The sequence below is a fragment of the Telmatherina bonti genome, assembly GCF_933228915.1.
Source record: "Telmatherina bonti genome assembly, chromosome: 7".
NCBI lineage: Eukaryota > Metazoa > Chordata > Actinopteri > Atheriniformes > Telmatherinidae > Telmatherina > Telmatherina bonti.
In genome coordinates, this window is record NC_136625.1 from 25696996 (window position 1) to 25841174 (window position 144179).

The 144179-nt window shown below is 39.0% G+C and overlaps 6 protein-coding genes across 6 annotated transcripts; 2 read left to right on the forward strand and 4 right to left on the reverse strand.

Annotated features, from left to right (window-relative positions):
- Window positions 1-16249: 16249 nt before the first annotated feature.
- fem1a (fem-1 homolog a) lies at window positions 16250-19623 on the reverse strand. The gene has a single exon (XM_079244098.1). It carries the CDS (start codon window positions 19456-19458, stop codon window positions 17605-17607), a length of 1854 nt encoding a protein of 617 aa, XP_079100224.1. The 5' UTR covers window positions 19459-19623; the 3' UTR covers window positions 16250-17604.
- A 4763-nt stretch (window positions 19624-24386) lies between these two features.
- LOC306757941 (C2 calcium-dependent domain-containing protein 4C-like) lies at window positions 24387-25796 on the reverse strand (the record flags this gene model as incomplete). The annotated part of the gene is made up of 2 exons (XM_079243133.1): window positions 24387-24938; window positions 25065-25796. 2 exons carry the CDS (start codon window positions 25794-25796, stop codon window positions 24387-24389), a joined length of 1284 nt encoding a protein of 427 aa, XP_079099259.1.
- Window positions 25797-61385: 35589 nt separating this feature from the next.
- LOC306757914 (phospholipid hydroperoxide glutathione peroxidase-like) lies at window positions 61386-65340 on the forward strand. The gene is made up of 7 exons (XM_079243101.1): window positions 61386-61481; window positions 62158-62252; window positions 62949-63093; window positions 63258-63409; window positions 64437-64461; window positions 64565-64624; window positions 64861-65340. The coding sequence occupies exons 1-7, from the start codon at window positions 61416-61418 to the stop codon at window positions 64891-64893; spliced, it is 576 nt and encodes a 191-aa protein (XP_079099227.1). The 5' UTR covers window positions 61386-61415; the 3' UTR covers window positions 64894-65340.
- Window positions 65341-66122: 782 nt separating this feature from the next.
- On the forward strand, window positions 66123-77367 carry LOC306758502 (phosphatidylinositol 4-phosphate 5-kinase type-1 gamma-like; the record flags this gene model as incomplete). The annotated part of the gene is made up of 18 exons (XM_079243829.1): window positions 66123-66216; window positions 69548-69576; window positions 69773-69862; window positions 69978-70108; window positions 70202-70319; window positions 71584-71736; window positions 72240-72539; window positions 72647-72855; window positions 72932-73015; window positions 73663-73711; window positions 73880-73964; window positions 74068-74238; window positions 74879-75035; window positions 75151-75219; window positions 75306-75837; window positions 76395-76469; window positions 77087-77174; window positions 77294-77367. 18 exons carry the CDS (start codon window positions 66123-66125, stop codon window positions 77365-77367), a joined length of 2508 nt encoding a protein of 835 aa, XP_079099955.1.
- Window positions 77368-88493: 11126 nt separating this feature from the next.
- LOC306758255 (ephrin type-A receptor 4-A-like) lies at window positions 88494-111386 on the reverse strand (the record flags this gene model as incomplete). The annotated part of the gene is made up of 19 exons (XM_079243510.1): window positions 111290-111386; window positions 110703-110770; window positions 108175-108372; window positions 107743-107853; window positions 106968-107322; window positions 96953-97108; window positions 95823-96350; window positions 94310-94434; window positions 94006-94165; window positions 93787-93898; window positions 92913-92971; window positions 92608-92721; window positions 92333-92518; window positions 92194-92255; window positions 91820-92029; window positions 91349-91525; window positions 89468-89655; window positions 89111-89296; window positions 88494-88611 (listed from the first exon to the last, which is right to left on the reverse strand). Exons 1-19 carry the CDS (start codon window positions 111381-111383, stop codon window positions 88494-88496), a joined length of 3207 nt encoding a protein of 1068 aa, XP_079099636.1. The 5' UTR covers window positions 111384-111386.
- A 10237-nt stretch (window positions 111387-121623) lies between these two features.
- On the reverse strand, window positions 121624-122659 carry LOC306758799 (uncharacterized protein). The gene is made up of 4 exons (XM_079244187.1): window positions 122547-122659; window positions 122339-122447; window positions 122129-122203; window positions 121624-122026 (listed from the first exon to the last, which is right to left on the reverse strand). Exons 1-4 carry the CDS (start codon window positions 122620-122622, stop codon window positions 121972-121974), a joined length of 315 nt encoding a protein of 104 aa, XP_079100313.1. The 5' UTR covers window positions 122623-122659; the 3' UTR covers window positions 121624-121971.
- Window positions 122660-144179: the final 21520 nt, after the last annotated feature.

The window sequence follows — 144179 nt, forward strand, 5'->3', positions numbered from 1 at the left end:
ATAAAGATTTGTGTGCCAGCTTGGAGAGAAGACATTTGGAGGCTCCATGTAAGACACAAGGAGGGGCTCAGAGTGATATTACTTCATGTTTCTATGACCCTGGACACTGTAGGCAAATGGCACTCACAAATGGATGCACACACACAAGGCTATACACTCACAAGCACAGTCCCACACACACAAATATACACACATGGCAGATGGCAAAGCATCATGGGGGAGATTGGCACAAGCTCTCTCTCACTCACACACACCTACACACACACACTTCTTTCCACTCTCTCTTAAACACAGACACACACACACACACAAGTTGAGGATCAGAGGAACAGGATGAAGCACGGCTTACTGCAGACATGAGCTACACCGCCCTGGTTGCATTTTTTAGCAGAGGAAATAAAATATCTGAAGCTCCCCTCCGACAAGAAAACACACCTGTCACTCAAATACCGCCCAAATCTCTGCCCTGAATGTAAATGAATCTGGAGACCTGGGTACCTCCACTAAATCTCCGTTAGGCTTGCTCAATGCTGCATGCAGGATACTGAAATTAGGACGGGGATGCTCCGCTCAACATGCATCCAAACAGTGCCATCAGGAAAAATGTTGTCATATTGTCATGCTCGATGGCGGAAAGGTGACAAAGTCCAGATGCAGGACGATGGGGCAGGAAAAGGAAGGAACTGGGATCTATTTAATGATTAACAACAACTGAAACAAAAACCATATCACAAAACTAACGAGAACTGATGAAAAAAAGAAGAGAAACAGAATATTTATGGGAACTAACAACTAAAGAAGGAGCAGGTGCAGAAATCAGCCACAGAGGACCAGGTGTAGGATGGGAGCAGGAAGTAACCAAATATTCAGCCTGAAATAGAAGACAATGTGAAATGAAAACCTGAGAGCAGACCTGGGAAACATTTTAAAAAAGTGAACACGAATTCAACAAGAAAACGGAATCAAAACCTAAAGATTAAAATAGCAGTAATGATCTCAGCCTGCAACAACCTTTTTTTTTTTTTTTTTTTTTTTTTTTTTACTGAGAGTCATAAGAAAAAACATAGATCAGAAGGAGAGTTTCAAATAATCACTGTGACATAAAACATGATTTATATAATAAGCACCTTTATTTCTTCGAGCATTCAGTGAAAATGGCTGATTGTGGTCTGGAACTGAAAAGCTCAAGTGGTAAACCTGAAAAAATAACACTAGAAACAGAAATTTAACATGAACTAAATGCAAAGAACATATTCCAACCCCCCTGACATTGAGGTAGGGAAGCCATATATGTAATTACTTATGAATAAAAGTTTTTTTTTTTTTTTCTTTTTTAATGTGTGTATGTGTGTGTGTGTGTGTGTGTGTGTGTGTGTGTGTGTGTGTGTGTTTCAGGAATGTGAAAAAAAGACATGTAATTACTTATGAATAAATGTTTTTTTTTCTTTTTTAATGTGTGTGTGTGTTTGTTTGTGTGTGTGTGTGTGTGTGTGTGTGTGTGTGTGTGTGTGTGTGTGTGTGTATGTGTGTGTGTGTATGTGTGTGTGTGTGTGTGTGTGCTTTTCAGGAATGTAGAAAAAAGACTAACAAATTTCCCCTCAGTATTTAAGCACCGTTCAAACCACTGTATATTTCCTAAATACAACCATTTTTCAATTCGCATCACATTGGATTGGGTGATTTGGGGGGATTTGACTCTGAGTCAGGGGAAAAAGGCAACTGGAAGACAAGTCTTTTGACTCCATTTTAGGTCATGCCTTTTTTTGGCTGACTCTTACCCTCATTTCAATTTCAATATTTGAAATGTCTATTTTTTTCCTCCAGCCTTTTGTGCTGCTTTCTGACTCACAAGACAGGGTTCCAACCTGACGGAGGCTTTCCATTTAATATATGTCTATAAATCAGGAATTTTCTATTTATTTCTAAATATTTGTTTTTGTTTTCAGGGTCTGGGTAGGAGACTAAATACTATATTCAAATGATTCGAAATAAGTATATTATATATATATATATATATATATATATATATATATATATATATATATATATATATATATATATATATATATATATGTATATATATATATATATATATATATATATGTGTGTGTGTGTATATACATATACATATATATATATATATATATATATATATATATATATATATATATATATATATATATATATATATATATATATATATGTGTGTGTGTGTGTGTGTGTGTGTGTGTGTGTGTGTATATACATATATATGTATATATAAACACACACACACATATACATACATATATATATATATATATATATATATATAAAAATCCTTATACTTTCTGAGTATTTCAGGTTATTTCTTGTTGTTATTCTTCATATTGTTGACAGCGCTAATAATAAACAGAAGATTTTGATTTCCATTTTTATAAAGATTCGTCTTTGCACATTTTCTGCCTCTGCAGGTATTCATGCATGCATTGTGGGTTCACTCTGACTGCTTTCAAATCCCTGGGTCTCCGGTGGGATGTTTCCTTTTTATACTCGATTATGTGATCTCCAGAAAAGCAGCATGTTTTTTCATTATAATGAAAGCATTATACGCAAATCTTAAGGTTCCTCGGGATGACAAAGAAACTAAAAACTGCATCTGCCCACAGACATCTCTCTGGCTTTCTCTGGTAGGGAGTTTGGGTTTTACTTGAGGCCACCATTTAATTAACAGATCACCTTCAGCTAGCAGGGTGAATTTCCTTAAATCTACACTTTGATTTTTTTCCCTACATTTGCAGAGACATCCTTGCTGTCTAAACCCTCAGTCTAATCTCAGCATTAAGTGAAGATGCTTATGCAGCCTTTCCTACCCCACATCAGCACATTAGTGAAATTGCACACCAGCTTTACCATTATTTTACACCATGTCATTGTTTCAATCACTGCTCCATCTTTTTTTTTTTTTTTTAAATTGCATGTGCCCCACTTTTTTATCATTACATTTACATGCCAGAGCCAAAGCAACACATGCATACATGATGGAGAGTAAAAGGGTGGGGCGAATGACTAACCAAACTAACTTTCCCACTGACCTCAATCTCTGCATGTCTAGGACAGAGCAAGGCTGTTGTAGCCCAATAATGGGGCAGCAAATGTACACCCACGCATCTCAAAGTGGCTCCAAGGTCAGAGAGACTAACACAACTACAGTAAAAAAGAGGCATCTCATAATGGATAGAACGGCCTCGGATGAGTCCAACAACAGATGGACTGTATCCTGCTTAGCAGAAAGTGAATTACTAAATGGTATGAATACAGTATAGAGCAGATTATCAGAGGGGTCACACGGAGTCCCAGGAAAGAAGAATTTGTTCTGCTATAATGAAGAACTATCTAACATTATCTTTAAATTAGAAAATGACTTTAAAATCACATTTCTGTGAAATGCTGGCCTGCTATCCAGCATGAGATCCTGTTACACTAAAAAAAAAGAAACATTAATCTCTGATCTTTTTGGTAAAAGAAAAAAAAAAAAACCTAAATGTATTACTACTGTGAGGCATCCTGTTTCTACAACCTGCTTCAGGTTACTGGCTTCAAGTGTGAAGAAAGGAAGCAACAACATAACATTTAACTCACTCAAGCTAATTATTGGTTGCTAAAAATCACATAATCTTTATAATTCTGACTATAGGTCAGCAAGCAGAGATGATTAAGAGCAAGTATAAATGTCGGAAGTAAGCAACATGACACATCCAAAATTTTATTTAAAAAGGGGATCCATGTGTCAGATAATCAGATGAACACTTTGCAGCTTCGATTGAACGATTTTCATGCTTTTTAAAAAGCTGGGAGATTACTTGCTTCTTCGTGTGAATCGATTTTTCCACCCTTTTAAATTCAACAGAGTAATGCCAAAGGAAAAAAAAAAAAAAAAAAAGCATCATCATCCAGCTAAAGCGTGGTTGTTTCTGTTGCTAAAAAATTGATTTGCAGGGGGCAGCTTCACCTGACAGGTGAAAGCTTGTAATTTGACAACAGGGGAAGAACAAGGTGCGGGCATGTACGTGCTCCGACACCTCTGTAATGTCGAGTCAAGTGAAACAAACAACACACAGCTGAAAAAGAACTAAATATTTCTTGTAATTTCTCTCGGTTACCTCTTCCTCTCTGTGTTGCCTCTTTCCCCTCAGATGCAGCCGATCCTTTGTGCAGCGGCTCATTACACAGGCTGATGGTTGAATCCTTGTCAACTCACTGTCTAATTAGCATACCCAAGACTGGCACAGACACTTATCCTCGCAGCAGAGAACTGTATATACATACTGATGTCCACATAATTATGCACTAGCATGTACGTTCCTAATTGTTTAACAGCTCTGACATAGGAAAAGCCACATTGTGTACCATCATCCAATTATAGGGCCAATTGCTAATTAAAGTGTGTGCCATGTCATTGCTTCTGTATATAAACCCAAAGTGCTGTTAATAAATGTGTTCTGAATACTTCAAATCCATCAAGCAACACACACTTGCAGCAAATGCGCACACTGCTAGTCATGACACACTATAGCCAATTACAGAGCTTGTTCTGAAGCAGGACTCAGACTCCCTGACAACGGAGAGCACCTTCATCCTTCTGGACGTCTTTGTCATCATCCTGACCATCTTTATATTTCAGATGGGTTTCATTAAAGAGACATGCCAGCTATTTTTACCCCCCTCTGTTTAAGCTATTTAGCATCAGTGAGAAGACAAAGTCAGGTTGTGTAAAGCAGATTTCAAGGCCGTCTGATAAGCTTGTCTTGAGAGTGATAACAGCAGCCTTGAGAACACTGTGCTGCGTTTTAATAACATCATCCAGAGTGATCATACACACACAATTATCCAACGAGGATGTCACTAATGAAAGCTTTAGCTGGTCGTCAAATGCATTCATCTGATTGATTTGCAGACTGAAAATTACTGCAAAAGGCGGCTATCCGCAAACTTGGCCCAACACGATTCCAACATATTTAGTGTTAATCACCATTTGTGTGCTGCAATCCTAAACCATCCCTTTATTCAATTTCTGCTTATGTAAAAATCTGTTTGAGCAATCCTTATTAGTTTCCTGGAGACATGTTGTTGTGTTTGCCCAGAAACCCACTCTCTCCTGTGTATTTGTGCTGCCATGGCATCACCTGTCTGCTACGATCACATGATAAGTTGTCCACTGAGAGCTCATTAACTCGCAACTGCAAGACCATTCTGCAACAACATGAGAGCCACTATAGAATATTAAAATGCATTTCACACTCCATACTGCTTGGCATTTAGTTCAAGGTAGATGGACATACTAAAACACAGTGCTGGACAGTCTTTCCACATTTTATTATGTTTTAGATTTATAGTTTAAAAAAAGGGAAGCTTGGTTTTTATTCATTTGCAATCAATGTGTCTTAGAGTGAGCGAGTATAGACAATGGATGAGTGGACACACATCTTGTCATATCCAGTGTGTACAACTGGGGACAGGTGAACTGCCATAAAGCTGTAAAATAATCTCAAGGAGCACTCATAGAAGTAAAATGTACCTGAAACAAAGAAACAAAGGAAATGAATACTCTAAACATCGTTTTTGATTTGCTTATTTGGCAAATGAAAACATATGTTAATGTAATGACGGAACATTTAAAAACAGCTGTTTTTGACACTGGTAAACGAATGCATTAGCGGTGCTACACAGGTGACCACCCTTAGCAGTTCTGCCACTAAGCAGCCATTGGATGACTTCCTGATGGAGATGAGATTTGTGACGCCAAATGAATTTCTCTTTGAGGGACGATAAAGTTGTGAATAGAATTGAAAACGGGAGTAATGGGCTAGAAAAAGTGCATTTGTCCCACCGTCTCAATGCTGAAATCAGATGGGGAGTGTGTCTGGGTAAGTGAGGATGAAATGCCTGTCAAGGGTAACAGACTTGCTTTCAACGAATGACTAGCCATTATTCTTACTTTGTCAAACGTTTCATCCAAACTGGCATCCCCAACCCCCCCACTCCTTAGTGCAAGGAAGACAGAGTGCTCATGAAATGCCACAAACAAATGTGGGGCTCTATTTGAGATGCCATGTCAACCAGCCTCACCACCTGCACACACATACACACAAACCTATCGCAGGCTGAAGAATGCTCCTGCTGACCCCGGAAGGAGTTTAATCTTCTAGTTTTTAAGCTTTCTGTCTGCGAGTTGTGATGATGAAATGGAGCCATAAGTTTCCTGGACATCATCCCTTTTCCATCCTGTAAGGTAACGGTCTTTAAAGACGCAAAGCTTTCCACTGATGCAATAAAGTTTTCCTTCGCTGTCAGCTGCCATATGAGCATGTGCCAAATCAAGCTTACTTGATTTGAACAACTGGCACAAGGGCTGGAGGTATTTCTTGGAAAATTGCTATTGTAATGTGAAGTCATCACATGCAGATAAATTTGAAATTAAAGCCACGCTAGCTGGCGGTGAGGTTACCCTAAGTGGCACTGGCACAAACCCATTACTCTCAGAATACTGATGTGATTACAGTAGCACACTGCGATAAGTGCTGATGCATTTGTTAAAGTTAAGTGTTCCAGTCTTTAGTATGCAAAGACTGAGTCCGTTCAAAATCAGATTTTAACCTTGTTAACAAGTCAGTTTGTTATTCTTTTTCTTTTAATGAATGGGCACAAGCAAAAAGTGGAATGAGCAGGCAATACCATGATTGAGCACCTCTGTCTGCACTGAATCAGTGATGATTTAAAAATGTAAATTCAAACAGGAAGAGCTTTATGCATAAGACCCCTACAATCATAAAGCCATCTTGTTAACTTGAGAGGTGGGACTTGTCAGACCAAGGTTTATCTGGCATTATTAGCCGTTCAATAACAAGCCAAAGAGTCAAGAGTGAGCAGAGTCGAGAGCAAGTAACTACAGTCAGGTGAGCAATGGTGATGGGTGCAAGGCTCATTAGCATATTTATAGGTCTGTGCATATTAAATGAGGTGTGAAAATACATCTCATCCATTTTAAGGCCTGGTTTTCATGGAGAATCTTTTTTTTTTTTTTTTTTTTTTGCATTTGTAAGATTAATGAGAAGATCTGGATTTTTAAGGTTTTAATCAGTAAAGGTTCGAGAGGGATGTTGTCCGTTTTGCAGGTATTCTGTTCAAAAACTACAGTTTTAGACTTTTGCCTGAGAATAATGAAGGGATTTGCAATTTCTGGAATCAAGAACTATGTACCTGGGGAGACTCCAATTTGTCTACAATTGGGAAGTCTGAAATATCTCTAATCAAACCTTTCTAATTTGGTTCTGCATGATTTTGGTTAAAGTTGGCCTTTGCAGAAATAGAAATAAAATATTGAACCCTGATCTCATAGAGGTTTAGAGCTACAACAGTTTTATTTCCAAGGCATAGTGATAATCTCAAAAATGGTTTTTTTTTTGTGTTTTTTTTAGGCAAGCTGCATTTGTGCTGTGTGATGTCTTCATTTATTCTTCACCAGTAACGCATATACTAATAATTACAGGTTAACAAATCTCTCTGTATAACTCCAAAAATACTCAAATATACATCTGTGTCTCATAAAAATCCGACATCGCTGTTTTATTATGGTCTGCAATTTTTGAGCGGAGGTGTAAAAAAATGGGCCGCAGAGGTCTCTGGGGATGAATTTCCTAAACCTAACCAAGCTGCTCTGGCACACAGCTGTAATCACTGACTAGTAAAACCAAATTAGAAAAAAGGGACAATCACAGGATTGACCAAAGAATGATACAGCTAAAAATAAAAAAGGGAAGTTTCAAACTATATTTAAACACTGATTGAAAGGGTGCTATCCATACTTCCCCTTCGGGCGGCAAAAAATGGTTTAAACTGAAAGAAAGACTTTTATAACAGGAGATATCCGAATTTAAAACTCTAAGAGTGCAGTATGAGGAGCAAAATAGTGGAATAGTTTAGCAGCTGAGTTAAAATACTGTCAGAATTTTAACCAGTTCAAGAAAAGGTACAAAGACCTCATTTTCATGAGGCCCAGGAATTAGTCAGGTATCCGGTGGGGGCATGTATGCACGTTGGTATGCATGAATGGAAACTTGTAATATAGACACATGTTTATTGTGTATGGGTGTACAACTATGGAGAATGTATCCGTATATTTTTCTTTTGTTAACTGGGAGTAGCTACACCAAATTCAAATTAATTACTGGTAGCAGAAAACTAGTACTTTGGAAAACCTGAGATACTTATTTTGATACTAGGAGTGGAAGTTAATTAGTTTGTAGACTACATCTTCTCACACCTCCATACATGTTTTGTAAAACATTTATTTGATTTGCATGTTTTATTTATTTGCTTTATTTATTTATTATGTTTAATTTCAAGATATACATACTGTGTACGGTTTCATTTTTGTAGTTGGAGTGTACCTGTGTACACATTATCTCAGGTAGTTGGATTTCTTTCTTTTTACTTGCATCTACAAAATAAAAAAAAAACTGTTCTTACTCAATACCAAGTCACACAAACTTGGTTGTGCATATCTCGTCGGAATGAAAATCATAAAGAAAAAAAAACTGTCATCAGGGAGTTAATATGAAGATTTTCCTCTTCAGTTTTTTTTTTTTGTTGTTTTTTTTGTCAGTCCCACTTTGGTTAGGTTTAGGCAACAAAATATTCAGATATGTTTAATTCAAACCTTTCTAACAGTTTACCTTTCACTTATTTTACTTGCACCTAACATCATGCCAGGCGGTGCCTTAGTGGATGTAGAATGGGTTCCTTTACATGCATCAGCAGTCAGACTGGATGACATTCAAAATTTCCCTCCTACCAGTGGGTGTAGTTTTTTTTGTCAGTCTAAATCATACGTATGGGTGTGATAACTACAGATACTGACAATTTAATGGGCTAATGAAATTCAAAGTGTCTTTCACACAAGACAAAAGGTCACTAAAGTCAGTAGATTTGATCATCTTGACATGCTAAATGTCTGGACCAGAATTTCTTGGTTTCCATTGAACATAACTACTAATATTGACACCCTAAAAGTAAACATGCAAGATCAGTTATAAAATACAACATATTCACCAAAGAGACAAATCTAGTGTTTGGTCTCACATACAAAGCATCCTTACACAATTTTGTTGCAGACATGAACACTGATATGGCTTCTTTCCAGTCAACCCAGAAAAACCTTTTCATTTTATGCCCTGCAAGATCTCTACCATATTGGCCTCCTTCCAACTTGAAATAATTCGTCCAAACCCCATACTTTGCATGTACTGAATAGGAGTTTTTCCACCGCGAGAGCTGAAGTAAAACCTGAGGACTTTTCAAATGCTTCCAGCAAAGTGTATAAAATATTCTACCATTTATCGGCGACTAACTGCGCACTTTGAAGCAAATGTTGCTCCCTCCTTCTCCTTGCTCTGATTAGTTATTTTGTCTCCTGCTTCTTCAGCCATCTTGTCAGTCAGTCCTGTCCAATTAATGAGTCCTGTCAGTCAGGAATGTAACTGCCAAACCATGTCAGTAGTAGCAATGCCTCCACCCTTGATTGGATATAGAACTGCATACATCAACATTTTGCCATTTTCAGCGCAGACAGGAAAAGCTCATCACACTGTGGGCAGAAATTTCTCCCAAAAAAAATGACTTCTTTGAAACTTAATGGGCATGGGATAGATGTTGGAGCAGAGAAGAGAAGAGGGTTGACTAGAGGGCAGCGAGAGAAGCGAGAGACGTCCTCTTTTGCATAAGGGAGGAGAAGCGGGGGGGGGGGGTTAAAGATGTTTTCAGATGTGGCAGTTATGATGAGAAGAAAGGCGAATGGCTGAAGACAAGAGGTAGAGAGGAGAGGAAGAGGAGGAGAGGTAGTGGAGGAGTGTGCATTATTCATTCCTGCTGACACATCAGAATCTCTGATTCATCAGGAGAAGGGCATCAGTCAAGTCACAACCTATCTCTAAGCCTTCACTCATAAAAGCACACAAAGACACATAATGAACACGCACACTGATGAACACACAGCTGCAAATAGCCTCACAATTGGAGGATGATGGGGTTGGGAGGTGTGGGGAAGGGGGTAATTACGGTTCTGGTTCAGCAGAGAGAACCTGAAAACACACACACACACACACACACACACACACACACACACACACACACACACACACACACACACACACACACACACACACACACACACACACACACACACACACACAGATCCACGTTAGCATAAGTATACAATCTGATAGATTTATCTAACATGTTTTGATGTAAATATAAATACTTCTCTGCATATAATCTGTCCACTTAACCCACATATAAGGAAGGTCAGGCTACATTACTCTTTAATACCAGACTAAATTATTTGAGAAGAAATGCCCTTCAAGACTTAATCAGGGATTTTTTTTCTTTATATAACCGTGACAGATTTATGAAAGCTCTTTAATTACCTTAGTAAACATATGTTTTTGTAATTTAGCTTCTTTTTTAAAAATAAATTTTTTTATCTTTGTTTGGCTGCTTACCCTGATTATGTGGTAATTATATATGTGATCGCTTCCTCTTTGGTTTTGTTAAAAATCTGTCGTACCCGAAATTTATCATTGTTGAACTCGCTCAATGCGTCCATTTGAGTTAGTTCAAGAATGCTTTGCAGTGTCTCTGAGTCAATGTATTTCTGTTTCAGTCCTCTTTGTGCTACAAAAAGCTTTAATAGGAGCTCTGACATTTTTTCAGAAATAAATTTGGCTCTAATTGAATGATTATACAAAGACAAGCTGCTTATTTGAGCTATTTAAATTGTACACTTAACGCTGCAATATTGGCAATACTACCCTTCAATTGGCATATTCTTCCCTATTTTTGTAGTTAATCTGCCTTTACTGAATAGAAAGCCAAAAGAAAATCATTAATTACATTTCAATGGAATGAATTGTACTTCATTTTTATACATATGGGTACATTTTACTTTTAAATACTCATTTGGTCAATAGAAATGTCACATGTAATGACATCCATTATACTAAAACTTAAAGATCAACCATAGTAGAGGTAATATGAAGCCTAAACTGAGGAATAAAAAATTGTTTAATCATACTCTGGAAGAGGAATTCTTCCCTTTCTTGTCTATCAATAATCAAATAACTTTTTTCTTCCAATGGAGGCTTTGAAGAGACAGAATGATTAATACTGCAGCACATAAAAATACTGCATACATTTAAATGACGTGAAATGAGCTAAAACATCAAAACTATGATTACATTTGTCATATAGAAATCTTAATAAAAGCAGTGATTTAATTAAACTAATTTCCCCACATTGGCCTGCCAGCTTCGTTCTGCGTGCTGGATATGGATCATATTCAACAACCACCGAACAAACAAGACAAGAGGCAGAGAAGCCAAAAGTTCCCTGTTTGGAAGGCTTTGAAAAGGTGAATTAATATCAGAGCTTAAACAACAACAAGTGTCTGTCTGCTTGTAGTACAGGTGGCCACGCTCAGAGCATCAAAGTGGCATGCCTCAATGTTCTCCTTCCTGCCAGCTGACTGGTGCAAAGTAAAGCTAATGGAGAGTGTCCAAGAGATTTTGACCAAATCCAAGGATGGGAGGAACATGTAGCAGCAGGGAGGAGGGTAGAAGGTAAAGCAGTTAGGGAAATGCTGCTGTGAGAATGCGGGAATTTGACTTCAATGAAGCCTTTGACGTGAAACCAGAGCTGCTCCACTGGGTGCACACGTTCAAGTCTGAATGGATCACACAGCGTTATCTGTTTGGACGAAGCAGAAAACCACTGAGGCCTATAGTTGAACCCAGTGAAAGCTATTTAAAGAGTGTATGCCATCACAGATTTCATAAGCTCCTGCTCCGAGAGCCTGAATGAAGAAGTGTTGGGCAGAGAATCTCTTGACACTTAGAAGCAAATATTTAATATTTTTTCAAATGAAAAAAAATAAGATATTTGCCATTTTTCTACATCCATGGGACCTGTCCCAATCAAAAAATCATTCTAGATCGCTGCCTCCCCTGCAAAGATATAACACCTTGTGCATTCTTTTGTTAGACAGAGCGGAGATAAAAAACAGGGGAAAAAATCACGGAGTCCTGCTAAAGAGGGGAATTCATGCGTACAAATGACTGATTAAAATAATTAGGGATGTGGAAATGGTCTGGAACAATAACCAGCAAACACACAGTGCCTCAGGGAAAATGGTCCATCTGCGTGTGAGGAGAAGGACCTCCCTTGGATTCACCAAGACAGTGCGATTTTCCACTTTACAGTGTGGAAATACAGAAAACGCAAACATGCGTTAGGAATTTACAGAATTAAAACCCCCAAAACAAGAAACAGCTCTCGGAAAATGCGTCAAGTTAAATAGATTCACCATTAAAATATACGCTTGTATATGCATTAGAGACTCAGTTAAAAATAAACTGTTCTGAGTGTAATTATAAACGCATAAAAGGTCTTGGGAGTAATAACACAGGCTACTTGTGCAGATGGACTTATTTTAAGTAATGCTCGAGAGAAGCAGATGCAGCAGCTTCTCTATTGTCTAGAAAACAGTCTTGCTAAATAAGTCAGTCAGCTTCACCACCTGGTGCCTCGTACCAAAAAATGATTGAAATATAACTATAATAGCCCTTATGAATTCCTAATGTGTATGTGATGGCCTTCTCAGAACCACTCAGAATGACATTATCATAATGAGATTTTTACTTTGCTGTGGCATCACTGAAATCTAAATAAAACAGTTTTTACGTTTTTTTATTTTTTATTTTAAATTGAACAGGTAAATCTAGATAAAGAAATAAATAAAAGCTCATGTCTTTTCTAAATTTATGACTGTCATTTTGCTCAGTGGTGTTACTTTCTGATATATATATATATATATATATATATATATATATATATATATATATATATATATATATATATATATATATATTAGATTAAAATTTTGACTCAAGTCAGAGTTATTGCATTGGAAGAGGATGCATTAAAGAGCAATCAACAATTAACATAAATAAAAAAAAAATAAATTCGTGATGGTGGATGAGGAACAAAGGCTGTGCCAGTCTGCATGGGTCCCTCACACTGGCCAGCCAACAGTAAGGAGGGGGGGGGGACCGGGGACTGTTGCCAACCAGCCTGTTCTGCACAACCAGGGGCTCCTGTATTTGTCCACCACCCCCCCCCCCCCCCCCCCCCTAAACCTTTGAAACAAACTCACGAGTGATGCTGTAACCAGAAGGAAAAGGCACAAAGAAGACTTCTGGCCACTGAGAAAAATTTTTTTTAAAAAAAGCATAAAAGATGCTGAATTTGAACCGTGCGCGTGAGACGTTTCATCCAGCGTTTCCATCGCTGGTTCTTCGACAAGTGAGAGAAAGCAGCCTGGGTGGGGTGCACCGCTGCACACTTGAACTACACAACAACAGTGGCTGCTGCTTACCTTGGTAGGAAGTGCTTCTTCTTCTTTCAGCTCTGCTAGATGCATGTGGGTGGATTTGCAGCTGGAAGCCTGCGTAGAAACAGCGAGGATGAATGTAATCCAGCGGCAGCTCCACTCACAGGAAGGTCTGTCTTTGTGGAGGCTGCATGCTCACACATCGCCGGCGGTTTCCCCCCCACCCCACTGTCCTGTCCGGACCGGACCGGACCGTCGACTGTCTGGGCTTTTAGGAGCACAGAGGGTCACGGCTGCTCCTCAGCCCCTTTCTGACGGGAGAGCATTGCTGATCAGACGGCCTCAGAGATACTGCTGGTTGATGTCATTGATACTCCCTGCCTCCTTCCTCAATGCCCTCCTCCTTCTCTTCCTCTCCTTTCCTCTTTCTCCTCTCCTCCCCCTCCCTGCTCTCTCTCTCTTTCTCTCTCACCGGTGCTCTCCCCCTCCCCCCATTACACATGACGTGATGCAGTCAAGATCTCCAATAGCAACCGCATCCCCCATCACCCCTATTACCCCCATTACCACCTCGCATCCATCCCACCACCTTCAGCTCTCCCTGGATGGCTGGCTGGTGGCTACTGAGGGAGCTCGGGCTTGTGTATTGGTGACAGAATTTTCCACGGTGTTCCCCAGAGGCTAAAATGAAGATAAGCACCTTGCAAACCGGAGATTCTCCTAATATAGTGTCTAATTATAGCTGTTGGCGGGAATACAGAGTCAGAGTCCAAAATGAGCTCTCACAGAGTGAATCTCCCACATTACATTCTAGCTGGATATTTTGGTAATATTAAAGAAAATACTGCAGAAATACACGGCAGCTTATATAAAATAAGTTAGGATTATGCAAAAAACTTCATAACGTCCTTATTAGGTTGAACATTACTCAATAACACAGATGTGGGAGCTGAAACACTCAGCTATGCAGTAAATGATTTTCATTAGGATTCAGTCTTGGATCAGTTTTATTTGACTACAGTTGTTAAAATCCACCTCATTTGTTTTTTTAAAAGGAGAAAAACTATTTTTGGACTTAATTCCTTGGATACAAAGACATGATGCATCAACCATTTGTATAGAATTTGCTGCTCTAAACGCATTTATGGCTGATATTTTCTCAACTCCACATGACCTGGGCCAGAAATATTTTGGGGGGTTTTGTCATTTGTTTTTTGTCAGGCTTGATAAGAGATCAAGGTGGTTTTGCAAATATATATGGATGAGATTAATTATTTTCCCTATCAGTAATCCCTTAATAAACTCTTGAAATATTTTAAGGGGGAAAAGTATCAAGAAAGCATTGTGCCAAATGTGTGCAGTCAAACTGAGATGAAGCTTGTAACCATTGGTGCATTGCATGGTTTTAAAATATGTTGCTTGGCAAACCAGCACAAGCCTAGAAAATAATAAAGGGAGAAAAATATAAATGTCAACAGAGCTCTTTTAAAAAAAAAACAAAAAAAACACAAATAAGCTAGTAAACCTTTTAAAATGGGTTCTTTTGCCATGGACATGTAGCATGACAGTATTAGCCGTTGCAAGGACACACACCTCTGAAGTGTTGGAGGTTATCCTGATGCAGGACTTCATGAAAGAGGCTTTTTTTTTCCCCCTGCTGACCCCCACATAACCCTCTGCAAAAAACTCAGCTATTCCCAACCAAATTTTATCTTTATCTGGATGCACCACAAACACACACTCGCCTCAGCTTAATAAAAACCAATCCAAGCACACACATTCCCTCATTATTTTAACATAAAGACTGCTTGACAGAATGTGTGAGAAAAATAACAAAGAAAATCCACTGACAGCTAAAAGCTACTTTTTTTCCCCAGCACCTCACTTAATTTCAGAGACAAAGACTTCCAGTTTGATTAATTTTCTTTGTTGCTAGTGACATCTAGTGGGAAGTCACTATTATAGAATTTGGCATAAACTTGAGGAGGAGAAGGGGCCAAAAAAAGCTTGTGAATCTTTTGTGGCAACTGATGAAAAACACACCCAAATAGTAAGTTTTGACTTAAAAATATTACAGAAAATCACTAGCTTTTATTTCCACATCTCTCCACATGGTTGATCTCACGCTGTGCTCCAGCTCCATCCTGTATAAAACAGAGTTTAGCTCAGCCATTACAGTATGAATTAATCTACCGTTCATATTTTTCACTCGCAAAGGTAGTCCCTCTAACCCAGTCAATGTAAACCAGTCAAACATTTGCCAGATTAGTCAATATCTTAGTTTAAGCTTCATAGAATATCAACTTAATACTTTGTTTTTTATTAGAATGAAGCAGAATTTGCTGTCTGTGTGCCGTCTCTGCCACTCACCCTGTGGCCTGCCTGACTGTATTGCATTACAGTATTCCCTTTTTCAGAGTTGAAGCTAGAGCGAAAGATCCCTAAAATTAGCAGGGTGGGTGCCCTGTCTCCACCACTGCCCTGCGGCAGTGACGTTAATTACACTCTATTTTTACTTTAAGGGTGCAGGAGCCAGAAAGATCAAGTTTCTATGATGCTTTATTTCAGCATCCTTGCATCTGAGAACAACCTTGATATAAACTAACGAAACAAGCGCTCACCGATTATTATCAAGCAGCGAGCACAACATATTTAGATTAATAAAATCTGTTATGGATATGGTGGCTTCAGTTCATGGAAATATTTGTATCACAGTGATAAAGTCAGTGAACAGATACAGAACTAACTGGGAATAATCCCAAACAAACATAAAACACTGTTGGGCAGGCACAAAGGATCATTCACACACAAGCAGTTTCTGTTGCGATACTGAATTTTATTCAGGTATCTCCAACACACTTTTGCTCTTGAGTTATCATCAGTTAAATGAATCAGTTGAGTAAGAAAGGCAGCGGCTGTTCAGAGCCTGAATGTAAGGATCCCAAGATTTATAGAGCCTCAGAGTGCATTCAACTCGATGGTGCTTAGCACAGACAGACAAATAAAACATTCATGATAACACAAGATAAACAAAAGAGAGTCAATTAAACATAAGACTAAGATGCAGGAATGGCCGGGGAGACATCCGTTCCATTTCTGTGAACTGCATCGGAGGTTAAAGTGAAGCTCGCTCCAAAAGAGAAGCCCTGTCACATCTTGGACAATTATTAACAGATTTAAAAAGGGCACAAACAACAGAGCCAGAGCTTTGTTTTTACCCCCACTCAATGTCTGAAGCTCCTTCTTTGACATTAAATTGAAAATATCTGTTGCTGATGTTACTACCCAAAGAAAATTATCACAATTTACAGTCAATGAATGAGTTCCAGTGATTAAGATCAGTGTGTGCAACTGTTGTCTAATCTGCTTATTTGGTGAATTTTGGCTTGAAAAGTAATGCCTCAGACTGGAAAAATGTAAATTACATGTTAGAAAAGACCTCGTTGGGAGTTAGCCAAAGAATGGTACCTGTTGATGCTATGCCGTCAGATCGCTCAGTCTCAAAACCTTTCAAGTAATGTCTCAACAGACTGACGAGCATATCACAGTCTGAAATACTAAAGAAAAAGAGTTACCAGTCCTCTGGTACTGGGAGCTTCATGTCCTCCTTTTGCCTTGTTTTGTTGTTTAGATGTGAAATAACTTAATTTTGCCATCGGTTTACAGTTGTTAGTAACACAATGTTTGGCACAGTAACTCAAACAGCTCACTGGCATCAAAGACACACAGCAGGCATTTCTTTGCCAGTACGTGTTGAACTAGTTAAAAAACCCTTTCTGAATGAATATGCAAAACAAAACACAAGCAACCACATCAACACTTTGTCTTCATGCAGGTTTTCCACTTTGATCAGATGCTTCGTACCAATAATACTTCGACCCATCTCCTAGACCAATCATCAGCCAGCAAACCTACGCGAGCACCGTCATACTGTAACACTTTCGCTGGAGGAAGTCTCGGCCAGCAATAAATAGCAGTGGAAAACAAAAATCACCTTAAAAGGTCTCTGTGACTTAAATGCTAGAATAAAGTGATAACTGAGCCGATCTCAGTCAGTGTAGGTTTATTGCTACGGTTTGGTCTGACACAAGGTTGGTGCAGCCAAGGGGGGGGGGGGACAGAAGAGGAAAATGGTGTGGAGAAGATATTTAGGAAAGAGCTGATGTGTCTCTTCAGGGAAGTCAGTGTAGCTCGATGAAAGCTTCCATCTCCTCAGAGATCAGTCCTCTGTAAGGCAGTCTGTGCTTTTCTATAGCGCGTGCTGCCAGGCACTGAAGGGTGATGTAGTTTAGTGGGTAGAGGGCCGTGTGCCCGCTGCTGTGCTCATCCAACAACTCGTAAGCCGTCTTCCTCTGTGCGTTTGTGGCATCGAAGTGCGCCCCAGCCTTCATAAGTAGTGTCATAATCTCCGGACAGCCGTTGTTAGCAGCGATGTGCAGCGGTGTGTTGTTTTCACAGTCGCGTGAATCAATGTCTGCACCACATTCTAACAACAGCGCTGCCACTGCATGAGAGGGGAAGCGGCCAACGGGGTAGCGGCCTACAGATGTGGTTTCTTTGTCTACAGCCATGTGAAGGGGAGTGAAGCCGTTTCGACCTCGAGCGTTCAGCTTTAGCAGCCGGTACACAGTGTGCTTCTTCTGGTGCTCCTGCTCGGGGCTGCAATCAAGCTTCTCCAGTAGGAAGATGAGATGGAGGATGATGGAGAGAGCTTTCGTGAACTGAGGGGCTTCTGGAGGGTTATCCCTCTGCGCCACAGCTCTCTCCACCTCCCTCACGCTTTTCCCCAGCACAGTCATCAGATCTTGGAAGGTAATGCGTGTTGACAGGGTGCCTTTGGCACGGTCCTGGAGCACAAAAGAGAAAAGCTCGGCAAAAGACAGGAAACTGGATGCTGTCATGGGACTGAGAGGATCCAAGTTGCTTTGTTGCATATCTAAAGCATATTTCCACAGACTGATACAGCGCTCAAAGTTGCCCGAGTCGGCGTACACAGCTCCTCTGTAGCGGATGTAATAAGAGGTGTCTGGGTGGGACGGTCCCAGGATGCGCTCACGAACCAACAATGCCTGCATCCTCATTTCATCAGGGTCTGTGATCAAAGCTTCGAGCTCCTCTGCAGTGCTCACCTCCTGTGCACAGCCATAAGCAGGGATGGGGGGTCCAGGTGGAGGCTTGGCCAGTGATTCAGCTTTGTCATCCGGCTGCCTCAGCTCCATGGCTCTTCTCCAGTACCTCATGGCACCCAGCAGATCCCGCTTTTTGTCAACAAAAGTCGCCCCTAATAGTTCCAGCGCATCGATCTGCTCTTCTCTGGACGTCCAGGGTTGATGGGCGAGATACTCCACGATGTTGGTGTGACCTGTTACACTTGCAGCCAGAAGCGGAGTCATTCCATATCCATCCCTCTCCATGCGGGCATTGCACTTCAGCAGCATCTTCATGATGTCCAGACTGCCTGATTCAGCGCAGTCGTGAAGAGCAGTGTTTCCTTTTACACTCTTCCTGTTCACATCAGCCCCGCGATCCAGAAGGAACTTGGCTATTTCCTTGTGGCCTTTGTAGCAGGAGATCATGAGACAGGTGTGACCGTGGCGGTTCGCGACCTCCATGTCAGCTCTGTGCTCCACCAGGTAGCGGACTATCTCCAGATGGCCGTCAAAGCAGGCGGCTCGGAGCGGCGTGGAGTTGGTTAGAGTGGCGTTGTTCACTGAGGCACCGTGTTTCAGGAGCGTCTTCACCACGGGGAGGTGACCGGCTGCCGAAGCCGCCCACAGCGGCGGAGCCCCCTCGATGGTCTCCCCGTCAAAGTTGACTGAACCCCCGAGTTCCACATTTGCTTTACAATGTTCCAGCAGGTAATCTACAACCTCTAAATGTCCGTATCTGGAGGCGACCAGCAGAGCTGTGCCTCCCTGTGTTTTCTCCTCCGCTAAAGCCTCCAGCTCCTCAGGAGTTTTGTTGCTCAGCAACTTCTGAAGAAGTTTCAGCTTACCATCTCTGGCCGCGTTGAAAACCACCGTGCTTATATCCATTTTACACGCCCTATTCCACAGCGCTGGACACCAGCCCCATAACCAGCTGTTTATGGAAAAAATGGCACATCTGGTTTTAAATAACAGAGTATAGGAGTCTTAGTTTGGAGTCCGTTTCGAGCTCCCATCTTTCTGCCATTTTGAGGTTGCTGTCAAGATGGCGTTGCTGTTGTTTGACAGGTCTATGTTTACGAGTTAAGCAGAGCATTGTGGGTAATGGAGTTTCAACGGTACGCTATTGGTTCGTTGGACGGTGTACGTGTTGTTGTTCAGTAACTACAATACCCATCAAGCCTGGGAGTTAAAGTGCCTGCCAGCTGATGGGTTCGTTTATTACGATTGTTCTGATTAAGGGGGGGATTGTGGTGGTCACTCAACTGCTGATTTATGATCCACATTCATTATTTAGATAAAGCAACATAAATCCATTATATGATATTACTGGTTTGCACACATATACAAATATCTTTTGTATACTGCTTTTTGGATGTTTTTATATGTATCATGTATGCATGTATTTATGTATGTATGTATTATTATTAGCTCAAGTTCAAGTTCAAGTTGAACAAGCTGTACAAGACCTGGCCTGCTAAAAGCCCATCTTCTGTATTTATAATAGCATAAAGTAGGCAGTGTGTGCAGCTCGGACTGGATAAGAATATTCTTGGTAGTAGTTAATTTCTGATGTTTAACGCTTTGTAAAGACATGACACCTGAGGATAAATCACAAAGATTAAGGGGGATGTTATTTTTAGTTCCTCCTTATCTTATGACAAAACTCAAATATGAGCACGTTTTCATTCCTGTACTGTTCTCTTATTTAAACCCAATGAAACACTCTCATGCTTATATCAGGGCCGTATTTACAGGGGAGCAAAGGGAAACTGCCCTCCTAATGCAGAACCTTCACATGCAAGTGGATAACTTAACTTACATGTCATTTATTGAAGCATATTTTCCAACTTGGGTAGTTTTGATCCAAGTAATCTGGAAAGCAGTTTATAAAGAATATCGATGTGAAAAATAGTTTAGAGACTGTTAAATTTCAGTGGCAGTTCTTTCTGTGTGATCAGTGAGGCTGATCAGTTAGACCAGACTACATCCTTTCTGTGAGATGGGGGAGTAAAAACAGGCTGAACTAATAAGTAGTCTAAATGGATCCATCTTTTATTCCAAGTGGACTACATGGTAGGTTTTTATTCCCTGCATAAATTACAGGGTAGAGACATTAAATGTTCCACAATGATATAACATTTTTTTCCATGAAAACTTACATGAATGTTATAAGATCTCTCTTTAGAATTATAGCTCTTTGTTGTGAAAACTGTGAACAAAACAATCCTTTTATTATTTATAATCAATCAGTTTATTTATTTATTTATTTTAGCCTATCTCAATCAGTCCTTGCCTGCCAGGAAGTGTCAAAACATTTAGTCAGCACTCATTAAAGTGACCAAGTCTGGTTGTTGAGATCCACCATTCTGTAACATTTAGACGAATCATGTGAACAACCTGTTACCAGGCTTCTGCAGAGCTGAATGATGATGGAATCCAGCTGTTTGATTCGGACTGCTTTGCTTCTTTTCTTGTCTTTTCTTTTCTTGATCTTTTCTTTAACATCTGAATCATTGAAAAACAAATTTCTTTCCACAAAAATTTGAGCAGGAAACACTTTATCTGCATTAGATTTAATCAATAAAAACTAAATCCGGATATTCTCTCAAATGAGGTTTTTTCACTGCAGAGGTTACAAGACCTTTCTTCAAACTTCCAATTTTGGGTAATTCGCCTCATGAAGCTGAAACACATCAGCAGCGACACAGTTGCTCATTTTCTCCTCACCAGTTTTATCTCTTTATTTTAATTCTGAGGGAAATTATTCTTCTTTAGGATTACAGATAAATGTTTCCCAAATGGCTGCATGTTGAGACTTCAGCATTTCAGTGCTTGTTCAGTACTTCAAAGTTAATAGAATTGGCCGCACATTGCCCCTGGGCATAAGCCTGAGAGCCTGAAAGTGTTCTCAATGCACAAACACACACACACTCACACACACTCACAGTGGTGTAGTGGTCCCTTGAGGAGTGGGTATACGCTCAATGTTTCGCTCTCTTTTTAAAAACAGAAAAACAGTAGCCCAAATAAACACTGTTTCAGAAAAAGTGACATGTAAGACTACTCTGCTAAATTTATCCCCAAAATCCATTAGTGTGTTTGCTCACTGTCACATAATTTCTGCTCTTTACTTTCAGGGATGAAGAGTTATGAAATGGCTAAACCAACACTGGCACACAGACTAGTGAGAGAGAGGCTCATTGACACATATAAATATCCAAATGTTTATTCTTCTATATTATTGTTCTTCTCAGCACAACTTGGCCATTTTTGACCCCCTTAGACCCCGTGAAAAGTTGCAAAACTTGGCACAAACCTCAAGCCCGGCAAAAATAGCGATATTCTAGGGTCCACATGCACGCCAATGCAAAAATGCCTCAACAGCGCCCCCTAGAAACGCCAAAGATGGCCCGTAGAATGGGGTCTCAAAAGTTTACTTTGATGTAGGACCTTGGGGGGGGGGGGGTCAATTAAACACATGTTGCCATTGTAACGGGCTGTCCTCAATCTTGGGGTTTACACACATTCTTTTCTCAATATGTGAATTGTATTTCTCTATTAAAATGAACTGGCTCTGCGGGTCCTTTACATGTAGCATTAGGAGGACTCAGGTGGAGGGTTCGGCATGAGGCGAGGACCCGATGGATGCCGCTTGCGGCTTTAATTATGTTTATGTTCAGAGTAAAGTTAACTCAGCTGATGGCTAACTGCACCAGTGTAGCATGGGTAACCTTAGCTGAGCTGCTGGGCGACGTGGGAACAGGTGTTGGGATGTTTGTTGTAAAAGCAGCATCAGAAAGGGTTTAGAAGCGGTTATACTCAATGCTGACAGAAAAAGAAGTAGGTATACTCCGTATACCAGCGTATACTCTGGTCTACACCACTGCACACACCCATGTAAATACACCATTCATGGTTTATATAGATAGATATGTTAACATCTTTTGATTCATTTTGTTTCCTGTACACTAAAAATGAAAAGGAGTAGGAAGAAGATAAACTTATCATACCTGCCTGATTCTACACAAATCTTTCCATTCAAGAATGGAAAAGAGCACAAAAGAAAGAGAGAAAATGACTAAATTTGTCTATTCCATTTGTCTTCCAGTAAATAAGTTTTTTAAAAAAAAACAACCATTTTTTTAAATAATAATGGTAAAACTCATCAAGTTATCATTTAGAGAATTCCACTATTTAACAAGTACAACAGAAACAAAAGGCCTTAAAGTCTAACCAGCGTCTGCAGTCCTCATTTTCTAATTCAAGCAAGTTCTGTAAATGTTCAGGTAAATATTTGGTTTTTTTGCTTCATACATTATTATTAAAGTAAGAAGCTCAACTAAGTCTATTATTTTCAATAAATCAGACAAAATAAAAGGTCTGTTAGTATGCTGTGACCAGCTTTATACATTATTCTTAGGGTTCTTTTCTGCAACAGAAACAAGGGGGTGATACAGCTCTTATACATGTTATCCCACACTGCCAAAAAATTGATAGAATATGATAAAACCAGTGAACTCTAGAACGTTTTTAGATTTTTATTTATGCTATGGGCTAAAAAGATGGTTTCATCTGCAAATAAAACAAAGTGGATTAATTTAGAAACATCACAAATATCAATGTTGTATGAAATAATAATCTTGAACCCACATAAAATAATCATATGGACAGAAGTATAACCTCCTAACTGTTCGTATTGCTCTCTGTTGGGTATAAGTGTATGTCATTTCACTGGATCACCAGCAGAGGAGGCATATGTTCCACATTTGGATAATACCTTTAATATGCTCTCTGCCACTGTCTACATTTACTGTATATTATGCATTCAAATACATCATCCTTTGCCAGCCCAGCAGTAGTTATTGCTTTCTTTTACAAGTGGGACTCCGTAACTGATTGTAGCATGATTCTCGCTCTCTTACCATCAGTAACTATTACAAACATACTGAGGATGACTGGTTAGATGCGTAGTTTTAAAATTGAAGAGGGAGCTTGAATGCACAGAGAGACGATAATGAGAGCAGAGAACCATTAATGCCCCACAAATGACATCCATCACTTGCATAATCCCAGAGGACTCAGCTTTCAAGTTATTTGCAAAAATGGAAAGTTTGAGGAGTAAATCAGGCTTTTAATCACTTCTATTGCTTTCTTGTGATTGAGAGGAAAGCAAACCAAATAAAGCTGAAAAAAGACATCCGTCTTTTTTATGCTGTTTATTCACAAGTTCAGAAGTTCACATTACATCCAACTAAAATAATACAAGCAATAAAAAATTAAATTCCCAAACATAAATTCTTTCATGTTCACAAAGGCATAATAATCTTCACAGTTCCATGCAGCTCACAGAATATTAAGATTTATTAGAAAAATACAACTTCAAGTTAGACAAGACTGTTAAAGCCAAACGGTTTACATGAAGCTGAGCCATGTCACGATGATCATCAGAAAGGGGTTACAACTTCTGGAACTCAATGCTTGGACAGAAATACATAAACAAGGACTGCGGCACCACTGTTCACTTTGCTTATATATCAGTAAGCATGTGTGGTGACTGGCTTTTCACTGAGATGGACAAACAGGAATGACAATTTGAGGAAAGTTGGAATTCATTAACATGCAAAACAGAACATTCATGATGCGACCTCCATGTCATCAGTATGCGTCCTCTTATCCGGGGTTTGTCAGGTTTCAGAAAGGTGGATAAAAAGGTCGCTGTGAGGAGGGTGTGGGTGGTGGGTGGGATTGGGGGGGGGGGGGGACCTTAAGCTGTGGGAGCTGCTGGCTTTCACCTGAGTCTTGACAGGGCCTCCCTAGAGGCCTGCAAGCAGCTCACTGAGCAGAACCTCCCTTTCTCCGAGAAGCACATCTCTCTTCAGACTGGTTCCTTTGTTCACAACCTTTATCTTCATGGCCAGACTTTTCACTTGCGCCTGGGGCAGTGCATCAAAGAAAAAGTCCTCATTGAAAACCGGGTTCCTGCTGTTCTTGATGATGGTGCTCCTTTGTTTCTGCTGCTTACCAGGATTCAGGTAGAGTGCAACACAGCAGTTGATGCTTTTGAGGTCCGTCTGCCTGTCATAAAGGGCCTCAGCGACGAGCACGCGCACCCTCAGCCGCGCCGCCTCTGGGTCGTAGTGAGTGCTCAGCCTCAGTGTCCCCCCCTTGTGGAGGTTGACAGTGTGCTCCCGCTGCAGGAGATCCGATGCTGCGCCTCTTGCGCCGCTGGTTTTATTTCCACGGAAGGCGGGAGACGGAGGGCAGCGCGTGCGACGCCGCTGCGTGTTGGGGCTGTTGTCTGCTGAGCTGCATTCATCGGTGGAGAGAGAACTGTGGCGTGCTAGGGAGCGTTTGGCACGAGACACCTTCAGGCAGAAAAGGAAAGCAGCAGTTAAATACACATTGAGAATCCTCATGTTGAAGAAAAAAAAAAAAAGAAAAAAAAAGAAATCCAGTCTAAATGAAAAACCTGTGGAAACAGATGTTCTCACCTTGGCTTGTGTCTCCTGGGTAATAGAGCGAAGAAGGGAGGCAGATCTGGACAGGAGAGGGGAGTTAAAGGGGGATGATTCAGCTGAGGAGCAGGTGTCACTCTCCCCACCGCTGAAATAGCGGTAGGGGTTGGGGTCAGCTGGGGCCAGCAGAGTCCCCCTTTGGGAGCGCCTTTGGGAGTTTGGAGATGTGAGAGGGCTGTTGGGGTCGCTGTGGAACAGACTTTCCTTACGTCTCGTGTGAGGAGACTCCACCAGGGTGGAAAAGCCATAGGAGGTCTGAGCCTTGGGGACATACGGCAGGGACATTGCAGTCTGAGACCCGGGGTCAGCATTGGTGTTGACATCAACGCCCGCCTTGTCCGCTGACCCAGCCCCTGGCTCATCAGCACTCTCTATCTGGATGATGTGACGGTTGGCTGACTTCTGGAGGTTGCGAGGAAAGAGGCGAGGGCTGGATGGGCTTTTGCTGTTCCGAGCTTTGGGACTCTGACTGCAGATTGCGTGGTCGGAGGAAGAGGGTCTCAGAGTGGAGGAGTGCTGACGTTCTGGGCTGGGAGAGTCCTCTGGTGGGCAGCAAACAAGTTTGGGTGGGATGAAAAAATCAGGGATCCTTTCTGGAGTGAGTACATTGGCGTAAACAGCGACTGGAATGGCTTCTACTGTCTGTGGGGGCTGGGAATGTGCCCCACTGCTCTCCACAGAGCTGCGGAGCTTCTCCAGTAACCACATGCCCACTGAAGACGCCTCAGCTCACAGTTCCTCTGTCAACAGAAAAGTGATATACAAAGAGGAAGCAACATATCCAAGACACAAGGCAGATGAAAACTATACAATTAACTCGTAAAACTTAAATAAAACCTAATTAAGTTAGATTTAATTAAATCATACTGTTGCAATGAAACTTTTTAGTTTTACATATAGCCTATACATGTATACACACACACACACACACACACACACACACACACACACACACACACACACACACACACACACACACTCATATATACACATATATATCACACACACACACACACACATATATATATATATATATATATATATATATATATATATATATATATATATATATATATATATATATATATATATATATATATATATGTATTTGTGCGTGCGTGTGTGTGTGTGTACCCTTTAACACAGATACTTTGCCTGCCTGTTGCATCTCAGTGCAAAAATATTCTCTTGAAGCATAGAGTTAATAAAATCAGTGGAGTAAACAGTGAAACAAGTAGCCTATACCCACGTTTCTCTGACTAATCTTCCAAAGTAAAACACCTGAGAAGAACACTGTAATTAAACGTGAAGATATTGCAAACGCAATCAAATTAAATTAAACGAGCCAAGAGCTCTCATGAAGCTGATTCACACAAGTGCCACAAAGATTTAAATCAATCTGATACAAATTCAGTGTTATTTACCAGCTTAACCAACGACTCTTTGCATGAATAACGCAATTTAAGTAATTGCAATTAGTTACTCCACTAAATATTTAACATAACTGAACAAAGACTGAATAATATGGGTGTGAAATAACATTTTTCTCCTAAATTTCCAAATGAAGCCACAGGTGTCCTATAGCTGTACTTTTGCAATCAAACAGACCCACCTGTTGGCTGTTAAACTCTTCCTTCCAGACAAAAAAAAATAAAATAAAAAAATAAAAAAAAAAAAGAAGAGGAGGCGATGCGCTTGCAGCAGTCTCTCCAAACACTCTGTGCGTAAAAGGTGTTTTCCCGACAGTTAAAGTGTGATCTCAACGCTCGCCAGCGGGGAAAAGGGGGGGTTGCTAGATCAGGCACTCTCTTTATATACCAAGGGGTCCCTGACTTCTGAGCCAATGAGAAGGTTGTGCAACCTTCCCTAGATATTTACCATAAAACTGTTCCATGCGCAAGAACGCGGCGGGGATTTATTAGCTGCTATCTCATCTCATTTTTAGAGAGAGAGAGAGAGAGAGAGAGAGAGAGAGAGAGAGAGAGGGGAGACATTACTTTGATTGCATTTAGCGTTCAGGTGACAGCCATTCTCTTATGCACTCTCAATGAGTGCGCAACAGACTATTACAGATCTGAGAGATGCAAACAAGCAGGAACCTTAATTGGACTTCCTGGTGATAAACTAGTTGTAATGTAGAGAGACAATATGCTACGCTTTTACCCACCATCTGCACTCATTATCAGTAACATTTCACCACAAGCTTCTGTCTTGATGCACAAAGGATTTTTCACATTAAAAGTAGCAACACAATGAATTGAAAGAAGGAGCAATTTTTTTGTCATGAGAACAAATTAGGTGGTGATGGGCTGCCTTTGGGTGTCTGCTTTAAACGTATCTCACATTTTCTGCGACATTGCTCTCAGCTTCAGCTCCTTTCTTGCAACGGGGAAAAAGAAATCGAAACCACTTTTGAAATCCCCACAACTGATTCCTGATAATGTTTTTGAAATCCCACTTTGTCAGTAAATCTTCCCATCATGCTGCCAAGTGGAATATGCTAGAGTGTGTCCCACATAGACTCTTTAGATCCACACACCCTGCTGTTTCCACCAAAAAACTGACAAAGACCTAAAAGCAAATATGCCTTCTGTAGTTTAGCTGCCAAGGCTGAAACAGTCTCCCTTCTGATCTAAAAACATGCCATCAAATGAGGTCTTTAAGCCACAACACACTAGAGAGGATTTGTTTTGATCTAATATAGCAGTTAGAGCTGAAACAACCTGTTGCTGAAATGTTTGTCTTACCAAAATAAACATAAGGATGCTTTCTTTTGTTTAAAATATGGATTTTTTTCACCATTTCTTAAATATTAATCAAAATCATTAGGATAGCTTTTAACTGAGAGAATTTTCTCTTACATAACAGAAGACTAAAAGCCAGAAGTAGAGAGTAGGCTTGACAGGGTTATTTTAAGCATTTTCGGACAATTCTTCAGATTCAATGATCAATCAGAGAACTGAGGAAAAGGCATGCAGAATCATTTGTACTGTATCTGCTCTATTTGTCCTAACTAATAGTATTTCTGAACATATATAAAATAAACTGCCGTATGAGGATGCGACAATCTATTTGTAGTTTGATAAAAATGTCTTTGTAAGATGATTCAAATCTTGTGAATGTTTATCATGAATGCTTGTGCTTTGTTTCTCTGAGTCTCCATCAAAGCAGCTCAGATATGCTGTGAGTAAATGGCAGTTCTGATCAGAAAGCTGCAAATTTACATAAAGTGGAATCTAATAAGCAAAAAAAATATTTAGAAGTTTGCAAATAGTCTGAAGGAGAGAGGCAGACATCCTGCAAAATGAAAGCGGGCTACCGTGAAGTAATGAATCGTCTTTGTTTGCTTTCTGGACCGGTTTCTGTTTGGAGAAATTGAAAAAAAAAAAAAGTATTCAACCCACATTGTTTGTTGCCAGGTGTTAAACATGGAGGTGGATCTGTCATGGTATGAGCAGCCATCTCGTAGGAGTCAGTTGGACCAGTCCATGTTCTACATAGTTTTAAAAATGGCCAACAAATGCGATGACATTTTCAATGACCAGCTGACTTTTTTCATGATAGTAATGTTTCTGGTCTCAATTACTCTGAGATATGCATAAAATTTGTTCTATTTTAGAAGATTAGATTAACCTGAGGCTTTCAGGTTAACATATTAAAAACTACTATTTACTATACTATCTCTTTTTGACCACACATGCTTACTTCTCCTTGCCTGTCTGTTCTGATCCGCTTGGTTCACAGTTTTAATATAATTTACATTCATAAGTATGTCAACAAGTTGCAAACTATAAATGGACTATTTTCATATCAAACAATAATAACACTTAAGTCATGAAGCAGAAAGACAAGATAATAACTAAATTGAACTTTTTCTCCATTATTTATTGGTGCAGGTGTTAAAAGGGGTTAAAAAAAAAGAAAGAAATAAAGTTAGTTTTTTCTAAAATGTAAACATTCAAATATCACAACATATTTCTCTGGAAATGCTTTACAGCAACCTGGGCATTAATTTAAAAAGGTGTGAGATGTTTACAAAGTGAAAATTAAATGAGATGATATTATGAGAAACTACTAATACACACATGAACACATGATCCAGGTGTTTGTGCCTTGATAACAATTTTTCTAGACCTAATGATTCTTATGTGACAGTAACCTCAAGATGAATTCAATACATTATTGCAAATGCGGTTCCTTCAGCTCCCCACCCCCACCCACTCACCCAGTCGCTCTAGGAATAAAACAACCTTGTTTATATGAAAGCCCACTTATTGCAAAGTTCCATAAAAAGAAGAGAAAAAAACAGAGCAAAAAAATGAATAAATAAATAAATAAATAAAAAGAAAGAAAAATAAAGTCAATAATGAGAGATTTTAGCAACAGCTATTTAGATGATTTAAAACTGTTATTGCTTTTACCTTGTGTAGCACTTTGAGTCTGTTTTACAAATTTAAAGCACTTTATAAATAAGATGCATTATTATTACCAGCTAAATTCATATAAGTAATCATATACACGGGCTCCACTGGGAAACAGGAAGATCTTGTTTTCCATGTTCAATAGCTGTTTGTTGAAAACATATTTCCGTTTATAAAAAGATCATGATATTCTTACATTCCAATCAAATGTATTAATGCATGAACTGCATTCATGCAACCACGTTCAACTCAAAATCTATTTTATTTTTTCATAACTGGCTCACCATGAAACCAGTGCGTAGAAAATAATAAGGGACATTCAGCAACTAATTAGGCTCAAGAAAACATGTTCAATCCCATAACAGTGTTATGATGAAAAAGTCAACAGCAATCATAAAACAGCAGCAAAACTGACAACAAAAAATGAAAAAAAAAAAGTTAATAATAAAACTTTTCAGGTAAGGTACATTGCAACAACAATAATAATAAAAATAATTAAAAAAAATTAAAAAAAAGAACAAGAATGTAATACACTCGCACAAAGAAGTCAACATCTTTAAAAGAAAAAGCAACAGAACTAGATGAGATTCACATTTCATATAAAAAAAATGTATAATTATTTGTTTTTCTGTCTTATTGTGTATTTTTCTGTTTTGTTATTTCTCCTCAAGGTTTCCAGGCCAACGTACAACAAAGGTCAAACAGTTAAACTTTCCTAGTAAATAGTAAAATTAATATGATTACTGATATACGCCACAAGTTGCAGATACAACAGCAGTATTTTAAGCTGTAAACATGTGAACATCCATTTATGTGATGTCTCATCTAAAGCAGTGCACAAATGTCAACATGAGAAGTGAAGAAGTTTGGGGATGAAACCAGCAAACTTCCAACTCAAAACCAACCACTCAATGCAGCCACCGTCAACCATGCACAGAATTTAATGACACTTCTTTTCTTTTCTTTTTTTCCCCTCTTTTTTTTCATTGTTTTACATTTGAATAAGCAAAACTGATGGAAATTAAGGTTATAAGCAAATCTGTTGAGTCTAATTAGTCTAGATACAATTACATATTTAGACTGAATTTCATGATGATGAATGAATTAAACTTTATTGTCCCACAAGGGGAAATTTGTCATGGTGCAAGTTTATCTGCACAAAAACATACATTAACACAAAAGTGCAAAAAGAGACATAACAATGATGCAGTAAAATTAATAAAAACAGAAAATAAATGGCATACTTGTACAATGAAACGAACATGATATCAATATAAAGCCAGAAATTCCACAGTAAAACTGTTAATGGATTTGTTCTTGTTCGTTTTGATCATTTCTTTTCAACATATGACAAAACACAGTTAACCTCAAATGTACAAATATGTGTGTGTGTAAAACACATAAACTGGGTTTTCTGATTCTGTCAGCTTTAATTGGACCAGCATGGCTGTGCCTGTGGATAATCAGGTCTTGCACACTTATCTGATTCTTCAGGATCTGTCCAACGTGTCCTGCAGGATTGAACACATCATTTCTGATCCCAATTAAGCCTGTGATATTACCGATGTTCAGGCACAGTCACCATTCACATCAACACTTTCACATCATTTTAGCTGACCATTATCTGATCCACATAATCACTACTTATGTATTATTTTACAGCTCAAAATGTAATAATTTCCTCTGGTAAATATATCATTTACCTCAGTTCTTGCTTATCTGAGCTTTTGTTGAATTTAATCTTTACACTTTAATACTGTTTCTCTTGTTATCCCCTCTTCTTTTTCTAAAAGGTGTCACTGGCTTAGAGATTTAGTTTGCATTTTGTGGTTTGTCGTTAATCCATCGCTTGCGTCATTAATGAACTTTCTTAACAACTGTGGGATTCATTACCAGGAAATTTTGCAGCAATACTTAAAGATCTCCAGCTGATACCAGTATCTCTTCCTGCAGGTCCAGCCTGTCCAAGTCATCTAGATAAAAGGATTATCAATGCCATACCTGAAAGCTGCAAACATTTATGGAAATACAAGAAAAAAAAGTCACAAACACACATTTTTTCATATTTTCAATTACTGGTTGAGTTGTTAGTGGAAAATATGACAGCGTTAATTCAAGTGAAAATGTTTTTCCAAAGATACATTGACAAAATACAATCTGGAGAAAATCCATTTTTATGTGGTTAATTTATTGCTTTTAGTAAGCATGGAAACGTCATGCACAGAGTTGGGAATGTGAAGGTAGATCCTCACATGAAGCACTTTCCCTTTTTGTCTGTGTAGAGAATAACTAGAGAAGGTGGGAATACAGAGGAAGAGAGAGTGAGATGTTGCTCCTGATTCCACGACTTCTCAATAAATTCCTGCACATTGTGAAATACAGTTCAGGACAAACTGAAATCAGGTTTAAAAGTGTCAAATATAAGTATGTTTACAAAGTTTTTAGTGATGACAAATAAGATCTTCTTATTAATAAGCTGTTGGTTTTTTTTCTGTGTGAAATCTGTCCCCATTTTTTCTACAGATGTTTTTAAAAATTTAGCTGTGCGTTCATTTTTTCAAGCAGATTTTCACACTTTGGTGCTTTCGACATGGTCGATTTTGTAGTCGTATCGTCGGACCTGCGGCCACATGTCTTGGACACTCGGGTGAAGAGGTGGGCGGAGCTGTCAACTGATCACCACCTGGTGGTGAGTTGGCTCAGATGGTGGGGGAGGAAGCCGGTCAGATCTGGCAGGCCCAAACGTGTTGTGAGGGTCTGCTGGGAACGTCTGGCTGAGTCCCCTGTCAGAGCGAGCGGTGCTCCATCAATACTGTGTACAGTGGAGGTGGGGAGCTGCTCAACTCGGGACGTAGTGGGTCGGTGGAAGGAATACTTTGAAGACCTCCTCAATCCAGGAGGGGCTCAGAGTAGAGCCGCTGCTCCTCCGCATTGAGGTGGCTCGGGCATGGATGTTGTCAGGATGCCTCCCGGACGCCTCCCTGGTGAGGTGTTCCAGGCACGTCCCTCTGGGAGGAGACCCCAGGGAAGACCCAGGACACGCTGGAGGGATTATATCTCTCGGCTGGCCTGGGAACGCCTCGGGATCCCCCCCACAGAGTTGGCAAATGTGGCTGGGAAGAGGGAAGTCTGGGCTTCCCTGCTTAGGCTGCTGCCCCCGCGACCCGACCCCGGATAAGCGGCAGAAGATGAAGATGAAGATGAAGACATGGTTGAATGATTCTGCTTATTTTCAGCTCTGAAAAATGTTTGATTTGACATCTCCTAATTTATTCACAGCTATTAGCTGCAGATGTGAACAATGTACTGCCTTCTGAATATTTCCCACGTGGCAGAGGCACAAGCCAAGGATGCAGTATATTTCCCTTGTTATCTGCCATAGCGGTGGAACCCCTGAGCCTATAGCACTGATGCAGTCTATGTATTATGTAGGCATTGAATGTGGGGGGCTTCAACCACAAATTATTATATGGGGATAACATTATTCCATTTATATCAGCCCGTACAAAGAACATCCCTTCCATTTTCACCATCTTAAATAATTTGTGAAAAAAAATTGTCGATATGAAACAAATCTCATGAAAACTGAAATGTTTTACACCAACCTTTTCTGTTGTTTTTGAATGAAGAATTATGGATTTCTCTTTGAGAAATGTAAAATATATATATTGCATGCTAATGTAAACACCATTATACACTGCAGCCTGAATTAATCAGATAAAAATGATCCTATGTCTATCTATGCCTTTCAAAATATACCTATTTTAATTAAAAGCTCCCTTTGTTGCCTGCTAGACAGTGTCATACCTTCTGCTATTTGGAAGGAGAAATCTCACAGAATTATAAACCAAGTCTTCCAAAGACCTAAAAACCTTGCTTGGCATGAGCTGCCCAATTTGACGTGTTATTATGGGCCCTGTGATATTAAGTCCCTGTTACACTGGATGGACAATGATAGACTAACTAACCATCTAATCATGACTAATCATGAAGCCTGGGTACACACTGTAAAGTCAAGCATTCACCAAGGTCTAAAATCAATACTGTGCTCTCCTACACCTCCCCCTTCTTGTCAATATCAGACCCTGTGTCAAAGATTCAGTGGAAATTTGGCTCAAATTTCTAAGACATTTTAAAATGAAAAACAATTACTTTTTCCCATCCTCCCTCACTTCATCTTTGTAAAATGGCTTAACGGGGCATCAAATCTCTGCCTCACTTATCATTATCTCCACACAATAAAGGGATAATGTCCACCATTTATAAAGGCATTTCTGATTTTATCACACACTCTTTTCAGGCATTAGGAAAAATACTTGAGATTAACTTTTACAGATGTTCATTTGGACGTGGTATTGCACTTAATTCACTTGTCATTTTGCCGTGTTGCTTGATGCAACTGAAAGTGGGCCAAAACTCTCAAGGATTTTTCCAAACTCAGACTCTCCCGTTCTCCTGCTGCAAAAGCAAACTGGCTGAGTACAAACAAAAACTCCCTCACAAAAAGTTAGGGATATTTGGCTTTCAGGTGAAATTTATGGAAAATGCAATATGTTCATGCTACAGTGATATAATATCATAAAAGTAAGACGTTTAAGTAGAAGGATGCACTACTGATTTCCTCATCTCAAAAAATTCATTCAACACAAAAGGTAACAACAATGGTAGTTACACCACAACAAAAAATTTGAACGTCTCAATATCTCGTCATGTGCCCTTGAGCATCAATTACAGCTTGACAACGACGTCTCCTGCTGTTCACAGGGCAACTTATTGCCTGCTGAGGCATGGCATCCCACTCTTCTTGAAGGGCAGCCCTCAGGTCATTGAGGTTCTGGGGTGCAGGGTCTCAAGCCTCTACACGACGGCTCAGCTGATCCCACAGGTTTTCAATGGGATTCAGGTCTGGAGAGAGTGCAGGCCATTCCATCTGAGGTACACCAGTCTCCAACAGCCGTTCCCTGATGATGCGGCCTCGATGAGCAGGAGCATTGTCGTCCATGAAGATGAAATTAGGCCTGTGCTGTTCATGTAGGGGCACAATCACTGGATTAATGATGTTATTCAGGTAGTATGGGCTTGTCACTGTACCATTCACAAAGTGTAGGGCAGTTCTGTACCAAGTGGACACCCCTGCCCACACTGTAACACCGCCACCACCAAAAGCTCGCCTGGTGACAACAGTGGCTGATGCATAGCGCTCTCTCTGACGTCTCCAACATCGTTGCCGGCCATCATTTCCACTCAGTGTGAATCGACTTTCATCAGAGAACAGCACTGAGGCCCACTGGTTCCTCGTCCAGCGTAAATGCTCCCTGGCCCATGCAAGACGATGATGCCTGTGCCTGGTGGTGTGGTCAGGTACCCGTGCAGGTCTAGCACGCAGACCACGCTGATGGAAACAATTTCGAATGGTCTGACGTGACACTTGGGTGCCTCTCACCTCTCTTAAACGTGCCTGGAGTTGAGTGGCATTCATCATCCGGTTTCTCAGGGCAGTGTTCACAATGTAGCGGTCATCAGCACGGGATGTGGCCAAAGGACGTCCACTTCTAGGCCTTTCTGTGACTCTTCCAGTCTCTCCATATCTCTGTTGCAACCTGCTGATGACACTCTGTGACACTCCAAGCTCAGTGGCCACTTCTGTCTGAGAACGTCCTGTTTGAAGCATCGCAATGGCAAGGGACTGTTGTTCCATTGTTAGGTGTCGTCTTGGTCTCATGATGTCAAAATGTGAACAGCATGATGAGGACAACTGTTTAAACACCAGCTCTAATTGAACCAGGACATTTATTGGTCAATTCAAGGATCACACACCTGCCGTGATTTTTGCCGTTAAGCTCCTTGTTAGAGAACAGCAACTTGTGCAAAATTTATTGAAACATTTAACAGTTGGACATGTGCATTTAAAAGCTTAGAGAAGATCACATTAAGTTCACCTGTACAGGTTTGAATGCATTTTAGGCTTGTTGTGAAATTTCACCCAAAAGCTGAATATTCCTAACTTTTTGTGAGTAGTGTATGTTCTGGTCTTGCCTCAGATTTAATACACTTTGGACCAATATATGTCACACATACTATGAGATGTGTCAGATAAACATTCCCTCTGATCCAAGGTGTGCCCTATTCATACTTATCCGTGACTTCCCTCCCACACCAAACATTGCAGCAGATATAGATTTTACCTCACTGATTACAAGGCACCGGTTTTCCCTTTCCATGAAAGGATCAGATGCCGGCTTTTTTTCAGCAATGAAGTAGAGATGTTCTGCCCTTGAGAAAATCAGATGTTCCCTGTGAGGTTCATCCCACAAATTCAAGAATATCTGGGCTCCTTCCTTAACTATTATGACAGCACATAACTGTACCTACACAAAATTTAAGAGAATAGGCAGCGAAGCCCCCAAACCTTTAAAGCAAACCAAAAAAAGCAAAAAAAGAGTTTTAAGGACCGAAATGTATATAGTAGTGCTTTAATACTTGCTGGCCAAGTTATCCTATTGGGTACACACCTTTATTAAAGTTGTCTGTAGGTAGAAAGAAATCTAAATCTTCCTCATATATTAAACCATGAAGCTTAATCTTATACTCAAATTTCAGCATTTTTTTTTTACATTTGTCCCTAACTTTCTTCTCAAGAACAAGGACCACAATCCATCCATCCATTTTCTTAACTGTCCAAGGGTCTCAGGGAAACTGAAGCCTATTCTAGCAATCATTGGGTGAGAGGCAGGGTATGCCATGGAGAGGGTGCCAGCCCTGAGAATCTACATGAAGGGAACATGCAAACTCCACACAGAATGGGTGCTTTCTGAGCCTCCCTGAGCAGAGGCTCAAACCAGTGACCTCCTTGCTGTGAAGCCACTGTGTTAACCACTACACCACCATGTGGCCCAAGACCACAATGTACCCAACAAAATGTTTTCAAATAAATAAACATTCGCTAAGCACAAAGCAACTCTTTAACATTCACACTAACAAGAAAGCCAGCGAAAAATGTTTCTCTGTGTTTTTTATTTGTTTTGGACAAGAATAAACAGAATAAATGTTTTTTTTTAAACAAATAGTTGAAATTGTAAAAATAATAATTTAATAATAATATAAAAACAGTGAAATGATTGAAATTTGAAACAGTATAGTGTCATGACAAACACTTAGTTTTGGTTTTACATCCCCAAACCGACTGCTAGAGATGGCTCAGGCAGGTTTATTTCCAGAACCTTTTAAAGAAATTCATCAAAGTCACTGCAAATTTATTTCTACCAAATGGTAGAACAGGACCCTAAAGGGTTAAGTTTGATCTAATCACATAAATCCACTGAGAGATTGTGATTATTTCTTAGTGAGGAGCAAAAGTCATGATACGTCCCAAGACATGTATTAACAAAGGATTACTGCGTGTAGACATTGCATTGTGTCTAACCAAGGAAGGAGAGCATCAGGTAATGACCACCACCATCACTGGTTAAATGTAGTGTTATCTTGTACATGTTAAAATGAAATGTTCAAACACTGCAGTGAACGTCAACACGGCAACATTTGGCTTTATCAACCACTATTATTGCTCTAAAACAGAAGTTATTGTTATGCTCATTAAAAGTCTTTTACGATTAGTCTATGTTTAAAAATTAGTCAGAGACAGTGTGATAAGCTAAACAACTGGGACTGAGAAGGGTTTTATGATTTTCAGCTGATAAACCTTTATAATATTACTTGTACTCACTCATCAACATGTGTAAAATTAATTTTATACCTATCATCCACTGATGTCATTGGCTGATACCTGAAAACTGTGGAAACATAAAGATTCATTTAGTAGGTTCCATCATAGTGGTACAAATGTTGTCTTAAAGCAGAACATAAGGCAGAATGGATGCAAAGTAAAAGTCCACCCACACATTTCAGCAGCGTTGCCTTCATTATGATGTGTTCACCATTCGATGTTATTTGGCTGTCATTATTATTGGCCTGATTGGCAACAATTGGTCTCACATCACAGAGAAAATAGTGGCTCTATCTGTTCCTTTTAGGCTTTTTATTAGTTTTTATCTCACAGTGGGCCAGAGGTACAAGAAGAGCAAAAGAATCTATTGATTCCAGTACTCATTACTTGCATCGTCCGTGATGGAGGTTGAATTTTCCTTTGGGAAACAGTGCTGAAAACTTCAAGTAAATGTCAAATGAAATGTCAAAAGGATTATTGCCTCCATTTCAATGCTCCTGATTTAGCGCTTCAGTTCCATATTTTTGAGTTACATAGTCACTGTTTCCATCTTTCCCATATACCCATGTGTTGTTTCTTTTCTAAAAAAAATTAAGATCTACATTGTGTATTTAAAAAAAAAGGGGGGGAAACAACTGATTTCACTCAGTTTAAATGTTATGTTATTATGTTTACCTTGTTGAAATGCCAGACAGAGACGGATATGCATGCTCAAGTCTACATGACAAATTCAGATTTTATATGCATGTTGTTGGATTGTGAGAGGAAACACAATCAAATATGCAGAAAAGCATGCAGGTAGGCAGAAACGTTAAAACCTCATACCATTTTACAGCCCTGACCACTACAGCACCTTAACACTTAAAATCATAAATACATTTATGATATTTCGCTAAGCGTTAAAAATTTATTTCTTAAAAAAAAACCTAGAAGGCATTTTCAACTGTTCTGTTAAAAAGTTGCAATGTGGATAACGTAGAAATCAGGTTTTACTGTGAGCAGGGAAAAAGGTGTATTGAACAAAGGACTGTCATATTTTGATCCCATTGGTTTTTAAAGAATTTTATTCTCTCCTTTTTAGCAGCAGCAGCTGAAAGTGCTGTCAGTTTTTTTTTGTATATGTTGGGAAGAAACCTTTTATAAATAGGTTGTATTGCTCTTTCTTCACATACATTATTTGGATCATGATCGGATCAAATATCTTTCCTGTCTTACTGAAATAAACTGATGTCACAAAGTTATCACGACCATAACATGCTGAAATAATTTGTTTACAAGCACTAAAATACCAAAAGAATGGAAATAAGTAATGCAAATTGATGACAGATCATACAATATGTAACTCGATCCACTGAAAATCCATCCATCCGTCCATCTTTTGCCGCTTATCCGGGGTCGGGTCGCGGGGCAGCAGCCTAAGCAGGGAAGCCCAGACTTCCCTCTCCCCAGCCACATTTGCCAACTCTGCGGGGGGGATCCCAAGGCTTTCCCAGGCCAGCTGAGAGATATAATCCCTCCAGTGTGTCCTGGGTCTTTCCCGGGGTCTCCTCCCAGAGGGACGTGCCCGGAACACCTCACCAGGGAGACGTCCAGGAGGCATCCTGACCAGATGCCACCAAAAAAAATATGCTGCACATTAAAAAATGTGTGTAAAAATCCTCAAAAGTTGTAAAATGCCATAATTTTCCTGTATTTTTCTTTATTTTTCAGTTCTGTGGTGCAAGTCAGCCCTAACTTTAGTGCATTTCCACTCCTTTTGCAATGTGACTTGACAATTCTGATATAACAATATTGACATTTGCATATTAGAGGATTTCCATGAACAGAAGAGTTGGTGAGTGGCATCACACTGTGACCATCAGCTTAGATTTTGTTGTTTTAATCCATTGCCACACAAGTAGCCTTTTCTTCTTTGCTGCCATTCACTAATGGTTACAGTTAAAAGCTCATGGTTGGGATTAGAATAATTGTGAGTAATAAATTTTGCATATGAAAAAAGAAAACACAATACATGGCCAGTTAGAAAGTAATGCAATGCCACAGACTAAGCAGGTACAAACACATTGACTACAGTTCCAATTACATGACACTATAAAACACTGCTTTTCAAAATGCAGTCTCACAATTTTTATTCACTGATTTTTCAACTGCTGTGTTGGAAATGTGAGCTGTGGAACTACTACTTATTGCACGTTTTTTTCCTTTTGAGTTTCCAGGGAGACTGAGCTAATGATTGAGTTAATGACTGAGTTAATGGTTTTGGTGGACATGCACATTTCTGTCACTTTGTTAAGTACTAGGAGGCATAACATCTACCTTTTGGAGCATCATAGTAAAGGTAAAGGAATCCCAATCCTTTAACAAAAGGTCTTAGCTTGATATGTGTGGTCATTTTCCTTTGGGTAATTTTAGTTTATTACTATTTATGTTTTCAGCTGCTGTCAAACAAGGTTCAAGTTTGCTTTAATTATCACTTACAGTCTTTATCTGCTCACATTCATCAGTAAACTACCTGACAGACTTCAGGCACAAAAAAGACAAGGTTAGGAATCACCAACATGGTTTGCGCAGTCTGACATTTTTCATAAAATGCTTCCTATCAGAAGTCTGGTGTAGTCGCCAATGCCTTGGACACAACAATGGTCGCACAGCAACCTGGTCTAACTGCCATGTATGAAAAAAAACACAATTTTCAATCACAAAGTCAGTGGAGAACAAGCTCGTTGGCTTCCTGTTGAAAGAGCGTAGGTTTAATACATGAAGCATATTCACTCAATATGGTGTGAAAAAGTATTATTTATTTGACCATTTTCTGTGAGAACCTGACTAACTTATATGTACAAAGAGGCTCCGCTGTACAATATGTCCGACATGCTTATTAAAAAAAATACTAATGAAAAATGTTCATGAGATTCAATACAGTCAATTGAAAATGAGTGCGTTTGACACACATATGCACTGAGATCAATAGTTGCATGTCTGCTTTTTGTTCTAAGTGAGCAGCAGTCTCACAGGCACTGTCCTTTCTGTCTTTCCTCCTCATATTAGCAAAGGTTACCCCAGCACGGGGAAAGAACATCAGACTAACCATTTGCTTCTTGTATTTTCCTACTGATGTGATTAATTGTAAAAGAACTTCCATTAATTTATTTGAAAACATCTGACAAAGTTGAATTAATCATTTGATTCTGATATCTGGATTAATATGTTGCTTTGTTTAATGTTTCATGTATTTTAAAGAGATTTCGTTTCAATGAAACTTTATAGCATACATTAAGCATAACTAACTGTATTCTGCCCTGATCTTCCACTATAGGATGTTTCCATGTTAAACTCAGTTAGTTATGATCTATTGTGTGGAATACTCAGCGGACTTTAATTAGAGCACAAAAGATAATGTTCAATGATAAAGTCAAAAGCTTTCAGCATGAGTCATGGCCACTGCTGAGGCTGAGATGAGAGGATGGTAGTGAGTTGAGTCATGTTCATGAAGGAGGAGAAGCTTGGGAACCATCCAAGCTCTTCCCATTGCTACACAGCAATATTCAGCTGGTTTGCTGAGATGAACAAATTCCCAATGGGTTGTTTGTTTGTTTTTTATACATAACATATCCAAAGTGCACTGGTTATATGAATCAAATTTGAATTGTGACTCAGAATTTAACTTCAACATGATGGTTGAGTCTTGATGGCTCTGCATCTAAAATACTACAACAATAGTATCACAACAAAGGTGTAAACCACTACTATAACTGCTCTCTTAGTGAACATAGAATAAACATGATTAGATGACACTGTGGGTTGGTGCAAGGCTTGTTTTACTGCTGTACTGATATCCTTGTTATGGCTCAGAGACAACCAACCCATCTGGTTAGGGGCTGCTGGGCTCTGAGGTAAACAAACACCAAGGAAACACAGCTAAATAGAGGATGGATTCAGTGCTGCTTAGTTTCGATCTCCAGAATTATGATGATAAATTAGTTTAAGGATTATCAGATATACAGACCAACAGACCAGAAGCCATGTGTGTACATAGAACAAATAAACAAGACAGACAGAAAAAAAAGGAGACAGATGGAGAGGGGGTGAAGACGGTACAAGTCGGAGCATGTAGAAAGTGAAGAGTGGACCAATACCATCTGTAAACCAGTTGGGAGAAACAGTCCACAAGGGAAAGGGACATAAGCAAAAGAACATACCAGAGGGAAAAAGTCAGTCGACTTAGCATGAAGAAGTCATATAAAAGAATCAATGCGGTACTTTATGTAGTGATGAAGACAAAACAATGATCTTTTCAAACTACTGACATGGCCTGAACAGAACCACTGCATTCCTCTTCTTCAGATGAAATCGCTTAAAGCCACAGTGTGTAACAAGTCAAAGGTCAGTTAGAAAAATTTCATGTACCATTAAAAACAGTTTCTTTTGGTTTCTGACAACTAAAATAACTAATGTTGTTCTCTAAGAATGAGCTGTTTATATCTACTAGTCATGGATCCACATGGTAGCTGCCATATTTTTGTCACCATTTTATCTGGGGTTTTTGAGTGGATAAAAACCTCTGTGTGTGAAGGGAGTATTTCTGAAATTTAAAACTGAAATACCAGCTTTGTTTGATAGGTGCTGGAGCATACTTTCTGATAAGTAATGCCTCGATTCATTGCAATTAAATTCAGCTTTATTTGTAGAGAGCCACTTCACAACAATTATCTCAGGACACTTTACAGACATGTCACATGACCTCAAAAGGCGCATAGAAGAAGATGGCACACATGTACACAATTCTGAAGTAGTTACCCTGCAGCTGAAAATGTGTTTATGTCTGGAAGAGTTTTGGCCACTGACAGCCACCATCCATTCACAACTGTGCTAGGTATTTGAAGTTAATTCTATGCTCATCATCACCACTAGATGTCAGTCATTCGTGCACACTGTCCCTTTAATGTTCTGCAAAATCAGGGGTGTCCAAAGTCGGTCCTCGGGAGCTCCTGTCCTGCAGGTTTTCATTGTATCCTTGCACCAACACACCTGGCATACATTAAATGGATTGAACAGCCAGTAAAGTTCTGCTCAGTGGCACATTAATTTTAGTCAGGTTTGTTTGAGCAAGGATCCATGGAAAAGCTGCAGGATTGAGGCCCTCGAGGGTTGGATGTAGACAACCCCGAAAAATGGTCCAAACTCAAATGGGTTATATATTTTGATTGAAACGGGGCTGCCAGAGTCAGCTTTCTACAGTGTCAGTATATAAAAACCATGAAAAAGAGAAAGAAAAATGAAAAAGTATGCGCAACCTGTGTGACATTTAAACAGTAGAAAATGTCATATTAAAGTAATGATTTTAAAAAAGTGTCACAATATGGAGGAGTTCTGCTTTAATGTGCATTGCTACATAAAAAAAAGAGAAACAAAAACGAAATTTTGCATTTATACTGAGAGAAAAAGCCGACATTTACATAAAGCCAACAAGACAAAGTAAACAACAGAGAGAGAGGAAAGACATGGATTTAAACAGAGCGATTATATTGTAACAGTGGAGACAACCAGGTAATAAATGTAATTCTGGTGCTGATTAAAATGCATGAAACTGCATGTCTTTTGTCCTTTTTACTGGCTGCAAAGTTGCTGTTAACAGTGAGCAGATGTTAGTTTTCAGATTTCGTCTGCAGAGAGCGGTACACTCTGTGAACTGCAGAGTTTAAAAGCTTTAGTTTGTGTCTTTAGTCATTAGAGGTGTGCTGGCACTGAGCTCGGCTACATTACAAATCACTTCTTTATGCTCTTGTTGCTTCTCTGAGATTGCATCTGTTGCATAACCAAGCTCATTAAAATGTTTGTAAAAACTTCTGCAGCAACTGTCTCTCAATTTGAAACGCGACCGTATCAAATTTAGAATTTTACAATATCTTTTGACACATTCATTATCAAATTTGAAGGTTCTTTATATATGTTCTAGCCAGGTGGTTTGTTTCTTTTTATTTTCTACAGCCTGTCTTTTCTCTTTCAACATTTAAATATTTTATTGACATCAGCACATAAACAGTCTTCAAAAAGCCACAGCTGCCATTGTTGATCTGCTTTTTACAAAATGCAATGCTTTCCATCATGTGGTGCCTCATTGTTCCTTTGGCATCATGTCAAACCTCCCCCATACACCCCCCGCCCCCCTCATAATTCATGCTGCAAGAGCTCATCTGTAGCAGAAAATCTGAAATATATGTGTGAATGGCAACTGCAGCAAATTATAAGACCATATGTATGTATGATTTATTATTAAACTGAAGTGTTGTTTGTTTATTGTATTAAATGTGTGTGTTTAAATTCATGAAGAGCAGGTTACTGAGGTCTGATCACAAAGGGTCAATCACCGTATCGGACCCATTTTAGTTGTGATCAAACATATTTAATGCTGCCCACTTGTGATCAGATCTCCCAGTTTGTATGAAATACTGAGTCTGGCCATGAAGCCCTTATTTTTAAAACATTTTTCCCCTCCACAACCTGGTGTTGGTCTAAAGACTAACCTTCTTGTTTCCTGTTTGGGACCATTTAGAACATGGTGCAGATCATTTGCCATTTTGCTTTTGTATAATTGACTGAAGAGAGAAAAAAAACCTCATGATGAAGGCACAGACTTTAGAATTATGCACTGAAAAAAAACCATGTACACATCTAACACATTTTCACATATATTGTTGGGTTTTTCTTCTCAGGCAGTTTACATTTATTTGCTTTAAACTCCATTTCCACTTAAAGAACTTAATTAATTTTGATTATTTTTATTTCGTAAAATACTGGAGCAGTCATTATTACTCTGTACCATGGTACAATGACATGTTTCATCTTAATATGTGTTTTAATGAGGCAGAGAAATAGAAACATTATATAAATAGAGCCGTAGTGATTTAGCCTGCTTCCTGCACAGTTGGAGAGAAGAGTTTAATGTGGCCAGATGATTGTGGAGCATTCAGTGCACTTATTATTATGAGTGTATTTATAAATCTGTGGGCTGAGGGGCAGTTCCATCTTACAGCCATGTACTTGTAGTGTGAACTATGTAAGAAGCAGGGGGACTGTGGTTGAGGAGGGTTTTGTGCGTATGGATTTATATTAAAAAAAGGGGGGGGGGGGGGGGGGGGGTGTCTTTCAAAGCAGGTCTTGTCTGAATTAATGGAATACCTCTTATTATCCACAAATCTCAGATTAAATATTATTAAGTTCTGTGGCTATAAATCAGGTCTAAAATATTCCTAAAACAGCTGGAATCCAATTTTCAGGTTTTGTTCAAAACAATCAAAGAGGTGACCATATGTCTCTCGTGCGCATTTACATGCACATCTCTACTGGCTGACGTTATTGCCAGCATTTAGTCTCTTCCAGTGATCCTGCTTGATATAATATCCAAAGTCCAAATAGGGACAGATATACTGTAGCTAAGTTTTTATTTATTATAAGCAGAACAAAGAGAAATAATTTCTAATAAAACATACTTTTTTGTGTTTTAAAAAAAAATTTATTTAATTATTTACCTGAAAAAGTAATGACTTTTTAAACAGACAGATCGCTTCATGGCAGATCCTCTGCATATGTGTCCCTTGGTTGGAGGCTGATAGGGAAACCTGTTTCACTGCAGGGATGGCCACAAGGACTGTGGTGGTGGGCTGAGGAATGCAAGGAAGTCAGAATCTCAAGTTGAGGTGGAGAGAAACACACTACCTTTCCTCTCCAGGGGAAGCTTAGCTATATTTACAGCGTGCTTCTAATTGACTTAATTATTTTCATGGAGAAGGTCATTATCACAGACCTTCAACATTCTTTTATTTTCCTAGAAAACATAATGTGTGAAAATTTGCATAGCGACAACTTTATCTGATTAAGAAAAAGTTACAAATTGTGGTAATTTCATTATATTCTGTTTAGCAGATGTTTATATTGTTCTACACTTAGATGCAAAAGGAAAACTTGAATTATTTGATAGACGTAAATAGAGGTGTAAAGTACACTGTCTTCTAAAATATGCAGTATGTGGTTGGAAAAATATTTCAGTTTGACCAAAACATGAGATTTGTATGAATTACCTGGCCTTCTGCAAAGCATGAAGGCTGTCTGTGGACCCTGCAGGCGGAGATGCTCTCTGGTTGTCATGGTGATGGGTCGGCACATCACACTGAAACAAAACACACATGTTGCATGGAGCCCTTATCTCATTTCCCAGTTCATGCAAGCTTAGTTTCTCCCCTCAGCTTTGTGTCGTTCTCTTGTCTGAGATGTGAGCAGAGGATAGACATGAGTAAGAGGCACGACACAAAATGAGATGTCCTTTCTTTTCAGCGTTATTTCAAACTGTCTCCAACAAAATGTGAACACAGCTGACAGATGAGTAGTAAACAAAACATTAATTCAGTTTCAAGTTTCAGGAGTAGAATTAACACTCCTTTCCAACACGGGGGTGCCAAAATCCTGCGTACCAACAACATCGTATGCCTGCTAATAGCTTCTCTAACTATCCTCCTCTCTCGACAATCCTCTCCTGGTGTGTTTTAAGAATTGAGACATCTATCAAAATATTTTATTCTAAACAATTTACATTTCATAATTAATAAGAAAAGTGATCACTAGCCAAGACATTGCACAAACATGTTCAGCTTTGACATTCAGATGGTCAGAACATAAATGTGAATTACACAATCCTACAAAAACTTGTCCTTTTATGAAAAAAAAAAAAAAAAAAAAAAAAAGTTTAAGAAGCCATAAAATTTTAAATCCTGCTACTTTTCAGAAGTTCCTTAAGAAATAATTTCTGGTCCTTCATCAGCTTCAAGTTTGAGTTTTCTATTAATTTGAAAAGAACAGCATAGATATTAATCTGAGTTTATAACATTGCAAAATGCAAAAAAGAAAACAGCAACAAGAAAACATCAATTTACATGTTTTCTTTGGAGTGCATAGCTACCTAGGATCTATCACTAAACTTTCCAGAACATCTTTGGTTTAAGTAGTATGTATCTGTAAAAGCAGATGTTTTACATAATAATTGACACCAAGTTTTAACATGGGAATGCAACGAAACACTGTATCTGACTGACATTAACTTGGCTTCCAGTAGTTCAGCGAGAAATTCGGAAGTTATAGACCAGGATCTGACCTCACACACATGCAAAATAAGTTTAAGACACTCCCTTCACTTTTGTAAAGTTGCATAAGTCAGGAATATCCTGTCTGAGAGTGATGCAAAACAGGTCAATGTGTTTATTAATCAATGATCGGGCTTTTGTAATGCCTTATGATGAGGATGTCCCAAACCATTTTTGAAAAGCTCCTGCCAACTGACCAGAAATGTCTCTTTTGTATTTCTTAGCAGTTATTGCAGATGCAGAGTTAAAGTGCCGGTCAAAGTCTTTTTTCCCACCATCTCAGCTGTAAATCAGGTGGCTGCTTGACAGTATCTGAACATGTTTCTGCTTCTAGTCTCTTTTCCTGTTAAGTGGGAGTTTTTAAATGCTACAATTCATTGCCTCCTTGAACTACATAACTTTTATGAGATGAGTCCCAAATGGAACTGATTTGGGTTATAATGAATTTAATTAAACTGGCCTGACCTATTTAAAAGAACCATCAAGGTGTATCTTCTACACCTTGAGATGACTCCTGCAACTTTTCTATAACAGGGTCAGTGTAGTCTTTCATTATATATCTATGACTGTAAACAGAAGATGGGAAGTGGATTTACATTTAACCTGTCAAGCAACCACTGGCAGCAACTTGACAACCTGTTCAACAGACCAATTCCCTGATTTTCAACTTCAAACTCCTGAAAATGGGTAAAACTTAAAGTCATGGCGTTTTACAGTTAATTCTACTTTGACAACAACAAAAAATGTATTTTAAACAAGTGACAATAACCTTCTTGACTCTGAAGTGCTACTTATTTATCCCAAAGTGGACTTTTTAAATGTCAAAACTGATGTGTGTTTGTTTGGAGCTGGTTTCCATCAGTAACTTCCTTTTGAATGACAAGATGAAATCTTCCAGTCATATGGCTACATTTGTGCTCGTGTGTGTTTGCATGTGCGTTCTTTCCATCCCTTGTGACTGTTTGGCATTTTGACAAGTGTGTGACAGTTAAATCTGTGACAACAACAGCGTGATGAAGCCTAACACAATATGCTGGCAACGAACAGTGTCTCTCAAAACAGACAGAGAGAAAGAAGGAACAACCAAATGGTAGATAAAGATAAACTCAACAGCCTGGGTTTATCAGCAGGACAAATAAATCGATGAATGAATCATGTCAAACTCCGACTGGCTCAGGAACAAGAGACGCTTGATAAGTTCCACAGTCAACAGATGTCAATACTGTATTATACAAAGTTCTCTTTTCTTCCTGGAGCTAAATTATCTTGTCTACGTCACAAGAAGACGAGAATAATTTGATACATACTTTTTAACTCATTCTAAAGTCAACTGGTTAGTTACCACACAGATCACTGAGGGGTTTTTAACATGATCCAACTCGTCTGAGATGGTGACAAGGCAGTACACTTTCATTGTGGTTATTGGGTGAAAGGAAAGTATTGTGTGGACAAATATTCTATTAAATCCTTATGTCTCCATATGAACCTCTCGCTGCCAGCTCAAATCGCAGTGGGAATGAAAGGGAAATGGCTTGAAAGAACTATGAAACAAAATAATTAAATGACTCGTGAACCCTTAAGGCTTGTTGTTACAGTAAAGTCTTCCACTCGCTTAAGTACATCCTGAACAGCGCTGTGAGCGGCTTTTTATAAGTTCAACATGAGCGTGAGTCATTGGCCTGCTTCACCGAGGAAATGTGAATGATTGCTGGGATTCATTCTGTTACAGAGGTAGTGAAAGGGGAAAGTAACAGCAGGGCTGGAGACAAACAGCGCTGCACTCTAGAACACTTAATCTATAATCATATAGGTAAGAGTCATGCTGTAGCTATTTAATATTTTTAGTCTTTGTGAATAGAAACTGACTGGCCACTTTATTCGGTACACTAGTTCAACTGCATTGTGCAAACTGTTCTTCAGGGGATCAAATGACAGCAGCATTGTAAAAAAAACAACCAGTTGAAGTCCAAACTGAGCATCAGGATGAGGAGGAAAGAAGAAAGTCATTTTGAATTAGTGCCACTCAGGCAGATTTGAGCATTTTAGACAATTTCTTAAGTTTTCTTACTTTCACAGGCAGCAACAATGCAAATGTAAGACATTCCCCTTGAATCAATAACATGCTTACACCACATAGGCAGTGCCAGAGGTAGCAGTTTCATGACTATGGCTGCGGTCTCACCACAACAGTTGAAGGATCCACATTTTAAGCATAATTTTTGGCATTTTTCATGTGTCATTCAGTGCTTTAAGAGGGCTGGTATGCACCGGTGAGCAGTACCGGCACTTTTAAATTCTAATCCTTTGTGTACAGGGACTTTTTTTTTACAGCGTATGGTGCATACCGGGAGTGTTACCAGATTACTTCAGCAATCAGTATACCCTCCTAAAACTTCACCACATATTACTGCTTATATTTGTAATATGTGAAATAAAAGGCCTCTCAAAAGAAATGTATTGTTAAGACCGATTTAGATGCACAACGCTTGCTGTAGCCCACAACGTCACGCCGCACGTCACATTGTTCCCTGCTTCTGTGTTTGCATTGAAGTGGATGTGCTTTGAATGAGAGGAGAGGCGGAGACAAAAACTATCGTGGCTGTAATGTTCCAAACTGGAGCAGAGCTGAGTGATGACAGTAGTACTACTTAACAGTCATTTACTACATCAGACAACAAAGGTCAGATGCTGCAAACTAAGTGAAAGGCTGGTTAGTATTTTGAGTTTTATGAGATTATTTCTAGTGTAAAGATAAGATAATGTTGCTAAGCGTCATGAACCAGACCTAATGCTGTGAAAAACATATTTAACAAAGGAAAAGTGTAATAGTAATACATCATTAAATTAGTCTGGTAATAAGCTAAATAAGTCTAAATGTATACATTTTTTGTTTTTATCCCTTTCATGCATAGTGACCCTGTAGTGGGCACCTATTTATAAGCTTTTTTTCTTGCATATTCAGGTATGAGGATGGTATTTTTGTAAATAAACCACTTCTGTGTTTTTGTGTTTTTTTTTTTTTTTTACAAAAATGTGAAAAATGTTGCATTGTTTTATTATTAATTCATGCGTGAAAGAGTTAATGAAATTTAAGTTTATGTATTTACTTTTCAGTATTATTTTTAATTCCCATGCAGTGAGGCTTGAAGTTCATAAAAGTGTCTCCATGGCACTTTGAATTTGGAAAATGTGGATTTGATTTAGAACTTGCTGTGTTTGTTTTTTGTCATTTCTGTGTTATAAAACTATTAAAGTACAGAACAATTTATAGATCTACATGTAAGTATCACCCATGTTTTTGTCCCATATTTGCACGACAAACTGACAGCAAGTCATTAAGGGAGTACCACCACTTATTTTGTTCCATTTAAAGCACTGGTGTCATGTATGTAGGTTTTTAACTTTTTGGACCATTTTACAATGATAACAATGTTTAAACATCATTTGATGAGCAAATCTTCCTATAACCACAGCTTTGGCCATGAAAATCCGTTTTTCCCCTCAGTTTGCTTCACATGGACTGGAGCCTGGCCAGAACAATTAAAAGCCCAGGAAAACTACCTTCAATCATCCAGAATCACAGCAATTCACCTGAATCAAAAATAAATAAATGTTATTGTGCCACACATGCACCGATCATCTGTTTCACTGCCATGCAGACTGCTGATGCATGCCATGATGGGTGATTATGCAGATTTAAGCTGCTGAATTTACACTGGCCAAAGTTTTTGGTCAGTATCCTAAAAGCTGTCATTTAGATGTGAATGATTACAAATCAGGACCATCTCGGACAACCATACCCATTTCATCATCTTGAGCTGTGGCAGATGGGGAGCACCTTCTGCCAGAGAGAGACAGAGCAGTTCAGGCTGCTCTCTCCCGACTGCCATCAGGCTGTACAGCATATGGATCTCTTCTTATTTGGACATGTGTAAAGATTATTTCGCTCATTTGTCGCTTTACTCCAGCCTATCTGTTTATCCTTGTCTTTTTTATGTTGCTGTTTACACAAAAGCCACCCCCCCAAGGATCAATAAAGTACATAACATATCATCTCATGTCTATAAATATTATGGTATTCAATTTTTTTTTGCCTCTTCATGTGATCAGTGATCCATTTCTGCAAAGAGGCTGAGGCTGAACATTTTCCAGCTTTTAATGCAATCCACTTAAAGCAATGAACAAGCAACTGTAAGCAAAAGAGCTTGGCCAGTTGAAGGAAATCTGTCCATCTACTGTCTAAACCGCTTTTCCTAATCCATTGTCATGGGTTACTGGATCCTTTCCCAGCAGCTAAAAGGCAAGAAGCAGGTTACACCCTGGCCAGGCCAGCGGTCTATCACAGATCACAGGGCCAACACACAGCCACTCCCACTCACTCCGAGGGGGAATTTTAGAGACACAAGTCAAAAAACCATAATTTTGGACTACGAGAGGAGGATCCAAATCCTTTGTCTTAGATGACGAAGAAAGACCAAAAAGTTAAAAGAAAAAAAAACAACGAAATGATCATTCTTGACAGGCTTTGTCTGAACACACACCATTTCATTCTTGTGAATGTGATGTAATTGTGTGAAACGTGACACCTTTCACATTATATAATAAACTCAAAGAGTGAAAGACTTTGAAGAGAAGGAATACGACTGATTAAAAGTGTGTATCTTTGAGTTGAGTTGCTTCCTCTCCTGTCTGTTCTGTGCTTCTGACTCATTCATATTAATACCGTTGTCTCTTCGGAGCTGTTATTTGCTCTTAAAAAAGAAGCTTTATTTCATAAATGTGATCAGTGTGACCCCGATACCCTGATAATGTTCTTTAATATAAAAGTTCAGCCTCCAAGCTGTTGTCTTTCCCTGTGAAGGTGTTCACAATGGCAGCCAAGTGAGGGTGTTTGAAATGGAGGAGGCCCCAATGTAAAGTGTTTAGACAATAACAAGCCACACTTCGTGCCACAGAGCCTGGATTTATTTATATTGTTAGCACTCCCACAGACTACAGTTGGAGAGTTATCAGCCTCCAGCGAGCTGGATACAGGTGCCAACTAACTTGCATTATTAATATCATAAGTTGAATGGGTTATGTTTTGTTTGATAACTGAGTTACAGATTTATTGAGGAAGAACCTGCTTGTTGTAAATCTTTAAATATAGAAAGTACATCAGAAAGACTGGAAATCCAAAAGAGATAATCAGTCAAAATCCAATAAAGGGATGGACCTCAGTGGTGACGACCACCCACGTATCTGTAGTAAGGTAGTTAGTTAATGCACATGCTAAAATATGGAAATATATATTGTACACACTATTTTTCACACATGCCTACATACAAACGGAGCCAACCCAAACATGATTACATATAGGAATGTTTGATCCAGAGAAAAAAGCCAGATACTTTCTTTCTCGGTTGCTAGAGCAACAAGGAAATGCCATGCCTAAATACAGACTAGTGAAGTGAAACAGAGAGAAGAAAAAAAGAGAGGAAACTAACATTTCCTTCCCTGCAGGTACCATGTCTCTTCAAACCAACTAGACATCTCCACCTGTCAAAAACTGCCCGCTCTTTTGTCTCATGTCAGCTGCAGACAGTTGTGGTCAGAAAGAGAGGGCTGAAGAATTCCCGCTTATTTCAACCCACATCATGCACATCTACAGCTGAAAATACAGCACATGTTCTGTTTTAATGTTCTGTTTTAATAATTATCCCTTCAATCAAATTTCATTTATAGCATGGTAAATACATGCCTCCTCACTTGGTTATGCTTCATAGCCACAGGAATGTGTAATTATGCTTGTCTCTGCTGGTATAGGTCTAACAGCCTCTGCAGTCACTTTTATTGTAATCCAGTTCAGAATGACAACTCTCTGAAATGTTAATGTAGTTTCAGAAGTGACGGCACATAACAGGCAACAGAAACAATAGCTTGTTGTGTTCACAGGGATTTTGCATATGAGCATATGTTCAAACTTCTGGATGGATCTAGCAGAGCCACGTCCACTGTGGTTTCTTTTTATTAATATTCCTGAAAATAATCTGAAACAATGCTGTAGTATCTGCAGAATGTGTAACAGCTTCATAGCTACACAAGTAAAAACATGAAGGTTAAATAATATTTTCACTCAATACATATTCCCCCCATTTAACATCCATTATAAAACTTGGTGAGGAGGGATGACTGGTGGAATTACATGGACTTACCTAAGTTTCAGGTCCATCCCAGAGCCAAATTAAAATATACATTAAGGTAGAAAAAAAATCATCATTAGAGTAGGTCTAAACATTTCAGCATCAGAGCACTTGCAGACTGACAAGGAGCATCTTTTCAGATAATAAACATGTTTTGCATGATAAAAACGATGAATACATGGAGGAGGTACAGAGTTCCTCCGAGAGGACAATAAAGATAAGAACTTCTTGGTTCCTTTATCAGTTAAATTTGATTAGTCAAATGTGACTTCGTTGGATGTGAGTGATGGAAAGGTGGGGAGGGGCATTTCTGTTTATATGAAGTGACTGTATATTGCTTAGGCCTAATAGCAAAGGCACAGTTGTTTTTTAAAGGGTGATTCTGTAAGATTTTCTGATTTATTTATCTATATTTTTTGGTTTGTAATGATCTCCACTAATAATCTGACACATTCCTGGAAGCAAAGAATTTTAGATTTGTTTATACATACTACTGGTAAGCCAGTAGCGAAGCGCCAAGATGGTCTGCCATCTTGAAACTATTTGCCGTAAAGGGACACAGTAAATACCAGCTTATAATGCCTTCCCGACATTTACTGTCACTATGAAAGCAACTGAAACCACATAAACATACAGTTCCACCACGGGAGGAGAACTGGATGTAACTGGACTAATGACACAATGCAGTTTGCAATATTTTAAAAAAAATCACCTCCGTTCTTGCCCGAGCGCACACTCCAGGAAGTGCTGGATGACATGGTTCATCAGTGTTGTTGAGGCTTTTTAATACATCGTGGCTAAAGTTGTTGCAAAAAGGTGTTAGAAAAATGTGACACAAAAAAATCAGTGTTAGATTGGAGTAATTCTTTCACAATGTCCGCATAATGAAATTGTTTTTGTTTTGTTTAATCATATTTATGAAATTTTGTGTAATTCTTGTAGCTGTTACATTGACTGCAGTTTGGTGTTGTGGTATGTTGTTGTGCAGCGAGTCTTTTTTTTTTGTCTTAGATAAATTTCTCCCAGGGGACACAAATAAAGTAAACTTGAGCTTGATTAAAATAAATTACCTTGCCACTATGGTATTGTTTTCTGTTATTAGTATTCTTATCATTGAAATCATTATCATTTTAAATTCCATAGAAAATATGGGTATTTAGCAGGAAGTTAACTCCAGGGGGGACAAACTGAAGGAGAGTAAAGCGTCTGTAAGTATAACTCTACAATAGGAAATATTACAAAAGAGTCGTTGTTGTAGTTGAGTGGTTAAAGTGATGTTAGACTTGACCAAAATTTCTCTGGCCGTGTTTTTTTCTTTGGTCTTAGTGTACAAGATGTATGTCACATGTTGAAATAGTCAAGATAGTAAAAGTAAATAATTCTTTCACATAAATATGTTAAAAGTTTTATTTGACTTTACCTCCTACTTGTCTAGTAAAGAAGATTTTGTCGGGTTGCATTGGTATAAAATCCTCATTTTTGCAGTGACGTTTCTGTCTTTTTCTGTCTTTATCATACCATCAGTCAAGACACCTTTTCTGCAAAAGAAGCCCAACTCTAACCACAGGATGACAGAATGATGGCTGAAATGCCAAAAGGATTTCTTTTTATATTCACCAATTTCATGCCTCCATAATAGTGGGAGAAGAGGATGAGCAGAGGTGTCATTTACTGGTGTTACTCTCTTCCACCGTTCCAGCATGTTCTTTCTGATTTAAGTCTTTACATTAAAAACCTGACAGCTGAAATATTCTGTTTACTTAAATTAAATTAATAATGTAATGTTCATGCTTATTTCTTCATGTTTCAGTGCATGTCAAGTGAAAAACTATAAAATGTTTTAATACTGTTTACACTTTTCTTTCCTTTTTACAATATGACAAACTGACAAATCACCACTGTGAAATGTGTGTGCAGGTTTATTGTTGACAGAAAACACACTCCTAAACATTACATTATATGATAAATGTCGGGAACAAGTTCCTTGCGCGAAGGCTAATTAAGTTGCTTTCTGGTTTTGTATTTTTACACTTGTACATAAAACTTATTTTCCGCTGAGATGGAGCCATGACAAAAAAAAAATAAATAAATAAAGCTAAACTGATCAAGAGAAAGAAAAGAAACACAGCAGGGTGATGTCCGCAATGAGAGACAGTAGGGAGAGGGGTTGGAGGCTGACACAACAGAAGATAAATGTCAATGAAAACATAAAAAAGGATGATAATGAGAAAAAAATGCATAACTGACATGAAAGAGGAATGATTTTGTTTTAAGTCAGCTGCAGAAGACTGCCTTGCTGTGAGGCAGCAGGTGAACACAAGTCTCTTACTTATCCCTTTGTAATATTACTACATTTTTTCTACTTTTTAAAGTGCATCCAATGCTGGAGTGTTGTGCCATGATTTCCAGCAACACATTGCGCTCCTTAATAGTTTAAAATAGCAGGAATTCTAACAAGACATTTCCAACAGAGACACTCTTGCGTGTCTGACACAAATCATGTTCTGCTTTATATTTCTGAGCCAACCCTTCAGACTACACAGCCTCCTTGACTGTATTCATTTTTTACTTTCAGGAAACAGATGCCCCCTTCTTCCTTGAAATCAATTTTCACTAACAAGCTGCAACAGAACGCCTTTACGGCTGCTGCTTTTCCAGACATATTAGTGTCATTGTGTGAACATGAGAGGTGGAAAATGTAGACATGTCTGCCAATCAGATCATATTCAAAATGAGGGTCAGTCCTGCACCCATCTTTACCAACAGTAATAATGCAAATCAGAGAAAAAAATCTTTTTTTTTCATGATAATAAGACTGAAGCTTTCAAAAACTTTTCTGTTTGAATCTTAAATATTAGAAACAGGAAACTATTAAAAGGAATATTGTAATCAAATATCAAAGAAGTGAACATTTGACGTTCTTATAACAACTGATTAGAATGACAGAAGACCCATTGTACTTTTCCTTATTTCTTTTATATAATGTTGCAATGTCATATGTCCATTATAAACAAGTCTTTCCAAGAACAAATTGTCCCCTTGAAATGGACCTATAATCATGTAAACAAACAACCTGCTTGTGAGGATGTCACTAATTTTAAAATTGACACTGAAACACAATGAATTCAGTTTATATTTTCCACTCTGATCAAGCAGTTTTGATTAGTTTCCAACCATCATGCAAGTGACGTTATCATTCAAATTCAAGGGTGTCCTATATCGGTCCTCAAGGGCCACTGTCCTGCAAGTTTTCCATGTATCCTTGCTCCAATACCTGGCTTACATTAAATGGACCTAAAGGCCTATTATATTATTCCCAGTGACTGATTCATTTGAGTCAGGTGTGTTGCAGAAGGGATACATGTAAAAGCTGCAGGATTATGAACCTTAAAGACTGGAGCTGGACGGCCCTGCTCAAACCCAACCAAAAGGTGACTGTTTTATTCCAACATATTGGTGTGTCAACTTGTCACTTAGGCAACTGGCAAAATCATATTACAGGTTTAAGGCTTTCTCACAACTGCTTTCTAACCCCAAACAGTTTCTGATTGTAATTAAACACTGTTATAGTTTCAATGTAACCAAGTGTAGAGTCCAAAATGTTTCTGTATTACTGAGTAAAATAAACCCAGGAGTGAAAAAAATCCAGCACCATCACTTACATAATGGACAACTCCCCCAAGCAAATTCAATATAACTCTCATTCATTTGAAAAGGGAGTGAGATAGGTCTTGAGAATTTAGCACTGAGAGCCCAAAACAGTCATAAAAATGTTTTGTTTTGTTTTGTTTTTTTTAATCTACTTGCTAATATACTTTACTTGGCAATTATAACTTGAACAAATTGTCAGAAAAAAAAATTATGTTGCACAACAGTTTCATGACTGATTTTCATTTGCATTTCAATTGATACTGTTCCACTTATTCCTGGTCCCTGCCACTCAACACCAACAGCGCCTTCCTGCCACACTTTCGCTGCCTCATTGCTTCACAGTGGGGATAATGTTAATGGGTAATGAGCTGTGCTCGTTTTCCTCCAAATATAGCACTTTCAGTTACGGCTGAAGAAATCAGTCCTCAGACCGCATAATATTTTGTCTGAAGCTTTTCTTTTGTGTGTTTTCATTTAATTTTACTGACTCTTGCAATTTTTTGAAAAGGTCAAGGTGGGCTGCTCAGCTCAAGTTTGGGTCACAAAAGCACCTGTTGGAGCCACTTCACCGTGGCGGACATGGCCACCAGAGCTCCAATGACTACAGCTGTTACTGTTTTTAGGCTAACTAAAGCTATTTTTCTTGTTTATTTTTTTTCTCATCTTTCTTTAGATTCTTTGAATTTATTTTGACCTGTTTAGAACTGAAATAGTTACAAGTGGCAAAAAAAATGGCAGCTAAAGGTTTTAAAGATAATGATGTTGGATGTAGTGAACTGGCTGCCAATTGCCTGTCAAAGGCTTCAACACGTTTTATGTCTGCTTGATTGTACTCACATTCTGTCAACGAAGATGGTGGGTTGGGGGGGTTGGTGATCTGGACTATTGAGATGCAGTCAGGAAAAACAGAGTGCAGAATCTGTTGCCTTGCCAACCAAACCCCTTGGAGTGTGAGGGTTAAATGTAAAATATGGTCTGCCAATGCAAATTTAGGTTACCATCTGTTTTCATTACATTCCTTTGTTATGAATTCAAAATTATGCAAAACTGTGGCACAGTAGGTATTCGCATCAGTCGTCCCTTGTAGTATGATCCTAATTAGCTTTTTCTGAGAGTGCAATATCCATACCTGGGTGTTAATTGCAATAAAATTATATGTCTTTCAAGCCACTAGCATATGATAACAAGCATATGTAAGCTTTGTACATTGTGGTATTACTACAGCTATTATGTAATAGCTCAAATGTGTGTTTAATTTACAAACTCACACTCCAAACACTGATGTATGTTATTAATATTGTAAATACCCAAACATTAAATGTGAAATTATGTGATCAGCATGTCTGATACTTCCACGGCTTATAAGCAGAATACAGAGTCATAAAGCACAGTAATCCTGAAATGAAAGAAGAAGACCTGCCTCGCTCCCTCTGGTCCCACTGAGTTGATGGCAGCTTTTGCTCCTCCCTCAAACATAAAGCAGACTTCTGAGAAATTGGTAAAGTTTTGCAGTCAGCTTAATTTCTGTCTCTGACTATTAATCTCCAGCGGAGCCATCAGAGATGGCAGAGAAGGCAAGAAAACAGCAAAGTTGTTGCTTAGGAACAGCAAGAAATAACCCTAACTTTTCCTGAAGCATCTGATCTTGTCTCCCATGGTGCTCATAGCTGTGTGTGTGTGTGTGTGTGTGTGAGACAATGTGTGTGTGATGTGAAGGGTGGAAAGTGGGGGGTGGGGGTGGAGGTGGAGTCAGGTTTAGCAGATGTTGTTTCTAGGCAACTGTTTTTTTTCTTTTAATATGAAACTTGTTTGTTTTTTCTAAGTTTCTGTCTTTCCTGTTCATTATCTCCCACTTTTTCCACAAATATGAGTTCTCATTAGTATGTTCTGTTAAATGGCTCTGTGTGTGCTTGAGCCAATCCAACTCTTAGACACTCAGCTAAAATTTCACACAGGTCTACCTGTTTGCCTCCTAACTTCACACCCAGACATCTTTTGTTTTCTTTTCTGTCTAAAATTTTTTTTTACCAAAAATGAGTAAAAATTGTTTAGTTTTGATGTAGTGATGATCAGGCAGGCTACTTTTCCAATACACATGCCTTGCAGCATGTGTGAACTGAAGCTACCACAACTGCTGGCTGGCTGCCTGGTTCTGCCTCAGATGTGAGGAGATCATTACATTGAAGCTTGGTTTGTGGTAAACAAACAAATAAATGACAAACCATTTCCTAATAAGGCTTTTTACGCTCTGCACCCTATTGTGCAGCTGTTAGGCTGTTCGGACATATAATATAAGCCACTTTGAAATGCCATCTTGTGACCTTATTATCTGCATTGTTTCAATTAAACCTTTGTGTGTCTATGTATATGCAGCAGATACACTAACTTTTCTTTCAGGGTATCATCTTCACATGATGCTTTTCATATAAAATATCCAATTTTCCCATGTACTATAAATGAGTTGCATAATATATGTGAAATAATTAAAAGTTAATCTCTTGTAGCAATGCTTGGCGTGAACACCACCTGCGCAGCTGAAGCTGTATTGGTGGTACAGGCAGAGCAGCAACTAATTGCAGCGTCTACACTTCTGCACATCCTCACATCACACTGATTGTACTGATATCTTTTTGCAAAAGATCCTCTTTGATCCAAGATTTAATTGGCGATGTGTGAAGTTTTTAATTATAGTCTGAAGATGAGATGTTTCAGGTAGAAACCTGGGGCAGATTCTGTGTTTGTCAAACCCTAATTAAAAACTTCTTTCTCAGAAGACACGATCACACAAACACACTGCGTGCATGTCAGTATTAAGAGGAAGCTTGCATGGAGACCCTATAATTATCTTTCGCTTTCCTTTGCCCTCATGATCTAGACAGGCAGTTTGGTCATCTGAATCAGTTTTTATAAACTCTCTAAATCACGTAAAGCTGTATAAGTCAACGTTGCCATGTCATCATACATGTATTAATTAAAAGTAGCTTGCTTGAACAGCTGCGTTTGGGATCTGCTGCATATGAGACATAATTGCTTTATTGGTGTAATTAATGTTTTCCCAACTTGTCTGTAGATTTCCAGCTTTTTTTTGCGTGAGGTTCTTTCTCATGAACAAATGCAAAAATAGACCCACAACTTTGTAGTGAACTCTAAAATCATGAGGAAAAAAAAGATATATTATAGGCTATATGATAAGATACAGTAGAACATAATCACTAAACCACTAAGAGAAACTTTATAAGAAATAGTAGGTAAAATCATTTTTTAAAGCTCCCATTAAACTATTTATGCTCTTTTTCTCCTCTGTTACTATAGTATCAAACCAAATGTACTATTGTAAGAATGAATATCCTCTCCAACACACAAAGGATGTTTTGTGTTTAACATATGCCCTCTAGGTTTACATTCATAAGTGACTCCTTTGTGTGTCTGCTCCCTCTCTGTCATCATGGTTCAGCAGGGAATATATCCAATTAGAAGAAGCAAAATGCTGTTTCATGGAGATTTTAATTGTGGTACCAGTCTGAAGTCAGACTATAGGAGTCTATTCAAAGCAGATTTTTAACACCTGATTGCATAGGAATAGTTACTTGCTTTATTAGTACAACAAAAAGGTCTTATTCACATTTGATTATTTTGGATGGATTTAAAAGAAGTACTGTATTGTAAGGATAATGTATGCATGCAAACCACTGGTCTATTTTGCAAGCTCTTTTGCAAGACAACCAGATGCTGACATAACCTCCATAAGTCCTTCTTCATTCTTGTCAGGTTCTTACATTTTAATCACAGTTTTGTTTTTCTTTCTCAACTTAATTTAGCTTCCACAGATATGAAAGCTCCTCTCTGCAAAGATGATAATGCCCTCTTTTGGAAGAAAAGTGAAACTACAACATCAAAACAGAAAACAGACCACAGTCAGTTGTTTGATTTAAAAACCCTTTGATGGGAAATCAGTAGGATGACTCTCCAAGAGTGCCACATCTTGTTTGATGCATAAAGCAAGAAACGACTTAAATAATTACACCCCCCCCCCCCAAAAAAAAAACAAAAAAAAAACCCCACAACTGTATTGTCACTGTTATTCTGTCTGCCAACCTACCTGTTCGGTGATAGATAGTTAGTATGTAGTACAGTTTGCATGAAAGAAACTAATAAATATAAACTTACAGCATCAAAGTTTTGTAAATGTATTACTTTTACTACTTAAAATTCCATTTTCTAACACATACAGAGGAATTTCTTCTAATAGATGAATAAAATGTATTTCTTTTTGTACAGTCTCGTTTTAAGTAAAGAACATTCACAGCTCAATACATATTTTTATTTACAAAAAAAATTTTTTTTTAGTTTTTGGCTTAAATTGACTTGTCTAATCATTTTGTCCCAATATTTTGTTGATGTGTGAAAGTGCTCAATAAAGAGTGTATGTGTAAGTGTGTACAAGTTTGTGAGATTCATCTTAGATTTAAAGACTGGGTGACAGCTCGATTCTGCTTGAATTAAATATGCACACATGCATTCTGCTAATCTTCCTTAGCCTGCAAAGCTTAGATGCATTAGTAGTTTGACTAAACTTTCAGACAATACAAATCAAGAATTGAAAAAAAAAAAAAAAATTAAAAGGTTTAAGAGATTTTTTTTTTTTTTTTTTTAAATGGGGAATGGATCTTTAAAGCAGATGTTTGCAATATTTTCTAAGTGATACAGTATATACTGAAAAACAGTATGGACTTAAATTAACAGGATGACAGACATGTTGGAATTATGACCCCAGCTACAATTTAACTCCGTCCTTTTCCAGAGAAGTTTGACAATGCGCCCAAAACCTCAAATAAATAACCAAACTAATTAAATTCCATAATTCACTAAACACCCATACCAAAAGGCACAAATGATGTTGTCCTCTTACAGAATGAACTACAACAATTCTTTGCCAATTTTCATTCTTTGCTTCCAGTTTAAACATTTGCTTGTGATTGTTTGGGTATTTTTGGTTTTGTTATTTGTTTTTATCAACATACAAGTCAAAAGCATTTTTAAAATCTTCAAGTACCTTTGAGAAAAAAAAAAAGTTCAAAATCACGTTAAGCCCATTACATTACCTTTATACATGTAATCTGATTACACCTCAGTGGTTGTCAGGAGGTTTAGAAACCAGAGTAGCAGACAAGTAATTAGTGGGAGGAGCTAATAGTCACGTGATAAGTGTGTCCGCCATGTGGTTGAGGTCGACAGTGTTGTTAGGTTTGGTGGTGGGAAGTAGAGGAGTCGTACGAAGTATGGTAAGCTCGCTTTGTCATTCATGTTTTCTGTATTTTAATATCAGCAGAGTGAATGAGTATTTAGTCGCCGCTCACCACCGTAGAACACGGGAGTCACATTTGTCTATTTTTAGCTACAGTGCAGCGGACTAACAGGGTCGACGTTGTTGCAGCTAGCTATGCTAGCTTGCTAGCTGTTGATGCAACAACATCAAATCCATGGAGATTATTTGTACTAGTTACGGGAAGTACCTTTGAATGAGGATTGGGAAGATACAGTAAGATCCGCTGTAATCCGTGATGAGAATCAACCAGAGATTTTCCGTTTTATCTGTAATCTGTTTATTTCCTCTTTTGTTATTCAATGCGATTTGCGGCATTTAATGTACCATTAACATTGACTGTCAGACATTGCTGTTTAATCGGCTTCCCCCACTATCTCTTAATAACAGACTTGTTCTGCATAGCACACAGGGTGGGGACATAAATGATGACACAAACTGGGACAAAGTGCACTAAGTATGAAGAGCATTGGTTCGCCTTTCCTCTGAATGATATGAATCATCGTGTTGTTAAAGTTTACAGTCGCCCTTTGGTTTGTTTTTCCAGACTTCAGCCCTGACATGTGTATATATCGTCAGTTGTTGCCCAATAATATACTAACCTGTATACAATTTCCACCTTTTACCTCTGCCAGTGTGCTCAGGTGGGAGACTGGCAGACTGCCAAATCCATCTATGACTTCTCTGCTAAGGACATTGATGGGAATGAAGTGTCTCTTGAGAAATACAGGTAAATAGTTTTTAAACACGATTTACAGATGACTCTCCATACTTAAAAGAAAAATCTGTGTGATATGACCTGAAAATCCATATTAGTATTTTATTATTGTGTTTTTAGTAATATTGCTCAGATTGAAGAAATAATCAGTCATTTTGTGTACACATGAACTAAAGAATGAGAATAATATACAATAAATAGAGACTGTGCTGTTTTCTGGCTGTATCAACTGACAGCATGAAAAAAGCAGCAGTTTTTATTAGTAAACAATTTGAAATATAGGCGATGGCTAATTACAATAAAGTCTTGTACAATAAGGTGATACCTTCTCGAGATCCATTACAGCATTGTCCTGTGTTTGTCAGACCTCTCAGTCAATTCATTTTTAGTTTTGCAAAGGGGGGGAAATATATATATATATATATATATATAATAATTTTTTTTATTTTTTATTTTTTTTTCTTATTACAATATTCATCCAATGACTTCCCTTCAAGCATTTAGTTGACCTGCAGAGCCCTTGCATGCAGGTCTTTTTCAGGACCGACAGTTAACATTACAGCTGGCAGTTGATTGACAATAGTGAAGGCTGAAAGTTGGTAATGTTTTTCGTGGTGTTCTATAAACCTGCATGAGTTCAGGATATTGCCCAGGGCCGGTCAGTACAGTGCTCGTTTAACATTGTGTGTGTTCTGTTCACTTAAACAGAGGAAATGTCTGCATCATAGTAAATGTAGCTTCTAAATGAGGAAAGACCAAAGTAAACTACACTCAGCTTGCGGGAATGCACGCCTCCTACGCTGAGAAAGGTTTACGCATCTTGGGCTTCCCATGCAACCAGTTTGGAGGACAGGTAAACTGATGCTGAGACAAACATTTTTAATTTATTTATTATTCTTTTTGCCTTTTATTATCAAGCTAAAGCTAAACTGGTGTGTGCATTTCATTTCTTGATGATTTTTGTTTGGTTTTTTTTTTAAACTGTTACAATTGTGAAATTGTTCTTGTATGATTCAGGAGCCAGGGACAGAAGCAGAAATTAAAGAATTTGCCAAAGGTTACAACGCAGAGTTCGATCTTTTCAGTAAGATCGATGTAAATGGCGATGATGCTCATCCTCTGTGGAAGTGGATGAAGGCACAGCCCAAAGGAAAGGGAACCTTTGGAAAGTAAGTGGACTTTCTCACTTTTTAAAGTCAACAAAATACTCCTTCAGCATGTTCTTTATAAATCAGTCATCATCATCATTTTAGAAGAATATAAAACAAAGTACTGCAAACTATGTTTTTTTTGTTTGTTTGTTTTAATCAAAATAACTCAAGTGCTTTATCATAGTAAAAAGTTCTGCCTCTATTTCAGCATTAAAATGAAATGCTGTGTGCATGTAGAGATTTTGCTCCTTCAACTCTGAGCCTTTCATAGCAGCTGAACATGAAAAGTAACACTGCTGGTGCAACAGTGTAGAACTGCAATTGTATAGTACTGGTACACACTTACTCATTCATTATTTATTGGTAGGTGTGTCCAAACTGTTGACTGGTACGGTATAGGTCTACAAAAACTAAAAACATGTTTCCCCAGTGCACTACTTACACAGTTTATGGTAGTTATGAGATCACTCTACCCTTGACTAGGATCCCAACATGTAATATACATCCTGAGTACTTTTTGGTGATTCATCCCACTCCTTTCTCCCCTTTTTTCCTTTCATTCACTTCGAGTGTGGGGGTAAAAAAGACATTTTTAGAAAATCCAGCATTATAACCATTTTCACTTTGCTGTGTTAAAAGGAAGCACCCTTTAACTCATTCTTGTGAACGCAGTAAAAGTTCTAATATTTTTATTTCTATTTACATTTTTCTTTCTATTTTCATTACACTATTTCTATTGTATTACACTTCATATATTTTGAGTGTCAAATATTCACCCCTAAAATCTTAACAGATGGCATGACTGGAGAGGAAAGGCCAGGATGCTTGGAATATTTGCATTGAAAGTCATAGATTTATTGTAAAGAAAAAAAACAATAGAAAAGTAGTCTGTTCTTTCAGAAAGCATTGTATGAACTCACTTGAAGACCTGCTGTTGAAATCCCTTTTTAAATCTTTTGTTTCAATGGCAGCCTTGGTGGTCCCCCCCCTCCCCTTTTTTTTTTTTTAGGTTGTAATGCATTTTTATTTTTCCCTCTTTTCACAGTAACATCAAATGGAATTTCACAAAGGTAATTTGCCAGCTAAATGACCTTCTCTTTAAAACAACCCTCCTCTGCAACATAGACTTTTCTTGCTACAACTTCTGTGGGAATAACTTTCTTTTTTCAACAGTTTCTCATAAACAGAGAGGGACAGGTGGTGAAGAGATACGGCCCCACAGAAGATCCAAGTGTAAGCTACACCTGTTTTGTTTAAATAATTGTGTATGATCTGCAGAACCATCCACTGCATGTTGCTCCTTGTAGTTGGTTTAACCTTTTTTTTTTTTTTTTTTTTTTTTTTGTTGTTGTTGTTTTTAAAGTGAAAGAGAAACTTGAAATTAATGCAGAATTCAGCTTTTTATCATGCAGTGCTGTTCATGGTGCAGATATTACTGTCACAGTAAAACTTGCATTTCTTGTTTGCAGGTGGTGGAGAAGGACTTGCCCACCTACATGTAATACTACTGATATCCCTCTATGTGTTTGTCTGATTCATGACCTCTCAAATGGACTCAAGGATATTCATGTGTGTGTGCCTGGACCAGTGACGGCAATGTCTGCAAACCATTACTGGGAAGGACAGAGCCTGATGATCCCCAGCGTGCAACTTTATATCCAGAGCCCATGCACATTAAACCTTTTTGAATGTCCATATGAGAGGACATCAATTAGTTAGCTTAAGTAGCGACAGTAGACATCATACTCCAATCTTGAAACAGCCATTCCTTCTAATAAGTGTCAGCTAGCCCCTTCAGTGGTAAATGACAGGTTTACTGGTCAGTGGCTGCATGTTTTATGTCATGACTTTGATGCCATAAATTGCACGTTTCTGTACTGCTGTATTGTCTTTCCTTGTCAAAGAAAGAGCCCACTGTCTGAGACTCATTATTTCATGTGATAAAATGGAAAAATAAATACTGTCTTGCATATTTTTCTCCTGTTGTCTGTATAGCAGTTGGTTTTGCATGAGTGTTATATTTTTCTTTCCATTTTATTGTGCCAGTTGCTTAATTTTTTTCAGTAGCTCATCTATCAGACTATTTATAGTAAATTGCACAAAAGGGATGAATATCAGGCTGCTGCACTTTATACAAATGGAATAATTGTGTAAAACACTTGCCCCTTCCAATGGAAGAACCCAGAATAACTCAGCCATATATCTACTTTTTGTTTTTTTTAATGAAATTTTTACATTTTCAGGAATAACTGAAATTTTTGATTATTACAGAGGTGTGCCCATAATTACACAAAATTAGAGAATTATTACGGACGTTTTTGGCTACTTCGTACACAAATGTTAGTTTTTTTTTCCCCATCAATCCATGCCAAGTTAAATGTCATTAAAAATCCTTTAGCTTAGTGGTAAAAGTATAGTCAGCTGTGCATGCTGGAAGAGGGCCTTTATATTTAGCTCAGCACGGTACCAGTGAGCAGATGATGAAACTAGCGGCGTCCGGATGATGACGCACAGCAGCGGCAGAGATGAGCTGCACCGCTGGTTGTGAGGAAAACAGCGTCGCTGCGAAAAGACGGCGACAAACGCACATTCACGAAGTGAGGTTGCCTTATGGGGTAAACACCAATTAAAGGTGGAATGTCGGCATCCTCTTTAGACTTGTGCTGCAGCGTCTGGTTTCCAGTTGAGTAGAAAACGGGGCTGGCCGTCGTCGGTAGGAGCCATCCTGGAGATGGACCGGGGGGCTGCGGAAGCCGAGGATGACGGGAGCACGAGCGAGGCAGCGGCCGCTGGTCTCTGCCTTCAACTTGACTCTGAGGACACCGGTTCGTATGTCGTCTTCTTATTCTGTCTTTTCTTTTATTTCTTTCCATTTTTTTTTTGTTTGTTTTTAAATGGTCAGCTTTTTCTTTTATTTTGTGATTATTCAAAACAGGTGCGGTACTCAGGGGTACAGGACACATGTGGGCAACATCCTTATCGGCTGTTGCGCCATATGAGACTGTTAGCTATTTAGGCAGTTTAACCCAGAAATGTAAATGTTTCCCACAAAAACAGCCGATAATACAGGGGTATAGCCATTTGGCTATGTAAATGAATAATAAATGGCAAGATTAGATAACAGTGTCAAGATTCAAGTCACTGCTGCTCTGTTGCAAATGTCAGTATCTCGCTGCAGGCTGGCACAAAAACCAGTTGCACATTAGGAAAGTGGACTCATGGCCTTTTAAGATGACATGCATAAATGTAGAACTGCTGTTTAACTGTGAGTGTAGTTAAGTGTATATAACCAGTGGCTAGTTACACCTGTGTTATGACACCTGCACATGGTGTGATAGCCACTATTAAACATACCCAATCTGTCATCACAATTCATCCCACCTCTCATATGCTATTTCTATGTGAATCTAAAGAGTGCCTTATATAATAAGATATGAAATTCTAACATAAATCACACACTAATCTCCTGTAGATAAGAACTGCATATGAAATGTTGCAAAAAGAAACCAGATGTGGTCATTAGTTCAGCAAGTCCAACAAGTGCTCATCTGGTCATCATGTTAGATGTTTGTGCACAGATGATTTAGTTTAACAGATTATATATTCATGCAGAGCGCTCTGAGGAATAAAAGTCTACCTCTATGTTTAGTGTCAATATTAATGTCATAGCAACAGGCCGCCATTTTCTCAGTTGATAAGAGAAAGATTTAATCCTCTTTACTATGACACACACACACACACAGGCCTCATGGCACACTTCTCTTAAAAAAAAACAAAAACATGCCATTGCACGATTATTGAAGTGAGCTTTTCGAATGGGAAGATTTGCTTTGTGTTTCAGCTCTGCAACACATTCAAACTTTTTATGTTTTTTTAACAAATGCTCATAAAATATTGTGATGACTTTCTCCTGTTTGTTACTTATCGCTCAGTGACACATTATTCTGGCATGACCCTAATCCCACCGAGACTGTGTTTGTGCCTGTCCCACGCTGCTACTCATTGTTCCAGTGTTAATCTGTAGGTTATAGGTGTCTGCATCCTGATCAGTCAGGAGGTATTTATTTAATTCAAGTCACTGATTGAAATGGGTCACGAAAATTTGGTCTGTTTTATTAGGGCTTTTTTTAAAATTTATTTTTTAATGCAAGCTAGATTGAAATATTTTTCTGCATTTTCCCTTTAACCTGTTGAGTTTTTAGAGAAGGCAATATTGGTTTGTTTGATCCAGATAACAGCAACCCATTGTGTCCTGAGTGGATTTTTATTAAAAATGATTCAAACATAACTTGTAAGTCTTAATATCGGCGGTGATCCTGTGACATCAGTTCTATTGCTCACACACAATTGAAAATGAAATGTCAATTTGATTGCCTTGAAATTTGGTTTATACTACCCTGCTTAAGAAACATAAAAAATCAACCCATTGTTTGATCTGCATATTTAATATAATGTCAAAATAATCGAGATAGAAAAGGCTGATTTTATTCACAAAAGATGTAAAAAAGAAAAAAAGAAGTCTTTGATATGTGTGGATTTAGGAAAACACACTCAAATGAAGTGCAAAAAGAAAAGAGCACCATAACCTGTCCATTATTCTAAAAAATAATTCCCACTGAAACCTCTTAAAACGTACATTTCTGTGCATTTTAAATATAAATAACTTCAAAAGCTGACCTTTCCAAAACCATCTTTGCTTTGTGTTTATATGATGAAACAAATTAAATATTTGTCTGTAGACGTGTAACCTGGAGCTGGAAAAAGAAAACATTCCAATGTCCATGAAGCTGATGTTGCCATTTGACTCAAAGCAATAGTGTGCCAGATTGCAAGGGCACGTTTTGTTAAGAGTCAGGCTTGTATCCACAGGACCGTCTCACTGACCTGTCGTGACTTAAAATATCAAATATACCATATGGTTGGGATTTGTTGACAATAAAGTTTGTTTTAATGTTGTCATTTGTTTGCGCTACTATAAAGATGTCTTTTTTTTTTTTTTTTTTTTTTTTTTTTTTGTATCTAAGCTGTTATTGTGTTCATGTGTGGCAACACCATATGCTACAGTGTCTGCAGTGTTATTTAACAGGGCTTAAAGATTCATCCTCCCAGTCCTGTTAGCAGCACTTTCCTAATCTTCACTCTCATAACCCAAAAGTTGGTAAGACAATGTTGTAAATGATGTTGTTTTAAGAGTTATGAATTAAAGAGAGATGCCCCTTTTCTCTTTCACTTCCTTCTTGGCCTCTTACACAAATACAGTTGCAGTCTAGTTGTGTCCATCATGTCAGTTGGGGAAATTCTTCCTAATCCTTGTGTGTGATTGGTTGTTGATGTGAACTGGAGTCCTCAGCCAATGGCAGTTCTCAGATTAGGGAGGAAGTCAATCCAATAGAGTTTTTACCTTGCCTGATCCAGGAATAGACAACACCAGTCTTTGCACTGTGAAAGTCTCTCTGCTGAAGTTCAGAGTTTGCTTTAATATACTTCGCTGCATTCTTGCTTATTTTCTTTCTGGATCATATAACAGCTGGTAACCTGTAGGCATTGCACTCTTCTGCTTGGTGAGTTAACCACCATTTATTTAGGAGCAAGATTAATGGAAGTTGCTTAATAAGCTTTAGTTACATTAAGTACAATACACTGCATACCATCGCTTTTCTATTTTAGACACGTTAATAAATGTAATTAAAAGCATCCTGGTCTTTTGACTTAATATTATAGCGTTGCCCCATCCAGCTTTGGCAATCTGAAGACTAAACCTTCCCAGTTTAAACATATTCTCTGATCAGGGTTTGAGTTAATTGTCTCATACAGTCCTCATAATCCATGTAGTTTCTTCAATGTTGATAAAGACTGCAGGCTCATAAAGCAAGAAGTAGCACACCTGAAGAAAAAGTCCTCCTGCCTCATTAGTCATTGAAGCAATCATTTTGTGTTTCTTGGAAACCAGTCTTATTTGTTGGTGATTACCACCAAATGAGCCGTAGATAAAAGTGTGCAATCCATCTACATTGTGGTTTTCATTTGTTTGGGTAACTGAAGCAACTGTGTGAGTACAATGTCACAGCCACCGTACCTTGCTAAATCACAAATAAGGGTAAATAAATAATGTAATGATTTAGGCACCTCTTAATCCTCCTCTGTCTTTGTCCCCAGATTCAGCCAAGAGGGCTCAAATAACAGAGGTGAGATGCCAAATCACACGATACACCTCTCATCTGTCACTAAATTTTTTCTTTTCCCCCATTAAACCTTTCTTTTAATAGTTTTCTTGATGCTAAGTCAATCCAAGAAAACCTTAGGTGCCTCAGTTGTATTGTATTTCCAGTATCTACATCATTTCATATCATACACACTTTTCCCCTCTTATTTTCTTGTTAGATGCCGTCCCCATTTGGAGCAGACCCAGCTCGTGAGAAGAAGATTGGCCACAGGAGAGTTGATGCGTCTGGAGAGACAACATACAAAAAAGTAAGCGTCTTTGTCTTTTGGTAACTTGACTGTCAGTGAAGTAGAGTTGCTCTTTCCAAGGTTTCTTCCAGGCTGCATCTTACTTTGTTGCTCTTGTCTCTGTTACCGCCTCCAGACTACTTCCTCTGCCTTGAAAGGGGCCATTCAGTTGGGGATTGGATATACTGTGGGCAACCTCAGTTCCAAGCCTGAGCGAGATGTCCTCATGCAAGACTTCTATGTGGTTGAAAGTATCTTCTTCCCCAGGTGGGTTGAAAGGAGTGGACGTGTTATAAGTATTTAGTGTCACCTTCAATCTTATTTTACTCTCTTTTTTACCATCTATGTTGTTCATTGCAGCGAAGGTAGTAACCTGACTCCAGCCCACCACTACCCAGACTTCAGGTTTAAAACCTATGCCCCTGTAGCCTTCCGGTACTTTAGAGAGCTTTTTGGGATCCGGCCAGATGACTACCTGGTGAGATATTCATTTTCTATGATGACTTATCATATAATCAATCCATCTACATGTCTTATCCAGTACTTTGCATTTTAAGTGGCATCCTATTATCTGGTGAAATGGTATAAAACTGGCCAAAACCTGCTGTGAAAAGACATAAATGTTAAAAAAAAAAAAAAAAAAAAAAAAAAAAAAAAATTGCACTGACAAAAGCAGAATGCTTTAACCTTTTTAACAGTAAAAGCAATCATGATGAACTGAAAATTGACATATTGTAAGTATTTTATCATTTGGATTTAAAAGCTGATAGATGTAATGGTTTGCAGACAGTGCAACTGTGACTTGACAAGAACAGGCACATTATCAGAGAAAGGTACTTTTACTTCACACAGATGTACCTGGCAAAACTCTGTCTGTTCAGTGACATGGAAAAAAAATCTGTTTAATTCAATTTTATATGACTGTAGATTATTCAACTTAACTTACAATAGGACTAATCATATAAATTGTGTGTGTTCGGGTCTGTTTGGCAGCTTTCATGTGATAATGTTGATAAAAGAACCCTGTGGATGGACATCAGGTTTTCTAGTGCATGAATGAAAGCCTGCACATATCCAAACACACAGACAGTGCTGGCCTTGAGTACCATGCATGTACACACGCCTGCACACTTGCACTGACTTACAGTGTACTTGACAGCACATGTAAGCTCACACTACCTGCGCTAAAGGGAGATTAGAAGAGCAAATCCCTGTTTGTTTTTATTTTCAACTAGTGGCTGCAGACGGCTAGCATCATTTGCGTTTGTGTTAGCATGTTTTGTTTCATTTTGTTTGTTTGTTTTTTTTATTAGAGGAGTGTGGGCATAATTTTTTAAGAAAATATTTAACTAAAAATGGTAATTACTTTTTAAAGACAAATAAATTATACACAAAGAGCCCATTACTTAGTTTCCATCTAAAGTCTCAAGCTTCAAAACAAACAATATGTATAATGTAGGATTTTTAAGTAAATATGAGGGCTTTAGTGCAGGGGAAATGTCTATGTGATAAGGAAGGGATGCATTCAGTAAAGTGTAAAGAAATGAACTTTGGTTAAAACAAGTATTGGAACAAAATTATTTAGATGCACAGCATATTTAGTCCAAATAGTTGAGAGTTTTTGGACAGAAGAAAAGCAGACTAATCTGCACCCTTGGAGAGATTGCGAATCTCATTGTGATACTTGAAAGAAGACACCAGGTTTAAATTCTAATCTGTTTGTCCTTCGTGTCTCCGTCTAGTATTCTCTGTGCAATGAGCCTCTGATTGAGCTGACGAATCCAGGAGCTAGTGGCTCCATATTCTATGTAACGCGGGATGACGAGTTCATCATCAAAACCGTCCAGCACAAAGAGGCCGAGTTTCTGCAGAAACTGCTCCCTGGATACTACATGGTAAGACAAATAAGTTATAAGCATTTTACATTGTCTGCTTATGTTGTTTATTATGAAGGTAAATACTCCCAAAATGACCATTATGCTTTTGTGAAAGAAAAGAAATTACCACTGACTAAAAAAAAAAAATCAGTGTGACAGATCTTTTGTATTTGGATGTGGGTGTTTGTGAAGCTTTGCACATGCGTAGCAGTAGCACGGCAACAGAAACTTCCAGTCATCTTTATCCTCTTTATCCAACCTCCTGGTGTTGGCCCCCTGTCAGCTCTGACGTCAGTGGTTGGCTTTGTCATAGGTAAGAGCAGAAACCCATGCTGCTTATTTCCTAATGGTTTAAGCATGCTCACTGCAGCGCGGGTTTCTACTGAAGCCTGTGGATAAGTCACGCTGTCTGGCAGGTGCATGCTACTGGGAACACATGGAGGGCACGCCAGATATTTTCTAATTCTAATAATTGTGGCGTTTTCTCCTTTTCTCTTCTGTTTTCTCAAACACTTATCTAGAACTTGAACCAGAACCCTCGCACTCTGCTGCCAAAGTTCTTTGGCCTGTATTGTGTCCAATGTGGAGGCAAAAACATCAGAATTGTTGTGATGAACAATATTTTACCGCGGTCGGTACGCATGCACCTTAAGTTCGATTTGAAGGGCTCAACATACAAGAGGCGAGCTTCCAAGAAGGAAAGAGAGAAATCCAAACCCACTTTTAAAGACCTGGATTTTCTGAGTGATGTTCCGGAGGGTCTGATTCTGGATCACGACACATTCAGTGCTTTGGTCAAAACACTACAAAGAGACTGCTTGGTGAGACATGAATATGAACAGTTTTTGAGTGAAAGTAGAAAAACACTTCGATTTTTTTTTTTTTTTATTTTACAAAACAATAAAATATCTTTTTTGCTTTATGTCAGGTTCTGGAGAGTTTTAAGATTATGGACTACAGTTTACTACTTGGCATCCACAATAAGACCCTTGCAGAGAAAGACCAACAGTCCCAGGGCTCACCTGTTGGAGGTGGAGATGAGAAGAAGCCAGCAGGCCAAAGAGCCTTATATTCCACTGCAATGGAGTCAATCCAGGGGGGATCCACTTGCAGGGACACACTCGACCATGACGACACGTATGTCACCAAAGCTGATGTTTTTCTACTTCTCTATCAAATCCACACATGATGCTAACGTTTCTTCCCTGTCTAGGATGGGTGGGATTCCAGCTGTGAGTGGGAAAGGAGAACGCCTCCTGCTGTTCATTGGAATTATTGACATTCTACAGTCCTACAGGTTGGGTGGGTGCCTTGAAAGGCACTAAATCTTCTTGTTCTTCCTCTTCCTCTTCTTCTTCTTAATACTATTAATATTATTCACACATTCTGGTGGCAAATTTGAATAATACATATCCAGGGAGGGAGGCTGCATGGTGGCATAGTGGTTAGCACGGTGGCCTCACAGTAAGAATGTCCCTGGTTCGATCCTCGGCTGGGGGGTGAGGTTTTGACAGTGGTCTTTCTGTGTGGAGTTTCCATGTACACCCTTCCTCCCACCATCCAAAGACATGCATGTTACTCTAAATTGCCCTAAAGTGAGTGTGAGCATGGTTGTGTGTCTGTGTGGCCCTGCGATGGACTGGCAAGCTGTCCAGGGTGTACCCTTCCTTTCGCCCAAAGACTGCTGGGATAGGCTCCAGCTTCCCCACAAACCTTCATTGAACTAAGTGGTTAGGAGAATGAATGAATGAATATCTAGGGGAGGATTTAAAAAACATTTCTGAAGCATTGAAATGTGCCCAGACACAGTAGCATCCATTATAGTAGTGTGAGTAACTGTACCATTTTGTGATTTTCTCATCCATTCATCCAACTTGGTAAAATACTTAGTTTCCAGTTAACTTCAGGTTTATTCTAACTGAATAAAACTGTATTTTCTGACAGACTGATTAAGAAACTGGAGCACTCTTGGAAATCTCTCATACACGATGGAGTGAGTAGTTTTCATATTAATATTTTGTAATTGCCTTTATTTAATCCAAACCAGCCATTTTAAACCTGCAAACTGATTAAAGTCCTCTCATTGTCCTAGTTTTCCACCTCAGCAACGTTGTTATAACAATCAGGTTATTTTGTAATGGCTGTTTCCACCCCACCACAGGACACAGTGTCTGTTCACAGACCTGGTTTCTATGCTGAGAGGTTCTACAGATTCTGCAGCACAGTTGTCTTTAAGAAGAGCAGCTGTGAGTTTTGTTTTGTTTTTGTTTTTTTTTTGCTTTAAATTAGTAGTCTGAAGGTCTGACTTTCTGGGAAGGTGTACAAGTAAACCATTTTGTCATTTCACAGCGTTAAGATCTTCTCCCTCAAAGAGAGGCCGAGGTGCTCTCTCCATGTCCAAGTCCAGTGCTGGAGCCAGTTCAAGCCAGCGTCCCTCACTGAGTGATGAAAGACAGGAAAACTTGGACAACTTGGAAAACCTAAGAGGAGCTCGCAACTTCCCCATGCTGGAAGACAATGGTGAGATGTTTTCTGCATTTAAAATAAATATCAATTATACTAATGTAGAGATCCCCTCTGGAAGTGTACAAATATTTCCTTATTATTTCCACTAATCCACCATGTCTCCAAACCTGGGGAGCCTCACCATCTACTTTAATTCTAGTTTAAATTAAACAGTTTCTGTGTGGATAAAGTGAAAGAAAGGAAATCTTTATTGATCACTGTGGAGTTGCAATAATTAAAAAAAAAAGAAGTACAGAACAGAAAAGAGGAAAAAACTGACAAGTCAAAAATAGATATTTAGATGTTTATTGTCAGATGTGGACAACAAGGACATCAAAACAATGTTTACTAGAAAAGTATCCTAAAGAAGACTGAATTATTAACACTACAGTTCAGTTTGAAGGTAGGATAGGAAATACCTTCCAGGAGCATTTTTCCTATATTGCTTAAAATCCTCATCGCAACCCATCGCACCCAATTAATAACACAAAATAAAATATTTACTCACCTGTGGAACAGACATGATTGGAAAAAAAACACCATGCAATCATTTTATTCAACCTGTCCAAAATAAATTAAATGGTGATTTACCTATCAAACCTGGATATTTTCATTGCTGTTGAACATGACTCATGATCTTAATCATCTCTCTCAGGGAGAGAGCCACCTTGCACGCCTCCTTCATTCGAAGATGCGACGACAGCATCTATTGCCACCACTCTCTCGTCTAACAACTCCTTACCTACGACCCCATTCGACACACCAGAGCATCCACGCTACAGAAGACCGATGCATTCACCAAATGTGGCCAGGTAACGCTGATTTTATTTGTGTGTAATCTTATGCCATATCCTGACCAGATCAGTCACCCTACTGTGCTGTTGCCATGTGTGTTTTTCACACCTTGTGTTTCTTGTGTGCCCCCAGGTCACAAAAAGAAGTGGTTGAGGTTCACGGTGAACGACAGGACACCATAACTGTTGAAGTGGAGCTTAGGTACACACACGAACAGGATAAAAACATTAGAGAGATGTACATATATAAGTGTCGTTGTGTTACAGTGTTCTCCTTTCTTCATCCAGCAAAATCCCCCAGACCACAGAGCTAACGCAGATGACAGAAATGAGCTCTACGAACCAACAACCACCTGATCATCAGACTCGTGTAGCTGCCTCTTCCTCTGCACACTCCTCCTCTACCCTTCCTCCTTCCTTTGTATCATCCTCCTCCGCTGCTGATAGTGCTGCCCAGTCATCCTCCACTCTTTCTTCATCCATCACACCATCCACCAAACCGCTCGCCTCTTCCACAGCTGCTCAGTCTTTCACCCTTCCTTCTGTAGTCTCTCATTCGGGAGCGCCGTCTACACCCGGTAGTTCAAACCCAAACAATTGTACCCTCCATCCTGCCTCAGCATTTACCCCAATCTGCCCTGCATCCTCCCAGTCCACCAGCCAGAGCCCCTCTCACCAACTCCCATCCACACCTCCCTCCTCTGCTCCTGCAAGCCCGCAGGTTCCCCAGCAGGCACCACGTATGACACGCAACCAGCTTTCCGTGTCCAGCAGCCACAACTCATTGGAAGGGGAGGTGCAGGTTTCTGACATTTACTTTGTAAGTTTCTTTTTTTTATCCATCCAGTCTTTTTTTTTTATTGACAATATTCAAACATAACTAATTAATTGGAAATAAAACCAAACAGAGTTCCTAGTCAGTAAAGATGACTTGCTTTGTGTTTCTCTTTGATCTGCTGGGTCTTTTGCAGTGGCCCAGTCAGGACAGCGTGGTAGAATTATGATGGTGAGGAGGGCTGCGTGTGTTGCAGTGTGCACGCACCAAGCAAGCTGCTCTTGCTGCCTAAAATACTTTTTTCTGAGGCATGTGCCTTCCATCACTTATAGTTACTGCTTATGAGTGCATCAGAAAAAACACAGGTTGTCACTCTTGCACAGCATGAAGTGTTTCAGTCAGTTTGTCTCTGCTTGTCTTGTCACCGTCCATCTATCAGCTTTTCATCTTTTAGTTTTTTTTTTTCTACACCATTACATTAATTCTCCATTTTCCACTCCTTTCATTTTTCTTTACCAATGTGTTGAATAAGAATCCATTCACTTTGTGTCATTTTCATGTGTGTACCTGTGTGTTTATCTGTGTGTGTGTCCAACCGTCAGTATGCAGATGGCAGATATTGGGTGTACTCTCCGGTTCTCGGCCGTCGTAAGCTTAATTCTAGCTCAAGTTACAATGTAAGTTACCAGCAAGGTAAATAGTGTAGCTTTAGAGTCATCTGAAATAGTGGGAGACGTTGCATTGCTGGCAGCTGTTCCCCTGCAGCTTTCATCAGCAGCGCTACTTATGGATCTTCAGAAAAACTTAATAACACTATAATCCATCTCACATGAGTTATTTACTGCTGAGGTCTGCAGAAGAAGGCCCTGCATATAAAAACTGCTTCTTCTGAAGTTCCATCATCAGTATTTTTTATGTGACCACTTAGGAGTCATTTAAATGTGCCGGATCTTGGCTGTGTAGTTTGTCAGATGTAGTCTGTATTGGCTGTGTTTTTTCCACTATCCATCAGGTTTCTGCCCTGTTGCTGAAAAGCTGATTAATGTTGTCTGTCCTTCGCTTGATTGAAAACGTTTTTTTTTTTATATTCAAAATGTGATAATTAAAGCTGCACTTCCGAGTTTCAAGTTCATTATTTACAATCGAACAAAGAGAATGGGAAGAAACGGAGGGAAGTGCAGCTTTAAAATGTGTCATATATGTGAAATGTTGTAGGTTTATCTGTTACAGGTGTCTCTTCTGTCCTCTCCTCTTCTCTTTTGCTGCCCTCTGCTGGCTGCTTTTGATATTTCAGACTCAGGAGGACCGGAGCTGGGTGTACTCTCCTTTACGTGGCAGCTCAGAGTCCAGACAAGGCTCAGATGGGGAGAGTGAAACAGTGGGTGAACAGTTCATTCATGATTTAAGTTAAACTGACAGAAAGAGATGAGTGGATTTTATGTTATTTTTTGCTGTTCTTGTACTGTTGTCTGACAAGTTTCTTTCTTCCTTTATCTTTCAGTAAGTCACAGGAGAGACAGCAATGATAGGTGGAGCCAGAGGCTGTCTCCACAGACTAAATCTGTGACGTTTTAAACCAGGATACTGAAGATTTCTGCTGGCTGCTTCAGCTGCATGCGGGAGCTTGTTTTTCTTACAGCAACAAAGACTGACAGAGCGAATGATGCATTTAAGTGTAAGTGTGCCATGAAGTGTTTTGACACATTCAGATGAATGTACAAATGAAATTATCAACAAATTCTTAAAAAGCAGTACCTTCGTTTTTTGACAATCTGATCATGCAGAAATAGAATAGAAATTATTTGGTATAATTGAGCTACATGGCACTGTGAAAGATGTTGGAGATGTTTTTTTTATTTTTATTTAAAAAAAAAAAAAAAAGCCTGTTTTGCTGGATCTGTCATCAGCAGGATAATCTGATGTCTAACATTTGAACCTTAATATAACTAACACCGCAAATATTGAAGGATATATTCAAGTGAAGTTTGAATAATTTCTTAAGTAACCAGATGTCAGTCTATTCATCCGTCTGCAACACCTACCCAGCGTTGGGAGGCAGCTGTCTGAGCAGTTTAGTACAACTACCTTCTCCCCTGCCTATGCAATACGTGTTATTGGTTTCTCTCACTCACTCAGATGTAACTACTTCAAATTTTATTCATGCATTCATTTTTAACTTGGGGTGTGTCAGCCCTGTGTTATTTTACTTTTAGCACTTTATCAACGTCTGTGTGGCGGAAATCTTGTGAAATCCTACGTGTTTTGATATTTTGTCTTGAGTTGTCAGTGGAAAAAACAAAACTGATCAATGTTACGTGTGCTGTGTGTACACAGTGTTGTTCTTCCAGTGGTGTGTGGTGGTCCACTTGATAAATTCAAATCTGACAGTGAATGGCTTCATTCAGTTTGCCTTACTTGATTCATTATCAATCTTTTTTTTTCTTCTTATTTTGAATTTTCCAATAACTTGTAAGCACTGAGTAAAAGAAAAAATGTTGAAGCGCAAACACGCAAAATGTTTCAATCTGAAAGAATACCAAATATTTGGAGGAGAGTATAAAATATCGTAAAAGAATATTGAAAAAATGAATCAAAATATTTTTGTAAATGGTTGATCTGCATGTGCTGATGCACATGATGTGTGTGTGCATGTGCTTGCATGCATGAAATGTAATCAGAAATCACATGTAAGACTTTTCTGTCCTGCCTGTTTTTTTGTTGTTTTTTTTTTTAATGGTCAGAAAGTGTTATAGTTTTAAGCTGTGTGAGTGTGAACCAGCTATAAGCATGTTGGCTGTGTGAGAAAAAAAATCCCAGCTGGCCCAGTCTGTAACCAAAAGATTGATCCCAAAATGTGCTAAAAATGCAATATTCTTACTTTTTCATACAGTTTATGAAGAAAAGACAGTGAATACCATCTTCCTTAGAGTGTTACACCAAATGAAACAGGACTGATGAAAATTAGACTCCCTTTCTGTGTCTGTAAAACACCACTTCACCCAGTTACTGGACTCAGTGTGCTAACGTCAAACTGCCGGTTTGCAGGCAACAGTGTTTGTAGCCTATCACTGTGAAAAATAAAATAAAGACTATATTGTGTAAATGATGCTGATAGATTTCTCTTTTTTTTTTGTCTCATTTTTTTAGTCAGTTTTGTCTGTTCTTACTTTTGGTTGCGATTGTAAAGATTAGCCCACCAGATGGCACCACAGATTTTTAAAAGAGCACAATCTCAATGCGGCTACATCTTTTTTTTCATTATACAGAGCTATAAATTATTTAGAATAATTTATCCCTCTTAGTTGCATTATGAAATTAAACTGCACCGCAATGTATGCCAGAATATGATTTGCCTATAGATCATTATTATTTTTATTGCGTTCCTGATGGACCATAAAGAAGAGGCTCATATTTAAAGTGTTGTACGTTGACCCTTCATATTGCACTGACATTTTAATGCACATAAACGTCATTTGAAATTTTGATGACCTCACTCAGGATGGCTTATTCCTCTCAAAACTGTACTCTAACAAGTATACAATATCTTAAACAATATTTGTATCTTTGCTTGATTTAATTATACATTATTGTCATAAATATATCCTTATGAATGCATTTAGAAATAAAATTAGTGCTTTTAGTGACCGCTCATCAAGAGAAAACGTGTTGTGGTCACAAAATGTTGTGTATTCTTCTCTGTACCCAGGTGTGCATGGGCTGCTCCGAGGATGTGTGTACTTTAGATATAAGCCAGAGTTGTGAATGTCACTCATGGTGACAAGTCAGCCATGTCGGGCCATGATGGAAAGTGTGATGGACAAGGATCAGCAGCCACCTGACCAATTGGCCTGGAATGAAATTGTCCTCCCTACACACACACACACACACACACACAAACACACACACACACACACATACACACACACACACATGCACACACACACAAATGTGCACATAATCATTTTGGTCTATGTCTAGCTTGCTCAATAACTTTTTTTCCCCCTAACTTTCCACTGGTTTATGTTCAGTGGGGAAATTTCTTCACCAGAGGTGAAGCTAACTTAACTTCACTAAAGAATTATCAAAGAGTAAAGGAGGCACTTTCTAAACTTTTTCATAGTTTTTTTTTTTCGAGGTGCTGATCAGAAGTATAGTAGTATTATTTGCTAAAGAGTTTTGTAACTTTTACCCATTAATGTGTGCCACACTGTTACATGTGCCAACATGCTTCTGCATCATGATAAACATGTGACTGTTTAGTTTATTTTATTTAATTTCACATATCCAGAGTGTTTTAGCTTTTCATCTCCCTGCCTGGTGTGGTCACTTGAGCCGTAAGTGCCAAAAAAAAAAAAAAAGAAAAAAGAAAAGTGTTAAGAATATCCTAAAAATACTGAAAGGGCAAAGACAATGCTGAAAATTCTGTCAGATAGCGATCACCCTCTCTCCTGTCAGTCTGAGCTCCAAAAGTCAAGAAAGCAATTTTGGTTCTTTCTCTAATGGTCCCTTTAAAATGCATTTTAGTCCAAATGCCACTGGCATTCTTAACAAAGTGACCAAGCCATTGTGGTTGATTTGAACTGATGCACTTTTACTTTTTTACCTCTTAGTGCTTACTTTTAGGTATTTTGGATGCATTTTTATAACATTTGTATTTGTGCTTAAATGAACATGCAAGACTTTATTGCGGGGGTGTGTTGATAAGCCATTGACAATTTTCCACTTTCGTAATTCTATTGAAGAAAATTGTATTCTATTCCATTCTATTCTAACAGATTTCATTTTCTTTTGGATTTCTTTAAGCCCAATAGGAAAATAAAATCTATAATCTCAAAAAACTAAATATCACAACTAAATTATGTAGAATTTCCTTCATCTCTCAGAAACACCACTCTGTATAGCAGGACTACAAAATACTGTTTGCTTCTTATTACTTTTTTATAATCTAACTAAGCAGGTATTTCAGAGAAAATGGTCACCTCAAACACACTGTCTAATGCTGTAAATGCTCCCAAGAGCATTAAATAGCCACACATGCACATTGTATGCCTTGTCAGATGTGGCTATGAAAACCTGGTTTCCATCTTTTTTTTTTCTTTTTTTTTTATTGGAAATATTTGGAAATATTTATATTCTCTTTACATGATGTCTTATTATTTTTATTAATTTATAAATATGGCACAAATTGACTTTGCTTGGCACAACATGGAAAACCAGGCTGCGACACAATGGTGTAACGGTGCCATCAGCCCTGCAGGGTGTCTTCTTGCATGTCCTCACTGCATCCGTTTGAGGCTGCGCTGGTTGTCTCTTACAACACAATTTTGTGCATTTCAGATGAATTGGAGACTGTATGAATATCTTCCTTTGTCAACCCTCTCTCACCCCACCCCTCCCATCCTCTCCCACTGTCTGTTTGCATGCAGCATCAGACACCTGTGACTTTGAATAAGAATAATATCCTAATTATCATTTAAAATAAACATACACACACACACACACACACACACACACACACAAAATAGGTTAATAAAAAAAAAGAGAAATGGTGTACACAAATGACCACTAAAGCTGATTAATGAACTTCTCATTTATAGCGAATGTATTTAAAGAAAACTGTGGAGTGGCAGCACCTGTACCAGAGGTGAATGGGTCATCTCAAAGCTGAGCTTTCATCTGCAGGGAACATAAACAAATGCCTTTGTTCTTTCAAAGGAGAGAGGGGCGAAAGCCACAACAAACAGGGCGGGTGTGTGTGTGTGTGTGTGTGTGAGTGTTTGTATGTGTGTCTGTCTGCACGTGAAAAGGAAAGAAAGGAAAGAGGAGCAAGAGAGAGAATGCAGAGACAGATCAAAGCAGGGGATATGTTTTTGAAACCCTGTGTGGGAGGTGAAGCCTCACCTACCCAGAATGCCTTGCCTCACTCCTTCCAACCCACTCAGGTTTTTTGGGAGCATCACTTTACTTTTCAGCCAGCATGTTATACTATCGCTTCATCAGTCAGCTTCAGCTATTCTCAGAGTCTTGAAAAGGTGATTTGATCTGATCTGTGCTGTATAACCTGTATCTCCCACACACAGATACACATTAGTTTCTATATGTGATGTGGTTTACTGAAGAAAAAGTCTGCAGAATGCCAGCACCCACCTCGTTGGAGCTTGGTTGAATCTTGGTGTAGAAAATTCCTTCGGAGTTAGATAAGAGGCCATCCCCCCATTTCCCCGTCTCGTGAAGGGGATCGAAGCCTCTCTTTTTAACTTTGCGTGAGAATCTGCTACCAGATGTCTGTCTGTCCACACACAGGGAATATTGTGCCCCCTCACACAAACATGAAAAGATGTGAAAGACTCTCCATTGCGTCGTCAGTGTCTTAAGGCAGTGTTTATCTTTGGCAGACCGAAGAAAACAAAGCCATCGATTTCTAATCCTAATCCCCTTCTACTGCTTCTACCCTATTGATCATCTATCCTTCCTTAATGAGATGGGGGATAGAGCGATGGAGGACTGATGAAGGACAAAACTTTCCCTAATATGCCATTGTCTTTTGCCTCCATCCAATTCTTCTCAGTCTATCTCTCGCTTGTGTGTTTTAACAAAGTCAATGGTAAATTAGAAAACAAATCCAGCCTGGTGTTTTTGGGGTATTTATCAAACATGGAAGTCTGCAGAGATGCCAGCATAGTGAAATTGTATGACATAAATTAGTACCTTAAACACAGAGAAGCTAGTTAAATAGTGAGAGTAGCCTACTAATGGTTTATCTGTTTGTGGACTCTGTAGCTGGGATTTCTTGTGCTACATCTTGTCCGACCTGAGATCTAGGATCTATTCACACCAGGACTGAGTTTGAGTTCACGCTGCACAACTCTAAAGAGTCAGTGCTTTCAAATAATGTATTCCACTCCCTGCCTGAGGTGGCGCTGCATCAAGAATTACTAAAGGAGATGATGAGAAACAGTAAAGAACGAAACCCATTTGTGTCAAACAACTTCTGCATACATCACAGCAATTGTCCCACATGCACTATATACACACACACACACACACACACACACATATACATATATATATATACATATATATATGTATATATATATATATATATATATATATATATATATATATATATATATATATATATATATATATATATATATATATATATATATATATAAACAGAAAACAAAACTTTTTATACTTTAAATAAAACAGTTTTTTGAACTTCTGTTTAGACTCCCCTCGTTATCCCAGTGTATGAATTTGGTGTATGCATTTTAAGCCTTATGGATGTCATTTAACACTGACTTACATGATTTTCCCAAAGGTCCAGTGTTATTTACATGCTGAATAAAAAACTAGAAAAGCACTCGGAGATCGCAAACCTCAGCCAAGGCCTTTAAAAATTCCTGGTTCCAAACGGTGATCCGGATCACCACCAAAAACAAATCAGTTCTTCCTTTTCACATTTCCAACGACTCCTGGAAATTTAATGAAATTCTGTCCAGACATGCAGTAACAATGTCCTAATTGACAATACGTGGTCTTCTGCAAACATTTTTTTTTCATTGGATAAGTTGAACTGTTTGTTTGTATTCATGTAGCCCAGGGATGTTCGAATGTATTGGCCTAACATTGGTTAATGCTGTTGCTCAATACATTCAACATTTTGACTGTAGTATCTGTCTGTTGGCTAACATATTATCAACTGGCAGTGCTATATACTTATCGTATTTCCTTGTTGTTTCACGTAGACTCGCCATGTAAACAACACACACACACAAGAGAACAAAACGATTGAGTCATGAATGCACTAAAAAGTCATGGAGTTGAACCGAAAAAAATCTTTTAAAACCATTTTTAAAATTTTCATCAAAGCATTTCAAGTGTCCAGTGGAAGTAAAAGGTAAATAAATAACTAAAACAGTGGATATTGATAAACTTCTAAATACCAAACTAATATCTATAAAATCTGTATCTGTATTTTAGCCAAAAGGCGTAAATCTCTCAGTGCAGTCATGAATGTTTACAATGCTGACGCTCTATATCATAAACCTGTGGTTGTAACAGGAAAAACTTACAAGAGTCCTTTTATATTCTCTGGGCTTATTCAAGTCTAAACCTGAAAGATGCAATGTAAAAAAACAGAAGGAGACTATACTTAGTAGAAATACAGTTGAGTCTGAAACGCCCGTTGTTCATGTTGAAAATCCTGACGAGGTCTTTATATTGTTTGCAAACCATTTGTAGGATTAATCTTAATCACATTGGTATTCTCTTTCTGATGGGGAAGGTTCACAGGCCACACCAGTCACATTCCTCTGACAGTAACTCATAGTTAAAATGTTACTACTTATTCTACAATCATGCATCATGTGGATTTAGTTTTAAAATGTGTCCATTTCTATCCTACAAGAAGTCCTTTTTATGACTACTTGGAAGACCTACAGACTGTGTTTTGTTGTTGTAAATGGGTCTTATGTAAACAAATTGTGGATTTAATTTATGTAAAACATTGCATGTAATAACTTTAATAAACACTCATCTCACAGGCCATTTGCACACTGTAGATTGCTGCCCTGGAATGTTCTTGACATCATGCAGAGGACCTTTTTGTAAAAATGCATTTATCCAAATCCTTCGCACAAGGAATTGTTCCAGCTATCTCCTGCCAGCTTCCTCATACAAAGTAATAAATGTTTATAATGCTGACCTGCTGTATTTCTTAAACTTCTTAAACTGATCACAACAGAAAAACTAACAAGAGTCCTTTGATATTACATGGATTTGTTCAAGTCTAAATCTAAGAGACACAATGTAAAACATAGAACTACACTGTAATTAGTAGCGATAGGGTCTGAAGCGCATGCTGTTGACGCTGGAAATCCCTAGGAAGTCTTTATATTGTTTGCAAACCATTTGTAGGATTAATCTTTATCACACTGGTATTCTCTTTCTGATGGGGGAGGTTCAAAGGCCACACCAGTCACATTCCTCTGACAGTAACTCATAGACTTCCTGGGTTAAGCTTAAGCTGCTTTACATTTCAGTCAAATGCCATTAAATAGAGCTTCTGTGAACCAAGAGAGCTGTCACAGAAACAAGAAGGACTTATCTTGCAAAAACATTGCTATGACTGCAGAACCAGCAAAAACTGAGAATATTTTTTTAACTGCATGTCACTGCACAAAATGCAACCCTGGGGATGTTTCTACCTAAGTATTTGATAATGGCTGCAACAGAAGTCATTAAAAGTAGGCTAATGTATGTCAGATGCTACCTGTCCAGCAGCAGCAGCAGGGAAAGAGAGCCAAGACACGAATGAATGGCCAGCATAATGAGAGGTACATGGCCTGCCAGCTTGGGCAGCTGCTTCTCTAGTGGGACTGAGTGGTGTGTGTGTGTGTGTGGGTGTGTGTGTATGAGAGTGTGTGTGTTGTCCAGGTATTAGAATGTTGTTGGGATGTGACTCCTTTATAGGAACAAAAGGCAAGTACTTATAATGTGAGGCATTCAGTTTCAAGGTGAAGACCCGCTTTAAGGTTAAAGGCAGAGAAGGTATCCATGAGTGGAATGTAACTCTGAAGTTACTGACACACAGCTGTGTGTGTGTTCTAGTGTGTAGACAGGCTTTGTATTTTCTCATTTTCTTGTGCTCTTTCCACTTCTTCTCTCAATGCATTTATCACCAGCAGCCTCAAGAAAATGCAGCCACACACGCAAACACATGCTGAGCACTCACAGCCGTCACACACATCAGGCTTACCGTGGGAATGCCTGTGGCATTATGTCACTTATTGAGGTGATGCTTTTAATCCTGAAACAAATCTAGACTTGTGTTGTGTGCCTCCGTCTGTGTGTGAGTGAGCATGCCCGTGTATAAAGCCCAATCTAGCACCTATTAGATTATGGCTGGCCGCACAGCAAAGACACCCCACTGCCACTCCCACATGGAAACGCGGGCAGGATTAACCAGCTCTATACCCGCCCTAATCTGGGGACAAAAACCCACAATTGCCTCCCACTGAGACACGAAGACAGAAAGATTCAATTTGATCTGCCCTTCTCAATATAACAAGAACGTCTTTTAGGGTTAAGATGACTGCTGCTTATTCTACCATCATGCATCATGTGGATTTAGCTCTAAACTGTGTCCATTTCTATCCTACAATAAATCCTTTTTCTAACAATTCGGAACACCTACAGACTGTGCTTTGTTGCTGTAAATGCATTCTGTTTTCACATATTTTGGATTTCATCACAAGCCACGGTATGTAAAATAATGCATGTAATAACTTTAGTAAATATTCCATTTACAAGCCATTTTCATACCAAAGATTACTGCCCTGGAACATTCTTGACATCACCCGGAGGAGCTTTTTGTAAAAATGCATTTATCCAAATCCTTCTCACAAGACATTGTCCTGGCTATCTCCTTCCAGCTTCCACATACAAAGTTAGAGTAAAGTCGATTAAAGCTCTGTCATGTAACAGATACAAAATCATGACATAAGAATTTGAATCAAGATGAAGGGTGATCTAACAAGGAAACACCAACAAAATAAGTTGTTTCAACCAAAGTAGTTGGTTGAAACTACGGTAAGTTCAGGAAGAAAACTTTGGGAATCACCAATCATTCCACCATCATTTGTCAAAAAGGCAGGAGTGTGTCATTCAACTTTTCTTTCAAACAATCCGGTGATGCTACCAACAAAATCCATGTATTCATGGTACGAGCTTGGAGACAAACCACAGACAGTAATTATTTGGTCAAGAGGGAAACCGTTATCTCCGAGTTTAGTTGCTCTTTTTATGCTGGTATTTTTCAATAATAAAGCTGCTATTCTGTCATTTTTTTAAAGCAGGGTTCAATGGTTCAGTATATTGATGCATCGCCACAAATCGTTACCTGCAAAATGTGGTGTCAGTGTCTCATTATTTGGCAGAAGCTGTCTGTTTCATTGCCTTGAGGCAAGACAACTTTGTCACTCCATCTCTCTTTCTCTGAGTGTCTTAGCTTCAGAGGCATCTGCCTCATTAACCACCATCAGCATTTTATTTGCTGTGTGTTATTTGGAATACTGAGGGGGAGGCAGGGGGCTGTAAGTGTGTGTATGTGTGTGCGTCCATTCACTTGTGTGTCTGCAAGCAACTCTCATTAGGCTGGAAAAACATTGACATTGTTGCCAGAAACCAGATCATATCTTCTCACTCTATATATCAAAGGCTTCCTCCAATCAACTCCCCGAGGAGTACGTGTGTTGTGTGTGTGTTTGTGTGTGTGTTATATACTTATCTATGAATCGTCTGTGTGTGTGGTTGATGGTGGGAGACAGATGTTTGCTGATTCGACAAGTTAGCGCTGCAAACTCAGCCCAATTTAGTCGACAAAAACTGTGAACCAGACACTCATAGTGACAGCCCACTCTTAATTTTACCCCCCTTCAATTCAAGCTCTCCGCACTCATTTTCCTCTGCACCCCCCTTACTCTCTCACAAACACTCAAACCCCACACAGTGTGACTCCACCAGCAGCATTTCAGCAGGGTGCTCTCCTGTAATTCTAACTAAGTCTAACTTTCACAATTATACACTAGCAGTCTGCCTATCTATCTATCTATCTATCTATCTAGCTAGCTAGCTAGCTAGCTAGCTATCTAGATCTATATGTCCAGCTATAGCTATCTATATAGCTAGCTAGCTAGCTTTTGATATAAATACAGATAAAGATAGATATAGATATGGATATAGATAGTTATACAAACATATATGTTTGTATAACTATCTATATTGTACATGCAGTACATTGCAGTCCAAAACGTCTATTTAAATGGAATTAAAACCTCCATGAATGGATGGTTTGGCATTTATTGCAATGCAATATGGCACTCTTTACAATATCTCATCAGTGGGTCTATTTTACAATGTACAAACTAGATTAAAAAAGGAGCATAAATAAACAAAATGTTTCATGTAGCTAATTCTCAGCATCAAACAGGAGACATATGTACAGGCACAGATGAAGGACATTCTAATCTAAAAGTCTTATTCAACATCAAAAACAATAATTCGTACAATTCAAAGTAAGAAAGGATAAAAAAAAAAGAAGCAAATCAAACAGTTGTTAGGCCAGTATTCCAGTATGAAGTCAGTAAGAGCTTGTGGTACATTCTGTTCAGCTCCCCCAGCTCTCTTTAACTTTGCATATTAAGATTACTTAACGATAGCTGACATCTTGACAGAAATTCTATGTTGAGTGCATTCATGCCACATAGTTCTCACTCTCACACACGCACACATACACATATATACGTAAGAGAACAAAAAAAGAAGACATTTAATTCAAGTCAAGCACGAAGCAGCAAAAGAAAATGTCTTGGAAGCCATTCTGCTTATGCACATGTCAGTCTTCACCAAACAGAAACAAAAGCAAGGAAAAGCAGAGCTGGATAAGAGGATCAGGCATCAGTTTAAACTCTCAGAAACTCAGTACATTGTGTGTCCTTGTCCACAGCGTAGTTCACAGAAATATCCACAGGATGGAAGTTCACAAAAGTGCTGCTTTTTGTTTTCCTCTACGTCCTGTTACTGTAACAGTTATCATCCTCAACTCCTTGTAGTTCCACCGGTGAAAAGTTCCTCTAAAGTGCACAGATGAGGTAAATGAAATTCTTCTTAAAACAGGTTTGTATTTGTTTCCCAGCTCAGACTGGGACCATAGAGTGTTGCATGTGTTGCATCTGTGACAACATTTCTTGCTGCACACTAGCAATCAGTATGTCCTGATGTGATGGTGTGATAATTCCCAGTCTGTCCATCTCCCTGTGGGCGCACAGACAAACACAAATGCAATTATTTACTTGTTATCAGCCAGGTTTCATGCCAGCTTGCTGACACTATTAGTGAAAGTAACCAACATTTACTTCTATTCAAGTCCTAACAGTTTCTACCTGCTATGCCACGGCACTTATTCTAGAAGATGCCTTGAAATATTTAATATTACCTTTGGTTTGCTAAAGTCCAGTCTTGGATTTGGTCTATTTAAGAACTGTAAACAATTCCACACAATCATTTTTAAGCTCATCTTACAATTTATTACTGTATTGATGTTTAATTAGCATTTTCACTATTAATCTATTAAATCACCTATCATTAAACTGATGTATTGATGTCGATCAGTCGACATCAGTCGGAAGTGTAAGTGTTACACTTCTATTTTACTATAAACTACAACTAAAAACTTAAGACTAAAGTTAACCCATTTGGAGCTAAAACTGAACTGCACTCACTTCAACATCTCTTCTCATGAAGGTGGACTTACTGGTGTGTGAGAGTCAGAAGGCTGTCAATGCTGGTGTAACCTGCTGCGGCAAGAGTATCTCTGTACCTCTCCAACCCGAGGGACTGCAGCCACTCACACACCGACCACTGTGGCACACACACTTCTGGTACAACTGATATACACACCTCTGAGCTCACCCCAGACTCCAACATTGTGCCCGAGGGTCTGTAAATGCAGACATAGCAAAGGTACTGAAATAGTAACGAGACAACTTAATTGAGGGAGGAAAAGTGACACATAAAAGCCTAAAAATGAAGGCTTGCCTGTGTGACTATGGAAGTATTTGCCACCCTCTTTGTTGAGATTTATTGCTGTATTTGCATGTTCATTATGTACCTGTCTCCTCCTGTGCGGCGCAGAGTCCCAGGGTTGCGGATGAGTTTATCTAACATGTTGAGTATCTGGCTGAAAGTGGGTCTTTCTGCTCTCTCTCTCTCCCAACAGTCCAGCATGAGCTGGTGCAGCACCACAGGACAGTCCATTGGAGCAGGCAGCCGGTAGCCTTCTTCTATTGCTTTAATCACCTGAACAAGGGTGAACAAAATGGAAACACATTGCTATCCAATAAGTGTAACTTTTCAGGTTGTTCATCCGTCCTGTGATGATTACATTGATGATTACAATAAACAAACTTAAATTACCTCACAAAATGCTTTTTACTATCTATTTTTATATTCTGCCTCAATTAATATCAACCTCTGTGAAGCAAAATTGTCTGTATAAAGCCTGCGTGTCCACCAACAACCAAATTAGCCCCAGATAGCAGACATGCTTGGAATCTACGCTGATTCTGGCACCTAGAGCTCAGGGGCAGCAGTGGGAAGTGTTGTGTGGGCCAGATGTGTTCCAGATGTCAGCCGCCAACCTTGATATGGTTACAAAAGCATCTTGTGGCTCACATGTGGTCCAGATGTTGGCTTACACAGGGATTTCAACAAGGGCTGTGAGCCAGAAGTGGTCCAAATAAAAGGAGCCTGGACATGGATAACAACAATTTCCTTGTGAATCACACATGGCGGTCACATGGCTGAGTTCTGGCACATGGAGTATAAGTCAAGACCAAATATGGGCCAAACAAAACTGCAGATGTGGCCCGTATCTGGGCCAAACATTGTTTTTCTATGTGGGGCATGCCATGCTGTATTAAATAGGCCACTTCTTATTTAAACAGCACAGTTTAACTCTGAGAACATGAATAAATCAGTTCAGTTAATTTTGTTCACAAGATTATGAAAACCATTTATTTTAGGATGACAATTCCTGCTTATTTATCACTTTATTGTTGTCCTCCAAGGCCTTCCCTCAGTCTCACTGGCAGGAGTTCATGTAAATTCTTTGCAGCCGTGAGCAGCTTCACTATGTCCTGTGTGCATTGTGGACCTATTGTTCACATAAAACTGCAACAAACTCAATCAAGCAGTCTTTTTTTCCTAATACAAAAAATGCTGCATTCAGGAATGGTGGTTACATTAAAAACAGCAACATGATGACCTATGTCTAACAGTTGGATAAGTCTATGTTTCTGTCTTTTATAAAAGTACCTTTCACAGAGGCATCACACAGCAAAGCTGCAAAAAAAGACCCTGTTGTTATGCTGTAGCACAACATTGTCCCTGTGTAGGATTTCAGACTGCATGCTGACTGTCTGGAATCTGAGGTGTGACATGTTGATTGCTAGGCTGAAAGATTAAACTATGCAGTAACATTATTCAAATTTCTATATTAATCTTCAGCTAAATGGAATGTGATTGTCGCACTAAATCTTGGCTGGCTGCCCTTCCTAAAGAAGCCTCCTAAGTGCATTTTGTAGATGTGTGGAAGTCAGAGACACTGGTAAAATGTAGTACAAGTAGAACAAAGTGTATTTTTCTTAAATACAATCAAGTTTATTCCTTTATTTTTGTTGGTTCAGGCTCAATCCCTTTTGGTGAGTGAACAGAGGGAAAAGTTTCCATTTTTTGGCCACAGAACGTCACAGCATAAAAAACTTCTGTTTGAAAAAATTTCCATTAAATGTTAATACCAAAATGTCTGGAGAAGGAGGAACTAACAGCTGTTTCAACATAAAACTTTGGTGGATTGATTGTGCCCTTCAGAACTTGTAACATATTTTAATTTCTTTTTGACTAAAATTTTTTTGAAGAGACACCATAAACATGGTTCTTTGACTGTTTCAAAGCCTGTGCAAGATAAAAAAACAAAACAAAACAAACTTACATCCTGGTTGTTCATGTCCCAGTAGGGTCTCTCGCCATATGAAACCACCTCCCACATGACAATGCCGTAACTCCACACATCACTGGCTGTGGTAAATTTCCTGTAGGCTATAGCCTCTGGAGCCGTCCACCTGATGGGGATCTTCCCTCCAGGGGACATATAAGACCCAGTGGCCTCCTGAAACAGAGGTATAATCAGTTATTGAAAATTAATAGTGAAATTTTCTTTTTTTTTTTTTTTTGTGATAACACAAATGATTCTTCAAGCTTGATGCTATCACATAGGTCCAAACAGTCAACACAATCGCCATCTTCTCAGTATATTAAAAAGGGATCTTTGGCAGCATTGATTTATGTGTGAACTTATGTGTGAAGAAATAAGAGCACACAAATAGTCTGTGTAGAGATGAATAATGAATTTGCAATGAGGTATATAAAAAAATTTCCAGTCCTGAAATATTCTCTGTCTTACCCTTGTAGTGTAGGCGGCCTCAGGGTCGTCCTCCAGAACTCGACTCAGGCCAAAGTCAGACACCTTACACACCAGGTTGCTGTTGACCAGGATGTTTCTGGCTGCCAGGTCTCTGTGAACGTAGCTCATGTCTGACAGGTACTTCATACCTGAGGCGATGCCGCGCAGCATGCCAACCAGCTGGATCACAGTGAACTGACCGTCATGCTTCTGGAAATGTGACAGAATAGTAATAGGAAGGTTAACATGGACAAAACCTACATGCCTTCCAATCACATGACCACATTTTATTTGTGTTTTTGGTAAGCTGTCAACAAAACCAGATTACTTTTTGCTTTACAATAGAAAACATTGGCATGATGAAAATCACGTACTCGAAGAAATGCATCCAGTGATCCATTTTCCATGTACTCTGTGATGATCATCAGTGGTTTACCTAAACGTGGCAAAAGTTAGAATTATAAATATACATCATGCTCATTAACTAAAAACCTGAACTTTTGTGCAACTCACATCTCGTGACGACACCCTCCAGCCTGATGATGTTGGGGTGATCAAACTGTCCCATGATGGAAGCCTCGGATAAAAAGTCCCTTCTCTGCTTGTCTGAGTATCCCGCCTTCAGACTCTTGATGGCCACATAGATCTCCCTCTTCCCCTGCATACGCAGGCGACCACTGCACACCTCCCCAAACTCTCCTACACTCATACAGAAAACAGCAGCGTCAGTTCCAAGTAAGCATGTGTGTGTGGGTTTGTGTGTGTTTGAGCGCCAAAGTCAGACTTACCCATGCCAATAACCTTTTCAATGTGAATACTGCTAACATCGATCTCTTTGGCAAACTCATGGATGGCCTGATCTGGGTCTTCGTAGGTAAACGGGTCCACATAGATTTTGACTCCTGCCAAAGGAGAGAGGCGGGTGAGGACAATAAGCGAGGGAGGAGAGGGAGGGATGCAGAGGAGGGTGAGAAATATGAGTTGTGTAACTGCATATGTTATGTAAATGCCATCAGAAAAGTGTGTACAAGATGTGTGCTGACAGACTTGAAAATAAGAAGGAAATAGAGCATCTCGGTGTGTACTACAGTACCTGGGTTGAGATGTTTCTCCTCTTCAGAGTCCTGCTTTGTTTTACTGTACTTGCTTCTCCTGATGAGACAAAAAATGATGGACAGTGAACACATGGAAACAGAAGACAAGCGCATCTGTAAGAGCATCAATGCAACTGTTCCTTTCATTTCTCACATGTTCGTCTTGATTTTTACAGGTAAATGAACTGTCAGAAGGACCTATGCCTCACATCTTTTTTTTTTTTAAACTTCCTGCATTTCATTCCTGCGACGGCTACGCCTTCATTTGGCTTTTCAAAGATTTGCTGCAACAGAAGGCAATGACAACGAGAACAGAGAGCGACGGGCTGCAGGGAAGCGCTGAGCGACCAGATGAAAGCGTTTCAGGCGGAGAGGGGGGGAGGGGCGATGCCTCAGGTAGCGCGAGATAAAAGGTGTTTTCTATTAAACAAAGAAACTGTCAAAAACACCTTTGTGGCAGAGCAGGTGCATGTGTGTGCGTGTGTGTGTGTGTGTGTGTGGGGGGGGGGGGGGGAGGGAGGGGGGGGGGGGGGGGGGGGGGGATCTGTGCATGCTTGTGAGTGTTCATGCCAGCGGAAGCTGACACACAAGCTGGGCTGCTGAAGACAGTAATGACATGTTAGGGACAAAGGGATTAACACTGTCTCCACTTTAATCCCCTTTAAAAGCTGCACATCACATTCACACATTATTTAGCAGCACAATAGCGGGGGAAGCCTAAGTTTTGTACTGTGGCAGTCTGGTCCAAAGTAGCATCTTGTCATGTTGTGCCAGAGGTCTTCATGGAAATCTCAGCCAGCATAATAAGTCTGAGAGGTGTGTACACCTGCCTGTATGGGCTCTGTCGGTGTGTGTGTGTGTTTTTTTTTTTACCTGCGGCTGATAATAAAGACAGGTGCAGATATCAGCAGTAAAATTCCAACCCCACTAACAGACAGCAGCAGGAAGGCAGAGTTTACTCCCTCTCCAATCAGAGGGAAGGGGTCTGACAAGGAAGTGGGGGAAAAAAAAAAAAAAAAAACTATTAAAACTAATGACTTTCTCCTGGAAGCTTTACTGCATTTTTATGAACATGAACTATAATCTGAATACCTGAATTGGTGGAGAATTCAAATGGAGTGCTGTACTCTCCGTATCCTGCAGCTGTTCGGGCCCGCACATGGAACACGTAGACAGTCAAGGGGTTGAGACCCGTGACGTCGACGCTGTGTGAGAAGGTCCTCATTATGCGGTAGGACCTTTCCCTCTGATCCTGATTAAAGAGGACAAAAAGAAAAGTCTCTTTTTAATGCCTGACAGCAAGTCTGTCTTCACCATCAGGGAAATACAAACAGCCGGGCAACATATTGAGATTCACACACCTGCTCTGAGCTGCATTAACCTGCAGGCGACTCACCTTTTCATAGAACTTGACCTCGTATTCCAAGATGACCCCGTTGGGTCGATCTGGCTGTTTCCAAGACAACGACAAGCTGTGCCTGGTGACATCCGTGACTTGGATGGATGACACGGGAGAGGGAGCTGATGAGGCAGTGACAGAAAGAAGTGACATTAGTCTGACTGTTATTTGCTGTGACGCAGCTTGTAAAGTGACAGTTTCAGAGTCCTGGACACGGCTAAACGAGGAAAAGTGACTTTTGTTAGTCACTAATACCATTGACCCAGCACCTGAGACATGACCCACATCTTTTTTCCATCTAATTCATAGAGAAAAGCCTCATTTTCTCTCTTCCTATATCCCTGAAGTTCTTCGCTCCTTTTTATCTGCATCTTTCCTACTTTGTGGCTGTACATATGATACTTGGACCATATGGTGGTGCAGGTCGAACTTGACACATCCCAGGCATTCTCTCATGCTGTGCACACACAGCAACTTATTTCCCTGGGGGCACCTGGAACTAAGCAGGTGTTCCGGTTTGTAAATGCCAGTAGAAAAGGCTTGCAATGACAGTTGAGATTTAACAGCATGCAAAAACAAAGAAAACAAAATAAAAGGCATAGACTGTAAAGTAACAAAAATCACGTGTGAGGGAAACCACACACCATCTGACTCCTTCATAAGCAAAATGAAACACTTCGTAACATGTGGGTGAGTTTCCAAATACATGCTGCAACTAAGAAAAACCCAACTTTGGGTGCAACTGTGCAGTCAAGTCTCCATTATTTTCCAATCGGCTGCTCTGCTTTGCTTTTCATTGTATCTGCATTTCCTTCATCCAACTCTGCCTATTTGGATTGAAGTCAGTGATTTACAGTTGCCAGAGTACTTTCTGACATTCTCTTTAGAGCACCCCTATAATTAATTCAGTTGTTGTTAGGTGTGGGAGGACAGAGTAATAACTATGGCAACTATGACAGTGATACTAAGAGCAACAGTTTCCAGTGGATGGGGAGCAAGAAAGTGCAAATCAAAAACAAAGTCACGGTTTATTTCAATAAAGAACACTTTCCAAATGTCATTAAGTCCTTTTGTGCCCAGCCAAATGGATTTGAAACTATTTTGAAAGAGTAGAAATTGTCTTGACAACATTTCAGCAGCAGACAGGGGAGGAAATCTAAAGCCTCAAACATAATGGGAAGTTATTGTGGGAAAACAGTATGTGTCCCATAAAGATTTACAGCTCTTGGTAATGAAAAAAAATGCTTGTAGCTGGTTTTTTTTTTGGCACCAAAAGGCAAAAGAACTTCATCATACACAGAGATATTGACATACTAAGCTTGTGCATTTCATGCTTCTACAGTTTTGAACATTACTCATGGGACCTTCTCTCCCTGTTGGCCCTCAAGCTCTGAACAGCAGTTTGTTTTTTCAGCTGACCCACTTACGGACAACATCTACAAGCACATTTTGCCTTGTTACTCGAGACAGCAATCTGACATAAGCGTCACACAGAAGTACTTCTCCTCACCGGCTTGGTTTGTAGTGACGCTGACGGATGCACTCTGCGATGCCCCTGAACCACTGGCCAAGGAAACCCCATTGCGTGCGTAGACAATGAAAGTGTAGTGCGTGTGGGCCCTGAGCTCGCTCACCACCACCCTGGTGGTGTGTAACCCCGTCTGACTGGGAGCGAAAAGCACATCCGAGCCGCAGGGGAGACACAGCTGAGAGTTGGAGATGGTGCTCAGGTCGGGTTGGAGGTATTCTCCAGGCCTGCTCTGGAAAACCTCTCTGCCTAGCTGGACTTCAGGTCCCACAATCCCCTGGTCTGACTGCATTCCCATGCCACCATGCTGAGCCTGAGGCTGGGAAGCGGTGCGGTTCCTTGGGATGACTCTTCTATCCGTCTGGCGGTGGCTTCCAGTTTGACAAATAAGACACTCCAGACTGTAACTGGTGTCACTTCTTCCTCCAAGCCGGCGAGGGGGGGCCCACTCCAGGACCACCGATGTCTCATTCACCACTGAGATGAGCTGCTGTGGGGGTGATGGTGGCTCTGAGGAAAAAAAGTGGTAAGTTTGAGCTTTGCAAAACCAAACTTATGTGTGTATGTTATAAGACAAAGTATGTATGAAAAAGTACATGGAAGGGGGGGGGGGGGTCTTGGCTAGATATGTAAACATCTGGCGTTACACTCAGAACCATATGGCTCTGACATGTTTTTGATTGCTTGGTTGTTTTCTTCTGTGGCATTAAATTTTGGTGTGTGCGAGACTGTGTGTGTGTGTGTTTTCATTTTTCCCAGGCCAAGGAAACCATGTGCCGTATATAGGCATAATTAGGTTTAAGACACACAGACCAAGGTCTCCAAAGCTGTCACACAGACTTAGAGGGAGAGTGAGGACATTTATTCACTTCTGAATGTCTTCAGTTATCACTCCCAGACAGGATGTAGATGGGGGCTTAGTCATAAGTAATGGGATCATGAAACAGGGGTGGCATTCAGAAATGTTTGTGTCTCCTTCTGTTTGGAAGAGATAGAGAGTTTAGGAAACAATGACCATGCTCTTTCCTTTTATTTGGGGAAAAATGCATACACACATTTTCCATCTTTTCACTTCAGTATTCACTGTTTGTGTCTTGAGTTTGTTTTCTTACGTGTGCAGGCCATGGAGGGGGGGTCGGCATCAGCACGGAAAAATCCAGAGTTGCAATCACACACGTTAGCCCCATCCCGAAATGAGTGGCTGTGTGGAGGACACTTGGAGCACCCCACATCTGAAGAAGTGGCTTTATAGAAGCCAGCAGAACAAGCTGCAGAGATGGAGGCAGAAAGGCCGTTAGCACATCTGCATCCAGACATGTGATGAAATGATAATACTAACCGAAACTTTGGGAAAGCTGTATTAAAATGTATCTCTAAGAGAGAAAAAAAAGAGAATGGAAGATTTTACCTTGAACAGAATACACCTTTAAAAAATATAAATAATTTTGTTTTTTAACACTACTGATGAGCAATATTTAGTTTGTCATTATGTCCTACTTGATAAATATGAGCCTGAATTCTGTCAATAAATAGTTAAATCATTCATCTGCACAAACTCTAAGAAATTATTAATTGCTTTATCTATCTATCTATCTATCTATCTATCTATCTATCTATATCTATATATATATATATATATAGATATAGATAGATAGATAGATAGATAGATAAAGCAATTAATAATTTCTTAGAGTTTGTGCAGATGAATGATTTAACTATTTATTGACAGAATTCATATATATATATATATATATATATATATATATATATATATATATATATATATATATATATATATATATATATATATATATATATATATATATATATATATATATGTATATGTATATATATATGTATATATATATATATATATATGTATATCTGTAAGTTATCTGAATCCTAATTTTGGTAGACGATGCAGTGGTTATAGAATCAGGATTTTAGAAGCGGGGGAACAGTCTGGAAATGCTTTAAGTCACTGAATTCAAATGCTCCTCACCTGCCATTTCTGATGTTTTTTTTTTTTTTTATTTGGCCAAATAAAAAGAAAAAAATATATGAAAGAAGCTTTACATGGTATTTGGGTTCATTATGTGTTAAAGCTTCACTTTACCAAAAAAAAAAAAAAAAAAAAAAAAAGAAACAATAAGATGGCACTTTGCAGCATGTGCAGAGCACCAAGGCCCATGTGAGTCCAGTCAAGCGTATACATGTGAAAATATTTTACATCCACTGTCATTAATCTGTTGTGTTAGTTCTAAAAGTCTGGATGAGTCTGACTAACACAAATATTTGTTTTGTCCGAGTGCAATGCAAAGATGCTCATTTTCATCTCCTGTATCAGCTGCTGAGGAGCCTGTGCAAATGTGCAAACCTAGTTTAGCAGCATTTGGATGTAAGGACAATCAACTGTAAAGAAAGATCTGGAGAGATAAAGTGATATATTGTGAAAGGGAGGGACAGCTTGACGTCTTTTATCTTAAAATTTGATGAAGTCTAAAAGAACATTCACTGATCGGCTCCCACTCACACACCGAGTACAGAAACACTAGAACTGAATACATGAAAACGCCACCGTGCTGGCAGCCCACACAAACATAACTGACATTTAAATATATGAAAGAGAAGAAACAGAGAAAGGGAGAGAGTGACAGGGAGACAGTGGGGGGAGTGGAGGGAGAGAAATCTTCTCTCTGTGTACCGAAGAGTTTATGCATTGACAGAGCAACAATACAATAAATGAGTGCATAATTATACTGCTTGACATCCAATGGGGGAGCAAAAAAGATGGCAAAGCGTGGTTGGTTAAAGCAATTTCTGTTCCTATGTTTAAATTTCCAAAGGATCCTTCATTTGTTTTTAACCGCAATCCTTTTTCAACACCTTCTTTTTCATCATTATGTCCTATTCATTCTCCTTCCTCCATCCCACAGTCTTTCCCAGTTCGATCCGTTTTCCCAGTCCTTTCACATTTCCAAGGAAGATGAAGACATCCCAGTGGGAGAGGATAGGAATGTGGGAAAGATATGTGTGTGTGTTCAAATGTGTCAGGGTGTTTTATTATACTCTCATCAGTAAATGAGAGGGAGGAAGTCTCCCCTGTAATCTACTCAGACCAACCATCCTGCCCCATCTGCGTAAGCCTCCACAGATTTGCTCTTTCACACACTCATTTGCCCTCCTTTTCACATTTTGCAATCTGCCACATTCGCTCCCTCTGCACTTCCTCCTCGACCTCCACTTATCGGCCTTTGTGTCTCTATAGCCCCTCTCCTCTCAAACTGACAAGCTTTGAAGCCGCCGAGCGAGCGTCGTTCGCAGCTCCACATCGATGCCAGCTCAAACATCTGATTTATTAGTGGTGCAGTCAAAACCTGTAAAATCATAAACACGTTTACGGCTGATAAGCGTGGCTTTCATCTAGTAAATGATTTCTCATATTGTGTCGGATGATATGGTTGAAAGCAAGATAAAAATGCAATATTGTCAAACTCCAGCTGTCCCACACACTCCTTTGTTTGCAATTATCAGGTAAGTAGGCCATGGGTGGGAAAGACAGGGAATTAAACAGGGAGAGACTTAGAGAAGTATTTGAACTGTTGAGGACTTCGAGGTTGATTACAGGACTCGACCAGGGGTCTGCCAGGGGGTAGCAGACTGCCTTTGTCTGTGTCCCATCCAATCCTCTGTGTCTGCTTCCAACACAGAGGACTGGAGGATAAAGAGAAAGAGAGGTATTTGAAGCCATAAAGTTCTGTCAGTGCCCTCTCATGTCTCTATTCTCTCTGTTTTCTGTAGCCTTTTGTGTCTTCTTTTGCAATGGTTTTGACAGGGGGGGGGGAGTGCTAGTGACCTGGAATAGGATCTCATGAGGGTGTCATTAACCTAACATTAACCCTACGCTACTGAAGGGTGTGCGAAAGCCCGAGCATGGCCAGTGAAGTGGGAGTGATGGAACGCATCCACAGATGATACAAAGTAGAAACTTAAGCAAAAAAAAAAAAAAAAAAAGTGCATATTTGAGGACACATTAACATCCTACCTGTTCCAAAAAGGACAATAATTACTCTGAAATGGGCTGTTAGGAGATTGTAAAGGATGGGGAAGATGGAGTGGGAGAGACAACAGGAGCAAAAGATAAAGAGGTGAGGAGAAAAAGATGAAAATGACGAGAAGGACGGGGGGGGGGGGGGGGGGGGGGAGGAAGGTGCCTTTTGATTGTTATCAGCGCTGTCGGCATTTGCATATGCATTCTTCTGCTACCTAAAATGCAAATGCAGCTCATTGCAAACCCAGCTAAGAGCTTCGTCGGCACACTGTATGCATGCACGTGAGTGGGTGTGTTTGGATTCTCCTTGACCCCATGTTATCTGTCATCATCCCTTGTTTCTTCCCAGCAGAGGGGTGGAGGTGGAGGAAGTACCCCTGACTGCTTCAGTCTGACACCTGTCTGTGTAATTGATGGAGGGAGGGACGGATTGACGGATGGATTGATAGATTGATGGAGTGTCACATAAGAAGGAGGGGCGCTATGACCACTGGGGTCATGTCCCTTTAATTAAAACCCACAGAAATGCTGGAGTTAAGATGCGCATTTTCCTTTCCTACTGTATGGATAAACTAATTCTAGCTTGTCTAGTTTATCTCAGATTTCATTGGAAAACTTGCATTTTAGACTCTCCCCACATTTAAACAAAGGAAAGCGTTCAGTTGAGGCTGCTGTTTTATGCTTTGCTAAATTTAAGCGTTCACCAAAGGGCTGGACTCAGGAATGTGTGTGGATTGGTGAGTGTGTGTTCCTACCCAAAGCCAACAGTGCTAACATTAGCATGTGAAAGGGACTCTACAACAATACCCCCCCCCCCCCTATCAGATACACATCAACCCAGTCACCAGCAGCAGCACCACTTCTCCTCCACCCCCCCACTGTGGATCAGGATGAGGAGTTGGGAGAAGAGAAAGGAGGGATAATGAGGGACAGAGAGAGCGAAAGAGTGGAGCTTGCTCTGGATGCCAGACAGCTACAGACAGCCTGGTGGGGCTGGCAAAGCTTCCCTACATGAAGACCAACCTGGGAGACGGAGACAAAAGAACAAACACACCCGCCGCATAAACACACACACACAACACACACACACACACACACATGGATGTGAGCTTTGATTGTAATGGTGGAATGCAAACCATTCCCCCCACCTGGGTTTAGCTCACTTCAGACAATCACTCGTGCCACTCCAGCGTCTTAGCTTGCATTATCACCTGCCATGCACGTATGCAAACGCACACTCGCGCAAACGGATTCACACTTTCTTCTCTCTCCATTTGCCTCTCCACACTCCTCTCTAGGCATTCCTGGGAAGTCCTCCAAACTGTGAGAACATTGGAGGAAAGACTTTGCTGGGCAGAAAATCAGAGATACAGTACACACACACACACACACACACACACACACACACATACACACACACACATCCATACGCTCACACTCACACAGACACTAAATCAGCAATCCAACATGTCCTGAGCCCAGAAATGCGATGCAATAATTAGAGGGAATGAATGCGGTGATTACGCACTCGTTCTATCATCTGCAAACTTCTTCCTTTCTGTCATCTCTTTCAGTGCGGTTGTCTTCCCGCTCTGCTCTTCTTATTTCTGCCCAAAAGCGTTTCTGCTGCTGACGAGACACTGCAGGTGCATTGGAGAGAAACACAACCGTGAAATCTCTCTGGACAGAGCGAGCATGGGAGCAAACACACAGTCACACACAGGAACATTCCAGTCCACCCAGAGAGAGCGAGGAGGTGAAACAAAAGGCAGAAGGCTCCTCTTTCATTCCGCCTCTCGAGCTGTTCAAATTTCAAATTCTCTCTGTTGTCTCCTTCTCAGCTCGCCTCTCGCCTCTCCTGCCTCATTTCTGATCTTTCTGGATGGATCGCAGCTGTCAAACTTTTGACGTCTTCATCTACCTCGGTCATGACCCCGCACCAAACTCTGTGTGTGCGTGTGTGCGCGGGTGGCTGTCAGTCAGAGTTTTTTGACGTCTTCATCAGGCTCAGTCGTGACCTCGGTCTTAACCGGGGCTTTAGAAAAGAGGGGGTGTTCCCTCTCTCTGTGTTTTCTCTACTTGTCCCCTTTGCACCCAGTGACAAACCCCCAGCGGGGGAGGAGCAGGTCTGCATTGATGCCTTCTGCTGTCAGCGTCCTTCTCTCAACCCCCCCCCCTCCCCCCCCCCTCCCCTCTCGCCCCATTCAACACATAATCCCTTCTTCCTCTGCAGAGCTTCTCCTCTCATCCTCTCCATCCTCATTATCCCACATCACCGCTGAAACCAAACTTTTCCCATGTTGTTGCTTTGTCCAAGTCTGTTTGTTTGCTTATGTGCTTTTCTGCTATGTTTTAAGGTCTCTGGGATGAACTACAGGCCTTTTTATGAAACATGGAAATCCCATTTGTAAGGAAGCCTGTTGCAATTCTCAGAAATGTCTCTAAAAGGCAACTGCAACCAGAGGAAGATCGTCTCAGCTTAATGTAAAGAATGGAAACAGGTGGAAACACCCGTCTTGCTTCCATTGAGAGGTAACAGAATCTACCTACCAGCATGTTACACTCTTCCACCCTGGAGGCCCCTGAACAGGCCCTGACTGTATTTGTCATAGAAGCACAAGAAGGCCAATCCACAGAGGCTGCCTTGTATTACCGCAACTAAAACAGATGAAGCGTTTGTTGTTCTTCGTTTCTGCTGCAATAAATTTTGTGGACATGTGGCGGATATTTTTAGAAATGTTGAATAACATCATTGGCACTAATTCGTCGCAAAGAGGCTGTTACTGAATTCACTAATTTGTTGTTTTGATGAGGCTTAAGTAAATATGTCAGTTTCTCAAATCTCATTCTGGTCTGGTGATAAAGATTAGCAATCTTTACTCTGTTTGGGGATTGACGGAAGCATGTCTTATTCAGAACACAATGTGGTTTACTACAGTTTGGCATTTCATTTTTGCCACTTTCTGACTGAAAAAAAACCCCACACATAAGCCAAGACTGGTCCAATCGATGTTGACTCTGACTGTCTGCTGTTCACAAAAACTGTTATCCAACGTTTGAATTGAGGAAAAGATTTATGAATTATGAACTGGAAATATCCCAGTTAGTAATTAGTCGCAGCGCGTCTGGATTTTATGACAGCTTTAAGTCTATGAAGCAAAAGGCGCTAATGAAAAACATCCTTCATCAATCAGGTTCCAACTCTCTTGTACTGAAAAGCTGACAGATCAGTTTTGCAGGAAGAAGCAATAAATACTCAACTCAGATCGAGGTCCAGACTCTTTTCCCATCTGAGCCAATATGGCGCTCTCTGCTTTACGGAAAAATGCGTTGTCACCCTGAAGAATGACTCCACCTTCAATCGTACTTTTGACTGATAAAATGCGAAAAGTGTCCAAAATTTCAAAGAACATCTGTCTGTTTACTGCAGAGGAAATGGAGGCCATCTCCTCTGCTGCTTTGCTCAACCCAAAACCATCAATAATTATTTTTTTCTGGCTGTCCTCTTGATTTATGTCACTGAACGAGTCCTAAACAAAAGTTCAAGTGTCCTCTCTTCGCCCGATACAGAGTCGTGATTTACTGATAAGCATAACTTTCCTCCGATCATCTTCAGTTCATGACTGTGTCTCCTTTAGAACACTGTAACCTTGTTTTAGTCTGTTTCGATGAGGGTTTTTGCACCGTATGTCTTTGGTAGATATAAAACCAATCTCCACCTGTTTCTTGTAGTTTGATCACAAATACTGCTTCCTGTTTCTGCACCAATGTTTTTCCATTTCTGTTGTACATTTTCTATTCTGGGCATTTTCTTTTCAGTTCCTTGTCCAGTTGCTTCAGTTTTTATTTGACGGCTACTTGCTTTAGTTTTGCACACATCTGACTGAAAACAGCGCTGCTTTCACCTTCTTGAAGGCTTTTGATAATCCCCCTCTTGTTGGGGTCGTGTAGCTGTCAATCAGCCCTGTGCAGCGGCCCACTGATGTCTTTCTTTGACCGCTGACTATTTTGCATATTCATCCATGTTGTATATTGCTCAGGCGTTCATTGTAGAAAAGCAAATTAAAAGGATTCACTTGATTTGAGAAAAAAAATGCACTTTCATTTTCTGTTTAAAGTATGTTTATCTGTTACATTAAATAGTTTTGTGTCATATCTGTGATTTATTGTCAACATATAACTCATTGCAGCTGAATGAACATCCTCCATGAGAATTCCACTATTATCTTCCAGTGGTTGTAATTTGCCACTGAAAGTTCACCAATAAACAAACTGCTTCTAATTTCTGAAGCCGCATAAAAACCACAGTGTAAAAAAATAAACAAGCTGTGGTTGGAAAGAGAAGTTATGTGGATAATGTCTTGGTCAACAGCAGCAAAACACTTTTATTCCCATGATATTGAACTACTAATTAAATAAAAGTTATGTTTCATTATGTTTATTGCTCAAAGCGAACGCAGCCTGTAATCAGAAGCGTCTTGGCCTGCTGGCCGGAATCTGTTATGAGAAGAAACCTTTTGACTTCAGAAGCAGGAAAAGAGAAATATTGCATTATCAGTTAATTATATCGCTGCCTTTCTTCTCCCAAGTTTGAACTAAAAATAGGAGAATCTTCTTCTTTTTCACACTGCATGAACTGAAAGTGAGCGGAGCAGCATCCTGTGTTCATCCAGACTGTGATGGATTTGCACAGAGGCAGCTGCTCCCAGCCAATAACCTGACAGGCAGTGAGAGCAGGAGAATGAAAGGAGAGCAACAGATAGATAGATGGCACTTTACATCTGCTGAAAGTTCAACAGAGTCAAGGGGATCTCCTAAATCTAGCTGAGGAGGAACATCTTTCAGACCTCAGGGACCACCCTGCAAACCTCCTCTTCCTTTATGAAGGAACAAATGGGGCAGCACCGGTGATGGTTTCAGAGAACATTTGTCACACACAGAATTTTGGCCCAGTTCTTCCCATTGGATCAGAAAAAAAGTCAACTTTTCCCACCTCTCTGCATCTCCAACTGGCGCCGAAGTGCATCGCACTCTTTATGTCCATCTCTCCGTCTTTCTCTTCCAGCATCTCCTCTGTTCTCTATAAATTATGGTTCTGTTTGTTATACAATTAGCCTGCTGGGACAGGCTTCATAAATAAAACGGAGGGTGTAGATCAGCAAGTCATTCTCCCTCGTCTCTCTATTGGTTCCTGTCCATCTGTGTATGTGTGTGTGTGTGTGTGTGTGTGTGTGTGTGTGTGTTCGTGAACATATTGTGTTTCTGTTGCTGATGTGATTGAATAGTGGGAGTCAAGTCATGTCGTTAAAGTGTCTCCACCATGTCTGTTGTCCCACACTCACCCCTCTTTGTCGCACATTCAGAAGTCCTCCCAACCACAACTTTCTCTTTTAAACATTCCACGTCATCCGTGTCACATGTATGATGGTGAGAAGTATGGACAGCTTGCATGTTTGTTATCATTAAGCTCAGACTAATTTTGTGAGTGATAGAAAGGCGTTTTTGACCAGATGGTTGTGATTATGTAAACACATTTCACACTGAGACTGAAATTCTTTTACTGGTATATGAGACATAAAAACTGTTCACACCCTCAAGATCAACTGGTATCCAGTCCAGCTCTGGTTCAGAAGAACCAGACTAAGAACATCCAACATGGCTCCCAAAAGTTTATAAAATAAAATAAAAAAACTAACAAACAGTATAAAACATCCAAGTCTGAAGTTAATTAAGAAATCTGAGAACTTATTTTGGACTAACTTTTCAGACATGAAGAAGTTCACAGCTCCTCTGTGCTTCTCATCACCATGAAGTTGCCGAGTAATCAGAGGAAACTGCATATAATATAATGATCTGTTTGCTCCAGAGATGTTAGTAAACACATTTTGTTGCCTTCAAACAGAACGATTTTGACTGCTTTCCATCTTTGTGTTATGCTTAATTGACTTTTATCTGCAGCCTCCAGAGAATGCTGTCAATTTTCTTTTTTAACTGCTGGCAATGACAGTGACTAAGCATAAGCATATAGCCTCTGCAGTGTCATTAAAACCTGAACAGGGATTTCTGGTAAATGTTTTAAGGCTCGAAGAAAAATATGTTACCAGCATATTGGAATCATTGTAGGTTAAAAGAAATGAGTAAAAAATTACAGAGATTTCAATTAAAAGAACGTTTCAGGGATTCTTTTTTTTTTTTGAGCAAAGGAGCGACAAGCTTTTAGAAAATGAAAGGTGAAAGTTAAAAAAGAAAGTTTGAACAACTTCATCAGACAACTGATTCGACCATAAACAAAAAATTAAAACATGTTTTAAGCAGCTTCAGTCAGTCAGTCAGTCATTTTCTTAACCCCTTGTTCCAATACGGGGTTGCAGAGAAGCTGGAAACTATCCCAGCAATCACTGGGCAAGATGCAGCATACACCCTGGACAGGTCACCAGTCCATCGTTTCATGCTGAATTTCTGAATGTGGTGTATTAAGGAAAGTGAAGTGATTTCATTCTTTGACAAATAAAAAAAAAAAGAATAAATAATAAAAAATAATTTTCTTTTAATTTAGGATTTCATACCATTTACAATGTTTTTCTTGGGATTTTTTTTGTAATTAACATTAATATCCCAGGAAACACTACAGTATTTTTTATTTATTTATTTAAAAATATATTTTATCAATATATTACCTGACTTTTTCTTCTGAAATATTAACCTTGACTTCATAATATACTCTATTTCTTCTGAATCTGATTTGTGCGGAGAAAAAAATAAACTTTCATGGTTAATATGAAGAGGAGTTTCTGAACTGCCATTACCAGCTGGCCCTTTGTTATAGTCCCTTTATTATATATTATCTAGAGTGTATTACTTTAAACATGTCAAAAGTGTCCCAATGGTCAAGTGGTTGTAAACCACAAGTCCATTATCCGAATTTGCCGTGAGGTTGAAATATAATGACTGATATTAATAGTAAAATGGGGCTTTAAATGTTCACACAAAGGAAGCTAATTGAAGGAACCTGCAGCGTCTGCACCACAAAAACAAACTTAATGTGAAGCAACTGCAGCAACCAAAAAACCACCTACCTTTACACGTGCCACCTTTGTCTTCATATCCTGGGTTACAAAGACATCCACCAATAGGAACCAGCCACTCTCCATCAGCACCGCAGTACATTTTAGGTTCATCTCTTTCTTCTGATTGGTTGACACAGGAGCCCCTGACCTCCACTAGGGAGGATGTGTCAGCGCCGGTGATGGTGTCAGGAAAAGTCGCCAAGTTCCGGATGGTGAGGGGGCAGGTTTTATAGAAAACTCTGACAGAAACCAGAGCGATGCAGGCGCCGACATCCTGAAAAGCCAAGTAGAAGCCTTTTCGTGTTGTGACTTTTACATCGCGCACCTCTGTGTTCAGTTTCATGATGCGGTCTCCGACGTCCACCTGCGCGGGAAGAGAACAGAGCTGCTTTAACGGAATGTGCAGTAAAATGTGTCAGGTCTCATTTATCCAGCTCGCTTGTTCCACCTGAACTGGAAGAATTCAACCGAAACCATTACTGATCTTCTCATTTTCAGCACTTGGCTCTCATTCAGACAAACTTTTATTGATTTCAAAGGTGGAAGAAGCTTTATTGCTTGCAACACTTAAATCAGGAAGCATTTTAGGAAGGGCTGAGCAAAAAGCACCCAGCCAGCATTCCTGGGACAGCAAACAGACATCCAAGATAAAAGTGCTTGTAAACCAAGTCAGAAAATTACAGCTGAGTGCTGGAGGATCTCAGTTCCCACATTGTAGCAAATTAAAGTGAGTGGAGGAGGGAGGACAAAGAACTCAAAGCCAGACTCAGCTGTTTGGTGATACCTGGGTGAAGCTCTCATCCGCTGCCACAGTGTCCACCTTAATGAAGCTGCTCTCTTTGATGTAGCTCTCTCGGTCTTCGTTTGACTCGTGGTAGTACAGATTGAACGTCTCCTACAAGACAAAAGTGGCGTTTGAAAGAGAGAAAAAAAAAAAGGAGAGACCTAGACATCTATTTATCATCAGCAGCATTCATCCTTCTCTTAATTAGATAATGACTCAAAGTGAGGTTTGCGCTTTAGTAATCAGCCGTAGTCGTCCTTATAAAAGAGCCATTAGCAGCCGTCTGCACATTAACAAATCGTTACGAAAGCTAACATATAAAAGGAGTTTGACCTGTATCAGAAATCTTTGTGGCTTTTTTTTAGTTGTGTTATGGTCAAATTATACAGTGATAGCATCCTCTGTAAGGAGCTGATGAACAGGTTTTCATACCTTGCAGGTGCCGGTGACCCCAGGCAGGCTGTTGCAGTCTCTCAGAGTGAACTTGACTTCAACATAGACCCGCTGAGCACCAGATCGAGGGATCCAGTCTGTCCTCAACCAGTTGTTTTGATTTGGCTCTAGGACATTACACACCTGGTACGTCCTGATGGGGATGTTCTTCTCATCCATAATGCTCACCTCCTCCCACTTTAAGAAACACGTTTAATTACAACACAAGTGAGGCAACAGTCGGACTGGATTTCATCAAAATAATATGATTAAGAAATAAAGTGATCCTTTATCGGTTAGAACACTAAAGGAGGTTTCCATTTACTAGTGAAGCAAATCTGAGGCAATCTTTAGAAAGCTGGGATATGATAGACACCAGCCAGTAACGGCAAGCATTATCCTTTGCCAGCTCAGACCGGAAACAACTTGTGAGTCACATTTTAATCTTTGCCAGGTCAGACAAAATTCACTTATTTCCATTCCCACTTACATGCATCAAGTCATCTTTAAAACAGGGCAAACCCAGCAGGGGAGCTTTTTTTTTTCCGCATTAGTGGACTTTTTTTCCCCCACATTTTAACAGACTTCATTTTGCCCTTTCTCACTTACATCCTCTGAAAGCCAATCAGAGAGCACCTTGCTAATAACAGCAGGTTATCAAGATTTTCACTTATACAAGAAAAACAACATTCTAAGAGTCAGATGCTACACGGTAATCTTGGTGGCCTTTTGTTTAAAAGGCAAAGTTTACACTAAAACTCCTGCGTGTGTAACAATGTTCTGCTGAAGAAAAAGCCTGAATTTTAGAAATGTGGCAAAAAGTGAAGTTTGTTCTTCAGTTATAAAGTTACAATTTTGTTCATCACACAGTAACCTGACAGAATGTGTGTATCATACAGTGTGAATGATTACTGTAGGCAGATCAGATCATGTTTAGTGAGGAAACTCTTTCTGTCCACTTGAAAGACTTTTTGTCATCATTGAAGCAGAAAAACAGGATCAAAAGCATTTGGGATGCTGGTATCCTCTTAACTCAATGCTGTCATCCGAAGCCTCACAGGCTAACATTCACTCCTGCATCAACATTCTGCAGCGGGCAGCCGTCTTGATTTGTTGTGAGTCCAAGGTTTCTGCAGGCACATTTCCATACAAGTGAAGCAAACTCAACCTTCACTGCACCATCCATCTCAATAGGGCCGATCATTTGCCTTGTACTGTGACCCTTCAAATGACCGCCGAGCCTCCCAACTCCAAATTGGCTTTTTATTGCCTCTGAATAATAATCTGCTCTCCCTGCTACTGAGAGCTGTATACACATTAAATGCACCGTGTCCAGAAAGAGAAAAAGTCAGGGAGAGCCGGAGAATGACAAAATGTGTGTGTGTGCATGTGTGTGTGTGTGTGTGTGTGCGCGTGTATGTGTGTGTGTGTGTGTGTGTTGGGAGAAGAAGGAGTATCATTAATGAGAGTTTTTTTTTTTAGCCAGATCAATATGTCATCAGTGTCCTGTACAGGCTCATTACAGATATTTCAGTTTTTAATTTCCAGGGCAGCATAATGTTCAAAACATACTGAATTTGTGTCAAATCAGACAATAAAGTTTTATGAAGACACATTGACTGATTCACATTATCAGCATTTTAAAGTCCAGTAAAACTAAGCATGCAGTCAACCTCGAAACATGCCGTCTGTCTGGTCGTCAGCTTGACTATGTACTGGTTTTCTGTACTGTACCAGTATCTTTACGCATCAGTAACGTTTCTGTGAGGTTGTAGTGTTTTTACAGGCCCTGTTAACACTGAGTACAAGCTGACATGAAGTAAGATGACTCCTTTGGAGTTTTTGTAGACAGACAAAAAAAATCCCAGCTGCTAGTGGGGAAGAAGGCTTTCCACTATTGTAAAGAACTGGAGTTTTGTATGTATGTGTTTGCGTGTGTGTGTGTATCTAAGGGATGAAGGAGGTGGGAGGGGGTGCCTGTAATCAAAAGCTCAGTGAGCGCAGACCAGGACCCCGTCAATCAAGCAGCATGTGAGAGAATGAGAGCATGGCAAAAAAAAAAAAAAAGTCAAGTTCACCAATAACTCTTTAAACAACAAAGTTGGCAGAGAAACAGAAGAAAACACAGAGGATGTGTAGATGCTGATCGCAACAAAACAAAGTACAAAAAGCTGGGAAGACAACATATAAAGCAAATAAGTCCAGGATCCATTCTGGCAACTGCTTAGTAGTAAAAATCCCTAAAAAAAATGACACCCACCATCAAGCTGGTTTGTGCTTTTGCTTGTGCCAAACACAATGCCAGCAATCTCATATTAGCACTTAGGCTTGGTGAACAACAGCACATTGCAAAATCTGTGGGATGATTATTTACAGCTTCCAGACCAAGTGTGCACAAGTATGTATGTGTGAGCGTGCGCATGCACGTGTGTAAAGCAAGAAAAGAGTGTGTTATCAAAAGAAAGAGCGCATTGTAAACAGTATCTGTAAAGGAAATGAAATAAAAAGAAACGAAGGTTCCAACTTACCCCTCCTTCTGAAGGACTGGCTGCCCATTTCAGCTCTCCTGGCACTGTCCTGGTATCCAGTAGGGTCACTAGAATTGCACATATACACACACATGCAAGTGTAAGTCTAAGAACTAACAGTCTGCAGTGCTCCAAAGCAAAATTACCAGGGGATCATGCCCCCCCCATCATCACTAAATACTACAGTCACCGTCAGTAATAGTCTAATATGAAAAACAATATTGGACGTTTATAAAACACTTCACTTAGGATTGTGAACGTTTATTATTGTTTTCTTCTCTCAGACAGAAACGTCCTGAAAGAAAGAATTTCCAGGTTTGAAGCTAAAAGTTTGTAATGAATCTGTTTTTATGATTAAAAGGCGCAGTGAGCGTTTCTCCATCTGCGGAAAACTGTAAACACAAAGCATGCAGCTGAACTCATTCAAGTCTAAACTCGGGAAAATGTACACTAAATCCTGCTTAGAGAAAGAAAACATTCTGGCATATTTGCCACATTGAGACGTACGTGCGTCCGGAGCGCACGCACTCCTTCTTCCTCCGACATCCATCAGCAACACACGGACAGACGATTCCATCGTTACTTACCTTCATTGGGTGGATAAATCCTCGTCCTCGAACTTGACACTAGTGTTATTATCCAGATGTGGATGAAAAACGTTCGCCATAAACGTGCAGCCATGTGTGCCGCGCGGAGCCGTTTGGGTCCCCGGTTGGATCTGCGCGCTGGCTGAAGCGGCTCCATCCCGGTGGGAAAAGTGTGTGTGAATGAAAGCGAGTGTGAAAGCGAGTTGGATGCAGCAGCTGATACTGGGGCGGTCTCTTCCACTTAAAAGCTTCCCTTAATGGTAAATGACATGAGCCTAATGACACACAGTACTGTGGCCCCTATAAGAGTCTCTGCAGAGATATTTGGTTTTATTGTCTAAATATGAGGTTTTGCTGCTAAAACTTTAAAGGTTTATTATATTAAGGAAAGAAAGAAAGAGAGGCGAAATAGACCAAAAGCACACTTCCCTGCAGGGGCCCAACTTTAAAGAGTGTGAACCACACAGAAATGATATTAAACTAAATTTAAATTTAACCCAGGTAGATTAAATTGATAGTGACGTTTATGCATTGACCGTAGAGATAAAACTCCACCGTACTTCAACAAGGGGCCTGAATTGAAATCCAGTAATCTGAGAGAATATAACAGAAGATCTGTCTTCAGAAGTGGCATTTAGATAACCTAAAGCAGGCATGGCGTCTTGACCGTCACAACAAGCAGAACAAAAAAAATCACTTAGCCTGTTGCATGAATTTTAAAACATTAATGTCACATTTTCCTGATAAAGGGCTGGGCTGACTGAATCAGGAGGCTCTTTGTCCTGAGAGGAAGAAAACACTGAAGAGTGTGACTACAGCGCCACCTGTTGATGGCAACACCGATGATGAATGAGGAGAAACCCAATGAGTGATCAGCAATATTTCACAAGTCCGTTGGATATTTTAAGGACAATAACATGATGAGAAGGAGCTGCAGACAGTCCCCAACCATCTGTCATCTGCAGCTGGTGATATTTTAAATCCCAAATGGGCATAACAATAAAATTAAAAAGAAGCTGATTCATTTCTTGATAAAAAAAAAAAAAAAAAAAAAATAGAGAAAAAAGCAGCTGGAAACAAAAAGGTTCAGGTTCAGCATGATGGGGCAAACAGGGAACAGCCTCCTGACCCGTCCGCCTACACTCCACTGGGGAGCAGTCATTCTTAACATTGGCACAGTCTAAAGAAGTAAATACTTTTATTTGTAGGATCCAGTCTGCTTTTCCACCATCTTTTCTCCATTTTACCAACAAAAAGTGAAACATAGACGTGTTCCTCTTCATTTAGTCCATGTTGATAATGGCTAAATGTAAGTTCTGGCAACCTGTGATGGAAATCACCAACATAAAGAGTTTGGCTTGTTTCAAAGACAGCGTTTCGAGCAAATAAGTGTACACGTGAATGCATGTGCAAGCGTGCCTGGATTTGCAATTATATGCCATGTGTGAGTGTCCATTTCGGTTGGTCTCCATCTTGCTTTTGTGTCTTCACAGTTGCTACGCCGAAACCATCTCGGTCCCCTGTAACGCATCATAATGGACCCAGGAAGAGCATCTGGCACTTTGAGATGGCAAAAAAACGATCTCCTCGCTTCGACCTGCCACTCTTCCCACATGCACCATAATACCGTTTTCACGTTTCATTCTCCCCCCACGCCACGATAGACTGCGCAATCACAAAGACCCAATTAGCGAAGAGAGGAACTCGATTTCGCTTGGGGACCGACGGGCCAATTGCATCGGGCGGTGTCTGGCGTGGGCCTATGGGACGGCAGTGCAGGTGGGTGGGACATGGCTGTGGGGTGGAGGTGACACACTGACATGGATGGAGAACACTCCGTTGTTTCTGGTCATTTGTGTCACCAAAGTTTTGATTGATGATAGTCAGGATGTTTTTCCCACTCTCCTCTGAGATTCCAAGCTCTCTGGAGGGGGTTTCCACAATGATCCTCCTCCTTTGAACCCTCAAGTTTGGCCCTCAGTCCAACACACATCTTACACAGACTTTTTGTTCCATTTTGGGCCCCAGATGGTGGCTGCCCACACATCTGTATCGGACAGCACTAAATATAGGCCCAAGTGTGTTTTTGCTACATTACGTGAGCCTTCATTCACACATGTACCGAATCTCCACACGTGCAATAGTGGTGAAAGAGCAGAAAGGACAGGAAGAAATAAAGTGAAACACAAAGTAACCAAATGTAAATTTGTGCATGCGTGAGAGTGTAAAGAGAAAAGCCCGAGGGACGGTAGGTGTGTGGGCGACTGAGAGAGATGAACAAAAGAAGCAGGAAAGAGAGATGAGGAGCAGCACGTTGCCAGTGAGGATTTGATTGGATGGGTGGGTGGTTGTGGTGTGCTATGGTGCTCCGTGGTGTGTTGGGGTGTTGGAAAAAAAAAAAAAAAAGATCTTCCCTCAAAGGCTCTCTAAGATATTCTTGGAGCAAGAAAGGGCTTCATTTGGCTTGCAGTCTTATTCTGAGTGCTAACATCACCCTGGGAGCTTAACCCATTTAATATTCACACAACTAGACTGATATTCTCTCAGATACATGACAGATAATAGTCCCAGTCTCGAAATCTGCCCATGTGAGTGAGTGTGTGTGGTTGAACTCCTTGGGTCGACAAAGCGTCATTAGCATGTCAGAGGCGTTTCGTTGGTACTCAATTCCCTCCATAACAGCTGCTAGTCTGGAAAATTACTCAGTTCATGTGTGCATGTGAGCGAATGCGTGTTGATGCACATAACGGTTCAGTATAAACAAAGGCAGATGCAGACAAAAGGCTGCACCGAAACCACCAGACTACAAAAAGTGTTTCTGTGTCTCAATATCTCACTTTGATGACTGGAGAAATCCTACAATCTTATTTTGGAATGTATACGTGTTCCTGCACTTTGAGTGTGTTTGTGTGCATGTTTGCATGTGATTGCATAAACATGGTGTCAGAGTGATGAGATGTTCCCTCCATCCATCTGTTCTGCTGGCATTTACATCTTTGGAGCTCCACAATAGAGGGGAGGTAGACAGAGAGAGAGAGATAAATAGCGCTGTGGAGAGAATCTACGATAATGTTGGTTTTGTCTGTTTGTCACCAGAGTAAAAACACACTCCAGTCACCATTGGAGCTCTGAGACTCAGGTTTAATGTGATATTATAACACAGCTGAGGGTTTTTAAGTACCTGCAAGAGGAACTGTGAGAGTAAACCTGCAGTGTGTCTTCTTGCGGACGTGTTTTTTCGTCCATTTTTTAAGTGTGTATCTGTGTCTTTGTGGATGTATCAGTGTATGTATGAGAGACGGTAAGAGAAATCATTGTTCAGTTCCTTCTTATCTGCTGTCTCGGTGGAGAGCCCTTGCTGTTTCACCCCTCAGCGGTATGACCCAGCTGCGATACCACAAGCCCTCGTCTCCACTGATAACAGACCACCCTAAAAATACCACTCCTCTTTTCTCTCTACGCCTCTGTTCTCCTCACCCTCTCTGGCTCGCAGTATCCTCCTGGGTTTTCCCAGCCGTGAGTTCGCTCCGCCAGACTGAAACACCTCTGGGCGCTTCGTGATGTCGGAGGTCATTTAAAGCCGTATCTTCCCTTCCTTACAGCTATCTACTTTTCCCTCAGTCAGAGGCCGTGGATGTTTCAGTGTTGGTTGGAACAACTAAACTGTAACTCAGGCTGTTACATCACAAGTTTTCTTCTAATTTGCCACAATAATTCCTCATCTCCCCCCCCCCCCCCGCAACCACTTCAGTCACCCACAGTCTGGACACACAGGGCAGATGGCATGTAGGAGGAAACGGTGAGGATGGAATCTGCTGGGCTCACATAATTATATAGCAAGTAGTTAACCATCATTCTTCAACAAAACACAGGCGAGTACGCTGCTTTTTTTTCCCTCATGGGTTTGACTGTTGCCCAGTGTTGGATTTATCATAAACTAGCCACCGTTTTTTAAGTAGCACAACTGCTTTCTATGATATATTTTATTATTTCTTTTCTTCCTATCTCACAGTCTGAACTCTGCTTGTTGTGCAGTGCTTTTAGGGATACTGACAATACCTCTTTATTTGGGTTTTGAGGAAGTTTCTTGCTCATTTAAAATGCTTTTATTCCACGTTACTTTGCCACATTTGACATTTAAGGTTAGCAAGCTGCCGTTTTGTTCCTTTTGTGTGGGCCTATGTGCATTAGTGTGTTTGTGCATCCTCGCCTTCCTTTTGGCCCACACCCACTCAGGTTACCAAAGGGGGCCTAGTGTGGGTGGACAACTCAATGAAGACCCCCACTCTCTTTACCCTCACCCTCCCTCCATGCTGCTCCCCACATCTCTTTTTTGTCCTCCATCCAGCAATGTGAATATAAAATGAAGACGAGGGGGCCCAATAGGAGAAAAAGTCTAACTTTTTTAAAAAAAGAATTGATCATCCAAATACTATAAAATGGAAAATATTAACAGAAGGAATGTATTCTGTTTAAAGGTGAGCGATAAGCATGAGGATTTAATGTTAAATAAAATGGTTGCATGAACTAAACACAAACAGTTGTTTCCATATGGAGTGATTATAAAAGTTGCTGCACTCCGTGTTTGTTTGGTTTTTTTTTTCATTAAGACAACAATATTCGATGCGCAATAGTAGGTGTGACTCACAGCGCTGAACCCACAAAGACTTCAGCAGTTCCCCTTTAGCTGTGCAAACCTTTTCAGGGAGGTTTTTTTATTTATTTTTTTAGCATCGTGGTGGTTCTACCGCCTGTAGCGTTACTGTTTTAGTTTGCCCTCACAGAGCTCAACAGCTTTGTTTCCAGTAACAGAAAGCAGATATTTTACAAAGAAACAACGTCTGTAGCAACAGTGTTGATGGAGGGAAAGTCACAAGAAGTCCAGTCTAAACTCAGCAAATATAAAGCAATAAATATTCTGACAAGTAAAGCATTTAGGAATCAGGGGGAACTTTGGGATTTCATTAGTATTTGTTTTTATAACTTGTGGATCTGTTAGTTGTTTCTCAATTAATCTGTCAATTGTTTGGTGTATAAATGAGAAATAAGGCGTAAATGTAGAATCTAAAACAGAATGTTGACACAACAATAATAATAAAAATTAATATGAAAAAGCTTCAATTTTATCTATTAATTATTGATTAAGTACCAAATTATGTCATCTAAAAATATGCACCAAATGAACCACAAATAGCCCTGAGATGGACTGCCGAGCCGTCCAGGGTGTAGCCTGGCTTTCACCCAAAGCCTGCTGGGATAGGCTCCAGCTTCCCCACGACCCTTCAACAGGAATGAACCAAAAATAAAAAATGTCCGTCTGTATCAGGTTCAGATTTTTATTTAACATAAGGTGTGTGTGTGTTTTGTGCAAAGACAGGGTGATAAGACTGGGGTTTATAGAGGATTAACTGGGATTAGACTGTCAAACAAGGTAATAGGTAATTATCCATTTTATCACACAACCTTCCCCTTTATCAGTTGACACACTAGGTCTTTCTCTTTCTCTCTCACATACACACACTCACACACACACACACACACACACACACACACACACACACACACAGACACACACACACACACACACACACACACACACACGCACACACAGGGATAAAACAGCAGGTATGATATTGTAGTTAGTCAGGTTTTGGCTTGTCAGCTGTATGCTTACATGAATTAACTTTTTTTTCCCTCACTGTTGAGATTAAGATGCAGATGTTGGTGGGGGGTGAACGTTGGCTTTTCCACTACCAATGACATCATCTTTAGCTCATCTCCACATTGCCCTCTATGGGTGAATGCATATGGCATTTCAGCAGAGAAACAAATGTGGATTTACTGATGTGGTAAATGGAGATCTGTGGGCTTTCAGTGGAAAGACAGCAGAGGTTATTTAAAGAGGGCAAATGTTAATGAGAAAGTTTAGAAAAGACAAGTTATGTAGGCAGTCAGTCTGAGTCAGACTGAGAGATGTTCATCTGAAGTTTATCAACTCTTTCCTGCAGTCGTTCTTAAACAAAGTTAATGATTCAGCGTATACAAGCTAGTTTAAATAACTAAACGGTGAGACTCATAAACTCAGCAGTCATGTGTCCAACTGTCTCTAAACTATAACTGCAAGCATCTAAACTTGCAGTGCCCTGCGGAGGACAGTGAATGACAGCTACACTGCCTAAACATGCACATCAGAGTTAATGTCAACAAGAAATCAGTTGGTGATTTTGGTGGAATGTTATATTATATTATATTATATTATATTATATTATATTATATTATATTATATTATATTATATTATATTATATTATATTATATTATATTACGTTACGTTACGTTACGTTACGTTACGTTACGTTACGTTATGTTACGTTACGACACGTTACATTACATTACATTACATTATATTATATTATTATGTTATGTTATGTTATGTTATGTTATGTTATGTTATGTTATGTTATGTTATGTTATGTTATGTTATGTTATGTTATGTTAGATTAGGTTAGATTAGATTGGATTAGATCAGATTAGATTAGATTAGATTAGATTAGATTAGATTAAATTAGATTAGATTAGATTAGATTAGATTAGATTAGATCAGATCAGATCAGATCAGATCAGATCAGATCAGATTAGATTAGATTAGATTAGATTAGATTAGATTAGAAAAAACTTCATACCCGAGGAGAAATTCAAGATTCAAGAACAACTCATCCAAGATTTGACAGACAAACGTTTAACATTACACACAGGTCACAGGTCTGAATGGCTTCAGGACGGAGGAATTTGCCATTATACTTTGGGACCTTGCCATCCAGTGTGAAGCAACAACAAAGCATATGTACAGAATTAAATGTGGAAAGGCATGTCAATTATTAATTCCAAATTTCCTGCAGAGGATGTTGTGAGGTTGCAGTGTAAACATAACAACTACAACTGTTTGTTTCTAGATACTTAGTTTTTTTTTAGTTTTTTTTTTAGATAACAAGGTGCTAGAAAGCATTTACAACTTTGATTTACAAGTTGTTGTTACATCTATCTAGGTCAGCTGAGCTGAAAGTTGATTTGTCAGCTTTCTGCAGACTAAATAGGTCATGCTAACGAGAGGGGAGATTTTGACAAGCACCGCATACTCCATCAGATCTCACCACAAAACCCCCTCCACCTTGTTGATTCTGCAAACACCTTTACTACGGCTTCAGCTCACAATGTCAAGTGATTTAAATTAAAGTCACAGTTCATATGTAAACATCAAAACACATAAAGCAAATTAAGTGCAGCCCCTTAGCAGGTCAAGTTATATGTGTTAAAAGTTAATTATGCTGCCATTAAGTGGAATATCTGAGAAATGTAAAAGAAATGAAGAACATGCAGGGAGTGTAATTTGTTGTGTGCATAAATAACTTTATAGATGAAATTTCAGATAAAATTCAGAGGAAAGTCCAAGAAGATTAAGTCTACCAGCTGCATTGTGATCCTTTCACATGCTCATATAAATACAGCTGTTGATCTGATGTTGCACAATGGTATCACTGAAGTTTCTTTTGGAATCAAAGTGCAAAATCTGCATCTTTGGCTGCCATATTGGGCTTCCTGTTCTCAATTGAGGAGCCACAAAGTCTGAAAAACAAAAGGAAAGAAGGAACTCTGCAGATGACATAATTGTATATGTATATGCAGAGGGTGCGTAGCATCTTCTGTACTTGTTCTGTCAACATCAATGGCTCCCAGACGCATCACCGTGGCAACTGTTCTCCTCTGCTTCATTCTGGGAATACTAAGTCCAGCTCCTGTTTCTTGTAAGTTTACATATCACATCATGTTTAGCTGCTTAATCAGAGGAATTTCCTAATTTGTTGCTACCTGAAGGGATCAGTCACAAATGCTATTTTTATGTGGGGTTTTATTTTATCTGCAGGTTTCCATATGAACCAAGGTTGTTGCACAAGTTACAGCAGGCAGCCAGTGCCGGTACGGAGTATAAGAGGCTACAAAGAACAGACTGTTGAGGAAAACTGTCCCATCAAAGCGATCATGTATGACATATTCGGGTTAACCAAGGTTGCCTTCATTCATTTTGTGTTTTGTGTTGCATCAGATTTTTTCTACAATACTGGAGGTCAATATAATATAATAATCCGTGCTATAAAAACATGACATGTGATCCTGTTTTAAAAGCTGAACAGAATTTGTTTTCATGACAAGCTGCTTTCTGTTCAGCTACTAACAAACACATTATTAATGTGTAATTAATCTGTCCAACTTTACAAAATGACAAAACCCAAACACACACTTTTTGTGTTGTGTAAAATATCTTACAATCACAATTAAGATTTTTCTAGAGATCTGATGAGTTTTTATACCATCTGGATTTGATTTATTTGAGAAACTTTTAGTTCGATGGAGTAAAACACATCTATCTCAATAAAGCTGTTTGAGAAATCTATGTAATCACAGAAAAAAAACATTTATTGCTTTGTACATTTTCTATGTCTCAATATTACAGTTTCTATACTGTTAAGAAGAAGTTGGTGTGCGCGATTGATGATGACGAGTGGGTGAAGAAAGCTCTGAAGATACTGAGGTATGAGAGGAGGATTCACTTTCTAATATCATCTAACTTTGATTCACACAAAGACAGGTTTTATGTTTAAGTACCAGAAGTGGTAAAACTAAGTTCTGTTCTAGTTTCAAACTGAGGAAGATGGCGATGAAGAAATCTGGAAACCATTCAGCCAAGAATGGAAGTGACTCTGTTTCCAGCACTAGAGAGGCTCTTCTAACGACTACTGAGAGTTTTACCAAGTAAAAAGATTACCTTTACCAGAACGGCCACTTGGAAGAGAGGCCTGAGAGAAACCGAATCCAGTCATGGTACATAATCTCTTAAAAGTGTATTTTTAGTTGTTTGTGAATTTCTTTTTTTTTGTTGACTTTGTTGTTTAACTCTGTTACAAAAACTTAACAACAACTTATTAAATTTTCTTTTTGACATTTAGAAAATATCAGTAAAAATCTGTTCGTAAGTTTGTGTATTTGCTGTATTATTTCAATGTAAAAAAAAAAAAAAAAAATCTGTCCTTAATGTTGGGTAGTTGCTGTATTATTTCAATGTTAAAAAAAAACCCAAATCTGCTGTATGAATAAGTGACAAAAAATAAATATATGAATCTAAATTCAACAACAAACAAGTGTGTTTCATTGTACGCATGTTTGTCCCTGTTTATTGAATAAACTACAAGACAGTCTCGCTCTGCTACTTTTAGGTGAAAATGATCAGTTTGTGATTTCTGTGCCATTAGTCATTCTAACAAGTCGTACAACGCTCTTTAAGAGTAATATGTAAGACTTTTACTGTAGATCAGAAACTACCACCATGTCGCTACATTTCCAGTTTGTAAATGAGTGAAAGCCACACCTTATGTCAAACGTTTGTCTTTGGATGAGCCAATCTGACCTCGAAGTTCTTGCACACATAATGCCACAGACAACATGGCCTTTGAAATTCTGGATTGAGGCTTTGCTCTGTCAGACAAGGGGAGAAGGAAAGTGAGAAGAAATGCTGCAGTTATTCAAAGTACACAGCAGATGGCAGTATGACTTTGAAAAAGAAAAATTCTAGACCCATTATAATCAAGTTTGATAAGGTTTTATAGATACAGTTGCAAGAACCCAGAAAATCAGTTTGGAATGATTTGTATTCATGTATGCATGTAATACATGAAGTTAACTATGTTTTTGAACAAAATAATGGAAAAGCAAAAAGAAAAACAAACTTATAGCCCTACTAGTTTTTCTTTTTTTTTTGTCTAAATAAAATAGAACCAAAATAGAATCAAAATAGAGACAAAATAAGACAAGAGATCGGATTGTTCAGATTATTTTGAGTGACTCTCTTTTTTATTTTTGAATCATGAATATTATATTTTTTAATCACAAGAACGGCTTTCTAAAGAAAGATTGAGGGTTACGTATTTGTGAAACATGGCATGAAAAATGATCAGTTTAAAAAATTAATTTGATGTAAATTAGCACAAGCTGCTCTCTAGAGACAGACACCAAGCTAGGATACGGCCAACAGAAGCCCACCACACAGCACAATAGAAAAATAAATAAATAAAACTTAAATAAGAATAGAAACATGAGGATCAAAATATTGTTTGTTGTCAAGAATTTACTGTGTACAAACAGTGTCTGTGGCAGACTTTGGCCCCTGTAGAAGTACAAAGGAAGCAGCATAAACAGGAAAGAAAGAAGTACAACCACAATCTTCTTGAAAACTCTTCAGCGGTGACACAGTAAACATGACAATCTTGCCTGGCTGAAGCACGGTATCATATGCACTGATATGTTCTTTCCTAAACAGAAGAAGTAAATTTAAAGAAGATTTAATGATGTAAGGTGGTGTCAGGATGGACGTTTCTGAATGTATGTGACAAGACTGTTTATTTTATCCACAGCATGCAGACAGTAGCTTCATGGACACATTTCATATCTTTTGCTTCTGTTAAGTCTTATTTAACTTAAATATCAAGAAAAGCTGAATATTTAACAAAAGAAAAACAACAAACAAATAAATATTGCTTGCAATAAATATTAAATATTAACAACTTTCAGACACATTTGAAATGAGTCTAAGTAAGTTCAAGTCAGTTGCAGCCAGGATGGCGAGGAGCGACGTCTATTTGCTGGAGGTTTTAGAAGCAGGATTGGTTTTCTTTACTTTACGTTCCTGCCTGTGAAACGCACAAACAAAGGACGATTGTTAGAATAAGATTTTGATTTTATAAAGCAGTAGAGTATGACAAACTGAATGAGACATATGGGCCTATACTCACTCTAGCTCCTTGATCTTCTCAAACACCCAGTCCTGTTTCCAGTGGCTGCAGATTTCTCCCTCTGTGGTCTGAAATCTGGGGAACAAACATTTACATTTTTATTGTAAAACTTACAGTTTGACATTTAATTGAACTTCTAAATATACCCCCCCCCCCCCCCCCCCCCCCCACCCCCCACCCCCCTTCCTTAAAAAAGGAAATAATTCTTACACGACAGCCCGAACACAAGGTAAGTTCTTCCTCTGGATCCTGTAGCCAGTGATGGGAGCACTGATGTTCTTCATGCTGATCTCAGTGCAGCATTTTACAATCTTCACTTCTGTTTATCAGAAGAGAAAAAAAAGGTTTGTTATCATTATTAAGAGAATAGCCAACTCAGACACGAAAGAATCACAAGAATCCGTGTTAGAAGTCTCACCAGAAGCAGATGCTGCGATCACTAAAACCCCAGCGAGGAAGGCCAGGCCTGCCAGTCTTCTCGTACACAGCTGCATGGTTACTCTACGAGATGCTCCGGAAGGTCTTTGCAGATGCTGGCTGACGAGTGTGGTTGGTGAAAATGAGTGATCTGTTCAGGGATGGCTCCTAGTTTTATGGCATAAAAAGAGGAAGCTACTCAAACCAAGCGGATGAATCGTATATGCGACCCGGATACCCCCCCCCACCACCACCATGCTGATACAGTGGATCGCACCGGAGACACTAATTTCCCTTTTCTTTGAGATTTCATCATGACGATGACGCGGACCAGTCACCATGTAGCCACTGTAACAGCTTCATACCAACCTCTCCTCAGACCTACCACTCAGTCATACCCCACCTTTTTAAAAAGAAAAAGGCCCCTGATGATCAGGTTTTAGTGTTCAGGTCTTTCAGGGGGAAAATTGGCTGAAGTGATTCCAAGCAAAACCCTTTTCTCAGAAAGCAGAAAGAGTCAAGTGCTTTTCAGGTAAATTTTTATTAAACATAGCCTATGAAATTATATGAAATACAATGTGCTCCAAATGATTGTGCATGATGCCGTTTTAGTTCATTTTTCAGAAATAATCAATGCAAATGACAAGGAATATAATTTTCTTCCGTAATGATATTGTATGAGATCATTAGTCCGGTCTGACTGAAATACAGCTTGATGGACAACTGCGAGTATCCTGCATGGAGAGGTTCATTAGGTAAAGGTACCAGCAGCTTCAAACATCTGCTTCCTGCTCATAAGTGGCTTTTTAACAGCTGCTTTCTTTACAGACGCATTGGCCTGACTCTCTTTGATATGCCTTCATCTGAAGGACCCAGTTTGCTCTGCGAATCACACATAAACAGTATGATGACAACGTTTAAGTCTTTATAACACACCCAGTGTTTTCCTGCCTTTCACAGAGCATTTCATGTCATTTGCAGAATTATCCTGCTTTTTTCCCATTCTGCATGGAAACTGGGACTTGCTTTATAATGTGGAACAAGCTTCTCAAAATGTTTCCTTTTAATTAATCTCAGCAGGAAAATTAAATATCAAATCCGTCGGAGAGCGTCATTCATCATGTGAACAGATGAAAGACGCAACAAGCAAAATCTTCACCAGAAAAACTAAAACTTAAATGTTTATTTAACTGTAATCCTACATGCAAACTCATTTTCAACAAGGTGTAGAAAATACTGGTGTGAACTCTAGTCTGCCTTTAACATAACAGATGAATGGTCAGTCTTATTAATATCATAACAAAAATATTCTTTTGGATGTGGAACAGTAAACCATGCATGATCTAAGTTTAGCCAAGTATTAAACAACGGGTCTAAATCTTGCAAACTTCAGCAGTAATGTGCAGGAAATGTAACTCTGTTCTGGTGCTAACGGTCATCATACTGAAAAGGAAAGGGGAAGGATGCTACCACTATAAACTGCAGACTTCTGAGTTTCCTCCAACCATATTTGGTCATTTGTTCCGCATCCCCTGCAGGTCTCTGCTTGTTCTATAGCCTTTATGAATTAGCCAGGTTTGCAGCCGACATTTGAGCATCAAGAAACAATCAATTTGCTGTCTTTACTTTTTATTTACATAAAGTCAAATAGCTGGATAAAACTAAAAAATGTTGCATCACTGGCATGTAACTTGCATAACATAAATAATATTTAATCCACAAGAGTCACAAGTCTCCAAACTTTTTTAAATGATCTCTTTTTTAAAAAAGATCTCCAGCATCTTGGATCTGATTTTCCCATAAATCCACAAATTGAGAAAAAAAAGTGAATTTATGGAAACAAATTTCACAGTCTACTGATCAAACCACACGCCTGAACACGCCATGGTGTGATTGCAGTGTGTTTTTGATGACTGTTTTGTCCAAAAAACAGAACTTCTCTTCAAACGTCTCACTGTAATCTTGTTATATACTATTTTTTCCCTTTCAATATATCTTCTCTAATAAGGAGTTTCTCTAATAATGTGTTTTTATTATATTTTGTAGAAATTTTCCAGTCTTACATTTAACCCCCTAAGACCTTAAATCAAATCAAATCAAACGTCATTTATGTAAGCACTTTTCATTTAATGAAATGCGGCACAAAGGTGCTTTACAGATTTTAAAAGCACTAAAAAGAATCATTAAAAAAGAGAAAAAGAAAAGAAAAAGGAACTGATAGATGAGATAACATTGAGGAGACAGGCAAGTTGCAGAAACACAGATGCTTTTACTGGAAACTGCTTTCATTTGATCCATCATTGCCCATGTCTGTTCTTTTTATTTTCTGTCTCCATCAAACACAAAGTGGGGTGACTGCTGCTGGAACATCCATCAGTGCGCTGGAGTATAGATTTTTATCTTATTAACAAATGAGCATTTATGATACTATTTAACGTGCACGCTCACTGATTCTTGCCAAGTCACTGCATAGTTTTAGTGGCATTAAGGAGTTGTATGGTTAAATATTCACATCTAAGGAAGTTCATAGATAAGTGGTGTACATGATCCGGTCTGGGCAAAAATGTCAGAGTCTTTGTATTATCCCAGTCCTTCCCTGGGGTCTTCCACAGGCCTTTCGTCAAATTCAAAGTTTAGAAACTTCCTACATTTTACTCTGATGTTGCTTTTGTTCCTCTTACAGATTAATTAAAAAATAACATAAATAAAATATAATCATTAACTGTATGTGCAAATGAACTGATTACTTGTACTGCAAATATTATAACTTATAACAGAAGAAACAGAAAGCAAAGACAGGAACGCTTTAACCTCAGTATGTTATGAATCCCAAATGTCATTGTGTAAGCTAAACATGAACAGACAAATGGGAGTTAATTTGTAATATGTAATAAAAGTACAACATTTAAGCTTTTTTTTTTTTTTTTTTTTCTTTTTATTAAACTGCAGCATTTAATTCTGTGAACCTACAACAATATTCTGTCAAGAGACATTTATGTTTGTCACATTCTAGTAAGAAAGCCATACAGGAAAAAAAAAAGTTTAATTAGTGTATAATATAGAACATATGTACACAAGGAAACTTATGTTTTTGATATACGTGCAAAAATGAGTGTAAATATACAACATCTATCATATTCTCCCTTAAAGACCACATATTTATAACACAAGATTTTCATTTTTTCATTAAAACTTAAAAATTGTATTCATTTCCATAGGATGACTTGTCTTTTAAAAGACATGCTGCTTGGGGGCCCGATGATCAGAACCGTTCAATACTGGTTTGAAATTATCTCTTTTATGAAGCTGTTTAAATCATATGATGTAAATGTTGACATCCACAAATTATTTATCATTTTAAAACAAAATTTAATAGTTAAAATATTTGCTAACACATGCTCAATATTTGCTCAGACATTTTTCTGACAGTTACTGGAAACGAGACTCCTGAATGAAGCGTTATGATGCATTGACCAGTGAAAAGCAGAAATGATTCCTGAAAAGGAGGAAGGAAGTAAAAACAGTGTGACTGTCTTCACTGACATTAAGATAAAACTTTAAAATGTTCGGAAAATGAAAGTTCTTCTTTTTCCTCATTCACAAAGTTTGTTTCGTAAAAGGTGTGACTACATGAGGGTTTGTCAAATTCAAGAATTCAGGGAGTTTACTGTCAACTGTTTCCTGACTAATTTGGTGTCCTAGGCAAGATTTTAGCTGGTGCTACCTTTCACCTCAGTCAATTTCACATCAGTTCTTATGCACTTACACGTGGACAACCTGCACAATTTTATGTCTGTTAAGTACAAAACAGCACATCAAATAAAACTGAAGAAACAAGTGACACAACTATTTTTTCTTCAAGTCATTGGACATAATTTCTATACCGCCTTTTCACCTCATAATAATATTGTTAAATAAACATCTTGGATGGATATAATTCAGGCTATAGTGTGATTGTTTTGCTGTTCAGTGGGGAATCTGAATTCTTTAATGATGGACAGATGAACAGGGAGGACAGGATGAGGACAGGATGAACAGGAGCTCTCATACATAAGAGCTCCTGTCTTGTAAACAGTGAAAACTACTATGCAGCTGTTTTCATTGGTAAACTGCAGTATCGTATCACACCAGAGGACATGATTTCTGTCAGGATCAACGGTCTTTACAAGACACTGGCTCCGATCTTGTCATCTTTAATTTGGACTTGCTTCCACATGACAGAAAAATTTACTAGTGCAGATCTCAGCAGTTGGGAGCATCAGTTCTTACTGAGTCATGCATTAATGACAAACACTCATAGAGGAGGGAAAGAACAGAATCAGTTCCATTTAATGAAGCCATCTAAAGATTCCTGCTTAATGTCAGCCAAAACAACAGCCTCATCAGTCTTTACTAATGAGAGAGTAACATCTACAGAAACATCACAGCTGTAGAAAAATACTCAGTCATTCATCAACTCATTTCAAGTAGAATTCAATTTTTAAAAATGTTTTTCTCCATCCAACATGAAACAATCTCAGAAGTTAGTAATAGTTTTGAGTCGCGTTCATAAAAAGGCCCCACCCTCTGGACAGATACTGTCATTACACATGTAGACTTTTTCTTTTTTTTTTCTTTTTTTCATTTCTGTTTTTTAGGTCAGTGAATCAGTAAAACCTATGTTCACTAATACATCATAATGTAACTAAATCTGATAAAACTGAATAATTAAAGAAATGTAATGAAAGAAAAGCATATTATAGTGCTTCATTATTTCCTGTATGTTAAGAAAAACACATGCCAGCCTTTAGAGAAGTGATCCTCAGTCCAGGTCCTCGAGAGGCCAGGTGTCCTGCAGGTTTTTGTTGTCTCAATGCTCCAACACTCCTGACTGAAATTCATAAATAGGTTGAAAAGAAGCTGCCAGATCCATTTTATTTGAATCAATTGTGCTGGTAGAGGGAAACAACAAAAACCTGCCAGATATCGGCCTTCAAGGACTGGAGTTTGACACCCCTGCTTTAAAGTGTTACAATCTATCATTATGTTTATCGTTTAAAAACAGTTTACTGTGGAAAATTATCTTACTGGATGTTTCTGATCTGCAGCAGGTTAAATCTCTTTTGTTCATCACTCAGATTTTCTTTTGTCTTTACCAACTGTAGTCTAAGTCCTGTGGGAAATTTGTGGATGTTTAGCTGCTAAATGATCCATTATGTTCACAAGCTGGACATTAACTGCGCCTGTTGTCTATTTGGTAAAGAGTAGGTAGTGTGCAAGAGGATTTTAGAGCTTTTCCCTTGAGAACAGAGCAATAAAAGACAGGCCAAGGAGTGAAACTCAATGGTTCATAAAGCTGAGCTGCTGATTCTCTGTGGCGTCACCCAGAAACATCCCTTAAAGACAAGCGAGTTCATTTGTAGAACACATTTCTGATGATTCAAAGTGATTTACATAAAAGATAAAAAGTGTTTTTAGTGCAAAGACAGCGTTGAAAAGTAAATGGCAAAAATCATATTAAATCCTAATGAAATAAACTGAATTAAAATGATAAAAAAGATGGATAAATTCAACGTTACCACGCAGATTTTATAAGTGCACAAAAAGAGAAATGTTTTTAACCTGGATTTAAAGTGTCTACATTTTGCGAAAAGGGAACAGTGACAATGGACTAGCTGGCCTGAGTCTTCGTACATGAGAGTTTAAGTTTATATCTTTTTTAACATATACCAGATTTATTCTGTACCTAAACCATTCTGGGGTTTGTAAGCTACCAGCAGGGTTTTAAACTGTCTCCTGTGACTGACTGGAGGCCAGTGTAAAGATGTTAAAACTGGTAGGATGTGTTCAGATCTCTTCATCCCAGTTGAAGCTCTGGCAGCAGCATCTGGATGAGCTGCAGATGTTTAACGCTCTTTTTTTTATAAAGTCCTGTTAAAAAGCCATTCCAGTAATCCAGTCTGCTGTGGATGAGTTTCACCTGGTCTTTCTGGCAGACTGAATTTTTAATCCCATTGATGTTTCTGAGTTGGTAACTGCTGCTAAAAAGGTGTCTTGAAGACAGCTTTGATGTGGCTGCAGAAAGTCAGATCTGCCTCTAACACTTCAAAGTTACAAAGTTGGTGGTGGATTTTAAGAGCCTGAATGTGACCTTGTGTTCTATTAAAAACCATAAGTGGTCAGTAAGGATGAATTTTCCCTAACTGGCTTTAGGAGTTCGCACAGATTTTTGATGCCTGATTTTTTTGTAATAAACCTTTTTAATTTTTGGCAATTTGGCGTCCTTTCTGCATTTAAGCCACTTCCTTCATCTCATGTGCCTCAGAAATACACCTCAATACCTGTCAAACAAAGCCAGTACTAACGTTTTAAAGCTCAGAGGGTTTTCACACACAACATAGTTCTTTGTCCATTCAGGGACACCATAGTAAAAATGATGGCACAAATATGGCAGATGCCATGTGGACCCACAGAAATCAGGTCATTCTAAGATTTAGAGCACAAATAAACTGATATTTTAGTAGTGATTAGATACCAAAATAAACAAAGCTTTAAAGGACAATGTTACAGTGTTTCAGCTGGTGGCCTCTGCATTGTTAGTTTATAGAGTAATTCTAGATTCCTCATTTATATTGACATTTGTTGCCATAGTTGAATGTAGACCAGATTTACTGACACATATTACACAAGTTTATGGTGCTTGAGACGCTTGAGAGGTAACTGAACATGTACAATATTACCTTATGTGCTCAAATCTAAACTTTATTCAACAGACAGGAGATAAGAGAAATAAAATAATAAAATACATTTCAATGATGAAATTCCAATTCCAAAAGCCAAAATAGAATTACTCTTTCTTTTCAAACATTTTAAATGCTTTGTTTTAGTTAATATTAGTGAGTCCCATTTTCCTCATTCTTTCTTTTTTTTGTTTGTTTGTTTTGTACAGTGATGTAAGGGTAAGCATATGTACTCTATCCATCCATTTTCATAACCGCTTATCCAATTAACCTAACATGCATATCTTTGGATGGTGGGAGGAAGCCGGAGTACCTGGAGAGAAACTCCCAGCCGAAGCTTGAACCAGCAACCTTCTTGCTGTGAGGCCACTGTGCTCATCAGTATTCCACTGTGCAGCCCACATACACTCCATGAAAACAATACACCAATAATAGTGAAATGAATAAAACAGTAATTTAATTGCTTTCCAGTGTAACAGAAATGATAAAAGTTATGTCAGAGAGTAATTATGAAGGATTTTTCTGAAAGTTACTTATTAAGCTCTGCTAACATCAGATGGGCCTTTCCAGGCTACTACTTTTAACTACTACTACTACTACTACTGCTTTTAACATTCATTCATTCATTCATCCATTCATTTTTCGAACTGCTTAGTCTGATGAAGGGTCGCGGGGAAGCTGGAGCCTATCCCAGCAGTCTTTGGGCAAAAGGCGGGGTACATCCTGGACAGGTCGTCAGTTCTTCGCAGGGTGCTTTTAACACCAAATATAACAATATTGCTGCTCCACTGACTTGATGTTGCGGCTATTGCTGTGATGGATATCAATGAGTGCTGCATGGGTAGCCAATATTAGATTTTTCATTTATTTTGCAAAATAGTTCAAAGCTTTTGTGGTTGCCTGGACAATCTCCTCTTACTCATAACATCTTTATTGTCCTATTCTCTGACCATATTATTTGTTACATATACAAATACAAAAACAATTATCTAAGTTTTAACAGTCCTGCCACTGGATATGCTTGTAAATGAACATGCAACAGGGGACATTCATATAGTGAAAAGAGTAAAAAGCCCCCATAGTCCTCCTGATGTGCATTAACTGGTACGTGACCACAAGCTGTGGGTTACAGTGGAACTAAAGAACATTTGCAGCATCCGTGCATGTGTGATTTTAACCCCATAAGTGTGTTTAAATACCATGAAGCTGACAAGCGTGTTGTTGTTTTTTTTTTTATCTCTGCATGTAGTGTGGTTGCAAAGATGAGCTGAGCTCTACGTCGTCAGTAGCACAGAGAAGCACTTACCTCAAAAACCCAACAGGAAGTTTCCATGTTAGAAAGTGAAATAGACAGTAGAGCAGTAGTGTGCTGTAGGAAATCACCAGAAGCTCTGTAGTTCCACTGAAGGCTTTCCAGTTGTGTACCTTGTTTTAAGATACATCACATTTTCCAGATTCTAGAGTTCAATAAGTTACCTTTGCTATCTTTAAACCCAATCACACTTCCCAGTTTAATCTCAGAAACCTAGTTGTATCATGCCTTGGATGCTTTGTTATCTCTTTGTCTCACACTGAATTAAAAACACGTCACTTCAACACGGGGGAAAAAAACACCTGATGAACCAACAGTATTATTTACTGACAGCATCCAAATTTCAGAAAGAATCCTGTTACTTCTCTTAAAGTTACAAACTTATTTCCATGTGATCCTTTTGACTGCAACTTAAATGATAGTAGATGCAAAGACCACATTTAACTGCAGTGGAAAGTTTACTGACACCCCCAGACCACCGGTATACGGAGAGCAGAGGGGTTAAGACCACGCTGAGCCACTGTAGGAGGAAGTTCTTTACTCACTTTCCAGCCGTGTGTGTTTCTGTGGGTGCAGCTGCTGGCTGTGCAAGCATTGTAAATGAATGTTGGGTAACTTGATGGGCCTATAAAAGCCTGCCAGAGCAGACTGAGCATCATAGCTGTTTTAGCTCCAGAAAACAATGGCACGCCTTGTCGTCATCTTGCTTGCACTTGTAGCTATGATGGTGTCTACAGCCTCAGCACAAGGTAAGGGCAATTTGAATGCTTTGGAGCAAAATAACTAAATGGATTTTTCTTATTTGTATGACATTAAAATGATGCTTTTGTGTTTCCACATAAAGGCGGCATCTCAAATTGCTGTCGTAACCTGTCAGACACTCAAGTTAATCGAGAAATGCTGAAGAGTTACTATGTACAACATGAACCAACCTGTCATCTTCATGCAGTGGTGTAAGTAAAGGAATATCTTTGAAATGAAGAATCTTCAGTTATTTCAGGATGTATTAACATGTTGTAGTTAAGAATGAACCGCAATCAATTTTGTCAGAGTATCATCTGTAGCAGGTCACTGATTATAAATTTTATTTTAATTTCAACAGATTCACCACGATCAAAGGAAAAAGAATCTGCGCTGAACCCAAAAAGCTATGGGCACAGACCAGCATGGCTTTTCTGGATGGAAAGAACTGGCATAAACACCCTGTTACGCCCCAGAAATGACAGGAGTCTCACATAAAATGATCCCGTTATGGAAACTTTGGATTATTGAATGTATAACATTATAGTGCAATTAGAAAAACTTTTACCATATCAGATTTTTTTAATACTTTTTTTAAGATGGTTTCATACTTCACATATAAACTGTTTTCTCTGAATGTAAATACATACATGTGTTGCTTTCATTGTAAAATGAGAATTAACACTGACTAATAAATATCTGTACACTGTAAAGCTAACTGGTGACTGCACATGTTTTGTGATTTGTTTTGATTTGTTTTATCAGGTCAAGTGCATCGCAATAGCAACCTGTTTCTCAGCATATAACATCACCTGCCACTTATCAAGTTTTTATGTTGTGTAATGAGTTTCAGTTCTGCAACACCTCAAAGATTCTCACTGATAAGAAATGAGAGCAGGCTGGGGGTCTTTGCACACAGTACATGCAGCTGGGTCATTAATCCGTTTTGATTTTCGTCTTTTTTAAGTCATTCAGTTGTGGATTTTCTACAGATAATTTGGGATCTTTTTCCTGTTACATGACCTTTTTTCAGCCAAACTTTAGCTGTCAGACATACAAGTTCATGATTTAATGACTCCAACATGTCCAGGTCATGCTGAAGCCCAACAAGCCCAAATTATAACCTCAACAAACACCACTGCTGAGGGTTGATCTGAGGTGTTTCTGACACACTTAGTTTGGTTTTTTTCCAACTTGGTTCTGTTCTTAATGATGAAAAATGTCCCACGTGGCCCTTTTCGTCTGAAGGAAATTGCATCGAGTCTTGGAACATGTTTACACGAAGCTTTGCAAACCCGAGGTGGTCTGCCACTTTACAGAACAGGATTTCTATGAGCAACTCTTTGGTGTAACACACACCGCATCCAGCAATAGGTAACTATCCGGTTTTCCATCTGTAACTAACATTTGGCTTTTATTAATTTATTTCTTTAAAGAACTTGCACGGTATAATTGGACTGCAGTTGACGTGAGACCTTATTGAATTAATTTTAAAAACCTGACAAGAACAAGGATTTTTTACACTTAGGACTGATTGATGGAAGGTGTAAATTCTTTCACATAACAATGTTTTTTTTTAAAAAGTTAATGCATCAGTTAATAATTCTTGACTTCTGTCTTTATAATACTGCCAGCCAAACACATGGACACACTTAAACATTAAGGTAACTGAAACCTTTGACTGGTACTATATTAATTACTATAATCCCAAAGCTGGTAAAATATAACTCTAAGCTGTATCATTTTAAAATTATTATAAACATATAGAAAATCTAAGAAAACATACAGTAATAAGGATCATACACAAAGTGTGATCAGTTTTAATGACTCAGTGTTAACCTTACTACAACCTCTTAAATGCTAACCAATGAAACATTTTCTAAACCACTGAAAGAAACGACTTCACCAAAACACAGGGATTTTCTCCATCAAAGAAAAATTTACACTTTGGTAATTTTAATCTTGTTAACTTGTACCAGTGGTCACTGTGTTCCACTTCCTGTCATGTGATGGTGCATTATGGTGGGCTTTGGTGTGACCAAGTGGGAGGTTTATGTTAAAGTGTTCCCATCCTTTTTAATTCAAACAAAGTGATGCATCATCATCTAAAAAAAAGGTATGAAAAGAGGCTCAGTTATGTGTGGGTTCAGAGAAAGTTTCTCTAGGTCTTAGTGTAATAAGACTGGGGAGGTTTGAGGGGCTAAGAGTGGAGAACATTTGAGGTTTCTGCAACGTTTGCTTGAACCACATTGCAATGGGTTTTTCCCAACCCTTGGTTAAACTAAACTAGAGGCCCACATTTGTTGGTATTTGTATGAGTTGTCGAGCATTTTGTTGTCAACGTAAATTCCATCTTAAACATAATTATGAATATAAAGAACTATCATTCTAAATAACAAAACATAAGGTTTAATACTGCCTCCGGATAGTTATGTAAAGCATCACTTATGGATATTGATTCACAACTCATGGGGCAAGTCTACATACTTTGTGTGTTGCATTGAGGGCTTGAGTATGTGTGTGCATGCATGTGTGTTTGTGTGTGGGCATATATTTATGTCTCAAAATAGTCGGAAGATGATGACTAATTTAAGATGGTACTTTCCTGCCAAGTGAAACTCTCTCTCTCTCTCTCTCTCTCTCTCGCTCTCTTTATATATATATATATATATATATATATATATATATATATATATATATATATATATATATATTTATATATATAAAAATACATACATATATATGTATGTATATATATATATATATATATATATATATATATATATATATATATATATATATATATATATATATATATATATAAATAAACCAAGTTTAAAAGATAAACTGAACACAATTTATGACCAGGTTAAAGCTTTGTGGGAGACATATAGATGAGGAGGAGTTGCATGGTGCATTAGAGTGTGTGTGGAGGGTGTGTGTGGAAGGTGTATTGCAGAGGCGGTGTTTCATGTATGACTGGGTGTGTACATGCATGGAAGCATGAAAAGATGCATACTCACCTGGAACGCAGATGAGAGAGTTAGGGTGGGGAAGTTTTGTTGACTGCTACTCATTCAGTCATTCATCATTTTTTGTCTGTTTATCTAACTGGTGTAATCAATTTATTTATCCATCCTTATTGCACTGTTATCACTTGGCAAAGCGTGTTATAAATGTACCAAAACACATCCCTGGATCTCAGAACATCTGTCACAAAACTTCCTTGCACGTCTCACACAAGCAAATCCGAGGATCTGACCCATACTCAGTGGCTAAAGGTGGTTTGGAAGCCGCAATAAGCTTATTGCACAAACAAATAATAAAGCACGTAATTACAACGAGTTCGCTGCAGAAATGTGTTTACATTAGTTTCCACTAAAGTTGAGTTTGTGTACTTTGTCTCTTTTGTCATTGTAAGCATAGACATGAGCTGAGCATGACATCAGACCCCAATTAACCATATCCAGTTGCAAGTAAAGGACAAATTAATTTATCTATTTATTATTTGAACCGTTTTTAAAATAATAAATTCATATTCAGTTGAATTCAATTCAGTTCAATTCAATTCACTTAATTCATCCCTGAGGGGAAATTAAAATAAAAAAAAGTAAATCTTTCTCAAACGGCACAAGTAACTTGTTATTTTGTTTTAATAGTCTGTTGTTTGCTTTTTTACTGTGTTTTATTGGTTCGGTATGATCGGTGGTTAGTTTTTTATTCTCTGTATGTGAAATCCTGTTGCTGTGTAACAAGCTACATGACTTGTAACACCAATTACCGGGCCCTGCAGTTAGCATGAGCCAAATGTATGAAACATAACCATGCATAATTCACTGTGTATTTTCAGCTGGAATGTAAAGGCTTAAACAACTCCATTAAACTGAGGAAGACAATTTTTTTATCAAACAAATGAGAGCGGAAGGACACATCCATTGACATTAATTATGAACTGTGGAAAAATCAGACAGACAACGACAAGGTAAATTAATGGGAATATTTCTTTAGGTAGTCAGCAGGCTACATGAGATAAAATAAAAACAATAAAATAGAATAAAAAATTAAGGAAAATAATAATGAAATCAAGACAAGCAAAACACAAAGTGAAAATGTGTAAACATGACGTTAAACCTAAAGCTGTGGTAGAGAAGCGTGATGTTGTGGGAGGAATAAAACACAAATTAATTAAACTTTGGGGTAATTAATGTTTAGGAACTGAAGCTGGATGTTCTGAATCCGATAAAGTTAACATGGATCAATTGTTTTAAAACTATGCTTGGTGTAATTTGTGAGACAAAGTCTTAAGCTAATGCACTATTACCATGACAACCAACCGTGTTCACTGCACTTCAACAGAGAGAAGTTTGCATCCACAGGAGGTTCCGTTGGCCCGACGTGACCTTCTTACTCCCAGGTATGATTGGATTGATCCGAAATCAAGAGAGGAGTGCAAGTTGGTGATGGAAACTTGTCCGATTAGTTATTGGTATGTGGTTGTCCATCCTCTCATTCTGATCCAGCTCAGATTAGTGATGTCATGTCGCAGGGCAAATAGTGAAAAGTGAGGTTTTACCAGAGGGATTTAAAAATCAAGAATCTAAGCTAATTAAAAAAAAGAAAAAACTGTAAAGAACTAAAACTTGTGTGAGTTTGTTGGTTATTATCAAAATGAATGATTAATTACTCTCCATGCAGTGCAGGAGTGGAGCTTAACATGTTGGAAAAAAGAAATAAACATCACGTCAGAAGACAACCTTAGTTACAAACATAAACCATAACCTGAAAAAAAAAATTAAAAGTTTATGGTTTCCTTTTAATCCAAATCCAATCTTTTCTCTTGATCAGTCTTATGTTCTCTTCTCCTCATAGAGACCTCTGAGACCTTCTCAGAGCCTGTAAACCACCTTAATCTCGTGGTTTTCATCATCCCCTCCAACTCAAAACTCCTCTGATCACTGCATCATCATCATATTTTCTTCTCTTAAAGTGGAACTATTATGTGGATTTCAGGCTAATTTATTTTTATTTCTGAGACCAGAATGGCTGGGATTGATGGAGTTATTGTCACAAATCACTTTATTTACTTCAGACTGACCCTCTCCGTAGGCTGTCAGATCAGCCTGCGGGCAAAACGAGTGGATTGAGACTCTTCCGCCTTAAGCCCCGCCTCCCACCACTGCACTACATCGGGAGAGCGCACCGCAACTGCTTTCGCCGTCATTGTAACATCTCATAAACAGAAGGATTAGGCTAATATGAACTCAATAAAAAAAAACAAAATACAATGTCAACACATAGCATACAGCCCTACATGTTGGAACCTGAATCAGACCCTGAAAACGAAGTGGAAAACAGCAACCCACAGCGACGAATGCAGCAGGATGTCTCTCTTTGGTAAACTTACCAGCCATCGTTGGAAAGAACTTTATCCCACGTTTTCCACCCGCCTGATGTATTTGTACATGCCCTTGTTAAGCAGTAGAAGGTAACCAATCACAGAACTTTATCCCCCGGGACCTCACAAGGATTTCCAAGTAGAAAAAACTCTCTAAAACGATGCGTTTTTCGTCGCCATGGAAACCGAACGGAGAGAGTGCTGGAACTCAAACTCAAACATGGTTTAGGTGATAAAAAAACAGTGCCGTTCACATGTCTGATGAGGATTCAACACTGTAACACTGTAGAAAGCTAAAAAAAAATTTAAAAAAAGCTCCAAATACCATAATAGGACACCTTTAAACTGTTCTGAAACTCAGAATTCTTTGTCTGCTGTTTTGGAACACACACCTACAAAAAATAAGTAGCCAACAGGCAGCCCCGAGCTTGACTGAAGCTCAGATTTCTAACTTGCATAAGAGGTTTAATCAATAGACAAAATAATCAAACATGTAAACAGAAGAAGTAAATAACAAGGTAAGTTTTTTGTCGTCTTAGAGAGAAAAGATTCCCCAAGCCTTTCCAAAGAATGCACTGTATGATATAAAATAAAACTGCTGATTTAAAAATAAATATTTGCTCACACTGGTAAGTGGAAATGTGAACAGATCAATTTGTTTACATAGAAGTGGGGAATGTTCTGGTGCAGCCTCCGTGTTCCTGGGTGTTGCAGGGTGTACCCTGCCTGTCGCCCCAAAGCCAGCTGGGATAGGCTCCAGCTTCCCCGCGACCCTGAATTGGAATAAGCGGTTCAGAAAATGAATGAATGAATGAATTATTTAGATTTCCCGTTTTAACCAGGGGTGTGAAAAATGTCGTTATGTCAACATGACAGATCTCTGATTGATGCAGCCACTGATGTGGGCTGCTGTGTTACTGTACAGATAAATAACATGAAGTCATATATCTTGTATCATTGATCAGGCTTCCTGCTGACTAATAGACTCGTGTTTTATATATTCCAGCATCACTTACCATCTATTATGTTGGTCTAATTGTTTCTGTTAAGCTGCACATGCCAACAGAAATAGAAAGCAAGATATTATTACTGTGCTTAGAAAATTTAATTTCTTTTTTCATTTCCTTAGGTGCTGAGAAAGATAAAGCAGGTCCAAACTGCTCAGTCTGACCCAACATCCTGGTGTGGAACCAGTCTGCTTCAATGCTTTTTCATTACAAAATGCAGGAAACATTTATAAGAAGGATTATGTACATTTACCTGTCAGAGGGAATGAGAGAGAAGTTTCTCTTCAATGCCCAAAAATTCAGAAATAAAGCTAATCAAATCTTTTTATTTTCTCCCCGGGATGTCGACATCCTGGGGAGAAAATAAAAAGAATGCGTTTGCGAGACTTCAGCGTTGTGGACAGTTTTGCTGCGAACAAAGCGCCCAAACGGAAAAAGCCGGCCGTCTTCTACAGAAAGGCTTCTGGGGATGTTAACACTTCCGCCCAACACTATTACGCACGTTTTAACTTGAAAAAGTGCAATTTCCGGGTGATGACTCCTTTAACAACTGCACTTCTTTTCCAGTGGGATGTTCTCACCAATTCACTTTGTTAAATCAAAGTGGAGACTAAGTTTGCGGTCATCAAGTCCAGCTTCATTTGAGGGGGCGTGTTTGTTGAAGCTGTGGACACTCTTGATGTTATGCCATATGTTGATCCTTCATTCCTTGTCTTCTCCACCTCTGTGGTAACTGTCCAGTCCAGCTTCTTTTCAGGAGGTGTATTTGTTGATGATGAGGGACGTCCTGGTGTTAGGTCATGTGCTGATCCAGCGTCTTTTCCGACAATGTCTTTGCATTCACCTTCTCAATAATCAGTTTGGTGACGCTGCTGTTGGGGTCGAAGCAAAACATGATTCCACGAACAGTCCGAAACCAGAGAAAGCAAGTGGGGGTGGGGGGATTGTTTTATTGCCATATGCTATATTGATGCAGAAATTTATTTATAAAGAAAATAGTTTTTCCCCAACTCATTTTACTGGAATTTATGATTTCTGTACATTATATATTTTATTTTATTTTAAAAAAAAAAATCTATGTCATTACGTTATTTGTTTAATTTTAATGTTGTTTTAATCAAGAATATTGTGAAATTTTGAGACGTCTTACTTTACTGCACCAATATGACAGATGCCTTCCCTCTGAATAGTGCAGTCCACAACTCTGTTAGGATTGAGTTTGACAGTGGACAACTTGACACATGAACAGTCCTGTACAGGTCCATGTGCTAAAAAAATGGAAAAGCAAAAGAGAAGTTAAGAACTCTTCATTTTACCCTTCCAAACATATAAACACACAACGTAGAAGATATCAACACACTGCGTATCACTCGGAAAATGATCTTTCTTACAGACCAGATGCCATGTGTATGCAATGAAAGTCTCAATTTGTTCTGTGGAAACAAGTTCAGGTCTCAGTTCTTATAAAATCATAGCTCCTTCTACCCACGTATCCTTTTATCATAGAGGCTAGCTACTGTGGCTTCACAATGGAGAAAAGAAACAGTGATTATTTTTAACTTTCTGCTACTTGAAACAGATGAGCTGAGCATGATATTAGACCCCGATTAACTATTTTCCAGTTGCAAGTAAAGGAAAAAGGAAATTATTAACTAATCATTTGAACTGTTTTTAGAATAATACATCCATATAATCCAAAATTAAAGTATTTATTCATCTCCTTTGAGAAAAATTTGTCTTTCACAGAGGGATCTACAACACAGACAACCTAGACACTTAAAACCCATAAATGATCATACATTAAAAACAAAATCAATTTAATAAATAAGTAGACAACACTAAAATATATATAGAAAAAAGTCAGGTGAAATGAAAGAAAAGTAACCTCCAGTTTGCAGGGGTTTCAGTAACTTTTTACTTCATACACTCTGCTCGTTCAGGTCCTAAGAAAAGTGAGATACAGTGCTGCTTAAGAGATTTTACTCAACAATGGCCTTAAAAAGACTAAAGGCAACAAAACAACTAATAAAGACGCTTTTGGTCAGATTAATGATGTAGAACGCAGGCAGCTAAACATCAGGGCATCTTTTAGCTTGCTGGAAATGTAGTTTGCAAAATAAAAAAAGAAAAAAATAATAATAATTATCATAATAATAAAATTATTCAGATTATCAAGGGCAGCTATATACATGAGAGGTCTCCCTTGACAGAGCAAATCTGTCTGGCAAAAATATGGCATGCAGATTGCTGTTCTGTGTGCTGAGATGCTGGACAGGACAGGTTAAAAAAGGAAATGTAGTATATGAACACTTGATAATTGAGAGCCTGTAACCAGGAGCAGGATGTAAGGCAAACAGAGTAAACGGGGGGATAGATGTTACAAAATTAAAGAGGAAATAAAACCAGGGACTCAAAATCAATGAAGACCAGAAACCTAAGGACAGAGCATTAAAAAAACATAACTAAACCAAAAACTCACAGATCATGACTAATAGCATACCATACATGTTACAGCATAATACTTACACTAAAATTCACCATTTGGTAGCAGCCAACTGTTGTTGGTCCGGCCTTTTCGTTTGCATTTTTAAGACTAGATGCCCAAAGGGTTTCTATGTATAATTCAGACTCTTTAGTGAAGGGTTGTTTACCAACAGAATCAACTGAAATAGATAGTTTATTTATACCGATTACACAATCCAATATATTGAGCAATATATGATTTGTATAAGAGTGGTATTTTGGGTGAGTACTATCCATCCATTTTCTTTTGATAGTGGGAGGAAGCCAGAGTACCCAGAGAGAACCCATGCATACCCAGGGAGAACATGCAAACTCCTCACAAAAAGGCCACACTGTTCAAACCAAGTGGCAACCTCCGGCGATTAAAAGTGAAGCTTATGCGGAGTGCATAAAACTGCAGTCCTTCTTCATCCGCTAGGGTCTGGCTGCAAAACAGAGCAAATCCCCATTGACTCCATTGTTTAAGAGGACAACTTCACTGCAGAAATAAACATGTTTACTGCCTGGTTCAAAAATCTATTTTCGGTTTAATGGGTCAGGTTTACCTTCATGACAACTGTGGGGGGAGTGAATTTTTTTCTAACTCACCCATATAAAATTAATTTAATCTCAAAATTCTGCATATTTAGGGGCATGTGTCCTTTTGATTGACAGGTACCCGATCTCCCGCTACAAGTAACGAGAACGCAGAACAACTGGGGTTTTAAGCCAGTTAACAACATGACTTAGCTTTAGCCCGCTTACCTCCATTAGCTGGTTAGCTCCTGTTATCTCCGGGTTAGTTCGATAAGCTCTTGGCTACAAGCAGCTCATGGATTGCTCGATGTCAATCATCCACCATGACGCTCACAGCCCCCTTTCAGCTCTACCTCTTCTGGGTGAGAAGATGGCCAAGATGGCAATGATAGGAACCGCCCATGAGCTTCAATTCAGCTCTTCAGAAACCTATGGGTGACATCACAGAGGCTCTGTCCATCTCTTTTTTTACAGTCAATGGTTCGAACAAATGTCCCTTAGGGTTCATTTGATTCCAGCCCAAAACTGCTGCTAAGGAATAAGACGAAGGGGGGGATAGAGGATAGAGGGGGGATGTTTTCTTAAATGTACCTGGATGAAAAATGTATTTTCTATTTAAAATGGGTCCTAACACAAAGTTAGGAAAGTGGGGTTTGCCTTGGGTGCCTCTTGTAGAGAGAATTTGTTGGAGACGAGATGGGGGTGTGTCCTCCTCAAACCATCCCAGTATATATTCTGATACCTGCCTCCATTTCAGCCGCACAGTTGCTGTGGGGGAAACAACAGAATAGGAGGGCTAAGACACTTGTCACGTAGGTGGAGCCAGCACACCCAGACAAAAAGCTAGACATGCCAACGGTTCGTTAAATTTAGCTGTTAATTAATGTTGTGTCATCTCTCTTGACCATGCTGTGTTCCCCACAGCACCGCTTTGAATCTGACATGGTGTCTCTCAATAACGGTTCTTTCCAGGTTTCCTTGAGCAGCCACGGTCGGGCTCGTAGTGCCTCTGTGGTAGTGCTGTCCCTCCTTGCTGCCAGTACCAGTCCTTGCGTAAGCACACACCTGCTCCTTTTCAACTAGTCCTCTGCCAATCTCCTGGCAGGGCGGAGGAATGCCAGCTGTGGTTAACTGCCCACAAAGTCAAATCCACAGCAAGTAAAAAGGTCATGTATAAAATATAAAAACTATGAAACCAAAACACTGGAGTAAGGTTTTCTAAATGGTAAAAGTTTGGTCCACTTTGACCCAAATTCAAGGACCTTCAAGCTCCCAGGACTCTTAAACCTCAGTGTCAGTGAGTGTCAGTGGTTGACAGCTCCTTCATGCTTATGATTGTTACGTGGCACAGTCTGTCAGAATATGTTAAATATTCTTAGAAGAGAGGAAACAGCCCCACTAATAAAGTTCTGCTGAAGTAGACCACTGCCTTCATGCACACTGTTTCACAACTGATCAGGAAGTGGTAATTGATGCAACAGGGCACTCACTTTTCAAGCAAACATAAGCTTGGACCTGAGTAAGAAAAGCAATAATGTCATGCAAACGTCTAACAAGACATATTGCAAAATATGTAGAAAGTGATATTTTTATATAAAATAATACAAACGTTTAGTTAAACATCTTACAGTGGGTCATCTTGTGGGAAAAAAAAAAAAAAACTTATCTCAAACATCTTTGTAATCAGGAAATTGTGTGTTTTTTCCACTCATGGTAATATGGCGGTATTTCATTGTGTGAGAAATAAACAAGCTGAACACTGTGACATGCAAAATAAATACTGATTCTAAAATTGATAGTACATCATAGAAACAAAAACAAATCTGTTTGCATGTTGCATTTTCTGGCATACTCCAATGATAGATGATGATAACTGCTGCAACTGTCATTGACTCTTATCACTGCACATCCATCACTGTCGAGCTAGAGTTGACCAAAAAGTGTTTGTCTGTTCAGACACACTGTTATTGCATTACTACATGCTAACTAGAACACAAAAATAGCTGCACCTCTGTTTGCTTTGTTGCGCTTTACATCTTTAAAGCCTTTATTTAATTGATTTGTAACGTATACTATGTTGTACCATAGAATAGAATAGAATAGAATTATTAGAAGTTGTATGTGTCACAGCTGACATTCAACAGTGCATCAACTGAATCATCCTCGATCAGAAGGAAGAGGCAGACTCCAGCAGTGCAGTTCAGATCAATTTACTGAAGGCTCAGCATGTGGCGACAAGCAGAACTACAAGAAGCCCGGTGCACTATGGGTAATGCAGTCTCTGCAAGAGCACAGACTTTTAACAAAAATAAACACCAAAACCTGCCACGTGACACTCTTGGGCTCTGTAATGTCTGTAACATGAAAATATAAAAACTCTTTACAATTCTACAAAAGGAAATAGCAGTTAACGAGGTGCACAAACATTTTCCTGTCAAGAACAATCACGTAGCAGTTGAGTTGCTGTATTTAATAGCACACATGACTGCTTTGGTTTGAAGGCTGAGCACTTCAGCTTAACTAGTGATGTTCAAGTTTACTTTACATGTTTTTGATTGTTGCTGTCTAAAAAAATAGTAATTGATCACAAGCAGGTGATGTTGTAAAGCTATACAGGAGTTATTTGGACATGAGCAATACATCATTTAAGCCTTTTGGTTTGTGGGGTGGTGTCTCTGTGAGCCAGACTTGTAAAAACGAAAAGGTAAATGTAAGGTAGAATCTACACAATGAAATGTGTTGATTCTCTTTTTATTTTATGCTCTTTATTTATCTTACTGTTGCAATCAACTTATTTGAAACAGTAACTTCAAAGTTACACTTTGTAAAAAGTAAAAATCACATCAGAAACCAATGAAACCTGTTAACTCATGTGATGCTACACAACGCTGGCTAGGTGTTTACATTACTTAAATCTATAATAAACATTAGCTTTGCTGCAGTTGTGCTACAATTGATCCCAGCTTAGCTAAGCTTAACAGCTTAGCAAACCAAAGACTCAATATGGATTGTTACAATGTATCTTGATAGCAGGGGTGATTCTAGGATGAGAGGTTAAGGGGTCCTGAGCCCTCAGAGAGCTGCCTGGCCATGCAAGATAAATTTGACTGTTTTGTACTCTTTAAACACAATTTCATTCCCACATTTGTGAAAGAAAACAGGAATGTTTCAGGAAAAGTTGGAAATTAAACCATGAAATCTGATTAATGTTATTTAAATGGTTTTTACACAGCAAAAGATGAGGGGATTGTAATCATACAAGAAACATATTATAACCCTCATTTATGATGTGTTAAGTGTTTGTACTGTAAAGCATTTAATGTAAATACACTTATAATAATATAGTCATATATAATGACATTGTGAATTGAATGTTTTTCTTTCTCAAGTATTTGGCAGCGCATTGGCATAGTGGTTTGCA

Coding starts and splice junctions, on each gene's coding strand:
- fem1a (XM_079244098.1), bottom strand. CDS start 19,458: ATGGATATAAGCACGGTGGTTTTCAACGCGGCCAGAGATGGTAAGCTG.
- LOC306758799 (XM_079244187.1), bottom strand. CDS start 122,622: ATGCAGCTGTGTACGAGAAGACTGGCAGGCCTGGCCTTCCTCGCTGGG. Junction 122,448..122,546: donor GATCGCAGCATCTGCTTCTG/GTGAGACTTCTA, acceptor TCTGATAAACAG/AAGTGAAGATTGTAAAATGC. Junction 122,204..122,338: donor CCTTGTGTTCGGGCTGTCGT/GTAAGAATTATT, acceptor TTTGTTCCCCAG/ATTTCAGACCACAGAGGGAG.